Source organism: Toxotes jaculatrix, chromosome 12, assembly GCF_017976425.1.
Source record: "Toxotes jaculatrix isolate fToxJac2 chromosome 12, fToxJac2.pri, whole genome shotgun sequence".
Classification (NCBI taxonomy): Eukaryota; Metazoa; Chordata; class Actinopteri; family Toxotidae; genus Toxotes; species Toxotes jaculatrix.
This window is the reverse complement of record NC_054405.1, coordinates 3174458-3316341: the sequence shown is the minus strand read 5'-3', so window position 1 is coordinate 3316341 and position 141884 is coordinate 3174458. Positions and strand designations below refer to the sequence as shown.

At 42.0% G+C, this 141884-nt stretch overlaps 10 protein-coding genes, 1 non-coding gene and 1 pseudogene across 12 annotated transcripts; 5 read left to right on the top strand and 7 right to left on the bottom strand.

Annotated features, from left to right (window-relative positions):
• Window positions 1-53280: 53280 nt before the first annotated feature.
• lim2.1 (lens intrinsic membrane protein 2.1) lies at window positions 53281-55750 on the top strand. Its single transcript, XM_041051891.1, has 4 exons — window positions 53281-53455; window positions 54184-54333; window positions 54760-54894; window positions 55689-55750. The coding sequence occupies exons 1-4, from the start codon at window positions 53281-53283 to the stop codon at window positions 55748-55750; spliced, it is 522 nt and encodes a 173-aa protein (XP_040907825.1).
• A 3309-nt stretch (window positions 55751-59059) lies between these two features.
• bsx (brain-specific homeobox) lies at window positions 59060-61110 on the top strand. The gene is made up of 3 exons (XM_041052118.1): window positions 59060-59309; window positions 59983-60173; window positions 60862-61110. Exons 1-3 carry the CDS (start codon window positions 59066-59068, stop codon window positions 61108-61110), a joined length of 684 nt encoding a protein of 227 aa, XP_040908052.1. The 5' UTR covers window positions 59060-59065.
• A 4115-nt stretch (window positions 61111-65225) lies between these two features.
• On the bottom strand, window positions 65226-82079 carry jhy (junctional cadherin complex regulator). Its single transcript, XM_041051265.1, has 8 exons — window positions 81694-82079; window positions 77841-78546; window positions 73916-74002; window positions 72584-73035; window positions 71978-72266; window positions 68663-68734; window positions 67021-67143; window positions 65226-65435 (listed from the first exon to the last, which is right to left on the bottom strand). The coding sequence occupies exons 1-8, from the start codon at window positions 82077-82079 to the stop codon at window positions 65226-65228; spliced, it is 2325 nt and encodes a 774-aa protein (XP_040907199.1).
• A 4006-nt stretch (window positions 82080-86085) lies between these two features.
• LOC121190485 (heat shock cognate 70 kDa protein) lies at window positions 86086-90655 on the bottom strand. Its single transcript, XM_041051266.1, has 9 exons — window positions 90507-90655; window positions 89245-89454; window positions 88574-88779; window positions 88330-88482; window positions 87664-88219; window positions 87320-87522; window positions 86950-87148; window positions 86610-86842; window positions 86086-86524 (listed from the first exon to the last, which is right to left on the bottom strand). The coding sequence occupies exons 2-9, from the start codon at window positions 89447-89449 to the stop codon at window positions 86327-86329; spliced, it is 1953 nt and encodes a 650-aa protein (XP_040907200.1). The 5' UTR covers window positions 89450-89454; window positions 90507-90655; the 3' UTR covers window positions 86086-86326.
• Window positions 88889-88982, bottom strand: LOC121191322. Its single transcript, XR_005895089.1, has one exon. It is a non-coding gene; the product is annotated as a small nucleolar RNA SNORD14 (small nucleolar RNA).
• Window positions 90656-91197: 542 nt separating the features above from the next.
• On the bottom strand, window positions 91198-97751 carry LOC121190486 (cytotoxic and regulatory T-cell molecule). 2 transcript variants are annotated; one of them, XM_041051267.1, is made up of 10 exons: window positions 97679-97751; window positions 96229-96369; window positions 95932-96084; window positions 95682-95801; window positions 94756-94911; window positions 94003-94284; window positions 92963-93031; window positions 92683-92832; window positions 92324-92425; window positions 91198-91566 (listed from the first exon to the last, which is right to left on the bottom strand). In XM_041051267.1, exons 1-10 carry the CDS (start codon window positions 97722-97724, stop codon window positions 91421-91423), a joined length of 1365 nt encoding a protein of 454 aa, XP_040907201.1. In that variant the 5' UTR covers window positions 97725-97751; the 3' UTR covers window positions 91198-91420. The 2 variants fall into 2 exon arrangements, with proteins under 2 accessions (XP_040907201.1, XP_040907202.1); XM_041051268.1 differs by having other exon boundaries at window positions 92324-92410.
• A 4051-nt stretch (window positions 97752-101802) lies between these two features.
• Window positions 101803-104722, top strand: LOC121190394 (annotated as a pseudogene).
• Window positions 104723-105928: 1206 nt separating this feature from the next.
• On the bottom strand, window positions 105929-106794 carry LOC121190395 (histone H2A). Its single transcript, XM_041051095.1, has one exon. The coding sequence runs from the start codon at window positions 106711-106713 to the stop codon at window positions 106327-106329; it is 387 nt and encodes a 128-aa protein (XP_040907029.1). The 5' UTR covers window positions 106714-106794; the 3' UTR covers window positions 105929-106326.
• A 174-nt stretch (window positions 106795-106968) lies between these two features.
• LOC121190396 (histone H2B 5) lies at window positions 106969-107758 on the top strand. Its single transcript, XM_041051096.1, has one exon. It carries the CDS (start codon window positions 107071-107073, stop codon window positions 107449-107451), a length of 381 nt encoding a protein of 126 aa, XP_040907030.1. The 5' UTR covers window positions 106969-107070; the 3' UTR covers window positions 107452-107758.
• A 3704-nt stretch (window positions 107759-111462) lies between these two features.
• Window positions 111463-115570, top strand: si:ch73-261i21.5 (zona pellucida-like domain-containing protein 1). The gene is made up of 10 exons (XM_041051977.1): window positions 111463-111556; window positions 111988-112214; window positions 112303-112487; window positions 112939-113011; window positions 113610-113707; window positions 114167-114247; window positions 114415-114586; window positions 114714-114825; window positions 114945-114965; window positions 115413-115570. The coding sequence occupies exons 1-10, from the start codon at window positions 111463-111465 to the stop codon at window positions 115568-115570; spliced, it is 1221 nt and encodes a 406-aa protein (XP_040907911.1).
• Window positions 115571-117604: 2034 nt separating this feature from the next.
• hyou1 (hypoxia up-regulated 1) lies at window positions 117605-129958 on the bottom strand. The gene is made up of 24 exons (XM_041052189.1): window positions 129771-129958; window positions 128533-128608; window positions 128285-128378; window positions 128088-128166; window positions 127818-127972; window positions 127474-127550; window positions 127179-127360; window positions 126435-126550; window positions 124566-124752; window positions 124294-124428; window positions 123927-124009; window positions 123621-123753; window positions 123284-123471; window positions 122898-123036; window positions 122665-122722; window positions 122182-122258; window positions 121868-122026; window positions 121596-121762; window positions 121422-121509; window positions 121004-121260; window positions 120788-120872; window positions 120192-120453; window positions 119956-120063; window positions 117605-119309 (listed from the first exon to the last, which is right to left on the bottom strand). Exons 2-24 carry the CDS (start codon window positions 128600-128602, stop codon window positions 119260-119262), a joined length of 2949 nt encoding a protein of 982 aa, XP_040908123.1. The 5' UTR covers window positions 128603-128608; window positions 129771-129958; the 3' UTR covers window positions 117605-119259.
• Window positions 129959-131839: 1881 nt separating this feature from the next.
• Window positions 131840-140455, bottom strand: vps11 (VPS11 core subunit of CORVET and HOPS complexes). The gene is made up of 16 exons (XM_041052120.1): window positions 140286-140455; window positions 139163-139311; window positions 138930-139065; window positions 138671-138834; window positions 138191-138438; window positions 137281-137482; window positions 137023-137174; window positions 136658-136844; window positions 136314-136457; window positions 136004-136201; window positions 135699-135860; window positions 135406-135539; window positions 134174-134376; window positions 133887-134058; window positions 133404-133626; window positions 131840-133245 (listed from the first exon to the last, which is right to left on the bottom strand). Exons 1-16 carry the CDS (start codon window positions 140425-140427, stop codon window positions 133081-133083), a joined length of 2781 nt encoding a protein of 926 aa, XP_040908054.1. The 5' UTR covers window positions 140428-140455; the 3' UTR covers window positions 131840-133080.
• Between the last annotated feature and the right edge of the window lie 1429 nt (window positions 140456-141884).

The window sequence follows — 141884 nt, the reverse complement described above, 5'->3', positions numbered from 1 at the left end:
TACACGGCAGCTCAACCCATACTGATAGAAAGGGTTTGAACTTGGTAATGGAAAAGCACTCATAGTAATTAGAGAACAGGAAACTAACTCTTAACACGACTAGTGTTGGCTTCTGATAGCTGGTTCCAGTGTGGATCATATTCCTGCTTTGACAGTTACCGGGGAGGTTCAGAGCCCCGACACTCAAGAATCTCCTGACAAACATTTTGTCTCTCCTCTCTTATTATACTAGCTGACTGTCACTTTCACCTGTTGAAATGACAAACATTGATGGTGGAAAGTAACTGAGAACATTTACTCAAATACTGCACTTAAGGATGTAGTTTACTGGACTATTTGTATTTTATTCTACGCCGCTATATTTTAGAATAAATTATTTACCACTGACGTATTTAACACATAGCCCACTGGCTGAAGCTGAAAAGTTTCTGGCAAAAAGTGATTAGAGCAAGGAGGTGGTAGTGACCTTCACCAAGCAGAGGCATCACTACCATCCACAGGAAGCAGGAGTACGCTGAGGAGTACAAGTATCTGGGCACAATCTTTGATAACTTGAAATTTAGCTCCAGTAAGGAGGAGATCCTGGGGAAATGCCAGCAGAGGCGGTTCCTTCTCAGGGAGGCCCAACTCCTTTGGGGTCAGTCAGAACATTCTCATAATGTTTCACTACTCCTTCACTGAAAGCGTCATTACATTTTCCTTCACCTGCTGGTTCCACTCCATCGGTCTCCAAAATAGGAACCGCCTGCAGAGCACAGTCAAAGTATGCTCCAAAATTACAGGCTCTCCTGTTGGAGCCCTCTTCACCCTGTGTGCACAGCAGATGCTAAGGTTAGCCTGTCGGGATTTCACAGGACCCCCTCAAATGTCCCCCCGTTGCCTGCTTTCGAGTGGCATTCCCTGAGGATGCTGGCTTCAATGTGCAGGCTGCAGGACACGGAGGAGAAGCCTCTGTTCCTACAGCGGTGCGACATGACCAAACTCTCATATCCTGATGTAAGTCATTTCATATCCAGATAACGATACATGCCGTTACTCATACCGTTTCTCCACCATGTGAATTGCAATTGAAAAGGCTCACTTCCAACCCACCACTCAACCTCACACACACACACACACACACACATACACAAATAAGATGTTTCGAATTGAAATGAACTAAATACTAGAACTGATAAAATGCTGCAGTATCCAGTCCTAACCCTAAGCATGACTGGAGGAATGAAATGTAGCTACCCTGCACACCTCTGCCCACCTGGAAATCTGCCCACTTGAATGCATTCAGTTCTCATCCTCCGTCCTCCATATGTTCTTTGCTTCTGTTTATTTGTTATCTTCTCAAAAATTCTCTACATTTGCCTCCTTCTTTCCTTTGTGCCCAGCTCTGCCGCTTGCAATGACCTAATTTCCCCCCATGGGGGACCATTTAAGTTTCATCTAATCTAATCTAACACATCTCTGATTCTGCCAGAGATCTGCTGATATTCAAATGACTTCAGCTACAGTTTTGATGCTGTCTGGAGAATGGATTGGACTTGAAATGGGGGATTTTTTTCTTTCCAGGTGCATTAAAAGCAGGACAACGTGACACCAAACGCCCAGCCCCCCCCCCCCCCCCCGCCAGCTTGGTTCAGCGGTAATTTGTGTATTTTTCTAAACACTGTCAGGTAAGCAGAGGTTTCCTTTCAATTGACACCACTTCTTGCCTGAGGAATAATGACTATACTATTTTGCAACATAAGTAATGATGTATGGCATTGACAGTGACAGTATGTGCTGAATTTCATTCAGTGGGGTTAAAGCAAGCTCCCTCTGGTCTGCTAAGCCACACAGAGTGAGTCACTTGATTAATTCCATCTTTTTCTTACCACTGACACATCTCAAATACATAATTAGGTTGAAAAGTGCAAAGAGTCTGTGCCCCAGTTCTTTTTCTGAGCTTTATATGCTAAAACAGCAATGCCATGTAACATCAGAGTTTCACTTTAGCAGCGTAGCTCATGGTATTCAGTGCAACCCTTATACAGTACGGCTGAAGATGGAATAAAAACAGTTCATACTGGTAGAGAAAAAAAAGGGTGGAATTTTTGAAGTGGGCCTACTTTAATTAGAAAATATAAATCATTATCAAGGAGGCAAATCTGTGACCTTATCTCTGCTTTCAACATTCATTTTTCAGTAAGTATGCATCATGATTTCAGCTCTTCATGCAAGAACCTTTGGCTGCTGTACTTCATTGTGCAGGAGTTTGACTTACCACATACTGGGGGGTTGGGGGGTATTATGGGCATGTATAAATAGCACAATAAAATATAGTGAAGAAAAACACCTTTCCTTCCTCCGTCCCTTCACCAGTCACTGATTCATCCACTTCACCCGTTTTATTTATTGAACTGCTTACTCCTGACTTGAGGGGTCACCATCAAACGAGGATTTAACAGCATTAATCTTTCCTTGAGTCCCTGCTTTACTGTGCACTGATGATGGGGGGATAGAAGAAAAACAAAGACAAATACACAATAGGTTGATTAGTGCTGATAAAGGAGCCTTTCTTTGCATGTTTTTTTCTAAGCGTGCCTCTGTCTGGCCACAATCTGCTTATTGGATTGAATTTTTAATGTCAGGTGTAAACAAGGTCAGGGAGACTGAGCTGCCTCACTGCTCTACCTTCCGACAGCAAAAGAACTCTTGCCTTGCCTCGGAGAATACATGGCTTAACTTGGGTGACCTGGCCACGCAGTCAATATGGATTAAGAACTAATGCTTAATCAACTTTGCAGCAGAGACCTCCCGCCCGGGAGATTTTCCGTGCGTCCGGATGATCCGTGGGGGCAGCGGGAGCCACAAGCGCAAAAAAAAAAAAAAAAGGACAACGGCACAGTGCAGGTGCATTAAAGTAAAGGAGCAGTGTGACAGAAGGCTGTGCAGCCAGTGTCATCAACATATTCTAATCTTTTTTTTTTTCCCCAGATGCCCAAAAAAAAAGCAGTGAGAATTACCTTGGCAGGATTAAAGTTTGACAGAAGAGAAGAGGCTGCAGCCTAATTTAACCGCTGCAAAAACACACACATTCAGAGCACACTCGGATACTTAGAGAGTCACGTCACTGGCACCAAGACAGCTCAACTGCACTTCACTAATCGCTTCATTTAAGCTGCGGCTTAGATGGCAAGAATCCTGATGTCAAACACAGGCGGGAGGGGAAAAAATCCCTGTCCGCGACATGCAAAAAGGACACACTTCACAAACTGACACACACACACACACAAGCAGTCGCAACAAGAGAGAGTCGGAGACCGCGATAACAAGCGCTCCAAGGGTAACAAAATCCATCACTTACCTTGCTCCATCAGCAGGATGGTCATCCCGACCAGCATAGCCCAGTACATTGGATTCTTCATGTTCATCGATCTGTTTATCTGGCTGTGTGATTTCGTCTAGTGGGTCAAAAAATAAGAGCCTGTCAGCGTCTGAAAAATCCCCGAAAAGTGCTTTTCTTTTCTTCAAGTCCCCCGGTCCTCCTGTCTGACTGTAAAGCATCCAACGCAGCGCTCAACAAAGTCCCTCCTTCAACTGCGAGGTTATTGGCAGCGCAGCCACATGGCAAGCTGGCGGCAACGAACACGACCACTGCCGGTGTGGCTTTCTCCAAGTAAAGGACGCACGCCGGTGCTGATGCTGTCGTGGCTGCCTGAGCCTATTACAGGCGCTTTTAATTTCAAAGACAAATCCACCTACTTCCTGTCCTGGCCTGGCTCGGTTGTGGCCAGCTTGAAGCGGCTGTAAAGCGGAGACTTCTCGTGGAGGCGCTGCCGTCCCGCAGTCCCCCTCAGCATCTCACCGGATCACTCACTTCTTTTAGTGGCTTTGTCTTCAGTCAGATCGAGAGCAGTTCCTGTGTGTGTAACGCAGGGTCTTCCTGCAGGCTCTATTTCAGGGTTTTATTTGATCGTTTCTATTTGAGTTTACTGAGGATTCCAGGAGCGAGTGCGCTCTGTTAAGGTTTATTTACACGAGGGCTAATTTTTAACATGCAACAAGTAGAGGGTGAGAATCCTGCTCCTTTTATGCGGATCCGCAGCACAGTGTCACGGGTTCTTCCTCGGACCAGGCCCCCATCCCTCCACCAAGTCTGCTGGAAATCGGTTCAGTACTTTTTGCATAATCCTGCAAATACACAAACAAATCAACAAACAGACAGACGGGTGAAAACACAACCTCCTTGGTGGAGTGATAACAAGATAATGTTGATTTTTCTCATTTCTGTTGTGTTGTTGTGATAGAAGTTAGTTTTCCAACTTCAGACTTATAAATCTGTCAAATGAAGCAAAGTAGAAATGGATCATTGTTGGGTTTGAACTGTTCAATACCGCTTCACCTTTAAAATGTCACAATCCAAACAGGCCGCATACGAGTGATTTCAGCTGCCAGCATGTGTTTGTGCTGATCATTTGACTCCATCACTGGACTTGCTGATTCCTGACTTGCTAAATGAATCCCCCACCCTCTGATATGGATATTCAAAATCATACAATCAGAAGTTAAGGTCATGTTATCACCATCAGCGGCAGGAAATTCAGGCCTGAACATGAGAGAAAAGCATATAAAACAAAACAAAAAAAAGTAGTGTAATTTTGTTTTGCGCCTCTGTACCAGCCTCCCACACTTCAAATGGAAGATTTGGATCAAATGCTTTGCAGAATTGGCTTTTAAAGCAAATAGCAAGAGCAGTGTCCCTATATCTGCACAAGAACTTCTGGTTAATTCTTCTATTGCTTGCTGCATTTGAACGTGATGTTAATAAAAAGTAACGACAGCTTTGAGGGAAGTATAAGAGTGGATTGTTTTCCTGTTGCCATCAGAGCTCATAAAACAAAAAAATTCTAAACTCATCCTTGAATTCATGATTTCACCCGTCAGAAGGCATTTCTGTCTCTAATACAGAGGAAAATAGTTCACAGAGGCTGTTTGACAAATGCAATCCATCATTTCAGCTACAGGCAAATTAGCATTTAGTTTTCTTACCAATCCGGCACAGTCGCTACAGCAGCAGTTTAATCACAAGCTTCTGCCGTGATGGAGTTTAGTCCAACATCAGAAATGACAGACTCAAAGTCCTCGCATAAATAATCAACTTACATGCTCCATTCATCACATAACACTTCTTTTTTTTTTTTTTTTAACAAGCGTTCCTGCTTCCCACATTTTAGGTTCAGTCACTGATATGAAAGTAAAACACTAACTTTTTATTTTTATTTTTTTAACAGTCCTGGTGTGTGTGTGATCGGCGTGTTAACACGTGACAGTCATGTCCCTGAATGACACTGCACGTCACTGCATACGCTGCAGTGATGGGCTATTTAAATGAGTGCAAGCTTACAGTCACTCCTCTGCTGCTCCTTCTGTCGCTGCTGTCTGTTCTGATTCTCCTCTGTGCATCTTGTCCCTGGAGGCTCTTTATTTCTGACTGAATTCCACTGGGGAAGTTATTTGCAATGCTTCCTGCGTGTTACTTATAATGTTGCTGGGTATGCCACGCTGCTATTCTGTATTGCCGTAGCAGGGAGCGTTCCAAAAAGCCTACCACAGGTTAAACCGCACCTCCATTTTCCATTTACAATAAACGTATACATGAGTGCCTATGATGCACCCTCATTTTGATTTTCTTTTTCTTTTTAGGTTCTATTCAAAGTGTTGAAAATCAATTCTATGTGAAAATTCTTGGATATGTTGTTTTCGATATACAAAGCCTCAGCAAAAGTGCTCTAAATTCTTTTTAGTCAGTGAATAATCGATTATCGCTGTTAATAATGATCAGAAATGTATTTACTGACATTGTAGAAGACGAGGAAGCTGCAGTGCAAACAGCCTGTAAATGTGCAGTGGTTTTGGTTTGTGTTTGCCCCTCTTCCTCTGCTCTACATAGATGAAAAATAATCCTGGCCTCACTGTGTTTACTGTGGAAATCCAGAGACTGAGTAACCAGTATGAGTTGTGAATTCCTGCAGCATAAAGTACCACAGTGAAAATCCCACAGCTGTCTGGTTTAGATAGCTATCCAGAGGCTTGTGCTAATGCAAGACTACCAGATTCAACCAGACCAGCTAACAACAGCTCAGACACCCCAGGCCGCGAAGCCTCAGATCAGACAGCACAGAGCATGATACTCATGTCAAGGATAAGCAGCAGCTTAATTTTCAACAACATGAAAACACTTTTTTTGGGGTGTAAATCCAAGTCTAATGGTGGAAGTGAAATGGAAGATTCTCTGCTGGTAAAGGTAAGGTACACGTACTTATTCACGTATTTGGTAACAGCTGCAGGCTAATTTGCTGATTAAAAAAAAAAAGTTTAATTGGATGGTTTTAAAAAAGTAGATATGCCCAGGATGTTTAGCCTCATCTTTTCAAGCAGAGAAGAGAAACAAAATTTGCTTCGCATCTAAAGTACATCACAGCAAACTAAACAAAATGTCACTCTGCAGCCCTGAGTTCACAGCCTCATACAATATCACAAAGTTTAAATGAAATTTTATGTTAATGCCCTAAGAAATAAGTAGAAGAAATGAACTGCTCTGGGTCCTGAATAAAACAAAACCAGGGTAAATGGATAACATGAAAACAAACCTGTAGTAACTGTGAGGACTGAATTGCTGCACCGCTGGGATGGAGTGACTGCACCTGCCTTCATCCTCTCTTATGAATGTGATGATTATCTTTGCACAGGTAAGTTTCTCCCTCAGAGTTTTACTTTTCTCTTCTGTTCTTTGAAAGAGATTTTATTTAAGATAAAAGATAGAATCAGATAAAAAAAAAAAACAACAACTTGCACAACCTCTAACTGGGAGACAGCGTAGGTTATATGTTTCTCTCTGTATCATTTGCCTGAAATATCATGATACATAACTGCCCCCTGTACTGCCCCCACCACACGCACCCTTACGAGGCTAAACAGCCAGGTGAAGTCTGTACTCCAATACAGAATGCGAGGCGTGACCTGTCTTGCTTTTTACTTAAGTCACAAACACACACTCTCATTCATATAACACTGAAATACAACGGAAAAAAATATATACAAATCAATATGCGCACAATAACTTAAACAACAGCTACTATGCAAAATATAATGGGGCTAGCAAACAAACTCCTAAATAATACACGCTCGCTCGTTCGTATGGTAGCTGCTAACATAAGATGCTAACAACACAACACAATAAACATACCACTTAGAAAACTACACACGCACACACACAATACTTACAGACTGTAGTGTTCCCAGGCTGAAGCGTGTGCAAACACACTGACCAACTTTATGAGCACATCTCTATGTTACTGACTTAGCTTGACTGAAGTAACGTAGCAGAGCGGAGCGGCAAAGATGCGACTTAGCATATCAAGGGAAAGAGCGCTCACTCTGTCGCTGTTTCCAAAAACCAAGAAAAGTACACAACACTCACGCTGATACAATGTCCATGAACTAAAGGAAAATGCATCTTTTACAATTTTTAAATACTTTTTAACACTTTCACTCGTCCCTCCATCCATTTTCTACACCGCTTAATCCGTCAGGGTTGCGGGAAGCTGGAGCCTATCCCAGCTGACTATGGGCGAGAGGCGGGGCTACACCCTGGACCCACGCAGGCACAGGGAGAACATGCAAACGCCACACAGAGGAGGCCAGACCGGGGTTCGAACCTGGAACCCTCTTGCTGTGAGGCGTACAGTGCTACTTTAACTCATGAGCTTTAAATTTTATTTTGAACCTTTAAAGACAGCACACCCAACTTATTGTTACACAGCACACATGGCCTGTTTAGCTGTGAGGGAACACGTTGTGCAAGTTGCCTCTTATTTTCTATTTGCTCATTGATTAAATCTAAAAAAAAAAAAAAAAAAGGTTTTGTAAAATGCTTCTGAGATGAAAAACTAAATGAAGCTGACACACTTTAAGTGTTTAATGATATACAGTACTGTGTGCCATCATTTCTAACATACTCTTCACCAAACCTTTGTGCTGGTTTACAGGCGTCAGCTTCAGTTTAGTGCCAATGCATTTTACCACGCTGCGTAACAGCAAAGCCACTCACAGCAGCCAAAAGCTGTGGTTGTAAGCGTCCTCAGTGTTTCCTGCAGTGATAAACTGTACTGCTGAGACAGTCACTGTGAGTGGGAAGCTCATTCCAAATAAATATTTCATTGTATTAATGAAAGTCTTTTGTTCCAAACTGCCACCAATTTTCAGCAAGGACACTAATTAACCACAACATCTAAAGGTCATAAAGTGGGTTCTGCAGGACAATGCTGTCATTATTCTACTCCTGCTACTTCCTGCAGGGCTTTGCAGCTTTGACGAGGTTTTATTTAGTCATATTTTTTGCTAAAACGATGAGTGTTTGGAACAAACTCAGCACACAGACAGAGAGCGTGAGGGGGGATTATGCTGCAGCAGTGGTTTGAGAAGTTATATGGATGTCTTAATGCTTTTGTCTGCTGTGACAACCTGTTGCCTTTGGAATCCACTCTAACAGTTGGGAATCTGAAGTGAGCAGAGTCGCTGTGTGTTGTTTTGTTTTTCAGCTTCTCTTCAAGAACACAGGCTGTGAGGGTTTGATACTCTGTTCACCCAAACTCTGGGAAAACGTATTGTCTCACTTTCCTCTGACTGAGTTCAGCCTCACTGAAAAACAGTCAAGGGACAAAGTTCTGAAAAGAAGTGCTGCTGCTGAATTTTTCAAATGGTGCTTTTCATCATTGGGAGCACCACAAATGACATTTCATTAACCGAAGATGAATACCACTAAACCTGGACAAATGTATCCAATGAAAGGGAATACAAAATATAAATAATATAAGAAAGAAATAATTTTTTCACAATGAATTTTTCATTCAGAACTTGGCTGCACGGCCAAAAATAAATACCCAGCCAGGATCAATGAAGTTTTTCTGATTTGGATTCTTGGTGTACAGCAAAACTGAGTTCACCCCTGGTCAATATCAGTAATATGTTCAGTAATTACAAAACCTGTTCATTTAATACAATTTTTTTATTTATTTTCAGCCAAAGTCCAGAAAGAACATGTTTGACAAATGAATCTATAATGAAAGCTTCATGTTACAGAACCAGCTGCAACAAAAGTCACTGCAGCCTTCAGTGGGGAGACTCCATTCTTTTATTTTGTATCTCCACCTTTATTTATTGATGATTCTTTTCAGCTGCTCTTTGCTGGAGGGGTTTTGTTGCTCCACCTTCTGCTTTAAAATGCTGAGAAGATTGTTTAGATTCAAGTCAGGGACACACCTGGGCAGGTCATGGGTTTCACTTTCTTCATCTTTAAAACTTTTAAGTGATTTTTTTTTTTTCTGTGTTTGGAGTCATTGTTACGTTGGAATAAACCTCTTCTGCCAAGCATTGTGACACTGAGAGTCGTCTTTTCATTCAGTATTTGGGTGCAAACCTTCTTTCATCCCATCTATAAACATCATCTCTCCTTCACCTCCTGCTCTCATGCAGCCTCATATCATCACACTCCCACCTCCATGTTTCCATGTGCAGTCACTGTGGTGGTGGTCCCCGGCCAGGTTCACACCAAACATGCTGGACCTCCTCATCTGATCCAAACTAATTCTTCTGGCTTCACCAGACCAAAGAATGTTCTGCCAACATTCATCAGGCCTCTTTTCATCCTCTTTGGCAAAGTTTTAATTTAGCAGTTTTGTGTCGTTTTGTGAGAAACAAATGTCTTTATGGACGCTGTCCGTAGACTTCATGCTACGTCCTTCACACTGTCTGATTGGCCATGAAACACCAGTTTCTACAGACAATCCTTGTGCCAAGACAGAAGCACTCACCTGTCTGTTTTTCTGTGCGAGGATGTTTAAACAGTGAACTGTGTGTGCTGTTATTTTTTGAGGACATCCACTGTACGTTATTTTTTCTCTTTTATGGTATTCATCTGCAGCAGGGCCAAACAGACCTAAGTCATCTCCTTATGTCTCCCACTGACGCAGCATTGGATTTTTTTTTTCTCTCAATGAAAAATTGTCCATCAATAAAGCCCTTCTTTTTTTTGTAACCGTTATATTCAAGTTCATGTTAGAGGCTATTTTCAAAACATCACTTTTAAGAGCCTGCCCTTATGAAAATGTGCTCCCATTTAATAACTTTAATTTTCCGGTAATTAACCATGTTTTAACCTGTGTTTGCACACACCCACATGCACACACAAATTCAATTTGAGGCTCTGTTGTGTAATTGGACCTATTTTTGATAACATATTGAGGAGCTTGTTACAATAGTATGGGCATAATTAATTAACGGTTCCAAGCTCCTCTCCCTCTGTTTTCAGATGAAGCGTTAAGTGCTGTGCAGTCACTTTTTCAATCTACTTCAAAATCCTGGGTTAACGTTCGGTCATGGAGTTTGTTTTTCCATTTCTTTTGAAGATGAACAAAGGGAGCCAGGCTACCTTAGTAACGAGACTGTACTCCTTATTATGACGTATAGCTATGTTTTATTGCTAGGTGGCCTTGAGCTGCCATGGTAATTATGACGGGAGCAAAGGAGGAAGTTGGGCGATGTAGTATAATCACTCAGACAAAGTCCATGTTGGATGGATGGGTCGACAGAACACAGGACCTTCGACTGCTGTTCATATCGAGCCGAATCACTTTTTATAATCATTTTTATTTTATTGCATTATTTAAAATAATCATGTATACATGGATATGCATAAATATTTTTATTTTGACCTATTTTAGACTCAATGCCTTCCCCCGAACTGTGCATATGTGTAAAATCCTTTCTATTTGCATTATAAATCACCCTGCAGTGTTTTGGCTCTATGCATTTTTTTTTTAAACACAGGGCCGTTCTGGGACTGAATGCCTAAAGCACACTCAGCGACTGCTGAAAAATCCCAGCGTCTCACAGAGTAACCGACACTGATAAACAATCCTATTAACCTCTGGCAGATGCATTGCGGTCACACTCAAGGCACTAAAATTCTTACTTTTTGATTTTCTTTTTTTCTTTTTTTTTTTTTACTGCCACAAATAATTTTGTTTAAACCAAAAACGTCATCTTAAGCGTAACCACACATCCTCCCGGTTCTTTCCACATCTTGACCTGATGTGCGCTAATACCGTTAACGTGATCGGCCATGAAAGTAGCCCCTTTCCTCCACATGCTGTAACACTACAAAGGAAGAAAACGGTTGCATGGACTGCACTTCAACTGCAACGATAAAACTGGGGCATGGAGCAAATCCACAGCATTTTGAGGGGGATTAACAGGCTGGCATACCCACTGTTCAAACCAAACAACTGGTGCAAAACTCCCTTGTTATAATGTTAACTTATCCCTACAGGACAGTCAGTGTTGATGATCATGCCCATGCACCATATGGAAAAGATATACTGTATACCAGTTTGCAGGGTTGTATTACAGTTGCTAGACTATGAATCTGGTTGCCCACAGTTCTGATAGCTCTGGCCTTTGAAAATGACTTTTCTTATTTTGAAAAACTGCTCAAAGATGGAGGATAATGGTACAATGTAGTGACCCAGATCACATTTTTTATCAGAACTAGTGTTCTGAGTATTTACTGCTTTACCAAACCTATTCATTTTACCATTGTACTTCCTAACTGTTAAAAAAAACAGCAAACACATTTGATCCTGTGTGTTCACATCCGCTGCCACTCTGCACCATGCAGATGACGGGGCGATTTCCTGAAGAAGCGTCTCGCTGTTGACGATTGTTGTCGTGCTTCACTGTGATTGGCTTCAGCCGTTTCAAAAGGATGAGACCAGTGATGTTTGAGTGTGTTTATTAATCCCCCCCATTGCTTCAATTTATATTCCAGAGTCCAAAATAGCAGGTGAAGACATCAACACAGTCTGTGCACCCATGAACTACCAGTTTGTGCTTTTGAAACGTGTTTGCACTATTAAAACAGGGCCCATGGCAGAGACCTGCACTTGGTCCAGAAACCAGCAAAAATTATGCACAACGGGTAAAAAAAAATATGTTTTTATAAATTCCCAGCTACAGGCACTGAGAACGAAAAAAAAAAAAATCACTCTTCCATTCATCATCATTCCAGAGCTGAGAATGCAGCTCATTGATGCCAAAGGACAGATGATTACCACAAAATCAATTACCTTTGTATCACTTTGTATTACATCAGCAACAAGTGGGAGCTAACTTAGCTGAGTGTTTTGCACAATGGAAAGCAACAGTATGTTACGCAAAATAGCAGCAAAATGATTCTTCTGTTAACAGATTGGTTTGGATATGGATATGACTTAGAGATAACTGCAGGTAAAACACTGGCTCCTGTACCGTGCAGGTGTGGGTGTGTAAAATTGGACATGTGCAAGACTAATTTAGATATATAGTACTTTTGGTATTATGTTTGCCATCAGTGCATGCTGCAATGATAATCCAGTAAGTATCCATCTCTGTGGTGTAGATATCAACAGGCTGAATTCAAAGATGAACTAGAAATTAGAACCTCAGCTGTAGGTATCTACAGCAGTGTCAATCATAAATCCAGACTTAAGCATGTTTTACCAGTATAAAGAATAATGTCTATGTGGGTGGGACGGTGGTGCAGTGGTTAGCACTGTCGCCTCACAGTGCTCACACCTTGTTGTGAGCACTGTCGCCTCACAACAACAGCACTGTGGAGTCTTCTGTGTGGAGTTTGCATGATCTCCCTGTGTCTGCGTGGGTTGTCTCTGGGTACTCCGGCTTCCTATCACAATCCCAAAAACATGCACATTAGATTAATTGGCTACTCTACATTGCCCATAGTTGTGAGTGTGTGTGTGTTGTGTGGTTACCTGTCTTTGTGTGTCGGCCCTGTGATTGACTGGCGACCAGCCCAGGGTGTACCCCGAATCTCGCCCATAGTCAGCTGGGATAGGCTCCAGCTTCCACCGCAACCCTGACGGATCAAGCGGCATAGAAACTGGATGGATGGAATAATATCTGTTATAACAGGTCACTCAAATTAACCAGTCACCATCATTCATTCTCGTCCCTGCCTCTGCTGCAGCCAGTCAAAAATGCCAAGCTCAGCCTGAGGGTTGCCTGATTATTGCTCTTTCACTCACCATCAGATTAGCCCATGTTTTACAGCAGATACACAAATTTCAACCCTGCATAAACATACATTCTGTGGGAGACAGTCCCACTGTAAAAAACAAGCCCATAGGTCGTCTGTCCAAGCAGCTTATTATGACCCATAGTTAGGTTTTACTGTTGCTCATTTCTGTTGAGTGTTGTTGATTATCCAGTTCATTACTACATGGTCCCCAGATGTACTGTAAATTCTGTGAACTGCACAGTGAGCCATTGTTTAAAGAGCTTCAAGGATTCAAAGGGAAGGTTAGGTTTCTTTTTTTGTCAGATAGCTAATGCCAGTGCTCCATAAACTACAATCCCATCCATGTTTTGGTAACGTGCTGTGAGTTTAAGCAGTCCTTCAAAGACTCTGCAGCTCTTTAGTCACCTCCGTCACAAACAGCTTTCATTTGTATGCTTGCCTGCTTTGGTCCCAGAGCCCTTTTGAAAACTCTTAAGCATCTGTCATAAGCTCTGGCTACGTTCCCACATGAACCAATTCTTCAATCGATTCCCTGCTATGGAAAAAAAATTGAGGAACTTTGATATTTCATACGGACCACTGGTCTAAATTTAGGTAAAGATGCATGATCCTCTGTATGAAGCTCAAATCCATCCCATCTCGACGGGCCCTCTGCAGGGGAAAAATATTCCTGTGAAGGAATTTTCCTTCATCAGTCTCTTTATGTCACTCAGGCATAGAGTTTCCCTTTAGGTCACTCACTGGCCACTTACTAAAAAGGAACAGTTCATTGTTTATCTCTAGCAACTGTGAAGACACACTTGTCCAATCTCCATTGGCAGTTACCATGGCAACCAAGGTTGTGGCACAAAACCTCAGAGGTAGGAGAGAGACACAGTGTACATATACAGCACTCCCTGCTTCCTGTTTAGGGAATGTGAGTTAAGGGAACTCGAACTCCCACCCACAAGATTCATCTGTTCGGAACTCTGCACTGTTGACCAACACAGACATCATTTCCTTCATGCGTTACCCTGGTAACATCAATACCTCAGATTCATCTTGTGGCGGAAAATGTGGAAATTTTACAATTACAAAAGAAAATTGTCGATGTGTATTGAAAGAAAAACTGATACCACGAGGATCAGACAATTAAGGTGCTTGTTGTCATCTTGTGGTTGGTTTTGTCCATGCCCAGGACCCCTGTGTTTCATTCATGTTTCGTTCGTTAGGCTCTGAGCACAGGAAGAGGGAAGGAAGGCTGTGGGTGAAGGTTTTGTCAGGTTGGCCAACAACAGCGCTTTCCAGAGGGCTCAGAGTGCAATAGATGGCTGCCACATACAGACCAAAGACCCAGTCAATGATGCCACCTGTTACTTCAACAGAAAACTATTTTACTTACTCTGTGACCACACTGGCAGATTTGTAGATGTCTTTTATGGTCAGGGTTTAATGTCAGGATTCTGCATTGCAGTGTCTCCACTGCCGACCACACTCTGCTTGGTGATGGAGGGCATCCTTGCATTGATAACCCCATTACCACCATCACGCCATACAGGGAGCCAATCCAGGGACCAATTCAAGCATGCTTCAACAGACTCCGCTCAAAGGCAAGGTGCATCAGTGAGACCTCCTTTGGCAGGATTAAGACCCGGGGGAGGGCTATCTTCCCTCACACTTTGCCACTGGATCGGCTGATTGTCCCCAAGGTGGTCAGTGCCTGTACGGTCCTCCACAGTATCTGCCTGGGAAGAGGAGATAATATGGATGAAACTGTGTCCGAGCCCAACAGAAGGAGCAGACACGTGGCAGAAAGGGTGTGACCTGCAATGAGGGAAGAACTTGCTTTTGAATTTAATTTCAGCTCCTGCTGCAAGAGCATGATTATATATAATGTAGACCTACTGTAAGTGGCACACAGGCTGCATGTGAAGATAAAGTTAAATATGCAGTTGTGTTCTTGGTCTCCTGCTGTAATAATCCAGTTACAATCAGTAGTTTTTGCTTTTAACATTGCAAAATACATACAGAATACACATGCATGGACTGGTTCTCAGGTATGCATGTGATTATTTTGTAGGTTGTCATTTTTTTTTTTTTAATTTTGCATCGCTGTCAGGCTCATCACAACAATGTTGACAGTGTTTCTCATTGGTCCAGTCACAAACAATGAGAAGCAGAGTCTCTGTTTGGGTAGTGAAACATAACATGACAGACAGGCTGAGGAAGAGCTGGTGAGTGTCCTACCTCATAAAAATCACCCTGTCTTAATAGTCTCACCTGTAAAATTTCTCTTGAACGGACTGGCACTGAATTCATTTTCAAAAGTACACAATGATGTGCTTCCTGTTTTAGGTCAATACAAAACATGTCTTTTAGTTTCCAATTATGGGATGAATCCATATTTTACGGGACAGTTGGAAACATATAGAAATAGGTCACACATTTAGAGATGTGTTGTGATTCCATGAAGAATACACTTATTCGGAAAGAGAGTAAGTATGATGCAGTTTGGGGTTAAATATGGTTCACCAGGAAGCAGTCCTTTGGAATTTGGTGGCATTGGACAGTGCTAACTTGTGTTGCTCATCTCTATACCCCTTGGCCAAGGTTCTGCTTAAGACATGTGGGTGAAACTCCTGAAACCTCCTCCATCAGCTACACAAGAGTTCCACCACCGTGCCTGCCCTTGAAAAGAAGAAGCCCCCCTCTAAAAAAAAAACAGCAGGTTGTTGTCATATAATAACTCTACCTCTCAAACATATCTAGTACTCTTGGATGGTAGATTTGTCATGGCTCTCAGTGGCCAAGGAGGCAGCACACACTGGTGAAAGAACATTCATTTGTGTGTGTGTGTGTGTGTGTGTGTGTGTGTGTGTGTAGCCAAGTTTTACTTGTTCCCCTTAAGAAGACTCAGACCAATTTTGTTCGATCTCTCCGTTCCTCAAGGTGAAACACCTCCTCAGTGGTGTTGCCTTTGATAAATAGCTTCCAAGCGTCTTTTGATGAGACGGTTAAATGCCCTGCTAGAGATACCGAAGGGCTCCTCAATATGTTATGGATGGTGAGTTCCCGAGCCATCACTTGCTTCAATTACTGGAGCCGCAGAAGGAAGTCAATAAAACCTTTGCTTTCCTGAATCTAGCAGAAGTTATGAATGTGTCCTTCAGGTTCAGGCGCCTTGTTCAGAAGGCCAGCGCTTTTTTTTTGGTGCACTATTATACAGACACCATTGATCTGACTGCTAGTGTTTGATTCAGTCTGTAGATGGAGGGTCAAGAGAGTCAACAGCAGAGATTTTAAGATCAACAGGTAGTTACATTGGGCCTGCCTTTAGTCAGATGTAACTACCTAGTCAGAGAAAGCGTTAAGATCACATCAATCAAACATGTTCAGTTACAAAAATCAGCCATCAAAAAATTCTCACTACCTTGGTTCAGTCTCTTCTGCACAGGCAAAATATTTACTGCAGCTCTCTGCAAGAGAGAGGGACACTAATCAGGTTTTCAAATGTCAGGCCACCACAGTACAGCTTAAAGGTAGACATGAAGAACTCCATTAGTTTATCACCTGCAAATGTCCCCGCAGAATTCAGTATGAAAATGAATGTGGACTTTCAGCACCTGAAATGGGCACCTAAAGTTTCTGCTACTCAGTAAATAGGCAATAGTGAATTATTAAAAATGCATACACAGCTACCTGTGTATACACGTTCACCTCAGCGTGGCAAATTAATTTTGAAAACTGTATATTTTTTTTTCTCCATTAATACTGAATTTCTATGAATTTTAAACGGGTTCTCATACTCTGACTTGTTCTGCGCTCACCACTTTTACTTTTGTAATCTGCTGTGTTAATTTGAATAACAGTGGGTATCACTGTCAGCCCTGAAAGCTCTGAGCACTTTTGGAATTTACATGCATAAAAGCTCCGTCCTCGTTCCAACGGAAGGCAGTGGAGTTTCTGAAAACTCTGTCAGTCATCAAAGACTTTAGTGTCAACGCCACACCCATCAAGCTGAACCGTGTGTGCTGCTGGACTTTTAGTTCTTATTTCCCTGTGTTAAATGACTCTGCTCTCTTTTATTCTCTGAGATCCTGCTTTTATTTTTAGTTAGTTTAGTTAGTAATCTTGCCAGTTCTTGTCTTCATTTCCAAACCGGTTGCGTGAAAAGTGTCATGAGCCCCCCAACTACCAACTGACATTGCTAAATAAATAAATGCTTAAATATGCTGCCCCCAACAGCAAACACACACACACACACACAAAAAATCATAATTTATCAATTTCACTTGCAAAGTGTAACCTCAGCAGTTAGTCATTAGTCATACAATGCAAATTCATTTCCAGCAGAACAATGTGTTCGGCAAAAAGCGTGAAGGAATAGCACACATTACTTTCCACTCCAAAAATCTGTCCATTAATAAACAATATTCTGAGCTTTGTCTTCAACCAAACCAACAAAATAAACATTGAGTGTCTCATTTGCATTCTGGAGTAGTGTACTTAATGAGAAACATTAAGTTTAGCTTAATAAATACTTACCTATACTGACAGAGCATTTGTGTTCAGCCCTTGCATAAAATATTCTTTAACCTGTAAGAGATGAGGATAAAAAAAAAGAGAAAACCTTCAGAATCCTGTATGAATATAATTGCAGCTTTCAGTCTGGAGCCATCCGCTCGTCCCTTCTCCTTTCTCTTTGCCTAGGTCAGGACTTTTCCTCTGTTTGATGTCTGTATTGACAACCAGTGTGGTACACTGACAGTGTCTTTTGGTTTTGGTCCTTGCACAAGGTAACATTTAGAATAACAGAGCAGAAACTGGCTGAAACTAACTCTGAACATCTGATGAATACAGGTTTATTAATCCCCTTTGCTGCATGTCATCTCCTCTCTCTCTCTCCTGCGCTCTCTGTCACTCTCTCCTGTCTCTATCTAATGAAGCAGAAATGCTGGATGAAAAAAAAACGACTAGAAAACAAACTTTCTGTACAACAGGTAGAGGCTTAGGTAAGAACCTTTGTGCAGGGTATAATATGTGTTACAGTATCTGATAACTGCTGAAATACAGGTGGTTCAGGGTGATATGTACAATAATCAACAGTCACACACACTGACAATGAAATATGTCTTAATGTTGTTAATATTTAATATGAAGCTGCTCTCCTTTGAAAAACAACTGACCAACCTCTGAATGAGAATCAAAAACAAGAGTGATATTTAAATAGTGAAAAGCCTGGTGGTGATACTTTGGCCATATTGATGTTTTTTGAATGTTTTATCTCAATTAAATGACTTAGACTTCACTTCTAAACATTTTAAAGGCAAACCAGGTGTTTTTATCTTAACTTCCTGCCTGCGCAGTGGCCTCTGACTTCAGGTAACATCAGCAAACATTTCATGGCCTTTGTGTTTTGTCAGAGTTACCTTGTTGTCACATGGTGATGCAGTCTCAAGCAGGTGCTCTTTTGAAAGCTCTTCCTGCTGATGCGTTCACGGACGCTTCAGCATTTCAATACAAAAAAAAAAAAAAACAGCTTAACATAATCCTTTTCAGAACATTTGCATTTGCTGCATATCACACAGCTCATCACTGCATTGCTCTGTGATATAACAGTCAATGTTTGTGTCAATGCACAATCTAGTAAAATGTCTTGCAAGTGCAGCAACACACACTACCACTGACAAAGTAAAAGACAAAAATGTCATTAACATGTGAAATCACTTGCATGTTTCTTTATGTTGGTCCATGTTGGACGGCAGAAGAGACGCTACTCAAACAGCCTTTATCCCTTGGTAACTGCAGTGGTTAGTTCATCTGTGTTTTAATAAATGAACACATGAGATTATAACATCAGAGCCATATGTCACATCATATGTGAAATGTAATAAGTGTGCCACACACCTAAAGCATCGGCTGTAAATCCTTCACGAACTCATTATACACACCGTCACTATCGTGTCGTGTGAATTGCTAATAGCAGCAAAACAGATGAAACTAAAAATGTTATAAATGATTAGTTTTAATTGGGCCCTTGCATTCCCCATCCACGCTCTCCCACTCACTCTGTCCTGGTGTCCATCAAACAGTTCATTTGTGAGGCCACCAGATACATTATTGATGCACTATTAGAACCACTCTGCTTTGAAAAACACAGCCATCTCAGTAGATAAATATGCAACGAAAGAAATCATTAAGCAGCCCGGCCAAGCTTGACTGCCACGAAGTTCAGCAAAGTGCAACAGCAGTCAAGCCCATGTGTCTATAAAAATCCCCTGGATCAATTGAAGAAATCAGAGACAAATCCCAATAGGAACGGCTTGGCTGTTTGGCAAAAAGTAAGTCACTGGGGCAAAATTGATTATTTGACAGTCCTGCTTAACTCCACACGTCAAGCAAAGCCTTATGGATTATCATTACTCTCATGGGCAACAGCTCACACGAATGGTGTGCGGGCCAGCCTGAGGATCAGTAACAGTTGTGTCTAGCACAGCAGATAACACTTGCAGTGGATGACTGGCGTCCAACAATCTGATCTCTACGTGTCGAATTAATCGCTAACAACCGGCTTAATCTACAACAGCAGCCTCCTTCCAGCCTCACCAGAGCACAGAGCATTTTCAGGGCCATTTATACAATTAACTTCTATTTCATCTGAGCCGGTGTAGAACTGTTGGTCATGCCTCCCTGAGTTTACTCCACCTCCTCTAAACTGAATCCATACTGAGTCTGACACTGTCAGAATGTGAACAGATGGTTTGGGTCTAAGAATCCTGAATATTTTACAGTCAAGTTAAGTAAAAAAGATTTTATTCCAACTCTGCATGTATCCATTGACTTCTGTCAGTATAGAAGTCAAATACCCAGTAATGGAAAGTAATGTAGACCCTGATTAGTCATGATCCAGGACTGGGAGGGCTACATAGAGAATTGGAAAATGTCCGTCTCTCTCTCCCAAACGTCTACTGAGGGAAATCTGTTTGAAATAAACTCATTAGATGGAAGGCTTTACAAATGAGGCTACCATTTTAATCAGTAATGTTATTGCAGTATTACAGCTACCAATAGAAGCACTGCTGCTGAGAGGCACTTCGGTCGAAGCGTGAGGGGGAAAAAAAAAACATCCTGCAGCAGCTTTGATTTTCAGACTGTCCTCCCAAGAAAAACAACAGCATCAGTCATTTCAGCAAATGTCCAATACCAACATGTTTATGTTCATGAGGAACAGCCCTCCAGCAGCATCAGGAGCGAAGGAGGAAACAGTATGACAGTGCTGTTATTGAGCTACAGAGACCAGAGGGAGGAGGTCAGGGATGAGTGGGTCAACAATATGTCAAACTCTGACACAGGAGAGCGCCGTCTGCTTCCCGTTCCCTGCCGACAGTTAACATTGGTGTCTTGCAACCTTGAGCGCAATGGTTCCCTCACCTCAACCAAGCAGTCACCGTGACCCAAATAATCATTTTAACCCTAACCAAGTTGATTTCGTGTCCAAAGCTAATCAAACCTTAATCATAAACTTTTGGAAAACAGAGCCCAATGGTGTTGTCCTGCTGGTAAGGGCATCACTCACAGAATGTATATTGCTCCTTAGCAGTTACAAATAGTAATGCAGCATCTGATGAATAATACTTGATGTCAGTTTTTCCCTGCCTTGCCTTCCCTTCAGTGATGGTGTATTTTAAACAGTCTTTCTGTTAATAAAATTTAAACACGCAAGAGAGACTCAAATATTGAGGTTCTGTCTGATACTGCACCTGTAGGGCAAGACATTTATCTGACAAACGCAGATCTGGCACACTCACACACAGAATTTATAGCCCCTTGCTTCAAAACTTTTTTTTAATGCTTTGCATTAGTCTTACAAGACCCTTACAAGACACAATCAGCGTTGCGGCTCCCTGTGCTCCAGCTTCAGAGGTAACAGCTGAGATGTGGAGCAGAGGTCGAGGTAAGTCGAACGTGATCGTTAGCTCTAGAAGTGAAGTGAAAGGTGTCAGTTTGGGACCTCAGGAGTCAACCGCTCTGCTCAGTGAACCATCGATTTCAATTCCAGCTCCATTCGCTTGCCCCCTTCTGTGTGAAGATCCAGCAGGTCATGTACGCCTCTATGCATATTTCAGCCGCCTCCACTGATGCTGCCTTCCTTACAGTAACTCGGCCTCACCTGCCGTGACAGTCACAGAACAGACAGAGGCAGATACTGTATTTCATACAGCAGCACTGAAAACTAAAAAAAAAAAAATTATAGTAACCTCTGTAGTTCTTATGATTCATGCCCATGGGCCTCCCAGAGAGTAAATTGCACTGTGTCAAATTATTTGCTTGTATGCCAGGAAACAGCAACTAGCTATCTATTTTTGCAATTCCTCCAGTAGCATTGCCAGAGAAAGAACAATTGTTACAATATTTCAGCATTCTGGTAACTGGGCTGAAATCTAGCTGGAGAAAGAAGGATCGGAATGATTTTCCGACTTTTTTTTTGGGGGGGGAGCAGTGAGAAAGAGAGCAAAAGATGAATATGTCAGAGGCTCCAACTTTGGGGGCCTGGGGGAAGAGGATGGCATATTTAATGCCAGAATTTTCATGCATTTTTATTCACCACCAGCATCTCTTGTATTGCATACAAAAGCGACCCCCTAGTCATATTAATCCACATGTAAATTTCAGTGTCAGTTCTCTTTCATTGGAGCTGCACAGGGATTTGCAATGAGTCCAAGAAGAGAATGGCAGATGGGAGGGTAGGGAACTGTAAAAATATGCCTCTGTGTGTTTGCTGGGCTTTAAAAAGAGGAAATCCCACAACACTGAACTAGATAGCAATGTTTAAACTGTAAAGTTTAGGGTGTACAATGCACCTGAGATGGAGGGAAAAGCACTGGGAGAAGTGAAGTGTGTTAGTGCTGCTGCCTGCTAATGAAGCTCCCGCACTGCGTCTGATGAGCTGACAGTTGTTGCCTCCGTGTGCTTGAACGTTCTCCAGTCATAGTTAATCTTTTTCACGGTAAATGACGCATCCGCCCGGGAGAGACGGATGAATGGCCTGACTTTTTCTGACATTTATTTGTGTTGCTGTTTGGCATGATAATCACCGCCGGCCATCTGATAGGCTAGCTATCAAATCAGACCCCCGCTAACAGCGAGGTCAAGTAAGGAGGGATTTCATCTCATTGTCAATCGTGTCCTGCTCAAAGCCTCGGCTTCATGTCTAATTAGCCGGTGAATAATGTGATTGCAAGTGCTTATGGTAAGATTGCGTACAGCTCAACAATGTTCAGGTTTCAGTGAGCATGAACAAGAGATTAGTTGACACTAATGGCTTTGTTCAAATAGGCACAGCAGCTCACAACAGAGACTAAGGGACGAAGTTCAGCAGAACTCATCTTGTCGACTTACTGTAGGTGTAAAACGTTGTAGTGAGGACAGCTCGAGCTCAGAAAAGAAAGGCAATAATAATGTGCTTAAAAGAGGATCTAAACGTTGCCTCTCTTATGTCCTCAGGCGTCAGGTTGCCAGAGAGGCCCTGCGCACAAATGACTAATAGATATTCAAATGTATCTTCAAACTCGAGCTTTGCTTGTAGAGCCCGAGGCGAGAAAACCTCATGGTTTACTCTTTTCAAAAGCAGCTAAAAGAGATGTAATATAGATTCAGGCCAATCCACATCCTGCTTTAAAGTTTAAAAAATATTAATTTAAGATGATTTTCAATTTGGATTCTTTTGAAGAGTCTCGCTGCTCCAATCTAAAGGGGAAATGGAGATGAACACAGGGTGGGAAAAAAAAAAGAAAGCAAACCGACTATTTTTGGTTGTTTTCTAATGTTCAGAACATTTTTGTTCCTAATCTTCCTGTTTGTTCCTCTTTTCTTTCTTCTTTTTCCACCTTAAAGTGATTTGCACATCAGATGCTTCTAAGGCAAACCAATTTCAGAGACAGATTTTAAATGATGCTCAGGACTAATGCTAAAAAATTACTTCACTCTTGGCCAGTAACTTGAACCCTGACAATCAGTTTGGTCCCTTAAACTGAAAGTAAATCTACTGTCACTTGTTTATTTAGCCTGGAAGGGCGTCTGCACTGGACACCCTCTGTCCTCATCTATATGAGATGAGGGAAAAACTCCCCAACAAAACCTTTTAACAAGAAAAGAAAGAGGAGACCTCAGCAAGAGCAAGGACAGGAGAGATCCCTCTCTTCCAGGACAGAAAAGAGATGTGTGTACAGAATAATAGAGAAATGACATTATGGACAAACAGACTGACACTAATATAGGATAGATTGTAAGCATACGGTATATGAAGAATGTGGATCCAGGAGAATGTCAAGACACTAAGATCTGAGCCACGCAATCTCCTCTGTACCACAAAGATACACAAACACAGACAAGAAACAGATTCAAGGACACTGTTCATGCAGAGGGGACAAAGACCTTCTCAGTCTATTGTCATTCTAACTTCCTTCCTCATTTTTAATCAGAAACAGTTAAAGTCTTGCACATTTAACACGAGACGATATGAGGGTGTCAGTGCTATTCCATTCCAGTCTGTGTAAATATACCTACGTGTGATCAGATGATGAAATGAAAGCGATAGCTCATCTGAAAAACTGGTAATTTATAAGCTGAGAACAAAGTTGAACTTAGCGTGCAGTCTTTGCATCAGTCACAGGGAGCCTGCGCTAAGGATGATTAAATATGGTGTGGTAATGCTCAGAGTACTGACGGTGAGGAGGAAAAAAAAAAAATCTGGGTAGAATAGAGAGTCAGAAAATTGGATGGAAATGAGAAGCATAGATATGATTCATTATGGAGCATGAATAAGATTAAATGCTGGTTAAGGAAGTGTTTTCACTGAGAAGAATAAATGGTGGACAGTTGGGGGTCAAATGAAACACTGATGATCTGATGCACGTGTGAAGGCTGAGCGGACCGGTTCCAGGACAGTTTAACTGACCTTGGTGAGTTCACGGACACTCCGAAGCATCAGTTCAAATAAAAAGTTGTCCACAAACTCCATACAAGTTTGGCACAATTCATACTTATTAAAATGCGCCCCCCCACTTACACTGTTCCTCTTTGTGATCAATAATTAAGTTGTCCCTGCGAGTTTCATACTGTACCACTCAATGGAGCCATTTACAAAGGCTTCATTGTTCAGAGCAGAGTATGACGATGTGCATAATGGTCCTGCTGAATCCTAATGCAGGGGCAACTCACATCTGCATGCAACAATGAAATGATGAGCACAGCATTAGAAAAGCCTCCAGTATTGGGGGGCGGGCAGCTAACGGTGCTGCTTTAACTTTCCTTTGTTTTGATTCTGAGTTAGCCTCCAGCCACGTTTCCTGTCTGACTGCTCCGCAGCTTTTTCCCCACAAGGTGTAGAAACAGACAGAATATACAAAATCATCTACGGACAAACAAAGTAAAGCTACAAACATCCAGTTATCTCATCAGATCAAACTGGCTAATTCCCTCAAGTGAGGTTTATTTGTTGTCACTCAAAGATAAACCTGCTGTGGAGCCAAGCTGTGACCAAAACTGGGACTGATTTTAGAAAAACCAACATTTCCTTTCATTGCCGGGCCTGAAGCCTCGCTCGGGCTGGGGACGTTTTTCTGTGCTGCGTACTGTGAGGTAAAAACATCTGAGACCAGTTTCTCATTCAAGGGAAAACTTTTTGGACCGCACTGTAAATCTCTGGGTTGTAACTTTTAAATTCACAGATTAACAGCTCAGAGTGCTGCGTGTGAACTTCCAACGAACCACTACCAACATTTTAACATTTCATTTGAAGCATGGAAACTGCAGCTGCTACTGTACAACTTTCCAACTACATTTTCTTTTAAATGTTTTTCTGATTCATCATGCCAGTTCTAATGTCACTCAACACACATCACTCATGAAGAATTGCTCTTGTTCCTTCTCCAGCACCCGCTAAGCAGCGATATGTGCTGCATCTGCTGCACAAATAAACTAATTTCAGAGCCACTTCCACTAAATTAGAGCATCAGTGTACCAGGGTTTTCCTCTGAAAGAATGTCCAGTCCAATGCTGTTTTCCTTATCTGATCCTGCTATAACACTAAACAGTGTTTGCTGCCACACGCCCACAGGAGCAGTCGATGGAGCTGATTAGAAAACTGTCTGATGAGGGTGAAGGATGAGCCACCAGACCTCCATCATGTGGAATAGAGCCTGCAGACGAATCCACTGAAGTTCATAAACAAACTCAATCAATGGCAACGATAAGAGCATCTGAGTGAGTCTGCTCTCGCAGACTGTTAGCTGCCTTCAATTCAAGGACATGAATATTTTTGGGTTTTTGCTATGGACAACTACAATTTCTGACAAAACAATAATGTAGTGAGCTAAAGCTGCTTCCAGACAATCGACAAAAGAGAAAGGTGGTTTTTGTTTTTGTTTTTTGTTTTTTTAGTTGGTTTCTAAAACTTTTCTCAGAGGAAGTACTTGTCTGGAAAGACAAATAATCTCACCTTGTGAGAAGAGCTTGAGTCAGCAGAGCTAAAGAACCAAGGTGTTTCTGAGGAACATTAGTGAAAAGGACAAAGTGAGTCAAAAGGAGGAAGCAGAGGTGTGGACATGACTTGGGCACAAGTCATGTGACTTTGATGGTGCTGATGGATGAACTGTGGTTTACCTGGGTGGCAGATGAGAGCAGGCAGTTTCAGCAGGGGGATCAGTGAAACAAGCAACAATCAAGACATACAGACGCACAGCGGACTAAACGTTCTCAACGTGACTTCAAAAAATTATTTACACCCTGTTAGATCAAATCCCGATTTAGTAAAATGCATGTGACTTTTACTGATCCATCATCTGAACCTATCTGTTCTTAGATCAGGTGACAGCCAGGTGTTTTGCAAGAGGTGGCATGTTGATCTCATGAGGTTATTGTCCACATTAGCACGATGTCAGAGAAATCTAACCACCCATGTGGACGATGATTGACAGTGTTCTGCTGTCCCCTGGCTCCATCTTTAGACTCAAATTAATTGGACCTCCAACTCTTGTTTGTCAGGAGCAGAGAAGAAAATAGTGCTTCAGTGTTTCCCTAACAACCAAATCATTTTTGTGCCAACACCCAACCATTCCTGATCCATATTGATGTAAGATCAATCAGAAAATGATTGTATGAACTGTTGGAAGGCAACAGTAAACATGTTCTTCAGGCAGAGCAGGAGATTATATTAAAAACCACTCATATTAAACATTAAAAGCACTAACTGTGGCTGATCAGTGTTAATGTATACTTACTGTATACACTGATCAACATCAACACAACATTAAAACCAATTAGCGGTTTTAATGTGGCTGCATGGTATATGGGTGCACAGTGGTTTACCGGATGCATGCATGCATTTATGTAGGTGTGTGAAGTTCTATCTGTGTGGGCTAATGAGGCAGAGCTGCGCAGCACAGAATGAGAGTATTGTAAAATTACCAGAATGAGGCAAGTGGGTGAGTGGTGTTCTCTTACCTCAGCGCAGCCAGTTTCCACTTTCTATTTCCTCTGTGTTAAGGAAAAAGTGAGTTGTGTACTTACTCTGACAGAAGCCACAGAAGTCATCCTGACAGAGAAGAAAGCTCCTTCCTCTGTGTTTGGTTTTTCATGTTGAATACATGAACCTAGTGTTCCTAGACTGATAAAATCCCTCCTGTTTAATTCTGACTGATTATGAAAACGCTTCTCAAAAATATTCCCTCCTCCTGTAAGACACTGTTGACAGTTTCCATAAAGCAGCACTCGGGGTTATCAAATGATGGAAAGTCAGCTCCAGTGAATTCTTTTATAATGAACCTAAAATGGCTGCCATTTTTATTTATCTGCAACACAACTGCTATGGAACCAGACAGTGTTTCATGTCTGAATGTTGCATGCCGCAGAGACAGAGAGAATGGGCTCCACCAGTGCCAACGGAGTATTTAGTATAACAGTGGTGACTTGGCCATCCGGAGGACTGAGATAATTTCCAGTTCAGTCTGCTGAATGAGACGAAGCAGAAAGAGCGTCGTGGTAATCTGTCTTTTCTTTGCCAAGCCATTTGCGAAAATAATTTAAGAGAAGGACCTGCAGTGGTAATCTGTCCTTATTTGACTACTGATGAGCCGTACCACCGTGGGTGAGGGGGGCACTTTATTTATCTCTATAAACCAAGGTGTCAAGTAGGATTTAACACAGGAAACTGCCCTGCGTGAACTCGGCGGTTGTTGTTATTCCGAAGAAGACAACAAAGAGCTGCTTTAAGTTGTGTTCTTATGTGCTTCTGTATAGTCTGGTGCACGGCGTGCACGGCGTGCAGGACTAACACAGGACCTCACATGAATAAAAATTCTAAAAATGAGAAATGGAAGATTGTACAAAAAAAAAAAAAAGAAAAACCTAGACAGTAACTGAGGAGGTGTGGCAGTGTGCAGTTCCTCTTTTATTCTTTAGCTCCGTCATGAAATGCTGTTTTTGGTGACCCTCTCTCCAGCATGGAAAATAAGTCCCCTACCCTCTGATGCCACCCTCCATCATCATGATTACAATAATAAACACATGGAGTGCTCTGATGGCGACATACTGGACTTTAGAACTGTAAATAAATAACTTAGAACTAATAAGTCCTTAAGGTTATGGGACCATCATCGTCATGGTAACAGTAGCAAACATGGTTCAGGCTGTGGAACAGTCATGGATATTACAAACAGCGTTGACTATTGGCTTCAGATGGGAACAAACAGAGGTCTCCTGTGCAAAGATCCTGTGATTTGTCGACTCATCCATTCACCCAGACCTCCTCCTGATGCCGACTTTATCTCTCCGTAGACTACGGCACCTGAGACCTGAGTGCTTGGGGAATGGCTGGAGGGCCTGCTGTGCGAACTTGGCTACCAGGACTCTGCTGTACATTCATTACTGCCAACTCTCAAACTCCTAGGACCTAGGACCAAGGGTTCACCACTGACGATGTGTCCCAGCAGGACCTGAAGGTGGATTCTAGCACCATGGCCACTAGAGGTCATCTAACAGTAACTATGGGTCATAATAAGAAAAACTCAAGAACCGTATGCTCTCATAACCTAACCTGCTCCTTTCAGTGACTGGTGGGGGTCCAGCTCTCTCACTGCTGTTGATGAGAAAGTTAATTTTTTAAGTTTTCATTCCATGTCCTCCTACAGCTGGAGTAAAGAGGGTACATCTGGCATCTCAGTTAGCAGTCTCGTGACTGGTGTTGCAGCCCTATCTTGTTATTTAGACCGACGAATGTATTCAGCTTAACTTAACTCCGCTAACTTTAATCAAATCTAATCTCTGTGGGAGGATGAGCAAATGAGTTTGTGCAGAAGTCGGCCCAGCACGCCGCTGTTTGGATACATATTGATCTCCAGCTTCAGTCTGTCTCCTACACAAGCTTATCACCACTGGTGATGAGACCTCCAGGGCTGCATTATCCACCAACCTGTGGTTTGACGGCGAGCTGGCAGGAAGGCGCAGTCATTAATGTGTAAGGTAGCAGAGGTGAGGAGGGCGAGCACATGTCACCGGCACCAGATCTAGGGGAAATCTGGACCGATGGTTACACAGGCTAGGTAACACTACAGAAAAGAGCCAACTGTGGACCAAAGGAGGACGACAAAAGTTAGTCTGTCTCCCGCTGGCACTCATTTATTTCTCAACTGCTGCAAACACATTTGTGACCAATCTTCAAAAGTAAAATGACAAACTATTCACATTACTGACAATAAATGACAGGAAACATTCTTCTCTCACTAAAACAAAAATAAATAAAACAAATACATATGTTTAAATGTATAAATGTATACAATTCTTATATATAATTTAAATGGATGTACAAGAAATGAATTAATATGAATCAGTTAGCATAAAAGCACAAAATAATTCAGCCAAGGTGAAACATAAAGCTCGCTGAACTCATGTGCTCAAAACCCACTTTCCTAATACATGCATGCATACACGCACAAACACACACACAAGGCTACTAATGCACATTTACACTACACTGCCATACACAAACCCATTTACACGTCTTTTTTACCTAGCACTCTAACTCCACAAAATACCCAATGCCAATACATGAAAAAACCAAAAACTAATTAGCGTCAGCAAAGACCGGCAAAAATACTGGAACAAAGCCAAAACTCGTTAACCCATATACACATCTTACAAACATCTCAAAGTCATCTTAAACGTTTCTCAACACTTTATCCTACATGTACATACAATACAGACTAATGAAAAATTAAAATGATTAAATATTACCTGAGGACCAAAGGAGGAGGACAAAAGTTAGCTTGTGTCCCGCTGACACTCACTTATTTCTCAACTGCGCATGCGTGTGGCTGCCTCTCCCACTTGACCCACTGCACCACACCGCCATCTCCTGGCGACATCGTGCAGCCACCTCAGAGGTAGAGTCTGTGAATCACTGAGGTAATTCAGTTATTTAACAAAAAAAGAAATAAAAATTGATGTGGCATTTTTCCAACCTACTACGCACACACACACATCCAAGATGAGCTCAGTTCTGTGAAGCAGCGTAGAGCTGAAGTGAACTGTCGACACACAACACACACCTGCAAGGTGAAGCTGCTGTGACCGCGTTCATGCCCAGACGTGCTCTGCTGGAGATGGTCTTTTCTTCGCTGTAGATGTTGGCCTTCATGTGTCTTTGCTCTGTTATTGATAAATCCATTTTCATGCAACAGGTTGTGCAATGGGGGAAAAGGGTTGCATCCTCTTTGTTAACGGGAGGAACATTTCTCTTTGCTCATTTTTCTCACTCAGGGTTTCTGTTGTGTTCTGCTGAAGAGCTGCCAGGGTTGTTGTCTTGTAATGTTAGAAACACATTTTTAAAAGCCTAATGAGATGCCTCATTTAACCTCCTGTCTGTGTCTGGAAGGAGCAGAATATGATTTTTTTTTTCTTTTTTCTGACTGCAATAACAAATCCTACTGTTTTCTATTCTATTAGCATAACAAGGCAATGTTCTCTGTTTATGCATTTATATATTTAAATCTCACAGGTCTCAGTGTGTGAAGCTCTGTGCAGGATGATTACTGTTATTTTTATTTCTGTCACTGGATCAAGTCTGAGTGAAAAACTTTAATTTAAATTTAATATAAAGCATATTACATGAAAAGGGTTTATGTTAACTCTGATAATGAGCACTGATGTTTGTGGTTGTATTTTCACTTACAATGTGATTTTTTTCCCCACTATTTTGGCTTCTCTGCTTTATTTGTCTCGCTCGTGCATCATTTCACAGCCACTGGGAAGAAAGGCTTTCCATGTAACCTGACTTCTGTTCTTTACACTGGAGCAGGAGCGGGCTCTTCATTTTCAAAGATTTGAATTGGGTGCCCTCTGCTGCCTCTTCCTGAAATAGCGCCTCGGAAAAGATCTCGTCACAGTAAATATGATCATAGTCATCCATCAGCGGGTAAATCACAACACGTGGGATTAGAAGGATGGAGGAAACACACCTGTGCCTCTTACAGTCATAATAACGTGCCATTGATTTGTTTGTAATGTGAATGTCATGCATGTTGGTAAGTTACTGCTGAGATAAAACACACGATGGGTTTACTTTGGCTCCTGTATCAATATGTGCCCTTGAAATGGAGTTTTGTCATCTCACATCATGTGTGTGAACTGATCTCCTCTCTGTTGCCGCCCTCTCCTCCGGGCTGTCCGGTGCCACCACCTCTCCTGTTCAAATCTGATGTGAAAGTTACTTAACAGCAGGAAGTGATTGTGATCGAGGAATAGCCGAGCATGCATTTAGCCAAGCCTCTCAAGGGTACTTTTCATGCATTTTAGAAGCAGCTTGGACTTAATGGAGGCTGTGAGGCAAGCATTACCTAGAATAATGACTTGCAAATGGGTTGAAATAGTAAACAGTATATCAAATGGAAGGAGACAGAGCGAAATGATGAGATGAGGCAAAAGCTTTGTAACAACAGGATGATGCTCTCTGATTTCCAGGGCAGCTTAGTGCTGAAACGCCCTGTAAGCTGAGGCTGTGTGTGTGTGAAAAGCAGCATACAGGAGTTTAAGGGGAAAACATGGAATAAAAAAGAAAGAAAACACCTATAAAGAGGAACATTTTGTTTCCATTATGTTTTCCCTTTAAGGTGAGTGCACAGTTATACATATGCAGTCCTGCTGTTCTCCAATCAATGCTCTTTACAAAGTTATTCACAGATTTCTGTGAGCTTCCCTCTACTGCCTCCAGTTTTCAACAGATTTTAGATTTTATAATATCATTTCTTTGCCCTCCCGTAGCTCTCCTCTTTTCCAAACCTGCAGCCACTATTAGGATAAACTATGGCAAAAAATAGAGGGATTAGATGAAATGATTGGATGAAACTTTAATGACCACCTGGAGGAAAATGACTTGCTGAAGCAGCAGAGAAAGGGATATTAGAATAAGAGATGCGCCAAACCACAGAGGAAGACTGAAACAATCATTTTATTTAGTGAACGTATCAAAGATATTAACATAAAACATTATGAGAAGTGTTCTGATGCTCTGCCCTCCCTCATGTATGGAAATAAGGAGGCAGAAGATTTAGAAACACTTCCCTGTATTCACTGTATGCTACACAAACAGCTCACACTGATCTGCAGTCAGCTTTTAAATCTACTCTCGCCCATCTGAAAGGGCCTTGGTCGACCTCTGCTTCATTCTTATACAATGAAAAGTGTTTGAATGCGGGCCACTCTGTGGAAACCTCAGCACAAACACATGTCTGGATAAAACCACATCATACGGTCCAGAGCTACTGGTTGACTATTTGGAGGCTGCACAACAAAATGAAATACTAATGCCTGATTTGACACATCTCAGCACTTTTATTTTCTTTTAGCTTCACCGTGCAGTCGTAGAATGGATCACTTGCTTTCGGGTTGGGCTCAGCAGTGCAGGAATATCGTATTCTTCTCTCCAATGACACAGTTGTAATGGAACTACCACCTGCTTTAGTTTGCAGCAGTAAAGATTTGAAATGATCTCTGAACTGCTCTCAGCGAAAGAGTGAAGCCGACTTGGTGGAAAAAAAAAAAAGGCTTTAAGTGCAAAATGAAGGCCGGGGAAAGTGCAGCAAAGCAGCTTCTCAGAGAGAAACGTTTGAAGGACGTCGACATGTGAACTCTGCCACAGGAACGGGCCTTTCTGTATTCAAGCTGAGGAGGCAGCATGAATCAGATTCAACGGACAGCGATTTTCAAGGTGCTTAGAGGCTTTTTAAGATGATCTGTTTACACAGTGAACGGACACTTTTCTTTTGTGTCTTTTGTTCAGAATTGTTGAAAGGTTTTAGATGAGGTAAACAAAACCAGTTTGATCAGAAATGTGTGAGAAATGTTTTGCACCAGTATTTCACCCGGATTGGATTTAATTGGCACTGGATTTAATTATTGTATTTGCCTATTCTAGTCTCTGTTTTGTCTTTGTCTCTGTTTCAGGCAACTGAGGGACCACAGAGCTGCAGGTGTTGTTGCTGTTCCCCTTGGTCACCAACAGAGGTCACTAAAAATCAGCTGGAAATGACTCACCTCTGGTTTCACACTCAGGAGGACGTACTACAGCCCTGACACTCACTCAGAGTCTGACTATGCTTCCCTTCACCTTGTGTTTGACAGATGAAACACAGTGTGAGAAAGTTGGATTCATCCTCTTCTTTTGCTATTCATTACACCAAAGGAGCATTATGTAAAGTTTTCAGTTTATTCCTGCACCCTGCCACCCTTCCTCCACCCTCTCCTGATTTATACCACCCTCCATCTTCTATCTCTCCAGCCTGACTCAGCCCTGCTGCTCTCCTCGGCCCACTTTCCACACAGCCTCTGTGTGTAATCTCATTATCGACTTGCCAGTGGAAAAGGGATTTATTTAATGTATTTGAGGAACAAACCACCAGAAGCTTAAAAACACTGTCTCCAGGGGTTCAGGGTGCTGTCTGTTTTTTTTTTTTTTTCATTGTTTCCCCAAACCATTTCAAGGCAAAAGCTAAGTCTGTTTGACTCCCGTCACTTTCAGATCTCACTCCTCTGTGGCTGCCAACAGCAAGTCATCACAGGGGGACAGATGAAACCCGGAGGAAGAAATATGAAGTGATTACCTCGTAGTCACTTTTATTCTCTTTCAGTCGGTTTGGAGAACCTGCCAACGACTCCCAAAATGCCGCTGCCTGCTCTCCTCTGAGGGTTTTAGCATTTATTTCACATTAGGGGGTAAGAAACGACAAACATCCCACAGAGCACGTCCGCCATGTCAAAGCACACATGTGACAACAAGATGAAGTTTAATCAGAGCTCGGGTTGGTTGATAGTTAAGGGTTAATGGGTGAAAGGTCTGCTTGTTTCCAGACATGAGCATTAGGCTCCAGTTTCAGCCGGATCTGCAGCAAAGAAGATCACTGCAGAGAAGCCTTGACTAAGGGGATTTGAAGGAGAGGTACTGCAAAGATGTCTTATCTCTCTGCTTTTAAACTGGATGCCTAATTGGCCCGTCTGGTTTTTTTTTTTCTCTCTTCAAACATGCATTTGTGGATTCGCCATGTTGTTAGAGTCAGTTGAAATGTTAAGTCTGTAAGACAACTCTTTCTCAAACTGACACACTGATGCCAGTAATCAAGACACAATCAGCCACTAAACAAGGCTGGGATGGAGCGCAGCACTTTGCCAAGGAAGAGATGTGTTTTATGCAGCAGAACAAGACAGAAAATCAGTAGAAGAAGGCACCACAGTGCCTCCGATGGACAGATGATCTCTGGGAAATGCTTTGCATTAAAGATAATTACACAAAAAAAGAGCATTTGTAATGTTGTTTCAGGAACTGAGCCCAAAACCATAAGTCTACAAATCACTCTTAAAAGTATTTAAACACAAATAGACACTCGTGCTCTTCTTGTGTCTATGGTCTGTATGGCACAAGGATCTAAATTACAAATGTTAAATGACTCTTTCACTCCCCAACATGCACTGGATGAAATTAGACATCTGCAGCCATTGAAACTACATGAGTTAATGGTTCCCTGCATGGCCTGTATGCTGTATTACAAAGTCTGGGTCATGGCCCACCACTGGGTCATGAATGATTTCAAATGTGTCGCCAAAGACTCGCCAAGAAATAAAATATATATTACTGTTGTTAACTATAAACTGTCTCGTAGTAAAATAATTCCTGCAAACGGAATCTTGTAAAACCTTAGTGATGATTTTAAATATTTCATTTCCATTCTCTGTGCTCCAGTCTGAAGTAAAATATATTTTTAATAACAAGCGTCTGTAGACATCGTCTCACTGCTGCAGCACTGTCATAAAATTTCAATGGTGCTGTGGGAACTTTGAAAGAAGAAGGGGAAACCTTGCATGTGCACTCGTAGGGACAATACAACTGCATCTTTAATTTTGAATTTTGAAGTTTGATTTAATAAAAAACGCAGGTTTCTGTAAATGTCTGCTGTGTGCAGGATACTGCAACTGAGCTGATGACAAATACACCAGCTCTTAACAATGTTCAGCCACATTAGCTCTGCTTTGCTAATTACTGTGCAGCAGGTTTGGGAAATATGTTAACTCTTTTTTTTTTTCTGATAAGCCGGAAGTTCATTGATTTCTAGAGATAATGAAATCTTAGCCTCCCATAGGTTCCAAATGTAACAAATAAATTCATGAAAGAAAGAGAAAGATGCCTCAGTCTGTATCAAGGATCAGTGTTACTTCACCAACACTGCTACACTGTCTGTTTTCATTCTGGACTTTACACAGTTCCTAGGATGGAAAAACCCCTGGAAACAAGCAGCAGGGTTACATATATTACATATATATTTAGTTTAATCCTGAATATGTATAAAATCTCATGTGCTTATCATTTGTGTGGAAGTTACAACTTTAAAGACTATGTTTTTCCATTTCAGCTTTTCAGAAGGTTTGGCTTTGACCTGTTCCAGTAGCACTGATCATACACTAGAGGGCAGTCCTGCTAAAGCTTTGAAGAGGGACACGCCAAGAGACCACAGTCTGCAACATAACCAGATCAACAGGAGTGATTCCCTGAGACATGCATTTCTTTTCTTTTTTTTCTTTTTTCATTTTGCAGTAATGGGGAGATTAAAACTGACGGTGATCTCTTTGAAGTCTTAATTCTCTAGGACTTCCTGTCTCACCATCAGCAAGGACATTTCATTCTTTAACTTGGGATGGACGACATATGCAAACCAATGCATAGGCCACGTCCATCAGGGAGGAGATAATGTTCCTCAGCTTACTGTTTGATGAAGTGAGCAAACAAAAGGTATTTTTTTCCAAAGAAAACATCCACACAGCATCTATAATACAATACTTAAACATGCGGATTCCTTCAATACTAAAAGGCAGGACTGGAACATACACACATGTTCATCTGTATAACTGAACCCAGACACAAAAACCTGATTTCCACAACATTCACATGATCTGAGATTTAAATAATAATAATAATAAATAAAATAAAATAATAATAATAAAGGATAAAGTTACACTGTTTAATGAACTTGTACATTATAACTATTAATTTAAAGGCATTTCTGAGAATAGCTGGCAAGAAAAGCTCTGCAGCGAACTCTTTAGGAAGCTTGGTGTTGATTCAGTGCGATGAGCACTGTATCTTATTTTTGCAGAGTGGAGGTTGATCAGACCTGAGGTCATTTTTAAAATAATTTGGATTCTTTAAATAGTATTTCCTCTCAATTTTAAACCTATTTTTTGTTAAGTTGGGTTTGAAAAGAACCTTTCTTTAAATCGTTTAAAAATAAAAATAAATACTAACCTGACATAACTGATCAAGAAAAAATCCAATCATTAAGTTTCTTATTTACAGTTACTGTCCATGACTCTTCCTCTGCTGTTACAACTGTAACATACAATAAATAACTAATATAAATTCATAACAGTATAGTATAGCAGTCAGTTCTGTACACAGAAAGTAAATGAACTTTACTGAACCATGAGTTGCCCTAATCTGAAATATAGTATGTATTAGTTACTATACAGTCAGTTGAATTCATTGTAGATGCTTGACTCGCCTTAAGGCTGCTGCAGACCAAGGTTCCATTGTTTAAAGGTGGGCACAGGATAACCACTCTTTTATCAGCTTTAACTTTACCTCAGACAGCTGGGACTCAGTGTGTGTGTAAAAACACGCAAAGAACACACTTTTTGTTTTTTACCCCGATTCTTGAATATGGTAAGCCGAGATAAGACAGCATCATTGTTATTCACACAAAATGCCCAAAGATGGACGATAATTATTTATGGAACAATTGTGTATATATATATATATATATATATATATATATATTTTTTTTTTAACTCAAGTAGTTTGTACATATTCTAGGAGGGAGCGCAGGTGAACAGCTTAACCAGACCCACTGCTTTCCTTCCAATAGAATGGCTGATTGTCAAGGGACCACAGCTACCTATCTGTATCCTCCTTAAGAGCTAGAAACAATTAATGCAAAAACAGCTTGTGATGTGAAGCAGGGGCAGACTGGGTTATGGTGGTGGAAGGGGGTCGTCTACAGTTTCGGTGGCGGGGTAGAGGTGCATTAGGGCAGACTAAGAGAGCACTTAACAATGCTGAGGGGGGCCGGTCTGAGCAAGGGCACAAAACTGTCTTGAAATAAGAGCACAAAAGGAGAAGAAGTGGTGTTTCAGTGCTTTTCCTACCCTACATGTTAAGATTTATACTGCTTTTTCTGTGCATGACAGAAAAAAAAAAAAAGATCCTTATCCATATGGTTGTGGGCATTTAGAGTGGAGGCAGGCTGAGAGCAGCCTCAGCTAGCAGTACACAGGTTGTAATCCCTGGCTTTTCCTGTGAACACACATATGACCCAGACCCTGCTCGAGGTTAGCGTGTTGCTGGCCCGAGCCTCCTCGGCCGAGCCTCTCCAGTCTGGTCCGTGACAGACAGCTCTGCTCATCCCCATGTGAGTGTCTGCTGCCTGTATCGATTCCCCTCCAACGCATAATTCCATTAATCAGTCCAATTTCCCTGTGGGCAGTGGTTTATTTCCGTCATCAAATGCCTGATGAAATCTTTAGACGCTGTGTATTAGGGAACAATCCCTACAAATAGCTGATAGTGTTAACCAGTCACAAGCTGCGCCAAGGCATCGCTCAGCTCTAATTTGAAAGGGAGTGAGGTGATAATGCGATGTGTCATCCTTTTGTGGGCGTGCATTAATGGCGCCAGCCAAGATGGCAATTGATGGCAAATCAACTTCTTCCAGCGGGAAGGGAAGAGAGGAGGGAGGAGGGTGGGGGGGCTAGGGATGGAGGAGAGCGAAAGAACATTGACTGGCAAACTGCAGAGCCACAGCGGCCTTTAATCCATTACTTCTCCTGATGGGGAAGGTTTAATGCATCTCAGCCGTAGATGGCATGTGCATTTCAGTCTCTCTCTTTTCACTCCCGCTCTCTCTCTCCCTCTCTCTGGCTGAGCTGCCTGTTACTATGAGAGTTGTGGGGCTTGATGTGTGGCGTCCAGGATAAAATGCTCTTAATTCTTTCTAGTCTTGTTCATTTGCTTTTCTTAGTGGAGAAGTTTGGAAATCTCCACCGGGACAGGATGAGCACGCTGAGGATGGACTGTATCGGAAAACACTTACTTAAACCCAAAGCGTTTCCTTAGATTAGAAAAGAAATAAATAAAAACAGATAAAACCACACTACATTAACCTGAAGACAGGGAGATTAATGAGTTGCTAATTCAAAGGTACAAAGCACATTCAAGAGCAATGGAATTAAAGGGGTCCTTAAAAGAAATACAAAGACAGCATTTAAACAGCGAGTAAGCAGGAACAACATGACTGATCACTTCATGAGTTTTAAAGGAAGAAGGTGAATTCTAACCATAGCTGTTCATGATATATGCATATGTATATATGTGGTACATACTCTCAGAGTTAGAAAATACATAAACATGCATTAGAAGAGATCAACTGAGACATTATGTTCGAGATCTGCAGCGAAAACATACAGATTTTGAGTTTTATTGGAAGCCATCACAGGACCAGCTCTTCCATAATGGATTTAACGTTAAATGTTTATCGCTTATGCCAGTTTCTTCTTGTTCTGTGCAAACAACCACCAACCAGTGATTTATGAAAGGGAGGTTTCTCGTGTCTTACTGAGACTAACTGAGGCCAGGCTCTTTTCATCTGCAGGTCACGCTCTGTATTCGGTGTCTGTTGTGTTCTGTTGTGTGGGCAGCGTATCATTTTAAGTGATCCGTACCTCTCCAAAGGCTCCTTATCTGCCCGCCACCCAAACACCCTCAGCGGTGTATTCATCATAACTGCTGGAGCAGCTGCCGTCTGTCTGCTCACTGTATCCACCTCCCAGCTGGGTCATCGCACAGTGGACACACAGCAGTGACAGTGCATAGATACTAAGTGCGTACATGTGCAGCCATGTTTTTCACAGTGAGATACACAAGCTATTGTGAATGTTACAGTTTCCCTCTGGAACAAAGAGACATCACTGTGACTCTGACATGTTGTTTGTACCAGACTGTTGTAGGATTTACCAGTCATACCACTGATTCATCTGATAATATTATGAACTACTTAACCTGATTATTTCTATTTCACCTCCTCTGTACTTCCAATATATTTGAGGGAGATCTATTTAAAAGCTACAGTTACCAGTTACTTTGTAAATAAAGATTTTATATACAAAATATACTATCTGTGCATAAGATATAATTAGAAATGAATCTACCCAGCAATATAAAGTAATTCCACATCAACCTATTGTGTATGTGTGTGTGTGTGTGTATCCAGAGCCTGATGCATCTGATTCCTCTGATTCCGCTGCTGAAAATAGTCCCCAGAAAAATGCAGTATTTCCTTCTGTAGCCTATGACTATGACTAATGCGTCTGTGTGTGTGTGTGTGTGTACTTGTGTCTGTAAATGACTGCAGTGAGCAGTATTTAGTATTTACTATGCAAACACAATCTTTTTTTTATCTAATTTTATTGTTTTTAAATTTACATACATGCTGTTGTCAGGCAAAAATAAAAATCTTTCTCTTATTATCTTGTATGTATCTTTATCTGAAGGCAGAGAAATCCACTGAACTGGAGCTGGAATTTGGGGAATTTCTCTTTTTAATTCATACTGTTAATGCATCAATAACTGGCCACTCTGATATGGATCATACTGCACAATAGTTTAATTCTCGTTAAATCTTACTAAGCTGTGAATGCAGTATTCAGTTAGAGTTGTCTTTTTCCACTGCTACCTTTTTTCTCACCCCAGCATGGCCTGGATCTTGTTGCATTGTTAGTTTTTATATATATTTGTCCTGTACATTTAAAAGGTGTGGGACATCTCTCCCATTAGAAACCTATAAGTCGTATTTGACTGAAAAATAAAATTCACCAAGAATGCCAAATACACCACAGCACCTCAACACAAACTGAAAACAAAAACCAACAAAATCATTTCACTGAATGCATGTCTCTACTATACTGGAGAAGAGCTCTGATCATTAATAAATGAAGGACTTAGAACCGGATGATAGAATATGTACAGAGTTTACTGAGCACTGAGGTCCATATTCTTTCAGCTCACATGGTTGAAGAAACTGTACATAGCTGCCAGCATCCGGATGAAATACAGCATCATACATCTGTTCTTTGTGATTAGAATTGGACATGTCCAATCACAGAGAAAAGTGACTACAAACTCTCCGAGCACCCAGCAATTGGACCTTAATATCTGCATTAATATATACACAGCTTCTTATCACAAAGACCCACACTTCATACACCTACCTCCAGCCTTTCCAATGTACACACTAGCATCTTATTTCCCTATGAGAGGCGTCTTTATAATAGCCAATTGTTTCTCCATCACAACAAATGCACAAACCTCAGCCAATAAAGGAGTCTATGAGTAACCCTATGCACATTTCATCACACACCTGCACTGAGTGTTCCCACAGTATACCATTATTGATAGGCAGGCTTCAGAGATGAAGAATCAAAGTAATATGCACAGGTCCCGCCCTTAATTTGTACATACATTCTTCTGCATTTACACAAAAAACAGGGGGGGGGGCACGGGCTGGGCTTTGCTTCGATTCTCCTCTTTGGCAGCTCTACACTGAGAAAGGCAACAGCTGTTCATTTGATGCCGCCTGCACCTTTGTTGACCCCATTTCCGTCTGTGCGGTGGCTGAGACAGTGAAGAAATTAGTTGTATTACCCGCTCCCTACCGTGGCGGGTCTAGCTGTGATTCTGCCCAGATTCTGTCCATTACAGCGGCCCCTCTGTCTGATTAGCCCCCAACACACTCACTAACATGCCAAATCACTGCTTCGCTCGGGCCGCCGTGAACCTCCCACTCACCGGCAAACACACAGAGAAAAAACGGCAACTCCGAGGCAGATAGGCAACAGTGTGGGTGACAAATGTGCTTACTTAAATGCAGACAGCAAAATGAAGTTGTTGTGTTCCAGACCAAATGTCTGGAACACAACAAAAACACACACATTTGGGATCTAATTGGCAGAGCATTCACAGAGATAATTTGAAAGTAAAACAACATATTAAGACATTGTCACTCACAGATTCTAACAGCTCCACCTTTTATCTTTCAGGACACTGTCTGGTTTCAATATTTATGACAAACTATATCTGCTGTATAAGAACCTGGCATCCAGAGATGTCATGGACTAAAGACACACCTAAACTCCCTCTGCATACATCACACTGAGAAGCACCAAGCTGATACAAGTTGAACAGGACATCATGAATAGGAGATTCCAGAAAAAACTGAAATTATCTTGTATCACTGATACGTTGACAGGTAATTAATCATAACCTCTGATGCAAGTCCACATGTGCTGTGACAGTGCTATCCAGAGCGCTGATCCTGGAGCCTGTCTGGGTCCACTCACTGCAGGTTCCACTCTGTGTTAACGTCCTGTCTGCTGAATTTTCTCACACTCTACTAGTCTGTCTGGGATTTTGTGTCAGATTTACATCTTTCTCTTCCCCTTGTTTGAGATTATAAATATCAGAGTCCACGTCACATGTTTGAAAGCTGGTTCTATTGCTGTCTACACTTGGGTCCAATTTCACAGCATGACAGCAGAGTTTTTAGGACCCTGTTCCTATGGCATTTATTATATAGTGTCTTTCCCTATGTTAAAAGACCCATCAATCAATTTGCAAGTGGCATCAGGTTCCAACACAATTTTGTGGTGATGTGATTAATACATCACTGATGTATACAACAAAAAAAAAAAAACAGAAATGAAATAGAAAATATATCGTTAGCATGAACATAATGTTATGACTGATGAAGCCCAGTTATGTGGCACAAAGCTTCATTCTGTCTTTTGCAGTTTCTTGAGTACATCAGTCGATTCATTGCTGTAAGTTAAACTTTGTTTGCTGTCTCCACCTCAGATAAAATCACTAAGCCAGGTTTCATGCATTATGTTTAATATGATCTCTGTCTCTGTATGTGCAGAGCAAAACTAAGCAAAATTTAGGCAGGTTGATATAAGAGATTATTTACCTGTTAATTCCAGAAATAACATATGGATACACTGTATTAATCTATAATTTTGATTTATGTACTCAAATTGTAACAAAACATATTTATAGGGAGTTTAATTAGCTGTGGTGATTTCCCTTAAACATCCCAGTGAAAGGTTCAGAGATTACACTGCATTTAGCAGCTGTTTACAGTGCTGCAGTCATTACTTTGTGTGCTTGTTGTATTATTTATTTTTCTGCGCTTTTTCTGTCATAAAACAGTGTGTACTGGAAACACAGCTAAAAGAACTGCTAGAAAAGGTTGTGGGGGTTAGAGGGGGTGCTGGGAGGTAGTCGTGTCCTAGCACGGTGACAGTATGTCACTGTGCCGGAGTTTATTTTGTTCCACGGCTGAACATTATTCATACTACATTATCATGATTATTAGGAGTATTTTCAAGAAAACCCATGCAGATTCTGCAAATTACATGTACAACAGCAGAGCAGAGTGTATGGCTTCCACCTCTGTCTACCCCCCAACCATTTTTATTGACTTTATGCACAAGAGACATTTTAACTGAAATACCCTTTTTTAATATTCACTCCAAACACAACAGTGGCCTAAGTCATATCGATTGTGGCTGAATTAAAACTACCTGATGCAGGGCGTCTCTAATCCGCAGGGTCTTTTAAGAGTCACCTGGTCTGACAAATGGGCCCTTTTAAAGGAGTATAATGTGTTCTTAAATTATTTTATTGATGGCAGGGGGACAGCCTCTCCAGGTACCCATACAAACTGACTTAACACGCTGTGAAAGGGTCAATTTGGCCTCCATTTTCCATTTCTTCGTTATCTGCATTTGGAGTCATGCTGACAGGCTCGACGTGAGCTGGGATGGGCTTTGAGGAGGTTTGGTAAATTTCAGCATTTGCTCGCATGTAAGAGGTTCTGCCATTGCACTGGAAATCTGCTAATAGTTTGTGTTTGCTTTGTTGCAGACTCGTAGGTGATGTTGTGGTACTTGATTGTTTTAAGCTCACAGGACTATGTGTATATAGATCCAAAGATTTCTATATTTATCTATCTATATGTATCTATATCTATATCTATATATACATATATCTATATCTATAGCTATACAATACATTTTCAAAGGAAAAGAACAAGGAACAGTGTTTGGCCTCAGCGCACTGCTACCTTCTTTAAAATAATCTTTATGGCAACTGAGTTTTTATATAAATTAATTGAAAAAGATATGTGATTTTTAAAGCGACCCCCTCAATTCTCCCCGAGCACAGAAAATCAAAAGTCTGCCCCCTGCTACAGTAGGTTAACACATGACACAAGGCTTTTCAACTCTCCCCATGTACGTCTAACAAATCCACTCCAAGTAGGAGCCTCATGCCGCGGCCAGCCCGGAATGACATTTTGTCTTTCATGGAGCCTGGCAATTTCCCCCCTGAAAATGAATGATTAATGTTGAATGGAGGAGAAAAGGTGTGTAACGCTTTTCAAATCAGGCAGACTCTGTAAAAAGGGAGAATGCTAATTATATTGCTGTTTGTATGACCTCTTCTTAAGTGCATGAAAGCCTCCTACAAACGACAGGTGAAACAGCATTTTCAAGTAACATTTTAAAGGTCCATGCGGGCACTCTGCCTAATAAAGCCATTTGTAAATGATTCCTCTTTCAGAGTCCATTAGGAAGTGGAGCGAGGAACATTTTGTCATAGGATTCAGAGTCAATAAGCATGTAATCAGGACGTCCAGAGAATGTAGCAACCAGTGAAGGGGATAATTAATGAGATTGCCTTATGAACTGCTTAATTACTGACTGTTGGCCTCCTCAATTGTCCCTCCAAGTGCTGCATTTGTTCCCTTGTTGCCATTAGGCCCTGATTGACGGAGGTGGCAACCATGGGAGAGAATCAAGACATCTGAGGGTGTATTAATTGGCTATTTACACATGGAGACCAGGCTGACAACGACTGAGACCAGTGATTAATATGTCTGAAGAGGAGGGGTCAGCCGTGCAGTGTAAACATGACGTGCAGGAAGTCAACAGTTTATCTGAGTCCAGATTATGAGGCATTACATGATACACATATATTTAGAGGTTTGACAAAACGTTTACTTGCATTTAATCACATTTCTGCATGAATGCATCTGCTAACGTGTTGTTCGTTGTTGTTATTGCGAGATACGATATAATACAAAGACATGCTAAAACAAAAATAAGAAAATAAAACTCTTGAATGAAATAAATAAAAAATAAACCTGAACCTAAATGCAAATCTTACAACACTTTAGACTAAATAAAACTGAGCAATTTAGAAGCACACGAGTCCCTCCACCTCTGGGGTCCAGGAACAGGCTTGTATATCCTGGTGGAGCGCCCGCCCCCCCGCCGGCCCCCCAAACGCCCACCCGCCTGCCCTCTGAAAACCACTGAACTACACACACAAACACTCACATACGCAGCCTGTTAGCGGGTGTGTGTGTCCGCTGACCCCTAATGACCTGTTCTTTCTGAAGGCAACAAAGCTGGAAGTGAAAGAGGCGTGACATCACACACATTTAAATCAACTGGATGAGTGCTCTAATTTGTGTGATACCCACTGGGGCGAACACTGACAATGTCCTGCTTGTCCGCTGCCTTCGTATTAGTCCAGGACAGGCTTAAGTGGCTGGAGTTACCGCCACACTGCTCAATAGATTAAATCATTGTTTTTACAATGGGGCCATTCTCAGTGTGTAATTAGTTCAATACCTGTTGTGTAGACTGAAAAGACTGACTGACTGATTACTGGTCTATGTGACCGTCCTGATGCTCAAACTGTCCACTTCTTCAAAATGGAGCTACAGTATATGAAGTAGCTTTTTTTCTTTTATTTCATGTAGAAGGTACAGTAAGTTAAACATCTAAATCACCTTTGATCACAACTGATGTTGTAACTCATCAAATATTCAGTGCAGGTTTTACTATTTTTATCATGCATTTCATGAACACCACCGTGCCTCCATTTCCTTTATGACCAGGGACTTTGACCATGGGACTCAAATGCTGAGGATTAAATAAATAAAAAGACATTATGGATAAAATAGTCATACAAATAAACTGTGCAACATGTAAAAATGAACCAAACATTTGTGAAATGAATCAGGAAAGATGGTGGTGTTTGTTAACCTGTCTGTATAAAACCGGACCCCCAAACTATCCCTAACCTTAGTACTGTGCTGCAGGAGCAGATATTCAGGCAGAAAACATCTGTCAATATTTTACCAATACGTTCAGTATCATTTTGACAACTTGCCATTTGGTCACCACAGTCAACATTATGTTTGCTTCAAAACGTATTTACTGTTGCAAATTAGTTGATTGTAAATGTGATATCTAGGAGACAGGTTTGGCCATCTAGGAAGGTAGAATGTGAAGCTTTACGTTAGCATGCTTATGATTGTTTATGTGTTTATGTTTATTTGTGCTTTTTTTTTTGCTTGTGACAATTTATTTCCTAATTATTTATTTAGTTATGTATTTCTTCTTAAAAACTTAAGCTTTGATAGTTGACTTCCTTTTTCCTTTTGCATTTCTTCAAATGTAATTTAAAACTCTAAGTAAATGAAAAATCAGATGCAATCAGATAATACACATTATGATAATAATATTGATATATGGTATATAAGAAAAAACCTTAAATTACCAATGTATCTGGCCATGGCTATTGATCATACACAGGTTATTATTTTAGGCTTCACTCTAATGAAAACATCAATTACACTTTGAAAGTTTAGTTTAGTTTTTTTGTTCATAGCTAATTTTTTTTTTCTTTTTTGAATTCCACCATCCGTACTGAGACACCGCAACCACAAACACTTAAAGCTCTTCTATTGGTAAAATGGAGGTCACCTGATCCATTTTACACGATGTCCACTGAATTGTTTGCTCGAACGAACAAGTCACCATTCTGTCCCTGTTCTATTCGCCGTATATATTTCAGATTTGTATAGTGATTTAGGATTGTGCAGCTATTTAACAATTACAAATTCAAAATGAATTACTATGTATAGATAATAAGTATATATATATAAAATGTGAACTAATGAGGAGAAAGGCAACGGAAGTTCAGTCTGATTACCTCGAGAGAAATTAAATTCTTGAAATAAATTCTTTTGAAAATGCTCCATTTCCATTTGTGGGAAACACCTGCTTAGAGGATCAGAAAGGCAAAAGAGAAAAAAAGAAAAAGGCACAGCGAACAAAATGTGTTCTCAGATGTATCCATATGAGCGTGAACATTGCCTTAGTTCTACTCTCCTAATTTCAGAGCCAGCCCTCTCAGAGACAGGAAGTGTCAGACTCAGGGGGGTAGCATGTCGCTTGAATTGGAGCGTTTGCTCTTGGAGCCGGAGTCCCTCGCTGGCTACATGGATCCCCGCTGGAGCAGCCGAACAGGCCTAAGCCCCTCTTTTCTCAGCGTCTTCCCTGCGGATTAAATGGCTTTCGTTCGCCTCTTTTTCCTTCGCTCGCTGTCGACGGGAGTGGCGTTTCACTCCGTCTTCCCATGGCCTCAGCAGATGAGGCAGCACTTTTCTGTTTTTCTTCTTGCTCATTTGGAAGTAGCAAATGACCAGCAAGAACTCAATTAGCAACATGTCCCCTCTCCTGGCCGGGGGGTCCGAGGCGCCGCTTGTTCAGCCAGCGTCAGGGATCAAGCCGGCCCTAAGTGAAGTGACAGCAAGCGAGAGAAAAGGGTAAACGAAGTGTTGGGGGGGAGGCAGGCGGCATCTGCCCCCATACAGATTTGCTTAATTGGGTTTGACTCCCACAATTACAGGGTAATAATGGCCTTTTCAACTCGGCCACGTCGAAGTGAAAAGCAGTTGCTCCGCGCACCCGCATGCTGTCAGACTGGTTTATAGCAGAGAGCGAGCGACAGAGAGAGAGGGGAGAGAGAGATGGGGGAATTGGCAATGGACTTTGGTTAAGCAGTGGTTATTGAGTCTTTGATAGGACTCCAGGAGGCCAGGGCAGCAACAATGACAGAATTAATGGGCAAGGCACGATGAGAATGTCAGCTCAGCAGGGGGCTCCTGTGGCCTTTGAGCTGCCTTCTGACGCCTCTGTGATTGTGCTCTCCACAACGCTGTGAAAAGGCTTGACCTGTTTGTTGGTGGATCTGGTCTTGAATGCATTTTTTTTCTCCCTTTTTTACAAGCTATTGTGCTTATCATAGCGCAATACCCAGGAGTCGTCTTTGAATGAGCGAGCAATGCAATGCGGTCATGATCCACTGGACATAATTCTGCTAATGCCAACGTACACAGTCCTCAGATAATTAGATGCTTTTCAAAATAAGACTGGTGAAGTACACTCAAGCAGATTGGAGGGGACAGCTAAAGAGGCGGTATGCTAACTTCACCATAAAGCAAACATAACCTGCTGTAAGGAATCTCTAAGGAAAGTGAAGATGGCTGCAGAGAAAGACAAGGACAGGTAAACAGAGAATTTAAAGATGCAGAAACCCTAATTTCAGTCAAGGAGTTTGGGGATTGACAAACAAAAAAAAAAATCCTGGTTCAAAGGCCGAGAACCAAACCATGAAAGCTGCATTCTTGTGGCATGCACCTTAACTGTTATGCTAAGGTTATGGGTAGCCCCAACTACGGACCGGTGATATCATGCTACATGTGTTCATGGTGTCCTTTGGAAATGGTGATAATGACAGTAACAGAAATTGTTACTGGTATTGTTTCACAGCGTTTAGTAGCGTTAGTAGTTGTTTTACAGCGTGTAGTTAAAGTGTAATTTAAAGCTAATGACAGGATGAGTTAGAAAAATTCAAATAATCAAATCTTTAATCTGCAAACACCAGACACAAACACGCTGGAGCTTCAGTGTGAGTCACTGCATTTTAGCCCCACATGCTCCACACATGGTCTTACTGTTGCTTATTTGACTGGATTAGATTCGATTCTTTATTCACATGTTCACAGACTGGAATCTTGTGACCAGGAGGATTTTTTTTTTCTCCCTCTTTTTCTCTTTAAATCGTTCATTTTTACTTTCAGTTTAGGCTAAATTCGACCCTCTTCCTGAATAAAGCTTGGATTCAGAGTAGAGTTGTGCCTCAGAAAGTATGAATACAAGGAAATGTTCTCTGTGTGTGAAGCGTCAGTGTGTATAGGACAGCATGACACTCTTTGTGCACAGGAACAAAAATAAAAATCCACAGGTTTGATACACACACACACACACTCACACATAAAAAGTTTCCAGTGCGGGCCAACTTGTATGGACTTTAAAGCACCCTGCTGTCAGTCATGATTAGCCCTAACGATGGGCCCATTTTGACACTTCAGAATCAAGTCTCGGCAAATAGCCCTGGGAAGAGGAGCCACATGCTACGAGATGGCTTTTCCCTGATATAATTTGTGGCTGCAAATTACAAAACAGAGGCAGAAATAATGTGTAAAGTCAAGTTTGGTGAGGGAGAAAATGGAAAAATTTAGGGCTGTGTGCCACTCTAATGGATATCCTTGTGGCTGGGAGAAAATGGGACTCAATAATGTGTCCTTAATGCCTGCCAGCGCTGTTTCAGGGAACGTATCAGAAGAAATGTCCCCTGCCATTTCTGCAAGCAATCACTTAATGGGATGGGCAAATCTCAACAAAATTGATGCACTGATCTATTTCTGGGCTTGACAGATGGAATGATTCTGTGGCTCTTGGAAGACATAAAGAAAAAGGAAGAAGGCGAAGAATAGAACAGATAAAAACAAGCCTTTCACGATTCACTCAGCCACGCAGCATGCCTGCAAATGTTTGTGTGTGGCTTAAGTGCAGACACTGACAGGAATTTCAATTATTTAATTAGGGAGGGAAAATGAAAAGACTTAAGTGTTGTGATTTCTGCAGTCTTTCATAGATCAATCTAATGTGCGCTCACACTGGAAATCAACCAAGATGGAAGAGGGGCAAGTGAAGTAGCGTCTTCCTAAATCACGCAATTAAAATGGCAAATTAGTTTCTTGATATATTCATTTAAGTGGTTAAGTGGAAAGGTTTCTCTCCCCGTCCACGCAGCTGTCTCATGGGTGGGTGCAGAGAGGCAGAGCCATCCACCATGCTCTTATGATTAGAGCTGCCGTTCATTTGCTGAGAAAACACTGAAAGCACTTTTGCACAAATTAGCCATTTGAAGGCTTGAAAATTCAATTCCGAAGAGTTGATTCAAGCATTTAGGCAAAGCGTGGCTGGAACTTAAAGATTTAGAAGCATTTTGCCGGCTAATGTCGATAACTTTCAGAGGCCATTATAGGTTTTTTTGTTTTGTTTTTTTTTGTTTTTTTTGTTTTGGCCTTGTGCCTTGTGAGCAGCACAGCTGGAAAACACCAGCACTTGTCTTTTTTTTTTTGGCCAGTTTCCGTCACCATCACATTTCTATTCTGACATGCTGCACATATGAACATACTTATCTATAAGCTGTTTTCCTGCTGAACATTCTGTCCATAATGAAACGTCGCCTGATGCTCAGTCACTTGATCCATTAGCACAACGATGGATTGAAGCCTCTGACTGATGGGGTCTGTATATGAAGAGAAATGGACTGCGGCACTTAATTTACTGAGTGCGATATGCTGGTAAATATAGACAGAGGTAAATAACAGAAACAAACAAAATGAAAGAAATTAGAGGAAAAAAAATCTTATTTAGCATCTTTTTCCTGTTTAGACCTTTTCTCAGGATGGTGTCGCTGCCACTTTTGTTGCAGAAAATGTCACACCTTCATCATTCTTCTTAGCTATTTATAGTTTGGTGACCTCAGTATGGCCTTGCATGACTCCAACCTGAGCAGGTATAAGAGGACATAATCACTGAAAACACATGCAGTTGTGCACAGCCTTAAAGTTTTATGAAGACATCATAATTTAATCTTAATTTTTATACATTTGTTGTGTTTTGTATGTAAAAATCGAAGAAACCAGCTGTCAGATAAATGTGGTGGAATAAAAAGTACAAAAGTTGTCATGTAGAAGTATAAAGTAGCATAAATTTGAAGTACAAAAGTAATGTATCTTGGGATTCTACTTGATCAAAATGAACCACCTGAACCACCACAACAAATTGCCGGTTGTAAGAATTTCCTCAGCAAGAAAAGCCTGTAAATCCTGTAACTATGAAATCGAGTGATGAGTTACTCACTGAGACAGAGCTTTGAAACAACTTCCAACATTAAGACAAAAAGTAGCACGGGAGCTTGTGGATCATCTATGCTGGTGCACAAACAAGAAGCCCTTGTGACTTCACCCCAACAATGCAGACACGCCAGCCGCACACTCTTTGTAATTACTCTTGTCACATTACCTTTCGGAGTGCTGCGTGAGCTCCTTACCCACCAATGATGCCACATAAATGTAGACTTTCCATAACAAAATTAATCTCTCAAAAGCTGGATGGATTCAAGAAAACGTGGATTTGCTCTTCTGTCACAGAGGCATATTGTCCACTTTGATGGTGCATGGGAGGATATCAAATGCCCTCCTGGCTGCCACACTCCAGATGGAAGAAAATAGGCTGTGGTCTATAAAAATGAAGTTAGATGTAAGTACAGCACTCAAATCTCAGGGAGAAAAATGCTTTTTCTGGGGCATTTTGTTGTCAATTGGTCTGAGCAACTTGCTGTAATGCAGGTAATGGAGCTACTCTTCTCCTTTCATCTTTGGGGTTTGTGCCTGTGTGTGTCAAAGCAGAGGACGGCCTGGCTGGATATGGCGAAAGAGCCACAACAGGAGCAAATATAGCCAGATGATGGTCAGAATGAAGGAAACATCAAGTCAGAGTCAGAGTGAGGGGGATGTGTACCCCGCGTCAGCTGCTTCTTCAAACATCTGCCAGCTCCATTTACCTTCACTGCCTCCAATTCGGAAAGAATTTCAACACATTTCCAGTATTTCTGCAAGCAAATGTTGTAATATTACACAGCACTGTAACGAATGAACGAGAACAAACTGAGCTGGATTTCTGAGTCGTCACTGAAACACTATGAGGACCTTAACCTTTCACACCCGACAGCGACATGCATCAGGTTGTGTTAACACCTGACTGCACTTTTCTTTGCCTGCTCATAAAATCCAGCCACAGACACAAAGCAACATTAGCATTAACGTTTAAGGCAACCTGGTGGATGTAAGCCCCATTATTCCTTTATACAGTCACTACATCCTTTATCTTTTAGAGAATTTTACCTACCACGTTTTATGTATAGCATCCTAAGAAAGGAGGACAATGACCCTCAACAAACAGACAAAGCAACCAGGAGGTTTAGAGCGAGTGAGTCATTAGGGAATTTATCAAGTGTCTGATCATGTCTGTGGTTTGTAAACTGGCTTGTTTTCTTATATTCTAATCCCTATAATATAGAGACTGATTGAGAGACTAAAGGACCGTCTATCTGATGTGGTGAAATGAGAGCTGAAAGCTGACAAATGTGGTGGAATTCATGCTGTACGCACACCCAGAGGAAATGACAAGTTACCACAGCCACACCATATATGACCTATTCATGCTAACGATGCATCTCCAAGATCCAGTGTTTACATGTAACAGTAGTGACTGCAGTTGGGATCAGTGCAGGTTATTTCGACAGGCATCTTGACAGATATTTATTGATTAAATAAAAATCAATCACTGAAAGATGTTTGCTATGATTACAATTTCCACCCAAAATTGTCACAAGGTACAATGTGAGAAGAGCATAGAGGTTCTCAATTTAAATCAGCTGATCTGCAGCTGACAGGCACACAGAGCTCACAGCACTGCATTTACACTGCACCTCCTTTGTGATTAGTATAGACTGAAGTTCATTTTGCTTTTAAATGAGACATAAATCAGAAGCACACCATTTAACGCCTGGCTTGTCCTCCACTAAAGCCGGTTCAGCCCTCTACTTTCAATTAAAACCATGCAGTCATCAGTATTACTTCAGCTTGCCAAGCTTTGGCCGTTTCTGTTTTTTCAGCAGATTCCCAAACCACAAAACTGGTAGGTGCTGATTGGCCGGCGGTCGGCCCCGGGCCTATTGTCTCAGCGCTGTGTTTGTCGTAGCCCCGGTTTTCCCCCCATTCACCCCGTCAACTGCTGGAGCTATTAGCTCGCTGGAAATCTGCCTGTGTTGGCATTATAGGATCTTGTTGTATTTTGTCAGGCAGCCCTGTCTTCATACACGTCTTCATAAACAGGGGGTTGATCACGGTAAGCTTAATACAGAATTTTGTCCAATAACTGCTGGTGTTCATTTAGTTATTTCAATTTGTTTTTAGTTTGGTTTGTTTTTAGTTAGGCAGTGTTGCAGATATTAGCTGCTGCTGCTGCTGCATCAGAAAATATCACCAGTTTTTGTCTCCTTTTATTGTCTATATAATGTCTCTATATGCAGTGGGGTCCAAAATTCTGAGACAGTCTCATAAGATCCAGGGAGACGAACAGTGTCACTCTGCAGCCAATGAGGTGCAAATGTACAGAAAAGCTTAGCTGTTGATGTGAGCGAGTGTGAGCGTGGTGGATGAAATGGATGAAAGGATTTGTTTTAACTAAGTGATCACGGGACAAACATGCGCAGCCTCTCTCCTCTCGGTGGCTCGGGTTTTGCAGGTGTTTTCAGGAGTGTAAAAGATTTGAAGTGAGAGTTGAAGAATTTCTGTTGAAAGGCTGAGCGCTGTGATGGTGTGACTGAGAGGAAGCCATCAGCCTCGAGGTCAGTGCCGACCACGACCAAGGCCTAGGTGTGAAAGGATAGAAAATGAACTTAACTGTTGTTTCAGCGGGGGGTTTCATCCCTGGCTTTAAAGAAAAGGATAACTTCAAAAAATATGAAATCCAGCTTGCTGACTGAGCTTAATGCTGAATAAGAATTATTAAAATTCTGCATATGCTGCACAACATTGACATTCTGAGATTATTTTTCATTTGTTTTACATGCCGGGGATGAAATTGATTTAAAAAGCGCTTCAGTTTAGATTGAGACAGCTGCTGGAAGTTGCCAGAGAGGATGCTCAGGGGGAAAATGTGATCCAGTGGAAATATAGAGCTCTTCAATGAATACACAGAGCTCTTCAATGAGCATCCCGCTCAGGTTTCAGACATAACAAGATATATCTTTCTATCATCCTTTCCCCAAAAAACATCCATGACAACTCTCCATGAGAAAGAGAGGATGGCTGCAGGATATTGCATCCAGGTGGAACAATGAGCAATAGATGTATCAAGTATCAAAGCATCGCAGGATTCGATAGAGGCTGGACTTTGTGTGTGTGTGTGTGTGTGTGCGCACATTGTGAGTGGGGGTGTATGTAAAGCCTTCTTCAGGGACTGATCTCCCAGAGAACAAAGTGGAGCATACACACACAGGCGACCCCGCAGCTCAATCCAGTGGAAATAATATGTTCATTACAACGCAATTACTGACACTTACACCCTCTCTCCCTGAAGTGTGTGTGTGTGAGGTGGAGAGGTGGTGGTGGTGGTGGTGGTGGTGGAGGGGGGGGGGGGGGGGGGGGTGACCGCTGATTCTAAGCAACCTTATGTTCCTCTGTGTGTTCGTCTGCAGGTGCAGGATGTACAGCTTTATGGGCGGAGGGTTGTTCTGTGCAGGCGTGGGGAACATCCTCCTGATTGTTTCCACAGCAACCGATTACTGGATGCAGTATCGGCAGTCCAGCAACTACATGCACCAGGGCCTGTGGCGCTACTGCAGTCCGGGGAAATGCTTCCCACACAGCGACAGCATGGGTAAGTGAGGATGAAGAAGGAGTGGCGTGGACAACTGGGAAACTGCGAACTTCAATATTTTACAGTCAGCTCCACAAAACATTTCTGAGAGGTGGAGCTTCATTGGCTGTGGTGACGCTCAGTGGGTGGAGCCAGAGATTCAACATTGTTCAAAGTATTACAAGCCAGCAAGAAAACTGTCATCTGCATACTGTAAAATTGTAGGAAAATATTTCCTCATTTCTTCTCAACTATGGCAGGAAACGGCCTGAAAGGTTCTCTGGTGTATGTTTCTATAGCTGATTTAAACATGGAGGAGCAGCTGGGTTAACTTGTTAATGTGTGTGTACAGTCAGGCTGAAACGGGAGCATATAGGCCTCATAATGTCAGGTAACATCACTCTTACTGTTTACCTTTTTTTCTGGATTTCAGCCTCCTGTTGCTCACAGACATTTATCACTGTCACATAACACAAAAAATGCGAGGCCTATTTCCACGACACACCTGTGAATTACACTGACAATGTGTCTGATCCCAAAATAAAACGCTGTGTTACGGCTTATGGGTAAATTGGCTCCTGCTCATACACAACAGAAGAACCAACAAAATATACACGTTTCTAGAAGACTGAAAGCTGTTTACCATTCCTCATGGCATTGGTTTGCTAACATGGCCTGCATCTCAGATCAATCACCTCTGTTTACTTGCGCTGACCCCACCGGTGACTGACCTCTGACCTCGTCCACAGCCCACTTAGACGCCACCCGTGCCCTCATGATCCTTTCTCTTTTGGCCTGTTTCATCGGCATCATCATCGGCATCATGGCCTTCATCCATTACTCCTCCTTCGACAGGTTCGACAAAACCTTTGCAGCAGGCATATTGTTTTTCATCTCATGTAAGTTCAGCTCTTTTGTTTGTGTTCACTTTGCTGCTTGGGTTTGAGCTGTGATTTGCATTTGATTTGATTTGATTTGATTCCAACAGCCAAAGATCAAGACTCAAGGCAGGTTTTGGAAAAATCCAAAAATAATAACGCACTAATCATGAACTAATGGCTTTTTAATGACTCCATTATCAGCGCGATTTCACGACAAAGCACAGCTGCTTGTTGTGTTTATAAAAGACCTCATTCGTGACGGAGAGTTCTCATTAAGCTCCTGTTTTAAATGCTTTGTTTTGCATATTTCATTGTGGCCTATATTCAGTATAAGTTAGATCACTTGGTGTCAATCAGGGTACATCCACGGTCACATGTTCTAACTGAAACCTTCCTCTCACACAGTCTCTCTGAAACATTTCCTGTTTCTTTTGTCCTGTCCAGGCTTTTTTGTGTTTCTAGCGATGGCAGTGTACACCGGTGTGACCATTAACTACTACGGTAAACGCTACGGAAACTGGAGGTTCTCCTGGTCCTATATCATTGGCTGGGTGTCAGTGGTGCTCACATTCTTTTCAGGTAAACACGCATTCATTCACAAAGGTGCCATCAAACTCCTGAATTTGTCAGGGTCCCGCTCATACTTTTAACTCATTTGATGAATTTCACATTAAATCACATTTTATCTTTTGAAAATTCCACATGTACTGCACGCAAGAAAGAAAACAAACATCACAGAAAGTACGTAGACTCGCATTCTCAGCAGAAACCGGTCAAAACCATGCATGAGTTTAACCCATAGCCAAGCAGCTGAATCAATGATGTGACATTACAAGTAAGCGATGCTTTTAGTAAGCGCTCATCTCTGAATCCTCCTGCATGCTGTGCAGTACCTGCTGATCCGCATGCTTTTCAGTGTGCTGAATATGAAAACGCTTTGGAGAGGAACAGCATCCATACACTGAAAACACCACGATGTTAAACTGTCCTACTGCTCAGATGACCTCAGAAAAATCAGCACAATTTAAAAACTATGATAACTAACAGTGAGTCCTGATCAGTATGATCAGGCTGGTGACTTTGCTCCATAGACTCACATGAAGAACTTAAATGTCTCTGAATTCTTCTTCATCAAAATTCTGCATTATTCTCATGTATTGCTGTTGAATTAAAATTACACTTATTACACATAAATATGTATAATAAGTCAATAAACAGCAAAAAAAAAAACAAAAACAAAAGGATTCCCTAAATCACACGTAAAGCTTCTCCTTTCAGCTAACACAGATTGAAAGAATTCATTTTCAGATGCATGGAAGTGAAATGTCCTGCTGGATCGTTCAGACCTAACTCTGTCTTGTCCTTCTCTTCAGGTGTGTTCTATATGTGTGCCTATCGGATGCATGAATGCCCCAGGAGCGCTACCTCTCATTAAAAGGCTTTAACCATCCTCCACAGACAAGCGATGGACTGTGATGATGAGAGCTACATCGAGGCTGTTGTGTAGATTCTCACCATTAACAGAGAGGCAGAGTTTACCTCTGGAACACGGATGATCAAAGTTTCAGTGATTTCAATAAAACGATTGAGGGAAATGTGGCTCTTCATTTTCATCCACAGACAACTCTGCGTGTTTTGCTGAATTTCTTTAAATCTGATTTACTTCTCTGCTATCGGTGCATCCAGTGACAGTGTTTTTAGAGGTTAGACAGTCACTTTTGTGTCACTAGTAGATCATAAGATGATCTAAAGCCTTAAGATTTTTAATACTGTATGTCCATACTATAGACAGTTGTTAATCTGTCCTACAAAATCAAGTTCAGACCCGTCAGCATAAAAAAAAAATGCCCTGAAATTCAGATCCCCAAAAAAGAAAAAAAATTAGATGCAATGGCTGAACACACAACTACATCTAGATATATATTACAATATATCTTCCAATACCAAAATCTCCATGAAAAATATCTTAATGATGATTTGTTACAATGTCTTTGTTGATGTCTAACAGACATAACTCGCCATTCTGTAGACTACATAGAAGAAATGTGCTTGAAAAAAAAATTACACTTTAGATGAATATTATTGAAAAAAAAAAGATATCTTATACTAAAGACCCCAATATATAAAATACCACAAAACGTTATTCTGTTTCTAAAAAGCCAGTTTTCCCAAGTGAATTTATGTTTTAAACAAGTACTCTGATTTCTAAATTACAGAAACTCTGTAGAGGTAAAGGACCATAAAGGACTTGTGACGCTTTACCCAGGATTTGTAGTGTTATTTATGTAAACCCCAAACTGCCCCTGCAGACACATTTCACTGAGTTTTCCTCCTCTCCATCCTTTTATTCCTTTCCATCTCCGTTCACCACCACCACCACCACCAGCAGCACCGGCCTCTGTAAACACTGTAAACCAAGTCTGCGCCAGCGCACTGCTGCAAACCTCTTATCCAAACGCGCCACTTAACGCAGTGACGCACTGCCTCGACCGGCTCAAAATGTTTTTACTTAATGAAATGGGCACCAAAAAAAAAAAAAAAAAAAAAAAAGCCGCTTAACCGCGCCTCCAGACGGGATCCTTAAGACGATTTCATCATCATTTGTTTCATTTACTTCTTTAATTTTCCCCTAAAAAGCAACTTGTTATCCTGGTGCGCTCCATAAAAAGGGGATTGACGCACAGCCAGGTGCAGTGTGGGGTCACCTCCATCTGCTGCTGCGGCCATGTCTTTAAAAGCGCCTTTCTTTTTCTGCTGCTATTCTTTAACTTCACCTTTAGTTAAAGAAAAAAAAAACCCCAGATACGTTGTGGTTTTGACTCCTGGAATCTTGATTTTATTTAAAATAAATAAATAAAAACTTTTCCGACCGGATCTGAATCTTATCATGAGGAGGAGAGTGTAAAAATAAATAATAAACAAGTAAATAATGATTTTCTTAGAAGATTGTGCACATTGTGCAGCAGCATTAGCCTTGGATGGAAGTTATTACCGAGAAGTCTAATTACATCAGGTAGCTCTAATGCACAGACTTCACCCAAAGTCTGTTTGATTTGCAAACCAGCGAACTGCATTTACATTTTGAGCCATTTAACACAAACCTATGCAAACTAATGCAGCACAACAGAGCTTTTTCCAGCGTAACTGATTCCCTGTAATTAATTTGTTCTGCAAATTAATCAATGCATCTGATCAAATGGAAATCCTGTCCTTCAGCCCAAGGATTACAACTTCCGCTCTAACATCTCCCTTAATTGCCTAATAGCATTGCAGCCGTGAATTCTGCCTACATTAAGACACTTTCACATTAACTGGCCCTGATTGGAAATGTGATGACAACACCATATCAACAAATTACAGCGCACCGCTTTCTTTGGCAAATGGGCACAGGAGCGCCACTTGTACTCTCCCAGATTTTAATACCGACAATTACAGCCAATTTGGGCGGAATTACTTAGACAGACCTGTAGCGGCCTAATCCTCCCGCGACACTACTACTGCTGCTACATCACTCGATTCAAAAACTACTAACACCAAGGAAGAGATCGGAGGGATTTTTTTTTCTCCTGGACAATTAAAAAAAACAACAACTCGAGTTTCAGGATGAGTCAATCTAAAGTTTTGCGTGATCAGGTCTGATGGCTCACAGAGTCAGTGTGGAAATATAATGTAGCAATAATCAGAGAGTGACATGAAATCACTGAAGTCTGATCTTATTATGGGGATATTATTTAAAAAATATATCACAGTGATTCTATAAGAAATAATGATAATAATAATTTTAGCATTTTTACGTGAGAAAACACACAAACGTGTAACCTGACAGAGCCTGTAAATGTGTTTTAGCAGCCACTGGTAGCAGTGTAAGCTTCACCACCATGAACAGACTAACACCATGAAGCCATAAAGGCGCTGTTATCTCCCAAAGCCACTTCCACCAGGCTGAAGACGAGCTGTGAGCTGCTGCACAAATATTCAAGTGCTTCAGTCAGGAGCTCTGTTAAATGATCTATACCTTAACACTGTCTCAGTCACCAGCAGCCAAACAGACCTGAAAAGGCTCTTAGGCCCACTAAAGTCAAACAAATAATAATAATAATAATAATAATAAGCTACCACATACAGACTGAGGCGGATTGCACCATTGCATTGTTTCCTGTCAAATATGCTAAAACCAGCAGAGCCTGCTGTGGGTTAGATTCCATGTGGGAGCAGGCAGGCCCCACATCCCTTCGTGTTCATATTTAAAGTAACCTTTCAGAATAATTCTGTTTGGAAACTATCTGAGTATATTTAAGCTAAATAATAGTAATTCTTCCTCAGCCACCACATGAGCTCAGCTACGAGCCAACGACTGTCTGTCCAAATAAACTGAGCTGCGGTCACAGGTGCGCACGCTGCTTATCTGGAACCTCTTTTTTTTTTCTTTCCTCTCCAGCTTCGAAAGCGTCTCAGCCAATCAGAACACAGGACCAGCCCTTCAACGGCTTCCCCCTTCCCTCTGCCCCACCGCCCATGCGGAGCTCTAATTGGCTGATGCGCAAATCAATTTCCCCCCAATCCCGCTCCTGCCTGGGAATAAATACTTGTCGGATCTCTGCCCTCCCACTGATTTCTATGACACCGATCGCGCACAGGGAGCTGCATTTAAGCCTGTAGGACTTGGTGGGTAGATGCTGATGCAGGTTTAAAGGCTGGGGGGAAAAAATATAATATTAATAATAAGAAATAAGAAAAGCAAACTAACATCATGAGTATGAACTACGCGTCTGCGGCGCCCACGCAGAGGTCGACGTCGTTTTTCATTGAGGACATCTTACTGCACAAACCTAAGCCGCTGAGAGAGGTCATTCCCTCGCCCTTCTGCAGCTCCCTGGCCTCCCGGATGCCCATCCTGGAGTATGGATACCCACTGATGCCGACCCCAATACTGGCGCCACACCCGCACCATCCTCTGCACAAGCCAGAGCATCACCAGTACTTCTTCACATCTGGTAAGCACCGAGGAGCATGCGGGGCAGAGGCAGAGGCCTCACAGGGAGGAAACTTGTGTCACATTTTCAGTAGGTTATTACAAGGATTCAAAAAAAAAAGAAATACTGCAGGAGTCTGTTTCCTAAGGCTACAAACCAACCAATGTAAAATAAATAATAATCACTCTAAGAATAAACATCAGATCTTTGCCTTTTCAGAGGGGGAAGTCATTGTTAATATTCCATCTATATATAATTTTCTTTATAGAATTTTGGTGACAGACGGACTGAAATGGATCCTGTCACATATAAAATGATGTGAATCATCAGAACTAAGCTGAGCTCTGATCTGCAGACCTGAGCACCTCACACAGTAACAAGAACCAGCAGGTTATTTTTTTTTTTTAGTTTGACCTTACTTCGATTAAACTGATATTTAAATAAAAAAAAAAAAATAAACTTTTAACTTACAAACTTTGATTAATCTTAATAAAAACAAAAAGAGAATTATTATTGATGTGCTCACTGTAAACAATAAGGCTGAGCTGAGTAATGGATTTTTGCATTCACTAAAAATCATTTCGTTACAGTGAACACGGTTGGTCGGATGTATTTGTTTCTGTTTGGTTATTTTTGTTGTTTTTGTTTTTAAGTCACCTTTTTCTATTCCCTGTCTCCTGCCCCCCCTCTGTAGGGATGCAGATGCCGGCGTTGTTCCAACACCACGCAGAGTTACCGGGGAAGCACTGCAGACGCAGGAAGGCCCGGACGGTTTTCTCTGACTCGCAGCTGTCCGGCCTGGAGAAGAGGTTTGAAATCCAGCGGTACCTGTCCACACCTGAGAGAGTGGAGCTGGCTACGGCGCTCAGCCTGTCCGAAACGCAGGTACGCACGCACGCACACATTCACACACTGGTACACACACCCCAAAATGAAAAACAAAAAAACATATATATATATATATTAAAAATCACTGAGCTACAGTTAGAGGACGAGCTGGAGGATAGTTAAGGAGTCTGCTCGGTGCGTGATGTCTTTGTGTAGGGAAAAGTGCGTGTTTCTGACTTCTGAATGTTGTGTATGCTTTTGGCGAAACAAACCACAAATCATACATGTAAATATAAAAAATAATAATAATAATAAATCACAAAAACAGCATTGATATGTAGCTATTAAACACACAACGGAGCATGATGTTAGACAGAGTTAGTGTGTAGTCTATATATTGTATAAGAACAATGAAATTTGTTATTTCACACCCTAAGAATTGTGTATGTGTAATTCTGATATAATAGTAAATGCATCAAAAACATTCAGGGAGTAGCTCATGTTTCAATGTGCACGAGTCAATCCAATATTCAACAGAAACGGAATGTGGTTTATATTTTTCAATCACTGAAAAAATAAATGTAGAACTAATTTAGTTTTTATTTTTGATAGGTTTAGGGATTTCTTCCTGATTCCAGGCCAATAATACGGTATATTAAACTACAGATATTTAGGGAGCCTTTCTCATAATTCACAACTTTCGTACCCCACCCGTTCACCCCCACCCTCTCTCCCCCCCGTGCAGGTGAAAACGTGGTTTCAGAACCGGCGGATGAAGCACAAGAAGCAGCTGAGGAAAGCGCAGGACGAGCGGAAGACCCCCGGAGATCTGGAGAGATCCGCCGAGAACTCCAGCGAGAGCGAACTGAACGACAAGAGCGCGGAGGAGCTGAAGCAGCACGGACTGGAGCCGGACTCCTACATGCTGGAGGAGGAGAACGACGACGACGTGGACATCGAGGATGACATTTGCTCGCCGGATCATCTACTATAGTAGGCTGCAGAGCTGCTGTCACACTGTACATGTACTGTAGATAACACCCTGAGTTACTGTTTTAAAAGCTGGGGGGGGGGGGGGGGGCTAACCATACAATGTCAATATTTATTCAAACATGCAAAGTGGGCCTGCTGATTTTTATTTTTAGGAAATTTGCGTGTTGTTATTTTATGTCTGAGGAAACAGACTATATCACGCTGTCGTCATTTATTATTATGATTATGATTATGATTATTATTCCTAAAAATCTGGACATTTATTTGTCGCATCATGTTACGCCATCCTTTTGCACTTTTATCGCAAGATAAGAACATTTCCATGTTACTTTTTGTTTTTTCGTTATTATATTTTTTCTCCCTAATTATTTCCGTTTGACATTTGACCATGTATTTACATTATTCACATTTTATTTGTCCATATTGTTGGACGTTTCGTGGATGGCTTTTTTTTTTTTTTTTTGAGTCGGAGGCTCTGTGCTTCAGTAGCCTGACTGCCGTTTATATTTTGTGTGTAAATATCTATAAATATATATATAGACTATAAATAATGAATCGGTAACCCGGCTCCGTTTGTTCTGTCACAGTTTTGATATATATATTTTTAAACTACCGGATATCTCATTTTTATTTACTGTTTATATTTTCCAAACTCGACTGAGCAGGGGTGATTCAGGAGAGTCTAAAAAAAAAAAATAATAATAATAACCGCATAAATATACTGTATAAAACATAGTGTTTACAGCTGAAGCTGCGCGTGTGATCCTGTTGTCACGGTCAGCTGTTCAAGTGAGTGCAAACGGCTCTTTGGTGTAACCACTTGCATTAGGAACCAGTCTTCACAGCGTGGAGCTCGCAGCTTTGAATGGGAGGCTGCTTGTTCTCCGCTGGGTTTCCTGCGCGGTGGCCTGCAGCCCGCTGCGCTTTCAGCCAACACACACACACAGAAACGCACAGGACCGACAGCAAGAAACTCCAAACAGCCAGCAGCGCTCAAACTTAGTCCAGGCTGCACGAGAATAAGATGATTGCTGTGTATTCCTCTGTAAACGCGAGGCCCCCCTGAAGCCAGCCTGCTTCACTGATCTGTGTCCACTGTCATATTTGTGGTTAAAGGATGCTTAGTTGTCTGCTTCGTTCAGCAGACACCGGTGATCGTTCACAAACGGCAGTAATTGGAATATTTTATTCTCTAACATAGGGATGTTAAAACATTCAATATGTATTTTAATATTTAATATTTTAATGTACAAATAAATTAAACAGTCCAAAAATAGTTTAGGTTTAAGAACTGCAATCTTTTTAAATCCACTGGGTACAAAATTAGAAAAGAATAAAAAAAAATAAATAATAATAATAATAATAAAATCAACCCAACAAACAGATTCAACATAATTTTAGAGCATCTTGTCGTTTTCTTGTGACCATTCTGAAGAACATCGCTCATTATTTCTCTAAGGGATTGTCTTGTTGTGTAATTTGGTGAGGTCATCCCTGGGTGAGCTGGAATTCACAGCAGCAGTGAGGTTTTTTTTTTTTTTTTTTTTTCATGTGTCCTGATAAATACAGTGGATGCCAGAGGGGAAGAAAAAAACAAAAAACAAAAACATTAAAATAATTTTTGTGCTAATTCTGTGTTCATTCATTCATTCACAGATAAAGTAAATTGTCACTATTCTGTGCAACAGGATATTTCATTCAACCCCTTTTTTTTTTTTTTTTTTTTTTTTTTTTTAAATCTTTTTTTAAATCTTCATCAACAGATGTCCAAACACAGCTGCTGTAAGACTGTGGACGCAGATTCACACTACAACCTGCTTAGATCGCTGTACTAAACTATTTACTGTCCAATTATTACTGTGGCAACAGTGGAGGCTAGAAGGGCAGTAAGGTATTTATTGTAATCATTCTTTCTTTCTGAAACAGGTGTATAAGAGCCACACAAACATATACATTTCAGAAGCTTAAGACTGCTTTATTACATGTATTAAATTATTTTCTCACAAGCTGCATCTGTCACTGGACATTTGCACAATAACATACAATCCACTCTTGTCCTTCATACTGGATTTGCTGTCCTTTCATACCTTTTTCAAAAGCAATTCATGTCATCTTCAAAATGTGATTCTGATTAACAGGCAGCAGGAGGGGGGGGGGGGGACTATGTAGAGAATAGGCCATGCAGAAGGTGATCAATTAAAAGATTAAGCGTTTTGCAACACATGGACGCATCTGCATTTGGGCCTAATAGCAGGGCCATCAGCTCATTTTCAGGAAGCTTGCCGCCTACTGAAAGCGCACTTCTCACATCAAAGCCTCCACGTCTGCCTTAGTTTCCCAATGAGCAGAAAGGGATGCTAATTTGGCCCCCTTCATGTATAGCAGTGAAAGACTCCTTCAATTAACTGGATTTCAATGGCAAAAAACGAGTAGGTGGGACCAAAAAAAAAAAAAAAAAAAAAAAATGATGCAAAGAGACTGGATAGGCAGTGTTTCTCATTAAATTAAAAAGGGCTTCGCCATTTGTTTCCAACCGCGCATCTGAGGACTTAACACTAAAAACACAGAGCTTCAAAGAGTCCATGATGGGTTAAATAGAGACTATAATCTAATTAAAATATTGCACAGAGGTAAATAGTGCTTTGATAATGATCTGAGGGTTCAATTAGTAAAATGAGCTGCTTGACAGTGGTTTGTGTTGGAGGAGGAGTTACCATGTAGAACATGGCTACAAGACACAGGAGCAGGACCAATGGAAGGACGAAAAATCAGACCCAAAGAATGGAGAGTATCCAGATTATTCTATGTTAACCTGTAACATAATTAATGTAATATGACTAATAATTATAATAATATAGGAATCAAATTAAAAATAGAGAGGGGGCATTAGCTAGTGGTCTGGGATGATTGGAAGTGAAATTGACAAAGGCTTAGTGCTGTTGCCATTCAGTCAGTAGATTTTCAGTGACATTTCTCTCTTCCTTTTCAATGACACAGCTTCACAGTAATATCTGTCTACTGAGCAGGTACATACCTCTGCATACACTTAAACCTGATCATGAAATAAACTAAGTAATATTGTGTATGAACAGAACTACCAGACTCAATTAAATGTACCAAACCTACGTTGTATACAAAATCTCAAATCTTTATCAGTCTGATTATAGACACGAAAGGCCTGACAGCACTGATTTCACAGTGCAGAGATTCAGTCCTGCCATTTAGGAAATGCTGCTCTGTGGGGGGATCATCTTTATCCACCTGATCTCTTACAGACTCATGTCAAACATTATTTCTAAACACTTCTTTCATTTCTTTTTTTTCGCTATAGGTGTCACATAGATAAGAGCCACGTCAGAAAATATAATGAGTGCCTTACAACTTATTTTAACCGAGACTGCACTAACTATGGCCGATGTGTTAGGGGTGCTTTACAGAGAAGATAATATTAAAATACTATCAAAACCTTCCCCTTTGCGTTGTGCGACATATAGCACAGCTATTTTAAGAGCAACAGTCCTCATCGAGACTGTGCATCGAAGTGAAGGAGAAAGTAATTAAACAATATTACACTGCCTGATTATGAACACATGACACTACCAACGGTATTACCACACTAACAGTAAGCTAAATCCAACTCTAAACAATGACCAATGAAAAGACAGGCATCAATGGTTAAAACAAAAAACTGAAATTATTTTTTTATATTGTTGATATTGGTGCAACCCTAAATATATGTACATATTTCTTTTATGTATTTATTAAAACTTGTCGTTGTTGATATCAATGTAGAAGACAAACATCTTGTCAGTGACTTTCCTCATCAGGCTTTGACACTTTGAAAGCATTTGGTCTGTATGTGATGAAGGAACAGCACCCTCTGTTTGTGCACTGAAGCAGCCCAGTGAATTTCTTTGTAAAATCTGACCTGGTGACACACAATGTCAAAAGCAACACAAGGCACTGGCTGAGGCTGCCAGTCTTCTCAGAGATCACCTTTATCTAACACTAATGACATGGTGATGTGACTCTGGGCCTAGCAAATTTACCCTGGAGTACAAACATCTATGTTTGGAACTGGGTTCCGTGGACTGTGAGTGTGAATTGTACCTTGCCTCAGACTGCGTGTACTTTTCTGAAGAGGGCCACAGCCTGCTTTTCTTCTTCATGCCGTTTTCTGAGGAGATCCAGTCTGGTCAGCTGGTTCACATCCATGCCCAGACAGTACGCAGCGCCCTCAGTGAAGCCTTCAGACTGCTGTTTCATCCTCTGTTTTGGTGGAGGCTGTACAGGGGGTTTGGCTATGGTCTTTGCATATTCCAAGGCCTTAGAACAAGAGAAGACATATACATGTATGTTAACGAACTTAATCATTACAAACTGCTTTCAAAAAAAAAAGGAACCAGTCCTCCAGAGATGTCTGTAAAACATCTGTCCACCGTGAGCTTTCAAAAATGTGTTAGGGCTGCATTTCTCTTTACAGTACAGTACTAGCTGCACACCATGGCTGTGGACACATTAAACCGTAGCAAAGTGCATGTTCTGTATAATTCTCCTTCAGTGACAGTGTAAGAGTTGAAGGAGTTCACTTTGTGAAGCATTTCAAAATATCAAAATTCCTCTGAAACCTCTATGTTATCACAAAGAAAGATTAGCGGGCTATAAGCGAACCATGGTAACCTGCTGCACACTACCTGGAGAAGCTGTGCTGGAGCAGGTGACCAAGATTACTTAGTTATTGGTAATGAATAAAATAATGTTACATAAGTACGGTGCTGACTGACAACCATGTCCTCAATTGTGGGGCTGGTCAAAGTAGAGAGAGAACAGGTATGTAATCCAGCAACATGTACTGTACTGTCATACTGTATACTCACTGTAATGCTTCATATTACAGTCATTTAAAAAAAAGACTTAGCCAATCTTGTGTCTTGCATTACTGTGTTTTTCCCCACATAAGACAGCAGGACTACCTCACAGGGGTGGCAGAGGGCCCCCTTTTCACAGCTCAACAGGGGGAGGTTGTTTGCACCATCGTCATAGCAAATAATGCCATTACACTAAGGGAGACACAGTGCCATTACAGAAGACAGCAATGTCTTTGAAAACATCCAGTCTGTTAAAAAGAAATATCGACAGCACAAATGCTTGAAAAGAAACACGATGAGATGAGCATAAAACATGGGATGGCGACAGAGTGAAGGAGATATGGTGCAGTTAAAACAGTAACTGTACTTTACAGTAAATAGTACAAGTGTGACCTGTACACATTTTATATGCCTGTAGAAAAGAGCAAGCATCTGATGTTACTGTGTCTTGTCCAAAAATGAATATACATGTAATTCATAAAACTACTTTTGGATCTTTGGGGATTTAGCATATAATGGAACTATAGAGCATCACAGATCACAGATAGAGAGATATCCGATGTGATGTGGATGACAGTCCATGGCCCGGCAGACATCAGGAGGTGTAGAAAGACTATATTTTTCCCTTTATTCAATACAGTGCTGTAAAACAGTCTTGACATAATCTGGCAACAAATTTCAGTACAAACAGTAAAAGCACAAATGAGACTCATGTTCAATCTCTTGCAATGATTTTATCTATTCTAATATTTCAGTTATGTGTTTACATTATCCTGCAGTGCAGTACTTTATCAAACTGAATTATCATGTTCTGCTCAGCGGCTGTGTGAGGCCAGTTTCAGCAGTGTTCCCAGGTACCAGGCTGGAACCACAGTGAGATTCTCCCTGGTCTCGTGCACGCTTTCTTTGTCATTTTGTTTTGTTAGAACTTGTCTCTCTCTCAAGCAACCATGAGTATAAATGACTGCTCTGAAAGAGACATGTGCTAGGGTTCACACATGTGCACGCACACTCAAAAAGTAAATACACACACACACACACACCTTCATCCTGGGAACTGTCTTGTCACTGCCTTCCAGGTCCTTGGCTGGTCGAAAGGGATTCCTATTTATCTTTTTGTTCTGCTCGCGGATCACATTTGAATACAGCTTCTGTCGTTTCATTTTCTCAGCCTGATGATGGTGAAGGAGTGAGAGAGAGAGGGAGGGAGGGACAGGGGGGAGGATGGGGGGGGAGAAACAGAAGCAGATTATAAAAGGGGGTTTAATTAACTGAGCCATTTCTCCCTTAAGGCCCTTCTCTTTGTGCATCCCCTCAGCCGAGCCTCTCCACGCAGCCCAACAAAACCAAACACTGCTAGCCATTCAGTGGGCCTATCAACATTTACACATATCATTCAATAATAGGCTTGGCCCCTGGAGAAGCACAGGGCTCAGTCTAGTGTAAATTGGCCAAACATGCTCACTTTTTACAACTGGGGGGTTAACAAAAGATATATCAAAGCACAAAGAACACTTAACTTCTTAGAGGTCCTCTCATTTGCTTTGTGCATGTAATTTTATCTGTGGAACAGCACGGGAGCCTTTAAATGATAAACTCGGACAACTGGAAAAGGGTCTGAGTACACACACTGGCACTAGTGGATGATCAGGATTTAGGCACAGAGGACAGATTCAAAAACTGCTGATCGTATTTGTTCAAAATAATTTCTAACTCTGAAATTTTTAACATTTTAATTTAACTTTTTTTTTTTTCTGTATAAGTCACTCCTTATAGCTGTTATAACAGAAAATCAATATAACCTTTTGGTACACAGGGCAACTTTTGTATCCTGTTCTTGTGTATTAGCCTCTTGTCTTTGGCTAGAAACATTGATTAAAGGCCAGAGGGGTTCTCATACATGGAAAGCAGCTAAATGAAATGCTCTATAGTTCATGTTTACATGCATGTAAAAAAATACAAGAAAACATGGAGCCTGATGTGTGTCCTCCTCCTTGCTTGCTTCCAATGAGAGTGACTCCACTTTTCTCTCTCTCAGTCAATACTACAGTTTGTTTTAGCTTTTGTGTTCAGCTTATTTAGCTTGCCTTATCAAGAGATATGCTCCTGAGAGTAAAATTACACAATATCTTCCTACATGTGAGGAGAAGAAGAAGAGTTAGAGAGGCTGCCAAGGTACAGAAACACCTTTCTGTGGCCAAAAAGCAGAACGGGCCGCGTGTGTGAATATGTGTGTGTGTGCCTGTTTATGTGGGGTCTGTCTGTCTGTCTGAGGGGCTCTAGTTTTACCAAGAACCAGGTCCAGGGTACTTATGATATGATTTTTCAGCTTAATCCACATATTGACCCATTTTGGCTTTTTTATGATAAACCAGCCACTAAGCATCCACCATCTTCAAGATGCTGCAGTTTAATTGGATCTATATTTATTGCATGCAATCAATTCTACACCTGATGTCTGTGTAAAAACTGCAACAACTGTAACAAAAATACATTTTCAGGATATGGTACCACCCTCCAAACACCAAGGACAGTAAAACCATTGCCCTCAAAGCCATGTTGATTATCTTGAGAAGAACCTCTGGATAAATGAAGCTGCTTAAAACAAACTGGTTGTGAAGGTCAAAGGGGGACTGACAGTTCCTCCTGATCTGATTCTGTCAGAGACTGCAGGTCAGTACTTACTGTCTTTTCCATGGCTGTGTAGTCAGGATGCAGGCCTCGCAGATTTATATCTGTCTTCAGCTGCTTGTATGTCTGTTAAATAGACAGACAGACAGATAGATAGTTTGAAAGCTGACAATAACTAAAGCCTATTTGTGCAATCAAACATCAAGTGACACTTTTGATAACTTAATTTGAAGCAGACTTTTGTCTGAACTCCATTTGTTTTGACGGCTGTCAACATGGCAACACGGCACAAACAATACTGCAATTTTGGCTCATTTTGATGTTTCTCATTGGCTTCAAATGGTACCAAAAAAAAAAAAATCACTAATACAGCAAATGATAGACAAATGGCTGGCAGATGACAGGGAGAGAGACTGCCACTGTGTGAGTGACACAGTCTTCACCAAACATTTTCTAACTCTCCTCGCTGCTTATTTGTGCATCTCTCTAGCTTACAGAAATGTACAAGACACAGACAAATCAAATATGATAGCACACTACACTACACTATAAGAGGGAGCCAGAAAGTGCTCAGCTATTTGAGAAAGATTTGCCTACTGCTGATATACTGAACGTAGAGGTATACTACTTTGTCCGACAACAGTATAGACATACCGTGCCTTTAACTATCCTTGAGAGAAAATCTGATCAAATGGGACACAATGACCTTTTGTGCATCTATTTGGGGCGTTCTTGACATGATAAAGCCTGATTCTATTTCATGCTCAGCCACACACACACTAACTGTTTTTATGTTAGATATGCTAGTGACGTGACTCCATGAATAGCAATGTTGGTATTTTGGCCGGTACACCACTTTGGCCCAAACTGAAATATCTCAACGACTACTGGATGGATTATCATTTGGTACAGATACCCAAAGGAAGTTTCCTAATGACTTTGGTGATCCTCTGTCTTTTTATCAAGTGACACCAGGAGGTTAAAGATTTCATTTTTTCAGTGAATATCTCAAAATGTACGTGATGGACTGGCACAAAGGCACATGACAATGCATCATAAAGAATTTGCTGATCAACTGACTTTTCATCTAGCACCACCATATCACGTGATTGTACTATATAGCAAATGCCAGCCTGCTATCAGACTAAACTAAGATGGCGATTGTGGTAAACCTGCTAAAATTCATGTTCGCATGTTGGCATTGTCATTAGCATTTAGCTAAAAAAAAAAACACCACAGAATGTAAGTTACAGTATCACTTTGCATGTGTAGACTCTTGGTACTGTTCGATGATACCTTTACATTGAAGTGATTAAACACAATCCTTTCTTGTGCACTATACTTCACTGAGATCACCTCTCAAACAATATGTTCACCACAGTTATCTTTTTCTGTGGAAATTTGTGTATCTGTCAGCAGCAAATTATAGTGGCTGTGTAGGTCACACTCACTCCTCAGTTTATTTCAACTAACGCAGAAACCTGTAACTGTTTTCCATTAGTTTGTGCCCACTAGTGTTTTTAACCTAGGGAAGCCCAAACTTCAATAAGCATGAGGTTTTACAGGATTTTGCTAACAGTGTTTCCTTAGCAGGCTGATATGATACAGAGGTGCTTCTCTCACTGATGGGGAGCTGAATTGAATTGAAACAAGTAATATGGGTGTACATGGAAACAGATGTACTATATACCGTTCCTTCGCAGGTGCTGCTGATGAATTGTGTGTGACCACGTGTACATGGGTGCATGCAATCCACAAGCTACCCGAGACAAAAGGGAGCTAATCATTCCAGATTGTACTGGCTCCTTTTTGGCAGGGGGATTTCAGTTTGCCTCAGCCATCGGGCCACGGACACAACAGGGTACCTTTCTTTCCAAGCCCTCTCCCTTCTCTCCCCAACCCCTAAGTCACGCTCATCTGCTTTCATGCCCAGGCTCTGCAGCCAGACTGCTTTACAAACTGAGCCTGTAATCTTGTCAGACATGATGGCTAACATGGTGGGAGAGATGGGAGGTCAAGGGGTGGGGAGTGGTGGGCACCACAGGAGAACAATGTGAAGGCTCCAGTGTGAATACAACCCAAAGCATTTAATCATATGTTCTAGCCTTTCCTGGGTGAACCTAACCCAACTGTTAATTTTAAGGTGGTATCACTTTATACTGTTATTAATAACATTATTGGCTTTTTCCTTCCACAGTAATTTAACAATAAGTTCACACAGTACTGAGTTACATTGCACACTGATTTTAATAACTGACAAACCAAGTTTGTCTGAACGAAGGAAAAGGCAGGACTGCTGAGTCACTTTCCACTCAGGACCCAGTGGCACAGCTCAGTCTCACAAACAAAAAAAAAGAGAGGGGGGAAAATCAACAACAGCGAAATCGTTAAATGCAAATGGGCATCTTTAGTCTCCCTGCGCCTCACAGACTCTCTCCCTTCTAATCACCTTATCCTCTAACACATCTTAAAATGGCTTTTCAGAGCCTGCAGCTTTGTGGGTTATATAGTCATCATCTTATAGCAATTAAGTGTATCTTAGTGGAGCTGGACAATTAACCTGATGTTTTATGCCCCCTGTCACCAGAACACTCCTGCAGGATTAAGCAGCCCCTGCATGAAGACAGCTGAGGGGATTATTTGGGGACTTCAAAGGGGCATTTGTTTGTGTAACCCCTCGTGTATGTGGGGATTAAAGGGGAATGCCACTCAATTGTAGAATTCATGTGTCACTTTTGTTAGGTGAAACTGCGTAATTTGTTCTTATTTTTCTAACTTGAACATGATTATTCAGTGTGCACTGAGTGGGTTTTGTGACCCCTGAGCCCTGTTTAAAAATACATGGGGACAGATGAACTAGAAATTCCACTGTAAACTTTTTGTTACTTTTGCAAACTTTTCACATATATTTGTGTATATATATATATATGTGTGTGTGTGTGTGTCTATACATATATATATATATATATATATATATATACAGTCAAGCCTGAAATGATTCATACACATATTCATTTTGACTTAAAGTTACTTTTAAATGTAAATAAAAGCTGAGAAATATATTTTTCCACAATGATGCCTCTTGTACATCGTCTTATTATCTTCTGGGAGACGCCTGTGTCATTTCCAATCAAGAAAACACTTGCTGGTTGAATAAAAGTAACTTTAAGTCAATTTGGGCTATGGCCATGAAGAGGGGTTGCATAATGGAATTATTAATTAATGATGTTAATGATGAGAGTAAAGCATTTTTATGATGAATTGGGACCACATATTTTCATTAAGACCAGCCATAGTGTGCATGCAATGCACACTAATGGTTAGCACATCTCAGTGCCTGATTGACACCAGGTGCTCACAAACACTAACCTTACAAGTAGCTTTCGCCCTCAGCTGCTTCTGTTTCTCCATCTGAACCAGGTAGCTGTCAGAGCTGCTTCTGTGGATGGGGTAGGCTGTGTTCACACTCTGACCAGAGCTCATGTTAGATTCTTTTCCTGTTAGTGGCCTTTCTATAGGTGGAAGAACTGTGTATGAGCCCAGGCCCTGAGACGAAGCAGTGGTGGGTGTCCTGGGGAGGTTTTGCGAAAACTGTTTAGTATGAACCTCATTTGAACTCCAAGTCTGGTCCTCTCCTTCATAGGATAATGCAGCTGTCCTGAAACACAGAATTATTGGTGCATAGATAATGAAGGCTCCCATGATAACAGACTACACAATAAAATCTACATAGCAATATTATTGCTATTATTTATACTATTGTATATATTACACATGCCTATATTTGTGTATCAGAAACATATTTTTCAACTCATTGTCTCAGTGCTAGTGCTTTTCATTTTACACAGACTACAGGTATGCTGTCATTTGTCATATGTTGTACTGTGATTGCTCATGTGTCTTTTCCATGAGAACCTTAAAAGAAATATCTTCCTCATATATCTGGTCAATAAAAACACAGTATAAATGGTTCACCTTTGCCATTGTTCAGGGATACTCTGCAGGTTGGTGGTTGGTTGGTGAAGTTGTGCATTTAGCCCTTCCTGCGGCATGCGGAAGGACTTTCCTGGATTTGTTTGCTGATACGCTGGGGACAAGGCAAGCTGAACTTGAGATGTGGGGCTCCAACGAGGACGACCATGAAGAGATGCTAAGTCGATGATGGCATCCTGGCCCTTCTGCTGGAGTAATGAAAGAAGATGGGATGAAGTGCTGAGGCTGATGTTGAGGTGGATGGTGGGGGGCAAAGGCTGGGATGAAGTCGTCTTCTGAGGTTTTGGCTGAGTTACAGCGGCTGGTCTTGCTAATGGGGAGCTCAAACAGTCTCCCTGCTCAGCTTCGACCGCCAGGGCAGGGGGCTGCGGCTGTCGAGAGGGGTTGGGGTATTCTTTCTGCTGGGATTTCTTCTTCATGCTGAGATGGGTGACCTGAGGTTAAAGCAGGATTAACAGTTTGAGGATTACATTTTTTCATGAATGTAGGATGTGTATATGTACTGTGCAAAGGGTGTTAATTCACAAAACCCAAACATATTGCAGAGAATACTGAGTTTAATGCCAACAAATAACCTCTAAATATGCGTGTCTAATTTTGCCACTATCATATCCAAAGACTGTTGCTGTCAACGTTTATATTTTTAAATCCTCTGCATTTCTGTGAAATATGCTAACTTGCAAAGTATAGCTTTGCCTATTGCTGAAGGTGGTGTGGAGCACAAAGCACCAGCTCTAAATCTGCCCATTTACAACACAAAAACAACAAAAGGCAAACATGAGCCCCGAGTAAGAGGCACAATTCTTTTCCCAGAATAAGAAGGGCTGGCACTCTTCTTTGCATGATCTGACCAAATTATCTAGCGAGAGGTCTATGAGCGTGCGTCTCATGCATCTAATGCTGCTGATTTGGCAAACACCAGCTTTTCCCATTCCAGTGGGAAAATATTTATCCTCCTCTGCTTGGCAGTGTTAAGGTGGCTGCTCAAGTGCTCAAAACAATAATGCTTCTCAGATCCTCTCCTTTTTCACTCCGATTCCTCTTTTTATTTATTTATTTATTTTAAAAATCATCTCTGGCAAGTCACAGTGAAACAATGCCACGAGTGACTGGGTCCACATTCCCTAAAGTTAACTAAAAGACAGGGTGATCATTTCCCTGTAAGGTGACCTTTGTTAGAATCTAGGCAGTTCAGATTCCACACCCACAATACTGCAAAACACACCAGATTTCACACCGGATTTTCACACTAACGTTTGGGCTGACAATGTCAACCAAGTGAAAAAAAATAAGGGTGGGAGAGGGGAGTCCTACCCGCAACTGTTGTGTTCTCTGGAGCCACCTCAGCTCGGGGTCCTCCTGAGTCTCTGCAGAGGCCGTCTCCTTACCAGTCTCATGCACCTGCAACAGAAAACACAGGCAAAGCAACCTGCTGATACAGAGGCACGCTGAAACAAAAGTCCTTTATATGTTTTCATTAAGGCGAGTGACAGACTATTAAAACCTACCGACACCTACACTTACACAGGGGTATCAATACTGAATCCATTACCATCAATGCCTGTCTTCTTCGACTACATCAAATTACATCAATTTTCTGTTCCAGTTGTTCCTAATGTATCCATTTGTGGCATGGAAATATGTTCTGTTAATGCTGTAATGAAAATCATTTAGTTAACTTCAGGACTCCCCCCAGGGGCAGAGGACCATCTGAGTGGATCAATGGTATTGACAGACTGAAGACTGGTTCACTGAATGCCACTAATTCGGTGAGGTTGAATAGGTGAAGGTCACAAGGAATGAGTGGATCCAGTTGTAATATATCTATCAATAAGTGTGTTTGCGAATGCATCTAATAGACTGAAATGCTACTAGTATGCTGAGCGAACTCTGCTGGACCAACCGCTCAGACCTTACACTGTTTCAGGATGTAAGCTGAACGATCCTTTGCCTATAGCTTTCAAGCTAATTCTGATGATGTGGTAATTAAGTGAAACCACACATTAACTGACCTGCAAAATAGCACAATCTGTTTTTTTTTTTTTCTTCCAAATGACAGAGAGACTTTTAGCCATTTGGGTTCTGTTACAGATGAATGAGGACAGAGCAGTTGTTTGAAGATCAGGAGCAGGTGTCAGTGACTACTGTATGTCCGGCAGTGCGCACACTCAGACACACACAAACACTTTGCACCTCTCACCTTTACCCATTCCCTCTGACATTGCCTTTTGTCGCCCATTATAAAAATCCCAATCAGTTGGAGCAAATGATCAAGCCTGTATTGCATTTTGAGCATGGTAAGCTGTGTAATATCTTTTCTACTAAATTGGGAGGCCCGTAATTGCTTCTCTGCGAGACGATGTCACAACAAAGTCTGGCAATTGCAGCTAGCTGTATTACCTCCTGTACCCGGGAAACATCTGCTTTTCGCAATGAAGACTTCAAAGGGGGCTGTGGATCTTGAATTGCATTTAGCTGCTATTGTGGCCAGCCCAGGTAATCTTGATTAGGTGTTTAGACCGAGGCAGGGTATACAGTGGCAGAGAGCTCCCCAGAGCTTTGGTCTAAAGCTATTAAAAGATTGTACATTATGTTCCCCTGGCTTTGAAGTGAGGGCCTGCAAGAGGAGAAGGGACTCTGAGGGCTGAGTGCAATAGCAGAAGATTGATCTGCTACTTCTGTCTTTATCAAAGGAGGCCCAAGCCCCGATGAAGCCAATCATTGCTACCGCCACTCTGCCACTTGGCCGGGCTAAACATTTGCTGCATTAGGAAATTGTGTACATTTAATAACACGTCTAATTATAACAAGTTGCCTTCAGATGGCCACTCTCTTCAAAAGACCAAATGGGTTATTTTAAAAGGGCCTAGTAACAACTGGCTTATCTGGACTCATATTGATTTGTGAAACTGATGCGATTTGTACATGGAGTGTTGCTGTCGTTTGCAAGGAGCAACAGACAACGAAAGGGTCGGAGGAAGCAGTAAGCTTTGTGATAAAAGATGTGTGGTTATCCTAATTTTGAAAAACTGTTTTTGGATCTCTCTCTGTCTCTAAACTTCAGTATCACATTTTTAAAAAAATCTAATACTCAAGATAGAACATAATAAAATTCTTATATATTATTTCTTTGATCCTCAACGTATAATTTAGTGTGCGCGAAAATAAAAAGCTCTACTTCAAAACAAGAGAACAGAAAACTAAACTCCAATGTGACCAAGAGAAATAACCAGATCATGCTGTCTTAATAATGAACTCTGTAGAGTCTACACATTTTTGTGAGTCCTTGGTGTAGATTCAAAAGAATGTTTGCGTGGTTAATTTCAATGCGCACAGTTAAACAAAATTCACCTTGAGCAATTTCCACAAAGACCCTTAATTCAGTGTCCAATAATTATTCAATAATCCAGGTCAAAGAGAGGTCCCATGATGTTTGCTTCAAGTTTAAACAACTTTCATCTGTTAATTTAAATGTTTTAGGGTGGATTACCCCTGTAAGCACGTTAATCACAATGCTACCATAAGCCACAGTTTTTACTTTTTATTGTTTACAAAAATGTGGCTTCAAAATCACTTTGGTCTATTACTAAGTCTATTACTAATAAGCTTTGCTGCTACATCATACTGTTGCCGTAACATATCCCATTGATAGATTAATCTGGTAATGAAACAAGAAACAGACTACATGCAAATTGATGCCCCCTTCTTTTATGCCCTATGCCCCTCATTAAGTAAGACACGTCTTAGGGGAGACAGAGCAATGGAAAACTAACAAGCGAATTCAGAGGGAAAATGACAAAACACAAGGGTTCAGGAGAGGGAAAGGCTCTGGCTCTGTTTACCATTGCACAAAGCTAACGGCTCTTGACTATGTAAATGGTGATGATATGAGACATTGTAGAGGGCTGGGGCTCAGATGGGTGAACAAGGTTGGGGGTATTATGGCCAGCAAACAGTCTTGTGGCCCAACAAATGGGGAATGCGGGCCATCCCGACCAATTATGCCACTGTGCCAGGTGCAGGGACGTCTAAGAGCCTATTGGTAACCATGCGTCTCTGATGTTCTTGTTGTACACATCAACTCATAATAAGCACTGCATAGCCAGACATGGCTCTTTTCATATGGTGGAGGAGAAGGCAGATGAAAACAGCTATGCTCCTTTGCCAAATTAATTTTCCAGACTGGGGTCAGAGCAGACATCATAGGATATTCTCTTAGTTGTTGTCTCAGATGGCAATATAGGGAATATAGATACCAATAATATTACTAAAGCAGCATAAGCTTGCCTGATGCAGAAGGAAAAAAATGGAAAAAAAAAACAAGGATGCTTGTTTGATATTCTGCTCATGAGACAAGCCGCATTCAAGCAACTGCCCATTAACAGTGTCTCCAAGATTAGAATAAGCTTTCAAGAGTAAATACACGGATGCTTGGCTATGTGCACAGTAAATACAGATATCTAATCAATAGAAAGAAACAACAGCATGTATTGTACATGTGTACTAACAAGCCCCACAACTGACCTCTGTGTGTAAAACATCTTAACACGTTATGTTAGTGAATGTAGCTGAGGTTCAATGGATTAACTCACTGTAAAACATACCATACCACTATCATCAGTATCACTATCATTTACTAATACTGCAAAAACTATAGTTATTGCCAAAAATATACATCATCACAAACTTATAGCAATAGCTAGCAATAGCTGTTTGGGGCTAATATGTCTTTATCGTAACTACAACCACAATCTGCCTGGTTCATGTCCAAAACAAACTGCCTATAATGGAAAAGCAAAAAGGGAAATCAGAGAGGCCTGTAGATTCAAAAGAAATAATGAATCTGTCCACCACAAAAACAATGACTCATAAGGCCAGGGGATGTTACCGAACAGCTAACAAAAACACAAATGGAAACTGACACAGTTTAAACTGGGATTTAAAAAAAAAACTCCTATATTTTATTCCAGTATTTTCAGCCTGTCCCCTGTCAAATTTAATGCTAGATCCTGTCAGTGTAACAATAGCTGGGCAGACCATGAATCATTATCAATACTAGTGCAGCTCCTGGTGTCTGTTTCTGTAATTGCAACCCGTTTCAAAAGAATGCCTGCTTTATGGTGACCATTACACTGCTGCCTGAGAGTTTGATGTCACATTTCTAAGACCAAATTCCCATTGTGTGATTTTCCACAGTAAACAGGTGCTATTGGTTGAGAAAACTACATTCTTTACACACCTCATTCTCAGCAAGGGGCATCTCCTGTTTAAGTGCATGCACCTTCACATAGGAACCACCTGGGGATGTGCTGCACCCCAGGGTTATTTTGTTGCGTTCCACTATGTCCATCTGTCTTTGTAGTTTTTTATTTGATAAACCCTTAGGACTGTTCAGTGTGGATGTGCTTATTTTCTGGATGGGTCCTCCTTGTGTGCATCCTGGTTTTTGCTGGTAGTAGGTCTGAAGTCCTGTAGCATTCATCTCCTTTGTCAGCTTAGGAGACACACAGCTATTCTCGCCCTTCTTTCTGGATTCTCTGTATAAACTGTTGTCACTGTCATTTTTAGTAGAAATCCTAGGTGACCTTGAAAGGTCAGCTTCGGGTGATATATGTTGTGAAGCGTGTTTGTGACCATGGGGAGATGTTACTGAGCTAGTCTGGCCATCTTGTGGGTGTAGGTGATACGGCTGGTCAGACTCCTTGGCAGCCAAGTGAGAAGTCACCATAACAGCTGGACTCGTGTCAGTGATGTATCTGTATCCTCCTTTTACTTCCAGTCTCTGTCTGTCACCATAAGACTGAGTAGATTTCTCTTCAGGGAGCTGGTGATATTCCTCAACAGAACTCTGTGGACTCTCATTGAAGCGGCTGTTTCCCGTCAGGTTGGTCCTCCAGTTGGGGTCATAGCGCAGGTCAGAATAGGCATCATCAGAGAGAAGACAGCTGCAAGGTTAAAGAAAAACAACGGAACAAAGATAATTTGTTCAGTACAATGAGCCTGAGACTGATATTGGCATCAGTAAATCAGAGCTCTACTGCTAAGCTCAAATAAAAAAAATAAGAAACTAAATTGAATTCTAAAAAAATATGTCCATGTATGTACAGTTTAGTCTTAATTTTATTACTAGTAATTGATTTAATTGTTGGCAAGGATCTTTATTAACGACATTTCCATTTCAAAAGGACGTTTTACAGACACCTGAATGCCACATCGTCCTGAACTGAGAGGTCAAAGGAACAAGAGGCATTACACCATTATTAGAATGATGATGTCCTCAAACAAAGTATTAGGCCTTATCAGAGACTTCTGAAATTGAAACAGATGAGGGGGATTATGAGCCTGTATTTACAGATAATTTTCGTATTTTCACCTCCAGGCTCACTAATGAGAGTGTATTTGAGAGCTACTAGCGGGGGAATGGTTCACAAACGGCAATTTTCAGCTTATGAAATGGCCTGAAAATTGCAGGCTAAAATGCTCTTTCTGATGGTGATGAAAAGATCTCATTAAAATAAATAGCGGAGAGCCTCTTTGTTGTGCTTACTGGGAGGACGAGGGGAGCCTAATTCTCCTGCCGTGATGTTGTGCGTGGGGAAGGGAAGGGGGGGCCGGGTTGCCTAGGTGTAGGGCCCTTCACTTCGATGAGGCCAAAAGGGTAAGGGATGTCTCTCTAATGACTGAGACTCAAACAAGTTGGAGAATGCATTATAGACAACACGCAGCTAGGCGTGATGCCTCCAACACTGGCAAAACACCACAGCCTATTATTTCTTGCCCAAGATACAGACACCTAAATACAAAAGCCAGGGAAATATAGTGCCAACACTGAATGGGAAAACGAAAAAACTGGTCATACAGACTATACTCAAATATCCTTTTGCAATTTTGGAGTGAGATACGAGTAAAACATGGTGAGGAGGGATGAATAGAGTTGCCTAAGTAGGAATCTTTTGCTTGAATAAGGAATGCCCATTGGATTTGTAAACTATGCAATGGCATTGTGTGAAAAGGCTTACCCACTTTGAGGAGGCAGTAGAGAGGACTATGAGAACATGATAATGGGAATGGGACTGTGTCCACTGCCTCAGCTCTATGAAATGGAGCCTTTTGTGAGAAAATGTCATGTTCATTTTCCTCTGAAACAATGTACTTTGGAGACGGACCCACACTTGGTGGGCATCAATCTGCACAGGTTAATGACGGGAAAATGGAAAATGCCCCTTTTCTATTTTGGAGGGAGATGACTATCAGGCGCGGCCTGAGGGAAAGAGGAGAGGAAAACAACAGTACGGAGTCCACGAGATTGCAAAAACAGATGAGGTGTCCTCAGCATAGACGCCTACCTCTGCTCCCTCAAAAGAGAGAAAGAGAGATCTCCTTTACCGCAACAATGATCCTTGTTAATGAACCACGAGTGACCACTTATTGTGATCCACCCAAACAAAACAAAAATCTAATTTCCCTCAAATGAAAGCTGTTATTCTGAAAGGACCTGAATTAGGCCATTCTCACCACAATGTCCGATCAGTGCCTGCATCTCATTAAATAACTGACACAGTTTCATTGTTAAGTGATGAATGAAGGCTATTTATCCTTTATCATCCATGTGCTGTTTCAAAGTAAAGGGTTTGATTGCTGCTGCATTTTCCTCGTTGTGTTCCATCTAAGCAGCACTATTATCTGCTTAATTTTAATTAATTTGTCGCAGACAGTGAAAGTGACAGTCCAGTTCAATAGGCAAACTGAACAAGGTCGGGCACAAATCTCATCACAGTGAATGGCTTATATTATGATACATGTTTATAGAATTGTTGCGATAGACAAGGCTAGACAGCCAATTATGTGATCAGTCAGATCGGGTCTGAAGACAATAGTGTCTATACCCAATTCATCTCTACAACCATCTAAAGTAAAATTAAATTTCTATCACAAAACAACAAATAATTATTTTTGATACTATTTTCACCAAGAAATAGAGACTGCAGGTTCTATTTTAACAGCAAGCCCTTAGCAATTGTGCCTCTAACATCACTTACTGCCATCTACTGACCAAACAGCAGAACTGTCAGAATGAGTCAAATGTATTACAGACACTTAAAGGTTAAGTATGAAGATGTTCTTTGTATTTCTTGTCACAAAATTCCACTGAAGGCCAAAACCAACATGCATTATGTGTCTATCCAGAGCCTGACATATCTCACTCCCCTCTGACATAGAGCCGCATTGTTGTCTAAAACTATTAAAAACACAAAAAATACAACACAATGCAACACTTTCACACTGGGAGACATGTTCTGTCATGACCATAAACACATGAACACACACGCTGCAGTTTATTATGACTTAATTCCATATACATTGTTCTGTTGCCATCTATTGCACCAAATTCCCCAACAGTTGCACTATTTACTCCCGTTCTGAATTGCAGAACTGAATCTAAGTGAAGTACATTTTTAAAGACTTAGCTCCTTAGTAAGAACCAGTGGGTTTAGAGCTGAGAGCAACAGACGGGGCGGGGGAGTCAGACGATACTGAGAGAGTGACTAACATATTCTTTTCATGGAGTTTGTTTGCAATAGAAAAAATGTGACATATGGTCATTCCTACCACTGAACATGAGACTAAAGCCTCCTTGTTTTGCTCACCTAACTGAAGCTGTAACTTTGTCACAGTGGTATAGAAGTATAGCCAGAGCAGAGATGTCCAAACTGTTCCACAAAGGGTCGTGTGGCTGCAGGTTTGTGTTCCAACCAAGCAGCAGCACACCAGACTTGACTCATTTAATCAACTGATCTCAGACTTCAGACAGCTGATTGGTCACACTGTGCGCTCTTGATTGGTTGGAACAGAAACCTGCAGCCACACGGCCCTTTGTGGAACAGTTTGGACACCTCTGAGCCAGAGTGTGTTCACTACAGCCTGGTGTTATTGTTAGGTATTGTTTCATGTTCAACAGAACACACTTCTGACCACAGATTACTGATGCTGGGTGTGACCATAATTTCACTGTGACACAGAACAAGTTGCTATTTGTTGAAAAAAAAAAAAAAAAAAAGCAAAAAACAAAAAACAGAAATTGTGTAACTTACCTTCCTTCTCTTTCATCCATTTGTGTATCCAAATATTCAGTCTGTACGAGGGTGGGGTTCCTCTTGGCATGGGGGTTTGATGCAACTTCTAGACTATCATAAACTTGAAGATCTCCAGTTTCATCATCATTTACATCTCCATACTGTCCATCTCCCTGCTGGAAGCTACCAGAACTCTCCTCTTGAGGCAGTGCGTATTTGTTTTGATCACTGTCAATACGCATTTGTAGCTGCTGTTGGTAGGCTTTCTCTTGGGCCAAGCTCTCTGTGTCGGACTCCCCAGATTCCCAGTGTTTGGCCAGAATGGCTTGTCTTGGAGAAGGAGGCATCTTTTGCTCAGTCTTCAACACTGGACACATCCTTCCATGTCTCAGTCCTTCATCCATGTTTATGTTGTAGGTGGAGGGTCTGCTTCATGAAGATCTGGTTATCTATGAGGTTGTGAAAATCATAATTTTTATTTATGAGAACACTGGCAGTCTTTTGATTAATCTTTTATACGCAGTACAATGTTGGCATAGTTTGTTCTACCAGCCTCAGATGAGGAATTGGACTTCATTTCTGCAGCCAAGTCACAGTTATGAAGAAATGGTTAAGTAGTCACTTTGCTTACAAACCCAGGTTTCTACATGTCACTTGGAATATGTATGGCACATCATTCAACTGCTGCTGGAAACTATCAGAGAGGAATCTTTACAGGCTTTTGTCACAGCAGACAACCTGAAGACCCATAGTAGGAAGAATCCAGGTATTACTAATAATATCCAAAAGGGCTCAGTTCAAGGGTTCCAGTAGCACTGCATTCAGGCAATGTCGGCAGAATGGGAAGAATGAATTATATTAGTGTTAAAATAGAATTTTTTTTTTTGATGTAGCTGCTGCAAGGGTGCCTTTGCAGCCATTCTGCTAACAGTCTGTTTACATGTCTGTAGTTCCTTTCACAAAGTGGCAGAAATTCTCAATATCTCTGATTGGGAAGTACAAGTCAGAGGCTTGAGGCAAATGATTTCTCCTGCTCAGATGCTCATATTTATGATATAAACTACATGGCGTGACCTTGGGCTCACATTATATTGAACACACAATACCCTGGTATTGCACTGAAACTGAAACTGAAACATCTAAATGGAATTCAGCCATCATTCATTGTTTCATTTACACCTGCGAGCCTGGTGCCTGGATAATCCAAATCCAATCGCTTGGCCAGTTAGAAATTAGAAATCAGTGAGTGAGGGAGTGAGTAATGCTGCAGTCAGGCCAAAGTTCATGCGTATGTGGAACAAGGTGAAACACTTTCCCTTCCAGTCACAAACTGTACTGCCTCCTTCGCTCTGTGCAGAGGTCACTCTGATTGAACTTTCACCTCTCATTCAGGTAATATGGATTGTTTATAATCATGTACAATTGCATGGCAAAATAATATGAGCAGCATATAGGAAGATTTGCTATAAGACATATCCTGGAGACCCATCTGACAGCTTGCAAGATGACCAATGAGGAGGCAAAAATCATTTTAAAAAATATATATATATAAAATACAAAGTTGTGGTCAAAGCATTAGAAACTAAGACACAGCTTGACAAACTTTGTATTGGCTGGTGTTTTTCAGTTAATATCAATAAAGAAAAATCATTCTTAAACTCATTTATAAACCAAGTCAGTGAGGGTTTCTAATTTTTCCATTTACACAAATGACTGTGATAGTCAGCCATAATGATGACAATGCTGAACTTATCAGATATTTCGCCAGAGATTATTTATGTAGCATTTAGTGCACATATTATATTTCTGTCACTTATTCTGATTTTTGTTTTCTCCTGTACAACCATGATGAAACTTTAAACATTTTGCCTATAGCTTTGTTTTCCTGTTAACTGTAGTTATTCTGTTGTTCCACAAGGTGGAGCCACATGAACTAAAATTAAGTCTCCAACCATAGATTTAATATCAGTTTGTTAAGATAAAGAGTTTTATTTTTCCATATCAGACTGTAGATTGGTCTTTTTCATGTTTTGGGAAGCAAAATACAGAAAAACCTTTATCATAACAGAGCATGACAGATAAACTCATTTTGATTCACCCTCAGATATGGTCAATGACCCAAAATGAAATGAACCTAATTTCAGTTATTGATTTGTCCTTTTAAAAAAAATACTATCATTCACAGATTGACTGATACAAAATTGATAATCAAAATATTATTTCCATTAAATTCAGGATCCCTCACAATTATGTAAACAAATAATTGGGTGCATTAACTGAAGAGATCTGATGATTTGGGAATGCCTCATCTGATCCCAAAGGAAACCTGTAGTCTAGGGGTTATTCCTGAATTGAGAAACATACAACATCCCAAAATGGGATGGCAGAAAAATGTTGCACTTTAAACAGCTACACCATTTGAACAAACACTATTTTTTAAATTCACCAACACAAGAAAATTGAATATGGGTGTTGCTTCAGTTTAGCTACTGCAAGCAAAATACACAGACTACCTGTGTCCCTGTGGTAACCATAAATCAAGGCTCAATTCTCCACCCATGCATACCCCACTTAAAGGAAGTTCTTTATGTATGTGCATTAGAACAGGTGGTGTGTGACACAACTGTCCACTCATATCTGTAAATAGTTTTGTTAAAATAAACGCCCCCATACAAAATGTAAACTAATGTTTCTTGTTCCACACAGATATGAATGGGAAACAAATTTTGGTCTGACTGTGCCATAAGAAAAAACAGAACTTAGTGACTTATCACTGCAGAAAAAAGGAAGGGTGGAGCCAATGACAATTATGGCTCCTTTAGCTGTCCCACTAGGCCACGGCCTCGCGAGCCTGAAGTGCAGCAATACTGGGACCCAGGGGCTTACTCACCTAAATGGACTGCATCTTGGAACAACCAATCCAATTATATGAATTAAACATATATTTGACAAGTCAAAATGTCTGCCTTTAATTAGGCCAAGTGAAATACAGAGAAAAATCGAATTGTATTTTTCATATGGTAAAGACAGACATTGTATACAGTAAAACGTGGAGTTTATTGCTTTTTGCCGTTGCTTGACGATGTTATTCAAGCTAGCTTTATCCGTCAGTTAATAGCTTAGCGTTGTAAATTTTGCCAAATGACTCTAACGTATGGGGTATAAACTAAGAAACTAAGAGCTGCTTTCTTGTATTTACAGTAACAATTCAAATAGTGCTGAACTGTGTCGTGTTAATTAAACATTCAGATAGTAAAGTAAGAGAATTCGTTCAAACACTCACCTGTTTTCCTCTCTCCGTACTCGACGCTGCATTGCAACCATGGGAACGTGACGCAAACACGCTTGCCAACACGTCTCCAGCATGATTCAAAGACTCGGCAGCTGCAGAGGAGGAAGGTGGTTGGAGGTTAGGACAGAGATGTCCAAACAGTTCCACAATGGGTCGTGTGGCTGCAGGTTTGTGTTCCAACCAAGCAGCAGCACACCAGACTTGACTCATTTAATCAACTGATCTCAGACTTCAGACAGCTGATTGGTCAAACTGTGTGCTCTTGATTGGTTGGAACAAAAACCTGCAGCAACATGTCCCTTTGCGGAACAGTTCGGACACCTCTGGGTTAGGATAAGGCTGGGGTCAGGTGAAGCATCATAACACACAACTGGTCAGGGGTACGGATAAGGTTAGGTTGGGGTTAACATTAATGTAAACATGAATTTAACGCAGCCCACGTATGCTGCCTTCAAGTGCCCCTCACAGAGGCTCCGACTTTCAACAACTGAGGTCAGGCATGAAAGAATATACCGTGGGAAACGGCAGACATTTTCTCACGGCTAAAAACTGAGGTGGCACTAAAAATGTATAATGGCTCCTATGACGAGCAGGCGTGCACATTTCAAGACCCCTGAAATAAAACACACAAACGGATTCCTGACATTTTATGACTTTACAGGTAGGGACTTCCTGCTGAGGGAATTCGCGTTTTATTGTCGCAACTGCAAAACAAATATTTTAACTACTTTAACATTCAGTTACAGCAGGGGTGTCCAAACTGTTCCACAAAGGGCCGTGTGGCTGCAGGTTTTTGTTCCAACCAATGAGGAGCACACAGTTTGACCAATCAACTGTCTCGAGACTGAGATCAGTTGATTAAATGAGTCAAGTCTGGTGTGCTGGTGCAAAAACCTGCAGCCACACGGCCCTTTGTGGAACAGTTTGGACACCCCTGAGTTACAGGAAGGTCACTAAGCCACGTTCACGGTCCACACGCGGACGAGCTCTGTAAGCCGTCTTTGAAATACCGTGAAGTGAGCGGTATTTTGCGGTTCAGACCTGATGGTATTTCAAAGACTGCTTACAGAGCTCGGAATGTGAAAAAAAAAAAAAAAAAAAGCACAAATGGACAAGGAGAGGGTTACAAGATTTATTGTCAAGGGGGTGACATCTCAGTATATAAAACACTTTTCCATACATGTCAACCAACGCTCAACTGAGCCAACTACAAGCTGTTGCAAATGATGCAATAATGTGATCCCTGAACCCTGTTTTGACTTAGTTAAATTACACTCTTTAGCTTGTTGTAACTTGTGCTATAAGAGGGTTCCTTTCTTAGAAAACATCTCAGAGGTAGCAGGTGAAATGATGGAATATTTAATCCACCTCCTCAATGGTTGGTCCAGAGGAGCCACCACCAGGAGCAGCACCACCAGCGCCAGGGAAGCCGCCTGGCATGCCCTCTGGCATACCACCAGGCATGCCACCAGCACTCTGGTACAGCTTGGTGATGATGGGGTTGCACACCTTCTCCAGCTCCTTCTGTTGATGCTCATATTCATCCTTCTCAGCAGTCTGCAGAACAAGAATAGTGCAGTGTTCAGGCAAACTCTTGACGTTAAAATCAGTTTGAAAATATTTTAAAAAGCTGAGTATTTACCTGGTTCTTGTCAAGCCAGCTGATGACCTCGTTACACTTGTCCAAGATCTTCTGCTTGTCATCATCGCTGATCTTGCCAGCAAGTTTCTCATCCTCCACAGTCGACTTCATGTTGAAAGCATATGACTCCAGGCCGTTCTTAGCAGACACCTTGTCACGCTGGACATCATCCTCAGCCTTGTACTTCTCAGCTTCCTGGACCATGCGTTCAATGTCCTCCTTGCTCAGACGACCTGTCATAAAATAGACCAGATTAGCATTTAATCATTTCTTGTTGGGACAGCACTGCAGCTACATTTGAGTTAGACAGTATTTTTTTTAAATTTTTATCATTTTATACCCTTGTCATTGGTGATGGTGATCTTGTTCTCCTTTCCAGTGCTCTTGTCAACAGCAGAGACATTCATGATGCCGTTGGCATCAATATCAAATGTCACCTCGATCTGGGGAACACCACGGGGAGCAGGAGGGATGCCTGTCAGCTCAAACTTGCCCAGCAGGTTGTTGTCCTTTGTCATAGCACGCTCTCCCTCATAAACCTGTTGGAAATATGCAGAGTTAGCAGACAATTCTGACACTGCGTCACAGTTCTGCCATCTTTATTTCCCTCACCCACCATCTTTGGTCCTGCAACCTCTGACAGAAGCTATGGATGGCAGGAATAAATGCCATCTCTGTCAAACAGACAGGCGTAATGATGTTGTGCTTACCTGGATGAGCACACCAGGCTGGTTATCAGAGTAGGTGGTGAAGGTCTGGGTCTGCTTTGTAGGAATGGTGGTGTTACGTTTGATCAGGACAGTCATGACACCTCCAGCAGTCTCAATACCCAGGGACAGAGGGGTGACATCCAGAAGCAGCAAGTCCTGCACATTCTCAGACTTGTCGCCAGACAGGATGGCAGCCTGGACAGCTGTTAAGACAAAAAACAAAAAAAAAGTTAGAAATTTAAGTCTGGGTCATGAGTAACCATGATTGTCAGCAGCCACAGATGTGTTCATCTCATTATGCATGCACTTGCATGGGAGGGCATCATTTGGCTAACAACACTCACCAGCTCCGTAGGCCACAGCTTCATCTGGGTTGATGCTCTTGTTGAGCTCCTTTCCGTTGAAGAAGTCCTGGAGCAGTTTCTGGATCTTGGGGATACGGGTGGAGCCACCGACCAACACAATGTCATGAATCTGGCCTTTGTCCATCTTGGCGTCACGGAGAGACTTCTCCACGGGGTCCAAAGTGCCACGGAAGAGGTCAGCATTGAGCTCCTCAAAGCGAGCCCTGGTGATGGAGGTGTAGAAGTCAACTCCCTCGTACAGAGAATCGATTTCAATGCTGGCCTGGGTGCTGGAAGACAGTGTGCGCTTTGCCCTCTCGCAGGCGGTGCGGAGACGACGGACAGCCCTCTTGTTGTCGCTGATGTCCTTCTTGAACTTGCGCTTGAACTCTGCGATGAAGTGGTTGACCATGCGGTTGTCGAAGTCTTCCCCACCAAGATGAGTGTCTCCAGCAGTGGACTTGACCTCAAAGATGCCATCCTCGATGGTCAGGATGGACACATCGAAGGTTCCACCACCAAGATCAAAGATGAGAACGTTCCTCTCAGACCCAACCTGAAATTAGTGTCAACATTTATCAAAGCTACTCAACTTTGATGAACCGTGTCAAATTCTTCATATACACAGAACATTAAAGGGTAAATGAAGTTTCAAGTTTTAATTACCTTTTTGTCCAACCCATAGGCAATGGCAGCAGCGGTTGGTTCATTGATGATACGCAAAACGTTGAGGCCAGAGATTGTTCCGGCATCCTTAGTGGCCTGGCGCTGAGAGTCATTGAAGTAGGCCGGGACTGTAATTACAGCATTGTTGACAGTCTGAAAGGAAATAAGTCAAACATTAGTATAAATGCTAAAACTAGCAGGCTTTGTAGTTTTGTTTTCAGAACTGTGCCAAATAAGAACATACTTTTCCGAGGTAGGCTTCAGCAATCTCCTTCATCTTTGTCAGCACCATGGAAGAGATCTCCTCTGGGTAGAAGGACTTTGTCTCACCCTTGTACTCAACTTGAACCTTGGGGCGAGTGTTGTCATTGATGACAGCAAATGGCCAGTGCTTCATATCTGACTGTACAACTGTGTCGTCAAACCTGCGGCCAATCAGCCTTTTGGCATCTGAAAAAAAAAAAAAAAAAAAAAAAAAAAAAAAAGTTTGGATTTTTATTTAAAAAAAAAAATAAATAAAATAAAATAAAATTGGGTACAGTATGGGTTTCCATTAACACCACTCAGACATCCAAGGAAGGATTTTGGCCATCTTTGGTCTTTCGACCTCTGGTGGAAACTACGAATGGCAGGAAAAATCGTCATCACAGTGGTAGGGTTCTTTCATAGGGTCACTTAGGATCACTGGACATTGTCAGTCTTTTATTATCCTTGCCTTGAGTTCACAGGACTTAAGGTGTTGATGCTAAAATTGTTAGCCTATTGACACAGGTGCCTGTCACTTTATGATAAGCAAGTAGGTTCAAACTTTAATGATTTAATAAATATGTTGCCGACTTTCAGCATGTGAGCGTGACAAGAATGAGACAAGACCACAAGTCCACAATTTATCAATACTGAAAACTTAATTCTTACCAAAGACTGTGTTGGTGGGGTTCATGGCAACCTGATTCTTGGCTGCATCTCCAATCAGCCTCTCAGTGTCTGTGAAGGCCACATAGCTGGGTGTGGTCCTGTTGCCCTGGTCATTGGCAATGATTTCAACTTTGCCATGCTGGAACACACCAACACAGGAGTAGGTGGTCCCAAGGTCGATGCCAACTGCTGGTCCCTTAGACATGATTCCTGATGGAAAAAAAAAAAAAGTTAAATTTGTGGATATTATTAATCTCTCGGATTTCATTAATTTTAAAGTAAATATGAAGTTAACAACTTAACATATTTAATGTGTACAGTCAAGTAGTTTGTCTAAAAGACCAACTAAAATACTGCAACCTCCAACAGTGCCAAATTCAAATACATGCAGTTTTATCTTTAATATTTGTGACAGTCTGACAAGGGAAATAATGGCAGCAGAAGTAAGGTTGAGCAATGTGATCCAATTTTAACACAAGACTGCATAAAGGACACAAACATTTCTTCAACTGATAAGTTTTAAGCCAATCGCACTCAATAGCATTGTCTTTAATTTAAACTTAAAACAGTGTGTCATTATAGTGTTACACATGAAAGCATAAAAATCGTTTATTGTGCTAACGAACCTAGGAGCTAACCACGCCGCAAAAAACAGGGATAACAGAAGCATGGCGCTAGCTCTGACTATGCGAGAATGAGTCGTCAAATTTAGCACAAACAGTTCACACAGGAAATAAGAAAAACAACTTGAAAAAAAATGTAAGCCACAAATTATATTTTATTATGAATCAGCTGGGTCATAAAAGTGACAAACCAAACCGCAACACACTGCCAGTAAGTGAAATTAATACGCTCGGCGACTCAAAAGGAGTTTTAGTCTGAAAGCGCAACCGGAAGTCTGTTCACTCCCGCTACCTTGATACTGGTTGTTCGAGAACATTCTCGAATGTCTGTACCCCCACCCCCACCGCTCTGCTAAGAAGCTAACGTTAGCTAACGCAGCCATTGATCTCGTGATAACAGGCAATGTGCATATGAATCACAATCCTTTCAATCGTTAAGCACCGACATCGTTTACGTTCAACGCCAGTAATTTAAAAGCAAAGCTTTCTTCGGTCCATTTTGTATCAGAAAATAACGTGAATGAGCAAAATGCCGGGGCCACTGAAGCAAACAACGAAGGATGTGACCGGTTTTACCAATTTACATAGATATATATATGTAAAGGTATATTATTTTAGATTTATCAAAGAACAACTCACCGAACTGTTAAACCGCGGATGACTTTAGGTGTTATATTAGGATGGAGAGCGGCGAGGTGGACCTGTCCTTGCCGGTATGAGAAGGAAAAGGAAGACGACCAGTTATCGGAAGCTTATATATGACCGGCACAGCAGCCAATCACAGACTCTTTGAGTCTTTCCTTCAGCGGTCCACCAATGACGTTTAGTCTCTTTAACGACGCTAGGACGATGCAGCCTACTTCCTGTTTTATTGTCCGCCTTTCATAATCACTGTGCGTGACCGCATGTAACGCGGTAACCTTGTCTGGAGGTACTTCATACTCATAAGACAGATATGCATTTAATTATACAGGAGAATAATCTTATACTCTTACCCTATGGAAAATTTGAGAAAGTAAAACTAGTACCCATGGCGGTTAGAAAGGGCCAAACGATTATTAGTATTTGTAGCTTATAGGCCTGTAGTGTTACACAGGATACATCTGGAGATATTTTTATACTGATAGAATCAATATCATTATGTTTTTTTTTTTTTTTTTTTTTGTTTTTTTTTTAAAGATAAAGTATGTTAAAAGGTATTTTAATAATTTCAGCGTGTGTGTGTATGGAATAGGCTATTTGATGAAAATGCTTGTCACATCACGTGATGGCACTTTATGAAAAAACAGTCGCAAATGATAGCCTACAGATAACAAAAACAAAGTAGTTATAGCAAAAAATATAATTTATTGGTACATATAAACATATAATTTATACAGTATATATACAGTACAGTACAGTACTACAGTTATTAACAATGTGTTACCACATTCTTTTCTGTGTAAACATACAATTTTTGTTACAAGTGCAGTAAAAAAAAAAGCTTATCAGCTTAACCCATGAGCAACATTATGGTGCTGATGATATTATAAATGCCATCTTTTACAAATCTGCTATAGATCTGTTTCCTTTATGTCACATCTGGCTGAAGTTTGAGATAGGGTTTGCCTCTCTGTCGCTGTCATTGCACCTGTGTTTACTACTGAAGTCATCACTGGCTCTTCAGAGACGTACTGTGTGAATGCAGTGTTGCAGAGCCCTGTGAGAGAGAAAGAGAGAGAGAGAGAGCATGTCACAATCATGATTGATTGCAAAAACAAAAACAGGTTACTTCTCTATTAACCAGACCCTTTTCTGTGGAAAGACGAGTGTGTCATCAGAGACAGTGCTTGAACTGCAGAATTTCTTTGTTGAATTTGTTGAATCAAGAAGGCCTGGTTTGAAATCAAATGCAGTGGCTTGAAAATGAATGTGATATGTGAGCATGTCAGGTCAAATATTATAACAGAGTGCCTATTTTTGTGTGTCAATAGAATTACATGTTTGAAAATGATGAATGAGACCAATTATTTCTTTTTGGTTTCCATAATTTAGCTTCCGAAATATGTAAATCTATCATTTCCATCATTAGTTTCACTGTTATTGTTTGTATTATTATTAGTTCACCCCTTGCCTTTCTCTCTCTCTCTCTCTTAAATCTGGGCATGAAGGACTTTAATTTTCCAACAGTGACAGGTGAAAACATGTCTTTTCCTAAGGGCAACAGTGAGCAATCTCCACCTAATCATGTTTCATGAGCTTCATTCATTTTACTAAAGCTAAGTTACAATCAATAATAATCACACTGAATTTCAACCCACAGCACAAAATTTCTGTAAAAGATCCATGGTTTTAATTCACAAAGCTTGTCATAGGAGCAGGAGAAATTGGAATTAGAGTGTCTGCCAGCCAAATGTTTCTCAGTACATTTTCTTCTGAACAGAAGCTTTAAAAATCGTGATGAATTATCAATGTACCTCTTCGTCTTTGTCCTTGGGAGTTCCTCTCCTCCTGGCTTGCTTTTGATTTATTGCTCTCTTCTGACGGATCGGAGTCTTCATTCTCTGTAACAAAAAAAACTGTGATATGTTTTTTTTTAAAAATACATTTCAAACAGAAAGTTCATGGTTTTGAGAGAGTCTACGTGTAATTTATTTCCTGTTATATTTTATCATATGCCAGAGTAAAAACAGCACCAAGGATTTCCTTCATGTGTTTATGACCCTGCACTGACTAAAGTTCAAACTAACAGCAGCTTCAATCTAATTTTGTGTGTGTGCATGATGAGAAACACGCACACACACACACACACAAACTGGGAATGTGATCTGCTCACCTCTCTTCCATAGGATGTGGGCTCTCCTCAGTTTGATGGCAAAAAAAATGACCACCACCAGCAGAGCGAAGATCAGGCACGTCACCAGGAAGACCAGTAATGATGAACTTCCTTCACCTTCTCTCTGCATCCTTGAGTCATTATTACTCCCTGAAAATGGACAGAATGTTTCTCGTTATTCACCAAAACCTTAATCGCATTTAAAAGCCTATCACACATTTTTACTACGTGCATGAACTGAATTATCATGTTAGCCATGCTGTGAACAGTATTTAATTACCTGTTCTGTTTCCCTCTGTACTGTTGTTGGATGTGATCTCCACTGTCGTCTCAGACACAGACATCCAGCCTTTGAGGAATTAGGAAGAAGGAAGATATAATCATTAGCTTAAATATGCTGCAGCACAAGTCAAGTCAGCCCCCTTAAATAACAACCCAGTTGTAGTTCAGTTGTTCATAATTGCCACTAGATGGTAGCAGTCAAGAATAATTTTACATATAATCTTACAATAAACAGGATATCATACATGTGCTGGCATTACTCATTACTCATTTTAATATATAAAACCTCAACAGAAAACATAAGCCAGAAAAGGTGAAGACAGTTTCTGTTTAGCCTGAAGACAAGCAGTCACTTTTTAATATCAAACCCTATTTATCTTCAAATATTTCAGAAAATATAAAGCACTTTCTTGAGTTGGAATATCAAATCTTTGATGATGTTCAGCATACATCACAGAAAAAAAAAAACATCACCTACACACAGTCTCGCAGTTCCATCCACATAATTTATGAAAACATTTAACACAGTGTCACACCGTATTCTGAGACTTCCGTCACAGGAAACAGAACTGGTGGTATCACAACTACACTGGTGGTTAAACAACCTCTGCGAAGGCACTGTGAAAGCTAAGATATCTGTAATTTCCATCCCACGCACTGACAGTTTTACTCCGATGGTTCACTTGCAGAGCAGTAAATAAAAACTGTAGTATGAGGTAAACCCATTTAAGGACACTTAACCATGGCAATATTCACAGTGTAGAAGTCACTTTCCTTTTTTTTAGATTTTAAGAAATTCATACAAACATGGCTGCATGCAGTATGTTTTATGAACACCAATCTTTGGCATGGCCATCACCATGGCATAATTTACAATTTACAATTTGAACTAATGTGACATTTATTCTGAAATATATCAATAATGGAACATTCTTTGTTTTTAAATTTTTCTTTTTTAGGTGACTACTGTTTCTTTAGGAGTGTTTCTTTTATGTCCCTCATCAGATCTCATATACAAAATAAAACACTTTGACTCACCACTGGTGCTGAGATGTGAGCCTGTGGATGTAACAGGGTTCATAGGAAAACTTGTGGGTTCTGTAACTGTCTTTGGCTCATTGGAGGGAGACAGGTGAGAAGAGGTCACAGCTGGTGACTTGGTAGAGCTCTCTGATGAAGGCCCACTCACGTCTCCGGTTGTGAGGTACACTGTTGTTCTTCCATGTCCGACCCAGCTGCTGGTTGTTCTCAGCACTCCTGTTGACCCTTGAGGCTGAGCTGTGGGTGAACTGGTCGCAGTGGTGTGGTCGAACTTTTTTGCTGTCACAGAGACAGAGGGGAGGGTTTACGTTATAAATAAGCGGAAACAGAATTCAATTCACAGAAAATCAAAGTGACATTTCATGCTGACAGAACAATCTTCAAAGCATGCATCTGTTTTTTTTTCAATTAGAATACAGGAAACCAGACTATTTAAAACATGCAGAAAGAGGAAATTACATGGAGGGTGTTTTTTTTTTCTTTTCTCGGGTCCGTCAAGTTTCATAGTCTGGTGATGTGGACAGTGTCATGGAGCAACTCATGAGAAAAAACCCAGTGCTTTCCCTGTTTTGTGACGACACAACTGCGTTTTCCCTGTTCCTCAATATCTCCCTCAATGCAGAAGTACTTCAAAGTAAACAAGTTTTACTTCATACATTTTTAATGTTTGAAATAGGCTGTTGATACAATGTGCTGGTCTGAAGCTCTAGTCATTAAAATGGGAGCAGGTAAATTTCAGTTTGTACTCACAGCTTTGTCCAATATAGACAAAGTTCATCAGAGGATGTGTGTGCAGAGCTGGATGGCGGACGAGGCATTTCACAGGGATTCTCTCCTTCACTGAGAAAACACGTAAGATATCCACAGAGACATATTTCTTGCCTTCCTGGTGGACTTGGGCATGAGCTGTGGAAAGGGACAGATATTAGTATTAGCATCCATGGCGAAGCAGGTGTATCAGTACACGTTGGTCAACAAACACCCATTTTAACATGACATCGCCTGAGTCATTTGATCAAAATCAAGATTTATATTTTTAACAATACACCCATGGCATTCAAAACGAGAAAAGACAGATGCTCAGGAGGGGGTTTACATATTTGTACAAGTGTTGAGCCACATCATTAAAGGACAATTAAAAGGGCAATTATGGTTAATTTATCAGGGTTTGAAATCGCATCTGCCAACCCACCAAATGTGAGTAATGATTACTGTCACTGTGGCAGGTAGCGTCATCAAGAGACAAGCCCACTCTGTGGTTACTGAGTCTGCTTTTGATACACCTACAAGTGTGTAGGTGTATCAAATAAAGCAGCAACCAGTATAAAGAGCTAGGTGTTCAGAAACAGTGAAGTGTTCCACTGTTCCACTTGCTATTTGTGTTGTACACAAAGCGACTGGAAAAAACATATAAAACATGGGGTCACTTTGCTCGTTCCGTTGTTCTTAAACAGACCGGTTTGGTTAAGCAGGAGCATTTATGCCCTGGAGGTTCAGAACAGTAGTCCAAGAGATACAGCACCACAAACATGCAGGTGAAGTTGGCAGGTGATGTGCCTTTGTGGGTCAGATTCATGTTAAGTTGCCTTCTGGGCTCACTTTGCTTCACTTCTTCATTACTACGTGGCTTTTGTTTTTTATTCAAAGGTCACAACTTTCCTTTTTTAACTACTTACCCAGAATTTCAGGACCGTTGTCTAATTGCCAGGAGATCTCTGGGGCGTAGTTGTTCCCCTCAGCAGTGCATTTTATGAGAGTCTTTCCTTCATGCTTTGTCACTTTCATTTTGGGATGACCTTTACAAGAATCAACAACAGAGCAAATGTCATTACAGTTTTCTGAAGTGCTCATCCAGCTAACAATATAACCCTCATGGTGAGTGACGGTTTAGGTTGTTGTCATCTGTAATTGTAACACTACACTCACCTAGCACTGTCACCTCCACTGTCTTATCTATGGAGTGCTGGCTGTACTGAGAACACGTGTAATTGCCTCCATCTCTGAAGTTGACATTAGAAATACTGATGGTGAACTCTGACTCAGACAGCTTGTTGATACTGTAGCGCTTGTCCTTTAAAGCTGGAAATAAGTCAGAGAAAAAAAAAGAAAACGTTTAATGTCTTTGAAAGACTCTGACGGATTCTTTCAATTTTGGCCAGACAATTTGTGTGGCTGCTGATATATTTGTTGTTGCGACTGAAGTACAAGACATGTCATCTTCACCTTTATTGCGATTGAAGAACATAAGGTATCCTTCCGGGTTCTTCCATTCCACATGGGTCTTGTGAGCACTGGTAAGGGGGCAGCTTAGGTTGAGCGTCTGACCTTTCTTCACAGTCACACGCTGCCACAATGCAAGTGAAACTGAAAGCAAATAAATAGGAACATTGAAGTCTGAAAATTCACACTAAGAGCACAGAGTCATTTGCATGTATAACATTTGATAATACGTATAACATTTCATAAAATCATGATCAACTGTCTTTTGGAATTAAAAAAAAAAAAAAAACCGTCTAGAGCAGTGAAAGTACATTTCCCTCCCTCGCACCCAGAGGTGTCCGAAGTTGAAACCATCTTTCTTACAAGTTGACTCATCTATTCCTCTCTATTTCATTGGCCTGGGACTGTGTGTGTGTGAGTGTGTGTGACTGTGTGGAGGTGTTGTGAAAGGAAGAAAAAATATATTCTTCACTTTACTGCAGCTGCAAAAGAAGCAGAACCCCCCCTCCCCCCCCCCCCCCCCCCTTCAACATCCCACATCTAATGCATTTCTATTGTGACAGGAAGTAATGTGGTCAGTCATTTCAATGTGAGACAAAATTATATTGTGAATTCATTGTGGGCTGTTCATGGGGGCTTTGGGGACTTTTTCTTTCCATCGACGAGCTGTTTGGAAAACACATTCGTGGGGGGCATGTTGACACCAGCCGCAAGGGCAGTGGGCTTGAAGGGTCAGAGGTCATCAACACTTTTCTCACACACAGATTGTGTGTCAGATATTCCACTACTTTAACTAAACACTGGAAGTGAATATATATATTTTTTTTACAATGGCAACATGTTTTTGAGAGTTTTCTCTAGTCAGTGAGTTGGAGCCATTTTTTAAATGTTTTAAACCGGATTTATAAAGAACATGTCATTCTATATGTGATCTAAAATATATGCATCACATAAAAGGAGAGCGACATACTATATATATATATTCACATACAAACATGCAGACATGCATAGACAAACACACTGAACTAGAATGGTAAATAAAATGTAATAAAATGATACAAGAGGAAACTGAATTACAATCTCAGGTACTCATGACTAAATTAAAATCTTGTCATATAACATATAAATCTAGTGCCTCAGGAAGCCTGAGCTCAGACATTAGCATGTTTCACTGTAGATAAATGCAACCATCTGATTCGCCAGAGGCACCTGAATTTGTAATTCCCCTAATTTTCCACAATAAACCACCAAACTTTAAAACATTACAAAGCGCCACAGAAAGCTGACAGCTGTAGCTGTCACATACAAAGAAATCATAGGCACAGTCATTGCTCCCTGTAGGCTCATCTGCTGTTTTAAATGATCAGATTCTCTTTATCATCTCGTTTAAGCATTATTTACTTTTCATAACAAAGCATGTCAGTCAGAAAAGTAGTGAAAGTAAAGAACCTACCCTGTATGAGTAGCATGAAAACGCTGAGCTGCAGCTTCAGTTCCATCTCTGTCACTCACTAACAATCACACTGTCACACTGTTGCATTTCCTCGTCTCTCGATCTATTTGTACTTGTGCTAAGGGACCTTCCGTGACATCACCGCTCTGTGGTTTCCACAGACTTCTCGATTTAAGGGATTCTCGTGTAATACCCCACCGTAAAAGTACAGGGTTAATAGTTCAGGATTCATCCATATAAGGTCTTGGGTCTGAAATGAAAGGGAATGTTGGATTAATTATAGCCAACAATCATGTTTAGTGTCTGAATGAAAAACATTGAAAGGCTTCATATTCAACATCTTTAATCGGCTGATTTTCATAATGAAAATCATCCCAAGAATATCACTTTGCAGAGGTCTGTGGTAGAGGAGGTCTACGTAGCATTACCAACCTGTGGGAACTGGGAAAGATGTGAAAGCAGGGAGTGATAAAAACAAAAGTGAAGACAGTATAGAATAAGTTATACTCACGGACTTTTCTGTCAGGGTCATCATGAGGCTGACATGTCTGTTTCACCTCACCTTCACAGTATTCAATGGACTGGATATTTTTTAAAAATTCCAAAAATACACGAACCTTCATGAACTTTTGTATTGAAATCTTGCCCTCACTCCATTGATGATATCATTGGTTCAGTACTTTTGGACTGGTTAAATGGCATGGCAGTAAACCTTGAAAACCACATTTATTATCTGTACTTCGGTGTTAACCTACAGACAGGCGACAAATTAAAGGAAAACCAAGTGTTTTAGTAAAGTACTGGGCCACCATGATCTGCCGAAGCTTTGGTGTGCATTAGAATTGATTTTCCAAGTTTCTGGACTCTACAGGGAGGATGAACACCATTCTCCTAAAAGATACTCCCTAGTTTGGTGTTCTGATGATGGTGGAGGACAATGCTGTCTGACATGTTGGTCCAGATTCTCCTACAGGTGTTCAACTGGGTTCAGATCACATAATTTTCAAACCATTCAGTGACCCCCTCAAGGCCTGTGGAGGGGGCATAGTCCACCAGGAAGAGACCCCTCCTATCAGGACAGACATGTCTCATCATAGGATAATGGTGATCATTTTGTATTGATTTACAGTGGCCCCTCCCTCCAGGGGGACAGGTGGACCCAGACCATACCAGCAAATTGCCTCCCGCAGCATACCAGAGCCACCAGATCCTCTCACTGTAGGGGTCAAACATTCAGGCGTGTACAGTTCTATTGTTGGTCTCTACACATGCACTTGCTCACTCATGGAGAATATGGCGAGGTATGACTCATCTGACCATATCACTTTTTTCCACACCTCTGTGGACCAGTGCCCACTGAACTCTCCAATGTTCATTCATCTCTGTAATGAGGGGTTTATGTTCCGCAGTCTTACTATAACACCCCTCTGTGTGAAACTGTGAGAAGAAAAGCTGCTCTTTTTTTTTTTACTCATCTAAGTATGAGCATCACAGCCACCGAATGTGCTCTGTCGACCACAGTTTCCGACCCCATACACTGACATCTTTCCCACCTATCGACGAATGGTGGAAACTCTGCCTGCAGTTCGATTTTCTCATCCAATCAACTTCAAACTTTGCGAGTATGTTGCTGAGGACCAAAGCAGGTGCAGCGTCCACTGTGAAGTTTTTTGGATGAAAGGCTCTTGAGAAAGCTTCAAACACTTATTTTTACATGTTAACTGAGGTGAAGACAAAGCCAGAACTACACTATGAGGGCAGTGCAGTATGAGGACACTGCTGAGATGTTGAACGGAACAGAAAATCAGGGAGGTCAGGTAAAATTTCTGTAGGTTCCAGTTCATGCAGGAGTGAGGGGGAATGAGAGGGTGGATGAGCTGGCAAAGAGGGCTTCAAAGAAAGGAAGGATAGAAATGAAAATTAGTATCAGCAAAGCAGAGGGACAAGAAAGTGGGGACAAAGAGGGGACAGGTAGACATATCAGACTGAAATGAGTCAAAGTCAAACTTACAAGGGAAGTTAGAGGACACAGGAGGGAGGAAGCTGCATTGACGAGATTAAGGCTGGGGCACAGTGCAATACACACACACACACACACAAAACATACTGAAAAAGGATTCTGTCTGTCAACAGAATCCACTGGGCCTGATCAGCATCTTTACACAAGCCACAGAGCATGATGGGATTTTAGTTTTACACCTGTGTGGAATCATCTGCATTCATTATGTTTCTCCACTCATTTATTCCTTTAATTTGTCACCAGTCTGTATGTAGCTGTTCAGTTATCTCTGTTGATTAAAATTCAGAGTTTTATCATTAAATCAGTCAACATGACCTCATTGGTACGATCCCTGATGTGACAATGATTACAGTATGTCCTGTGATGTTGGTGATGCAGCTGCAGTTTCACTTGTGATGGTGGAGTCAGGTGACCAGATGACTGAGACACATCACAGGCACAAACAGAGAACAGTGACCTGTGACAGTGGAAGCTCCTGCAGTCTCCTGAATTTAAAGCCTAGAGATTTACAGAACTATGACATGACACGTGATACACATTTAAACAATACACTGTGGGTTTAAGGATGACCGCGCTTCAGAGAAAACGTGATGGAGTGAAAGATAAATTCATCTAAATTTAGTTTCTCACTTTCTATTTTTATCCTAATTGATCCATATCAGGACATGATAAAAATGATTTTGAGACAGTAGGACTGATTACTGTTTATAGGATATTGGTTAGTTTGCCTAATAATAATGGTGCTGGTTATATATATATATATATATATATATATATATATATATATATATAGAGGAAGCACTGGAACTTTCTTCTGCTATGTCTGTGTGTAATCTCTCTTTATTCTAAGACTTTTTTTTGCCCAGGTTTTAGCCAATCAGAGGACGACGGACGTGAAGACTGAGCCAGAAAGTACTGGAAGCTCACTGCCGCTCTGCAAGCTGATTGGCTTGCCGGAGCATTTTAGAGAGGAGCTGGTAGAGAAGCAGAAAAAGGCCAGCATCTTCGGTCCGAGTTCATCCCGAGGAGAAGAGGCAGACTACGGCAGTCCCAGGCCACAGCATCATCCAGGTAGCATGTCTATGCTTATGCACAGTTATTCAGCTCTTATTTGTGCAACGATGCTTCTTGTAGCCAAACATCACCGACAGCACATGTAGTCTAATTTAATTTAATTGTGGCATTCATGTTATCACACTAATAATCTTAAAATATTAATTACGATGCAAATAGCGTGATTATGTTTATGTTTAGTTCATATTCGTTCACTTACTTTATTCCTGGGATATAATCTTATCACAAACAAATTGAATTTAAAAAGTGAATCGTTTGTATAGATAATGTTAATCCTCAGGGTGTCAGTCTGACCAGTCCATAAAACTTACTGGATGCAAGACCAGCTGGATACTGCAGCACGGCAACTTTGTCTTTCGATAACAAGCGGTGGGGGTGGAGGGAGGGGTGGGGGTATGAGCGCCTGTCTCTCCCAGATGGTCCAGGGATCAGCAGTTTGAATAGAGCCCCAGCGTGATGCTGCAGAATGCACTCTGGTGTCGGGGCGGAAGGGCGGGTGGGGGGAGGCCACACACACACACACTGTGTCCTGCACGCTGCACAATCCTGCTCTGCAGAAAAACACACTCAGACACTCTTATGTGTGCGATTTGTGGATGCCACGAGGCACTACGTACGCAAAACAGCCTTTTAAACAAGTTGTGCAGGTCCTCTCAGTACTTTGTTCAGTTCAGAATATATTGTTTCCACAGCCTAAGATGGCTGCCTTCCACTAAGATCTCATCCCTGCTAAACACCAAGCTATTGTATTACAGTTCACAGAATCAGGCACCTGAAAGATGACAGAGGCTGTTGAAGGGTTGAAGAAGGTAGATTCTGTGATCATTAAATGGCCCTAATGAAAGATATGGAACAAACACAGCATTCTTACAATGATAAAAATAGTGTTCTTACTGTATCACAAAGTTTGCTTTGTAAAATATGACTATAGCTAACACCACTTGACTATGCAGAATTCCCAGCCCTGTTTGCTGAGTGTTACTGCCCCCTGCTGGAAAAACATTAACTATGAACTGTTTTGCTTACTCAGAGCAATCATGTCCAAAGGAGCAGCAGTTGGCATCGACCTTGGGACCACCTACTCCTGTGTTGGTGTGTTCCAGCATGGCAAAGTTGAAATCATTGCCAATGACCAGGGCAACAGGACCACACCCAGCTATGTGGCCTTCACAGACACTGAGAGGCTGATTGGAGATGCAGCCAAGAATCAGGTTGCCATGAACCCCACCAACACAGTCTTTGGTAAGGTTAGAGCAGGGTGAAGTGATACCTGTAATGAAATTTTAGTATATCCTAATGATCTTATGCCATCGCTGCCAGTTCACTGAGTGAATAAATGAGTTAGTCAAAAATTGACGAAAGTATTTCTTTCAATTTTTCCCGGGGAATTGCAGATGCCAAACGGTTGATTGGCAGACGATTTGAGGATCCTGTAGTTCAGTCTGACATGAAGCATTGGCCATTCAATATAATCAGTGACAGTGGACGCCCCAAAGTGGAGGTTGATTACAAAGGTGAAACCAAAACCTTTTACCCAGAGGAGATCTCTTCCATGGTGCTGACGAAGATGAAAGAGATTGCTGAAGCCTACCTTGGGAAGGCGAGTTTACAAAATAATAGCATGCATAATAATAATAATAATCTACAGCACTGTCACAGTATTACTTTAAAATTATCTCTTCATTTTTTCAGTCTGTGTCCAATGCTGTTATCACAGTACCAGCATACTTTAATGACTCTCAACGTCAAGCAACCAAGGACGCTGGAACTATCTCTGGCCTGAATGTGTTGAGAATCATTAATGAGCCCACTGCAGCAGCTATCGCTTATGGTTTGGACAAGAAGGTGAGATTTAAGTTAGCAGTAGATGTATTCTATGATTTATGTCCACACCTACACCTGTACAGTTGTGCTCACGCTTTCCTTTTTCTTTCCAGGTTGGGTCTGAGAGGAACGTTCTCATCTTTGATCTTGGTGGTGGAACCTTCGATGTGTCCATCCTGACCATCGAGGATGGCATCTTTGAGGTCAAGTCCACTGCTGGAGACACTCATCTTGGTGGGGAAGACTTCGACAACCGCATGGTCAACCACTTCATCGCCGAGTTCAAGCGCAAGTACAAGAAGGACATCAGCGACAACAAGAGGGCTGTCCGTCGTCTGCGCACCGCCTGTGAGAGGGCAAAGCGCACACTGTCTTCCAGCACCCAGGCCAGCATTGAAATCGACTCTCTGTACGAGGGAGTTGACTTCTACACCTCCATCACCAGGGCTCGCTTTGAGGAGCTCAACGCTGACCTCTTCCGTGGCACTTTGGACCCCGTGGAGAAGTCTCTCCGTGATGCCAAGATGGACAAGTCTCAGATTCATGACATTGTGTTGGTCGGTGGCTCCACCCGTATCCCCAAGATCCAGAAACTGCTCCAGGACTTCTTCAACGGAAAGGAGCTCAACAAGAGCATCAACCCAGATGAAGCTGTGGCCTACGGAGCTGGTGTCTATCTTTTTTTCCAAATATACCCACCAAATTATAACATCAGCATTTTCAGCTGGGTTTTTGTTGAAGATTTTGTTGAATGGTTAATGTGAAAAAGGTCCACTATCTATCCCTTTCAAAATCTAACCAGTTGGCCTTATTTACAGCTGTCCAGGCTGCCATCCTGTGCGGTGACAAGTCTGAGAATGTGCAGGACTTGCTGCTTCTGGATGTCACCCCTCTGTCCCTGGGTATTGAGACTGCTGGAGGTGTCATGACTGTCTTGATCAAACGTAACACCACCATTCCTACAAAGCAGACCCAGACCTTCACCACCTACTCTGATAACCAGCCTGGTGTGCTCATCCAGGTAAGCACAACATCATTACACCTGTCTGTTTGACAGAGATGGCATTTATTCCTGCCATCCATAGCTTCTGTCAGAGGTTGCAGGACCAAAGATGGTGGGTGAGGGAAATAAAGATGGCAGAACTGTGACGCAGTGTCAGAATTGTCTGCATATTTCCAACAGGTTTATGAGGGAGAGCGTGCTATGACAAAGGACAACAACCTGCTGGGCAAGTTTGAGCTTACAGGCATCCCTCCTGCTCCCCGTGGTGTTCCCCAGATCGAGGTGACATTTGATATTGATGCCAACGGCATCATGAATGTCTCTGCTGTCGACAAGAGCACTGGAAAGGAGAACAAGATCACCATAACCAATGACAAGGGTATAAAATGATTTAAAAAAAAATACTGCTTAATTCAAATGTAGCTGCAGTGCTGTCCCAACAAGAAATGATTAAATGCTAATCTGGTCTATTTTATGACAGGTCGTCTGAGCAAGGAGGACATTGAACGCATGGTCCAGGAAGCTGAGAAGTACAAGGCTGAGGATGATGTCCAGCGTGACAAGGTGTCTGCTAAGAACGGCCTGGAGTCATATGCTTTCAACATGAAGTCGACTGTGGAGGATGAGAAACTTGCTGGCAAGATCAGCGATGATGACAAGCAGAAGATCTTGGACAAGTGTAACGAGGTCATCAGCTGGCTTGACAAGAACCAGGTGAGGGCTGGTGTAAGCAACGTAAGCTTTAGATTATGAACAACATGACTATCAGTTCTTTCATCCACTCAGATGTTTTCAATGTGATCATATACCAGGAAGTAAACTGTACAGATTGAACTGTAATTCCAAATTCCAATGAGTCTTTTGATTTCTTTGTACTAGACTGCAGAGAAGGATGAATATGAACATCAGCAACAGGAGCTGGAGAAGGTGTGCAACCCCATCATCACCAAGCTGTACCAGAGTGCTGGTGGCATGCCTGGTGGTATGCCAGGCGGAATGCCGGGCGGCTTCCCAGGAACAGGCGGCGCTGCTCCTGGTGGTGGCTCCTCTGGACCAACCATTGAGGAAGTGGATTAATCAATGTCTGCGGCTACTTGACAAACCCTGAGCAATAACAAACAAGCATGAACATTACCACTGACCAAAAGGCATAGAATCAGACTTGTGATGATAAATGATATTTGCTATGCGACCACATAAAGATCTTCGAGCAAACACAGTCTGTGCATGCTATGTCATGTTTGTGCTCAGAGTAATAAAAAAAATTTGACAGGTGTGTTTTCTTGTGTTTCATTTTGTTTCATTCTGCTTTGCACACATGTTGTGAACATACACATACTTCCTCACATCAATGAGCTGAATTTGAAGATGGAGAATGTTTGGATTCTGAAACTATAACTTCCAATATTTTGCATTAATACTGATCACAGATAAATAGCCATCCTGTTATGGAAGATGTTTGGGAGGTTTGGTGATTCTGGGCAGTACAAGATTCAGCTACAGAAATTAGAACAGTGTGCAGTATATTGTACAAAGATCAATCTAATCCTCAATATTTATTCCATCATATATTATACATTAGCAGTTATGTTAACTGTCTATAGTCTGAGTCTTTGCTGTGAAAGTCCGCAGAGAATAACTGTGCTGCAACAAAACTAAAGGCAGTGAAATATGTTGAATGAGTTTCCAGCAGCTGCAGGGGCAGTGTTCTCCAGCTGTCCCTGCACTCTGACCCCCCCTAAAGACAGACAGGAAGTCTGTGAAATAAATGGGTCAAAAATAAAAGAAAATGCTATTTAGTTTCTGCAGAATGTTCACACACACACACACACACGTATATATAACTTTTAGGCTTTAGAATTCACATTTCTTCATCTGCTCTTCAGTGGATTTAAATCACTCTGAAAACATGTAAACGCAGCATCCACACAGAGCAGAGAGCACTGAGATGTTACAGGAACAAAAATAAAACTTCTGTTTTTTGGAGAGTAATCCAACATTTACAGGACATTTTGAAAAAAGCAATGAAAACAATTCTCATGCTAAGCGGGCCCAGATTTACAATCCATGCGTGACCCTACATTTCCCTCTGCACCCAAACCACAGATTTCACCCATTATACACACTGCTTATATTAAGAATATGAAGATTCAACCCGAAGTATAAAATGACATGTTAGAGTACTCACTGCTTACATAAGGATTCAGCTGTAGCACAGTGAAAGGCCAGAGAGCTGCAGCCCCATTCATGCGCCTCTGTGCCGTTTGTCCTCTCACAAAAGACCAAACACCAAGTCCCCGGATGGAGACAACAAAAATAAAAGACTGGATGTATGCGCCCTGTGCCACAAGGCTGCAGGACATTTATTGAAACATGACATAAAACATATACAACAAATTTTGCACGTTTTTGTAGCAGCATTGCGAAACTAAAAACAACCCCTCCCTTCAGAATTGGTCCATATTAAGATGTTTTTTCTTTTCCGCGGCCTTCTTCATCCCTCAGCCTTCACAAAGCGCCTCCATTTTCGAAACCAAGAGCACAACAGTGGCTTACAGAGCAGTCTATGAACAGTCCCGATGAGAAACAGCAACACCAAAACACTGCCCCCTATTTGAAAGATTATTAATCCAAGAAGAAAAAAAAGAAAAACACTGATATGAAAAAAGTGGCCGGCTCCGAGGTGAGCCCTTTGTCCCGACTGAATCCGGGCCTGCGGGGAGTCTTTTACTTGCTCTTGGCCGGTTTCTCCGTCTTCTTGGGGAGGAGGACAGCCTGGATGTTTGGCAGCACTCCTCCCTGAGCGATGGTCACACCTCCCAGCAGCTTGTTCAGCTCCTCGTCGTTGCGCACGGCCAGCTGGAGGTGCCGCGGGATGATCCTGGTCTTTTTGTTGTCCCTAGCCGCGTTGCCCGCCAGCTCCAGGATCTCAGCGGTCAGATACTCCAGCACGGCCGCCAAATACACCGGAGCCCCGGCGCCGACGCGCTCCGCATAGTTGCCCTTGCGCAGTAGCCTGTGAACTCGACCCACCGGGAACTGGAGTCCGGCGCGAGATGAGCGAGACTTGGCCTTCGCTCGGGCTTTGCCTCCGGTTTTCCCTCTGCCAGACATGACCGTTTATAAATGTGATTAACGGTTTAGAAGCAACGTTTTTAAAAAAGAAAACACAGCAGCTCCTCGAGCCCCAGTCTCTACGTAATGGAGTTGTGTGTAAAGCAATATAAACCACAGAGGCTGCTCCGATTGGCCGAGTGAACCTGAAACGCACGAGCCAATGGCACGCTGTAAACCCTTTCCTCTGGTGAAGGACGCTCCAATCGCAAAGAAGGAATGGCACACACTCATTTGCACAGCCATGTTATAAATAAGGGACTAGTGATGGGGGCGGCATCCTGATCTGTGTTTCCCTTTTCCTGTCGCTATACTGACGTTTTCTACGGAAGAGAGAGCGAGAGAGAGGAAAAAAAAATGCCTGATCCAGCAAAATCAGCTCCTGCGCCCAAGAAGGGCTCCAAAAAGGCCGTGACCAAAACCCAGAAGAAAGGAGACAAGAAGCGCCGCAAGAGCAGGAAAGAAAGCTACGCCATTTATGTGTACAAGGTGCTGAAGCAAGTGCACCCAGACACGGGGATCTCCTCCAAGGCCATGGGCATTATGAACTCGTTTGTCAACGACATCTTCGAGCGCATCGCCGGGGAAGCGTCGCGCCTGGCGCACTACAACAAGAGATCCACCATCACCTCCAGGGAGATCCAGACCGCCGTCCGCCTGCTGCTGCCCGGCGAGCTGGCCAAACACGCCGTGTCCGAGGGTACCAAGGCCGTGACCAAATACACCAGCTCCAAATAGAGGCGGACATAAGCTCGGCACGGAGGTGGTGGTGATGGTGGTGGTTGGAAGAGAGACAGAGGGGGGTGGACAACATCACCTGTGTCGGAAAACTGCGTTTGTGATTTTGCACCATTGCCGTTTCTGAAGAGTGATGAATGGCAACTGAACACAGGCCTTACGCTGAATGTCTTGGGATGTAGTGAACTGTAGCTGCCATTTTGTTTTAAATGAGTGTGGTTTTGTTTTTGTTTTTTTTGTTGTTGTTTTTTGTCTGAGCTGTGTAACGTTTTTAACGAGTCATTGAATAAATTGAGATGGAATGTCAGCGGGTGTTGTCAAACTGTGGAGGTCTCCTTCGCTTCGCACCATTTTAACACTGATTTACACTCAGGACATATCTAAAGCGTGTGTGACGGCGCAGTGGGAACAAAGGTCATGAGGTTGAAACCGTGACTTGTTACTGCACCGAGCGGTTTCTGCTTCTACCTTGTGGGTGATGATAGTTTTCCATACATACAAGTATTACTGCGAGTGCTGGAGTTAGAGCGACACCAAGCGGTGGCTGCAGGTAACGGCAGGGTGTGAACAGGGTTAAAGTGAGGCTCCTGCTCAGAACAAAGGTTCTGCTGTTTCTGTGAATATCTTTCCATCTTAACTCGATAACATCAGGAACAAATGATCAACTTGAACGACTTGTGGAATGAAAAGACTTCCTGTAACTCCAACATACATCTCCTCTGTCAGGTTTGACATCTGAATCAAAGTCAAAGCAGCAACATCACAGCCTGCAAACTGCATCTGAAGCCTCCAGTTCATTCATTATGCATGAGTTTATCATTATACAGCAGAATTCACATCTCAGTGTTGCATTGTGTTAATATTATAAGGCTCCAAGCTGTACGAGGAGAAGCTAACATGAACTTGAACAAACCTTACGTTGCCTCCAACCAACCAAGAGCAGATATGCAGACTTGTCAGAGCAGGTGGAGCACAGGTGTGTGTCATTAACAACCTGGGACATTGCTAATGTCATTAGTTAACCTGTGCACTTCCTGCTATGACAAGTCCAAATATGGGAAAAGACCTGTTTGTCTTAACCGAGAGAAACCCGAGGCACTACCTTCATGGCAACAATAAAGACTCCTTCACTGTAAGCTTGTGCTTGTCTGTGCTGAGATACAGTGACACCATTAGGGTTCAGTGATAGCCTGTACAATACATCTTTTAAACATAGATGTTACTAATGTCACCCATTTAATGCACACTGATGACACAGCAGCAGGAAGGTCAAAAACCTCAAGCACAAAAAAAAAAAGATAGCGCAGCACACACTTTGCTCCAAACACAATTAATACATAACAGATTCAGTATTTGTGCACGCAAACTGTATATCTGTGTGGGCAGGGCTTCAAAATAGCATTCACAGTTGCAGTCGCAGTTTGGAAATAAAACAGTAAAGACTTCTTTATGGGTCCATCATTTCACTGCAGAAACTCCAAATCTGCTTTATTCTGCTCAAATGTAAAATGTGTGGGGGGAATCTTCAAAATCCTCAGTGAGCCAGTAAAGAAGCATGATGGGATGGGATTTTGTTTCAGGTATTATCATTATTATTACTGTTATTATTAATTGGATTCAGTAGATCTTGGCCACGTGGTTAAGGAGCGTGGGTGGCATTAGTTGATGGCTAATATTCAACAAAAGCAGAACAGGATCACTGTGATATCATGCAGATCCAGTTACTGCAGCACACAATGGAAGGAACAGCTTCAATCAGGAATTAGCTGGATATTAAGGTTTATTGTGTTCTGGATAATGGGGACAGAAAGCAAAGACAGCCTGAAGTTATTCCTCTGATACAGCTGATGTAGAACTTAAACTGATGTTCTAGGTAAAATGCTGCAACACAAACATACGAATTTATAAAAAAACAAAACAAAAAAAAAAAAAAAAAAACACATAAATACTGAGATGAATGTAGAAGCTGCTCCAGATCTGAATGAATCAAATATGAAAGAAAATCAAAGAATTTTCATACCTGAAGCTTTAGCACCCAGGAAAGTAGAACTCAGAGGTCGCCTTTGGGTAATGACCCACTCTGATAGACAGACATGACACCTATTTAATGCTAAGCCCTGTGTAAGCCCATCTCCACTCCATTGTTGTGGATCAGGCTTCAGGGTTCCTAGAGGGGATCTTTGGGAGGGGGGGGGGGTTCGTGGTTCAGGTGACAGTTGTAGGGGGTTTTGTTTGGAAGGGTGTGCCTTTCTCTCCAAGCCTGAGATGATGTGCTGGAGACCTCATTTCTTCACAAAGAGTAGTAGCCCCCGGCAGGAGCAGGGTAAAACTACAAAAAAAAACAAAACACAAAGTGCTTTAGTGAACAGAATTCACAACATGGCCCTTTTTTTTAGGTGCTGTTGCGTAAAAATGGCTGAAACAATTCAGCGGGTTTTAACATTTAAGTTATGTAATGTCTACAGAATTGGTTCATGCAGATGTCTAAGGTTTTTTTTTGTAGCTGTGGATTTTGTTCTGATTGTACAGACCTAGTTTTTGTAAACTTCCATTCTATTCTGTATGTTACAAATTCAGTTTAACAAAGAAAAACATACAGATAACCATATTTTCTGCTCAATATACATTGATAGAAAAATAACATTAAATAAATAAACAACTAAAACGGCAGCAATAAGGAACCCAAGTAGTGAAAGTGTCCCTGTAGATTTTCTGTCCCATCCATAGGGATGTGACTTGGAGCACATCAGGACACCTGCCTTACAGAAAGGACTGCAGGTCATTGCTGAACTGACAAGTTAAATTTATAGTTACTCCACATAATGTTCCATCAGACCAAAGACACTGCATATGGGCTCCCCCATTGTTCCCATTGTGTGTCAGACGATCTGGTTGTTGCATCCGAGCAGCTTGTGTTGCTCTCTTCTACCTTTCCCTTTCCTCTCCGTGGGCTTCCTGTGAAGGCCGAAAGGAGGCCAGTATAAATGGCTGTCATGGAGGTAAGAGCACACACAAATAAAAAGACAACACTGAGGGAGAGAGGTGGGGCGACACTCTGCAGCCATCCACGCAAGGTAAGGAGTCACTTTTCTAATCTCACAGTGGGTTATATTGTTTTGCTATTGTTTTTTTTTTTTATATATAGGCTATTGTTTTAACTGGAATTTGATTTATTGAGCCAAAAAGGAAATTGGATTCCTCTGAAGATAAATCAGATCAGACGTTCTGAGCAATGAACAGATCAGCCCCAGTATCTGGTCCCTCTGATGATACTACAGATGGATTCAGTCTACACATGAAGAACATGTCATTCAGACATAACTGGAGCTGATTAACATCATATTTACTGCATCATATTAACTGATCAGGCTGATGTTTTCTTCAGTGTCCTCTGTCTGCGGACTTGATTTTAGGATCTGGATTTTCACAGCACTTTTTAAAAGCAGGTTTCTGATGCACTATGTTAGTTTAATATGACTCGTGTCTGTAACCGAGTATTTCTACTTTTCTGCTGTGGTATAAGTAAGTTACTAAATAAATTCCCAGAAGTACTGGACTTACGTAGTTTTGAGGTACTTGTACATCATACATGTACTCCACTATATTCCAGAACAAACTATTACTACTACTACTTTTTACTTGACTGCATTTATCTACAACTGCGGTTACTGACTGCTTTTCAGATTAATATAAAAATATCTTAATCTGTAAAGTAGCTTGTTAAGTACAGTATCATGCATATAATGTTAAAAATTAAATCAGTGGCTCCCAATCTTATGACCCTCATTAAAAAAAAAAAAAAGATAAATAAATAAAATAAAATAAAAAGCAGATATGTATGTATGTGTAGATTATTAGTCGCATTATCAGATATTTGACCAAAAAAGATTAAAGAATTTTTTTTCTTTCCTCTCCCATTAATTCCATTGATGCTTTAAATGATCCGCTGGGGGAGGAGATCATGTGCTTGTCTGATTCCTGTCATCTTTCTTCTCCAGCAGCTCGAGGACAATGTGGCTGGTCCTTCTTACATATCAACTTGCCACACTCCTTCTCACCCAGGCTCAAAATGCCTGCATTGGACACTCCACCTTCAGAAGTCCAGGTCAGTGAAATCATTAGTGCTCATGCTCTCAGCCCTTTCATCCAGCTGCTGCTCTGACTGCACCTCCTCCCCCCATTTCCTCTTCCTTTCACACTTTTCTTTCCTCCGTAACCTAAGAAGTGGCAGCACAGCTGCAGCCTGACTCTCTAAGAAGTGCGTCTTTATCTGTGAGGGGAGGCGTGTTCCAGCTTTGGGGATGACAGGGTTTGTTAATGGAGCTTATTGTTGACTGGTGAAGTTATGTATAACCTCTCAGCAGAAGGTAAAGACACTGAAGGCCCTGTAGGTGCATAAACGTATTAAGACTCAAAACCAATCTGTGGAGTGCCCCTTTAAGAAGCCAGCTCCAGAGTAATCTGTCCCTCAACAACAGATCTAGTCCTGTTCCAAACCCTTAAAGCTGATTCTGGTCTCATCCTCGCTCTGCTCAGCTAACTCAGACATCGAGGTCCTCTGCGGCTCTCAAACGGTGGACCTTCAGATCCTGCTGTGTCCCATCTATTTCAACGGCTACAATGAGTCCCTGCTGGCCCTCAACTCGGAGCACTCCAAAGAGCAGTGCAGAGGGACTCCTGACTGGGAGGCGGACCCACCTGTGGTTAAATTCAACTTCTCCATCACGGAGGAGGGGATCACCACCTGCTCCAACAAGCTGACAGTAGGTTCTCTGAGCCTGAGAACAGCCAGCAGGTGCCAGACACACAACTGATTTATACTCAACAGACTTCAACTGTTTCTCCTCAAAGGTCACTGAGGAGACTGGAACTGGACTGTTTGCAGACTTCTCCCATGTCCAGTACATCAACATCTCAGGTATGGTCTGCTCAGAGGACCCCACCACAGGAGCCATTACCTATCACCAGGAGGTGATGTACAGGTTCTCCTGCCGCTACCCTCTGCAGTACCTGGTCAACAACACTCAGATGAGCGTGTAAGTGGCTCCTCGCTGTTTAAAGCTGAACTCAAGGAGTAAATGTGACATTTCTATTGCTGCTGTTTGCAAATGTATGGCTAAAAAAATAATAATGAAAATAATAATTACAGTTATTGAAAAATAACAAAATATTCTGTCACATCAGAGGTGATGCATTCTACCTTTCCATTTATAATAAATGGAAGAAGAACCGGCTGGTTCACCTGGGCAGTGATTGCCACCATCACTCTATTCAAGTTACTGTATTTAGTTGTGCTTCATGGAGCAGCCAGTGTCCTAACAAGGTGTGTGTTACTCATGTGTCTAGTTTCAGGAGGGTTTGGATCTCACTCTGGTCTGTTGTTCCCTCGTGTATCAAATGAATGATGACCTGATTGTTGACAACTCAGGTTGTTCCTGTAATGAATTCCAGCTGTTGACAGAACTTTTTTTTTTTTGTGCTCAACAGGTCTGGGGTCAGTCTGGCAGTCAGAGACAACAATGGGAGTTTCATCAGCACGCTGAGCATGCGACTCTTCGCGGTGAGAACACTGCATTATGTTAACTGTCTGAAAAGACAGACACAACACTGTGGAATCTAGATCTGCAGCATTTAGACTCAAACTGGCACCATCTTATAGCTAACAGATGGATTCCACTCTCAGGTGTTTACATTCAATATGAAACTGGAGCCAGGAGACTTAGCTTAGCTTAGCTTAGCTTAGCTTAGCATTATTTCCCAAGTTGTCAAACTGCCCCTTTAATCTCTCAGTCTAAGATTTACATTTGTCCTCTAACCTTCTGTGTTGTGGCCATAAGTAATTTGTGAACAATTCTGAAAGCTGCAGAGCTGAGATTCACCTTTGATTTCAGGCAGTTATATCATTATAAAACAATTTCTCTTTATATTATTATTTTAGAATTCTCATTATTTAACAGACAAAAAGGAATTATATCAAGGGACTTCATCTGATGACACCAGCGAAGTTCAGCTCAGTTATCTGGCTCATGATGGCAGAATGTCTCGTTCTTTGACCATCACCCAGAATCAATCTAATGCTGGAACTCATTAGTTTGTATAAAAGAGCATGCATCAGTCTAATCTACATCCTTCCCTGTCTTCTCTTATTGGGCCTGAAGGACAATAGTTACTCCTCCGTGCTGCAGGTCCCCCCAGGAGGCCTGGAGCTAAAGACCAGGATCTTTGTAGAAGTGAAGGCGTCCAACCTCACCAACAGGTACTGTTTTAGCAGCTGAAGTACACTGATTGGGGATTTTTTAAAGGGAAAGATTACAAGAATTTACACAATAAAGAACACACAGGCAAATGTATTGCTGTGTTTGGTGTGAATGCACACTTGAATGTGCTGTAGATTTCATTTTAAATTAAAGTGACATTTTTGTCCATTATTCTACATCAAGTCAAAAATTGATTTCATTTCCAAAAGTATTCAGACCCTTTGCTGTGGTTCTCCAGACTGTGGTCAGGTGCATCCTGTTTGCTTTAATTATCCTAGCCCGGTGTCTAGAACTTGACTGGATTCACACTGTGTGTCAGGACAAAAACCAAGACATGAAGTCTCTGTAGACATCTATGGTAAAGCCGTGGTGAGGCACAGATCAGAGCAGGGGTATAAAACCCCTGTCTGAAGCTTTCACTGCCTCAAAATCTGTGCTAATACCAAAAGTGTTTGCAGGTTCAATGTGCTCCTGGACCGATGTTACGCCACGGCCTCGCCTTTCCCCATCAACGTCACGTATCATGATCTCTTTGTTGGGTGAGTTAGCAGACTACAGAGATGAAAGTGAAACAGAGCAGCTATTTGACGGTGATGGATGGATGCTCCATCCAGAAAAATCTGAACTCCTCACCAGTGCACACATGCAAACATGAAGCTTCCCAATGTAAACTGGATTCCACATGAAAAATTCTGTCCTGTTGAAGGTGTGACCGGGATGGACAGACGGTAATGGGAGTCAATGGAGAGCAGCAGTTAGCTCGCTTCTCCTTTGAGGCTTTCCGCTTTGTCCAAAGCTCAGATGCCACTCTCTCCACCTACTACGTACACTGTGCCACCAGGCTCTGTGTGAACTCCTTCTGCCCCAACCTCGTTCAGGTCAGACTACAGAGACCACACAGCTCAAATGCAAAGCTTTTTGTCAGACAGGAGCTTCTGATTTTGAACAAATACCATCTGGATACTTGGCTGCATGAAAACTGACTAAAATGACAATCACCCACAGAACTGCACCACCAACTCGAGGAGGCGCCGCAGCACCAGCGACAACCAGGGCACCACAGTGAGCGACATGGCCACCATCAGTTCAGGTCCCATCACCATCCGCTCAGATAACGGTGAGAACCTCAGAGGTTATACATTTGTTGAATCACACCGGTCACATCAGTCTGTGTGAGCTGATTGGAGGTTTCCTTTGGTAACGAATGAACTCAGGGTTTCTTGTGTCTTCTTGCAGGCTATCCGCTGGCATCTGGAGGTATGCATACACTGAACATTCCTTTTACTTTTGACAGGAACTAAACATGCCATTTTGGTTTTCCTGATCAGAACTGCAGCATCTTTACGTTAAAGTGGCTTTAGAAGAAGCCATTTGAGGCAGTTCAAGCATCTGATCCAAAGATCTACTTGATGGATTCCTATCAAGGTTGGAGAACATGTAGCTCTTAGGGAAAGATACACCTGCATCTCTCTGCTAACCACAACTTACATGAGCTGCCAGAATAAATGGATAGATGCATCTTTACCTGTCGTCACTCAGCATGACAGTCACCTCGCCTGTGTACACATGAAAGATCAGGGGAACCAACTGGCTTGACAGATACTTAAATGTTGTGTATAAATACATTGTGCAGTCATGCTCATGAGTATAGACTCTGTACACAGCTCTGTGTGGTCTAATCCTCAGTGTCTCGTCCCTTCCCAGGTCCTCAGCAGACTCACGTGGACAGCACCGTGCTGGCTGTTTCACTTGTGGCGGGCATCGTCGGGGCCATCTGCCTTACGCTGGTAGCGTTTGTTGTTTACCAGAATTACAAGTCTAATATCATTTTAAAGAACACAATGCTGAACCCGCAAGAGTGACAGAGGGCGGAGACCACTTGAAAAGGATTGTTGCTCTGTTTCATTCCTTCATTCCTCAGTTTGACTTACACCATTTTTTTTGAATAAGCAAAAGAGAGGAGGAAGAACAGCAGAAAGCTGTATCTTCTATTCCTTTGACTTGGACCTTAGTGTTTTCATTTAGCCCAGAGGAAGAACATAAGTAAACAGGACATGTGGAAGAGTGTCATATTTACAGTGGGGTATGTTTCAGTCATATTATGTTTGCACATCATCTCCTGCCAACAAGTCAGACACATTCATGTCTATACAATATAACTCTATGCATACTGCTTCAGGCTTCTGTTTCCATTTATACTCTGATGTTGGGTGATAGATAGATTTATGGGCTGTGTTACTAAAGCAGGGTGTACTAGTTCTAGTTCAGGGTTTTAAAAAACATTTTTATATATGTTAAAGGTTCATAAGTTTTTGTATTTCTATTTCTAATAAAGGTGTTTGATAAGATTTTTTATTGTTGTTATTTATGGTGAATTTCTGGGGGGTTTTCTTTTAGAAGATGTTACTAAACTGAGCAAACACTTCCTTAGGAACACCACTGGAAACATACAGACATATGGTGAACTGTGGCCATGAAGGGATGAACATCAGCAGCAATACTCAGACTGTGACATTCAGGCCATGACTGATTGGTATTAAGGCCCAAAGTGAGTCAGGAAAACATTCCCCACACCATCACACCACCACCACCACCACCAGCCTGGACTGTTGATACAAGGCAGGTTGGGTCCATGGATTCATGCTGTCGATGCCAAACTCTGACCCTACCATCTGCAGCCTCAGCAGAAATCCACATCCATCAGACAAGGCTACATTTTTCCAGACTTCATCTGTCCAGTGTTGGTGAGTCTGTGTCCACCGCAGCCTCTGACCTCTCTCACCAACAAGGTGTTTCCGTCCTCAGAGCTGCTGCTTCACTGGATGGTTTTAGTTTCTGGCTCCAGTCGGAGTTAAACTCTGGAGACTGTTGTGTGTGAAAATATCAGATCAACAGCCTCAGAAAGACTCAAACCAACAATCATGCTGATGTCTGATGTGAACATTAACTGAGGCTCCTGATTTATGTCTGCAGGATTTTATTCATTCATTGGACTGCAGCTACATGCTACAGTTTTGAATATTTTTAATAAAAGCATATTATTTAGTCTGAATGTTTCATAGCCTGACCACAGTCTGCAGGGCCACAGCAAAGGGGCTTAACAGTTTTGGAAATGAGTGATTTTAGTTTCTAAAACATTTATAAAACATGTTTTCATTGTGCTGTTACAGATTCAAAGGCAAAAAACCTTACACACCTGAATTTGGGGACTCCTCGCTGCAGGTCCTTTCAAGCTCTGTCAGGTTGATTGGGGATCGTGGGTAGACAGCTGTTTTCAGGTCTCTCCAGGGGTGTTTGACTGGGTTCACGTCAGGGCTCTGGCTGGGCCACTCGAGGACATTCAGAGTCGTCCCTAAGCCACTCCTGTGTTGTGTTGTCTTGGCTGTCTAAGCACGTGTCTCTCACTGAGGAGAGGCTTCTGTCTGGTCACTCTGCCGTAAAGATCAGATCACTGCAGTATCTCACATCGCCACACATGATCTCTGGAGCTCAGCCAGACTGACCTTGAGCCACCTCTCTTACCAAGGCCCTTCTCTCCTGATTGCTCTGATTGGTCAGATCTAAGAAGAGTCCTGGTTGTTCCACACATTTTAGAATCACAGAGGCAGATCTGAGTCTCCACACAATCAAGCAGCTCCTGCCTGGTTTTTGCTCTGATGTGTATTCTCAGCTGTGACACCTTGTATAGACAGGTGTGTGTCCTTCCACATCAGGTCTAATCAGCTACGCCACAGGTGGACTCCAGTCAAGAGAAATGGAGGCACCTGAGCTCAATTTCAAGTGTCACAGCAGAGTGTGAACACTTCTGTCAAGGCAGACCAAGTAATCACGTTAGCACATTAACGTTAACGATCAATCAAATTAAAAACAAAAAGATTTTTTTATTAACAGTTTAGAAACACAACATTGTTTGCGTCTTCCATTCCTGGCTTTCTTTGTTTTGTTTTGTTTTATTTTTTATTTTTTTCAGTTCTCCCTTGAAATAATCCAAAGTGCTGAGAAACAGAGAAGCACACAACTGACCCAAACTTCTGATCCAATCCCACAAACCATCCCCCGCCCCCGTTCTGAAAAAAAAAAAAAAAAAAAAATATAGAGCCAACGTCTGAGCATGAATCTGCACCACAGGACGTGCTGAGGTAAAGAACAGCAACAACACTAAAACACAGCCTCTTCTCCGACGATCAGCAGCTCACGGGACTTTGAAAACGTGGAGTTTTATCCCCTGTCACCCAAACACTTCTCAAAGGTTTGTATTAGCATCTGGAAACTGAATTCATCGGTCACTTTAATTGGTCTTGAGTGGATCAGAACGATGGCGAGCGAGTATGTGGAGACGCCGTTTCGATTTTTACATCATCCCTATTTGGCAACTCAGATTTACAGTGAGTTCTCAGAGTGTGTGCACAGGAGCACCCGAGCAGTCAACCACCAGCACTAACTGCTCTGTGATGGACCCAAACCTGTGCTGCCATTTTTTTTTTGTTGAGGTAATCTTGATTCTATTCAGTCAATAATTAGAAAATAAAAAAAAAAACACCTCTAAATGCCGGGAGTGAATACGAACTTCAGGGGCTGTGCCATATTGAACATTCACCATCATTTCTTCCATCAAGTAAGCAAACTACAAAAATGAAAATGTCAGTGACTCACACCCTCAGCAGCTCCGCTTCAGCCCTCTTTCTCCACCCTTCGTGTTTTAGTAGAATTTAGTCTGTGATTTCACAGCCACTTCTGAGCAGCTGCTTCTAAAAGCCCAGTCAGTAATTATAGCATGACGTCCCATACTGTACCCTGCAGCCCCATCAGTAGTTAGGATTCCCCACATTAAAGGTGATTTCCTTTGAAACCAGCTGACTCTACTTACAATACAGTTTGAAATATACTATGTTTATATGGGATTTGCTTCCACTTTTTGTCTGTTGTCTATAAATTTCCCTACAGTTTATATGGCAAAATACATTTCTGGGGGTTGGAGGACCAAAAAAAAAAAAAAAAAAAAAAAATCTCCAGTGCACTTTGTAATGTGAGTAAAGCAGAGGGCAAATACTAACCTCCAAACAACACGCCGCGGCAGGGACAAAGCAGGAAGTGAAAAGTTGTAACGGCACTCATCCTCATCACATGTCCACAGTTATTTCACCGTGGCCACGCACAGCTTACATCTCCGTCCATACCAGTGCTGATGAGATCATTCTGTTGGATGCGATCTGGAGGTGTTTTGTCTGGAGTGTGCCTCCCTCACGGCGCAGATGGTCTTTCTTTTTCGTTGAACCGGCTCCTCGTGGTGTTTGGGTGTCCACTGCTTATGGAATCCATGAAGGACAGAAGAGGTGAACAGGGAACAGGATGGGCAGTCTCCCCGATCCTCATCCAATCAGCTTCCGGCAGTTCAACAAACGGGGCACGAAAACCAAATAAAACAAAAAGAAAGGGGGGAAAAAAAAAGAAGAAGAAAACCCCAAACGGAAACAAAAAACAAAGCGCGAAGGAACTTGAACATTTATACACTGTCAATAAATATAGTGATTTTCTTTTCCAGTTCCAGATGTTATAATTCATCATCTATGTGGTTTTCAGGTTGGGCGTTCTCCACTGGTCCTGAAAACGAGGACAAAGACGGGAAAGAAAAATGAATGTATGCGACTGAATGACTGAGGTATTACATCAGCTCTGTTCATGAGTACAGAGAAGCATACACTCAAAATGTCAGCAGGAGAAAAAAGAAAAAAATCAGCTGTAGCTCTGTGTTTCAGGGACCAGAGACGCAGCAGACTGTTTGACCTGCTGAATCCGAATCATGAAACACTTCTTCCACTGTAAACCAAAATAACCAACAAAAACAAATAACTCTTTTCATGTGCACACTGCCACAGCTGCTGTACAAATCAACTCAATTTATTTATTTTATTTGTCTATAATCAGAGGCTGGAGTTAACTACAGGTCATGTGACAACACCTTTCATAAGGCTGGAGGATGGATGAGCCGACAGCTGCACAAAGGAGCTACCACTCACTGACTCACACCCCGCCTGGACTCTGACTCGCATTAAACTAGAAACCCTATTTTCCATTTGTGTTGAAATTGTGCGTGTGTCTGTTAGAAGTTCATTCAGTTCAGCGGTGATGTCTCAGCCTGTGGGTTTTTTTTTTTTTTTCTTTTAGTGTTTTAGTGTGATGGTTGTGATCATTTTGTCCATGCCCTAAAGTTCTCCTCCATTATCAGCAACAGGTTTGGCAGACCGACCTGTGGTTGTCGTTTCTTCTGTGGGCTGTGATTGGCTGTCTGAGTCTGTGTGTGCAGCGTTCTCCTCGGTGGGCGGGGCGTCGCCCGGCTGCACCTCCTCTGGGCTTTCTGTACTCAAAGAGAACCAAAAAACAAAATAATACATGAGACTTTCAGCCTTATTACAGCTCTGATTCTCCCCTCGCGTCCTCAGTGGGACAATCACTGCCACGTGTGCTCTGTGCTGTCTGACCCACCGCTCTTTGTGTCCGTGCTCTCCTCTGTGGGGGGGGTGACTTTCTCCTCGGCTGTGTTGTTGGCCTTGCTGCTTTTCTCTGAGCTGGTGCTGTTCTTGGCCTTGGGTTTAGCCTTCGGCTTGGCGAACTTGGCCTTGTTGAGCAGGTAGTTGACCTCTCGGTCCAGCAGGGCCAGCCTGGACTCGATGTCTTTGGACAGCAGGATGGGCCGCTCTTTTGGCGAGCGTTTCTCCTGCTCTGCTACCGTTTCGTTCTTCCACGTCTGGAGCGGACGAGAGAGAGAGATTTGACACATGTAGATCAGTTTGCTCGACACAATAAGGAGAAGCCTGGATTATGATGGACGGAGATCACAATCCAGGCAAGGAGGGTCTAAACAAAGACACTGTTGAGCTGCAGTATGGAATATGTGGGATTTGACCCATACTGGAGACAAAGAGTCAGGACATCTCACCCTCTGCTGCTTTCATTTTGACCTCTGACCCAAAACTACAGAGGTTTAATACTCGGCAAACAACTTCCAGGAAACTAAATGAAGAAGGTGACAATCACTGAACTGGAGTGAGTGAGTGAGCATCAACGCATTCACCACCTACCGTCGTTTCATTGATGACTTTTTCTAACGTGTTCAGCTCAACTTCAGTGAAGATCTGGTCGTCCTCTGGAATCAGCTTGGCGCTCCTTTAACAGGTAAAATAACGGCTGCGTTAAGCTAACTACATTTTGAAAACACAATTTCTGTGTGAGAGAACAACAACTAAATCTCCTCTTCTTGCTCCTCTTTTCAGCTGTTTTCCCTTTTCAACACTCACCGGAGGAAGAAGCTGGAGGTGTTGAGCATGCTCTCCAGAGCGGCCAGGCGGTCCGGCCACTTGCGTCGCTCCTCCACCCTGAAAAACATGTCCTTGCACAGGCTCTTCAGCTGGGAGAGCTTCTCTCTGAGCTGCTTGGTGGTGGCCGTGTAACCGTCCTCGTCCATCCACTCCGACGCCTCGGTCAGCTTGGCAGAGATCTGCTCCTTCTCCTCCTCCGACACCACCTGCTGGTAATCCTCCTGGTACAGCTTGTCCTGGAGAAATGGCATTGTGAAGTAAAGCACCGTCTGTTCTCTCTCTCTCTCTCGTTATATTAAAGGATTTAAAATCTAGGATGTTGGCTTGGATCAAGGATTCAATGGCAACTCCAAAGTCATCTCCAAACATCTCATCTCAGGAAGTTCCTGTTGCTTACCTGAGTCTCAAAGATAAAAGCTTCCAGACTGTTGAGTGTCTTTTCCCTCTCGTGTTTGGCCAGGTCTCTGTCGGTCAGATCTTGCAGCCTGAAAAGATACGACGGCACGTTTGAGATGGAAGTGAGGAGCAAACAGCACAAAAGCTGGAAAGAAAAAGAAACCCGCTGCTTTACTTCTTTTGAGAGGAAGCAACGTCGTCTGCAGTTGGATCGAAGACGTCGTTGATGACCAGCTCCACCGTGATGTCTTCAGAGATCTTGGTCTTCTTCTGGGGTTTTGCCTTCTTCTCCACGTCCTTCTCTGCCTCAGCATTTCCAGATTTCTCTCCGTCCTTTTCCTCCTTCAACCAGCAGGGACATGGTTACTTTCAGGAGTCTCTCTTATCTATAGGTTTACACCAGAGAGACTACACGAGCTTTGAAAGTGTTTCTCAGACACATCTTACTTTGGCATCAGTCTTGCTTCCTGCTTCCTCTGTCTTCTCCTGGCTTTTCTCTTCACCTGCACTTTTCTCTGAATCCTCCTGCTTCTCCTGGGCAGCTTCCTCCTTCGGAGCCTCCTCCTTGTCATCTTTTCCGGACTCTGGGGGCACTTCCTCCTCGTCCTGCACATGACAAATCAGGAAAACAATGTCAGCTGTGATCTCAGGCCAGGCATGAGTGAACAACGACGCCTCCTAAATGGAAAATCTAGACTTCAGACAGACTTCGCTGTATAGACATGGCACTGTGTGGTGCCATGGGATGCAGCTGCACTTACCTGGACAGGTTCAGTTACATTTGGGGCAGGTTCTGAGGATCCTCCTCCAAACAAGGTGGATATTGTGTTACCCAGTTCTGAAAGGCAGCAAAGTGTCAGCTCAGTTACAGAACGATAAGTCAGATTTACTCTAACATAAGTCTTAGTGTTGAACGAATCAGTGAGAAGGCGACAAGATTAATGAGCTCCGGTAATCTGATGTCTCCCACACAAACAGGCAGAATACAGCGGGTAGCACATACTGAACGAAATCACCAACATCATGTACAGATCAGTGCAGAACGTTCCTGCTTTAACCACATTACTGATTTATACACATTTTTAAGCTGATTTAACAAAACACATCTACAGATTTACTGTGTCACACAACCACGTTTCCACCATAATATCAACAACTGACTTTGTGCTGCAAAGATATGGTCTCCTCCACATATCACAGATTTTGGTTGACTGAGGTTACAAACACATGCTTGCTAAACCTACTAGTTAATGTCGATTCCTCTTCTTTCTCCTCCACAATTGTCTCAAAGACAGATTCCACCTGCGAATGAAAATCACAACAGTGAAATGTTTTCCCCTGAAGGCTGTGGAGGGTTTTTTTGTGTTTTTGTTGTTTTTGTCTGTAGAACATGTCAGAACTGTTTCTGAGACGTTTACTGGTCCCACTGTGTGAATGTTCAGTAAGGAGGCTGAATCGGTGGAAAAGTGGAACTGACCCGATCCAGCAGGAGCACTCCACTTTCGTCCATGTTGAAATGGGCTTTGATGCCTTTTGACTCGGCGTCGGTGTGCTTCTGAAAGCTGCTGCCCACTCCAGACAGTCTGACCGTGGTCAGGTTCAGAGAGCCAAACACACTGCAACACACGACAGAGAGGGGACAGGGAGAACGGGTCAAACATTTATATATATTTAATAAATACATTTAAATCATGAGGGAATATGAGTCAGAGCAACAGCTTGGACAGGATCACACATTTCACCTTAAAAGTGAAACCATTATCTATGTCAAATGTCATGAACAGTTAAACTGTCCCAATCTCTGTGCTGAAAAAGGAAAGAGCTGCAGGAGACAAAAAGTGCTAAAGCAAGCAGATACCCAACCTGAGATCATCCGGTTTCAGGAAGCTGAGGTCGCCGTAGTTGATGTCAAAAGTAAAGTCGCTGTTGTAGCGGTTGAACGTGATGACCTTGCGCTGGGGGTAGGGCGCCATCCTCTGGAAGAGGATACGTTTGTTGTGTTTCAGGGTTTTGATCCCCTCCTCCTCCTCCGTCTCACGGGTGAACTCCACCTGATTTTAGTCCAGATCACAAATTCTTCTTAACAGTGAACCAATGAGGGTAATTCAAACACCACATTTAGATTCTGGACACACGTCATCACTTCCATAGCTGAGTGTTGTTAAAATGCAGCATGAGTCAGAGAACGACCTGCACTGACCTGGATGGGGAAGACAGCTGCGTCTCGGACCAGGAAAGGTTTGACCTTGAAGGCTTTGCTGAGGGCAGCGGCCTGGTAGACAGCGCCCATGGCTGCTGCCTCATCTGCATTGATGTTCTTCCCCAGCTCCTCTCTGCAAGGAAAAGCACACCGTCACAACTGCAGCTGTTTCTCAACCTTATTAAGTCCATGGAGAAAAGAAAGTTGAATCAAAGTTTCTGCTGTGGAAGGATGACGTTTTTCATTTACATTTTTGAAAGTGAAAGTTATTCAAATCAGAGCAGCATCTCTGCGGTTGACACTTACTTCCCTACAGCTTTCAGAAGCACTTCCTGAACCTTGGGGACCCGGGTGGAGCCGCCAACTAAAATCACCTGCTCAATTTCATCCTGTTTTTCAGAAATATAACAAGTCAAGATTCACAGCGGTAATACAGACAAAACCAAAAGGAATTTTGCCTTACAATAACATTTCATTTTCAGAATTTCTATGCAAAGACACAGTCTGATGATCTTTTCCTGTTCTAATCCAGCTTTTCTACGTCCTGGGTCCACACACACAAACAGCCAAATCGTTTGACAGGGATCATTAAAGCTTCGTCTTATTCCGTCATGTGGAGTAGACCAAGCTGCAGACTGGCAGACTGGCAGAGAAAAGCAGAGAGGATACTGACCAGCTTCATCTCTGCAGTGGTGAGGGCGTCCTGCACCGGGAGGGGCACTCTCTCAAAAAGATCAGCACACAGCTCTTCAAACTCAGCCCTCGTCACTTTAGCTTTGAAGTCAATGTCATCCATCAAACCTTCCACCTGTTAGAAAAAAAAAAAAAAAAACCACACTCTTTTTTTTTTACTGCAGTGGTACTGAATCCACATCTGGACTAGAGTCTGTGTCACTGATGGGACCGCTGTCATGCAACAACACGACAACAAGATGCACAACTCACCTGGGCCATGAAGTCTGCGTTTGCACTGAGCACCGTCTTGAGCCTCTGAGCCTCTTTGAGGAGTTTGGCCATGGCCCGGTGGTTCTCCCTCACGTCTTTCTTGCTCTTCTTCTGCTCATTGAACAGTTTGGCCAGGTGGTCCCGGAGACGCAGGTCCATCTCAAAGCCCCCCAACCCACGGTCAAACCTAGAACCCAGAATAACAGTTGCATACCTTCATCTGCATGGAGGCTTATGAAGCATTTCTGAGGAGTGGAAAAGACATTTTTCCCCCTCTTTTATTTTTTTCAAATTGACCAACAATCAAGAGAAAGAAACATTTACTGGCTACTCGATCCAAAGACACGTCAGGAGAAACACACCCGCATGCAGCAGCTCTAATCCTTATCTGTGCATATTAAGATGAAACATTACAGCTCCCCCTGCATGCTAAGTGTAACCAAAATCCTGAGGCCTGTGTTATGAAGAGAGATTACTGTAGGCGGCAGGTGATCTTTGGACCTATCTCAGGTTTTCTGATATCAGAAAGCAGGCTAACTTTTCACTGGGGCAGATCACCACGGTAACTTATACTGCACAGCTTCCTGCTCTGGAGCAGGTTCAGTTCAGAGGATCAGATCAAAAATGTGTGTCAATAACACCTGCCCAGTGGCCAGTCAGCACACTGGGAAAATGAACTCATCGCTCTATAGGACCCAGTGATGAGCAACATATAACTCAGCATTATATTACACTTTTATTCCATTGCTGCAGCTCAGAATAACTGAATAAGTATTCAATCTTTAGACTCACTGAGATTATTGGAAATAAAAAGTCCAACTGTCTCCTTTTATTAAAAAAAAAAAAAACACCTCAAAATGTTAATTCGCTCAGTAAATGCTATATGAAACATTTAAATCAGAGACCTTGTCAGGAGTTCATTTCGAATGTTTAAAGCTACAGTACAAATCTTTTTTTCTAATCGTCTCCGTTTAATCGTTTAATGTGGAGAAGTTCTGTCAGAGGCTTTGTGAGCTCTTCTAACCAATCAGAGAGAAACCAGCACTGGTTAGAATTTTCCAATTTGACAATCATGTACCTGTTTGTATTACAGGTGCATGTAACAGTCTGCACTGACAATAACACTCAACATGACAAGATTTCATTCAGTAAGCACAGGTTCAGAAGTCACGTCAGCAGGAAGCACCGCTCTGACCCCTGTGTTCAGCTGCTCACTTCCCACTTCGTGCACTTCCTTTTCATCTTCCCTTTATTTACTAAAGTGCATTTTAGCATTGATATCCTCACATCTGGCCAAATGAATGAGATATTATGAAACTGATGATCATATGAATGAACCGAGGAGTTGCCAACAGTCACCACCCCTCACCCCTCAGCCAATCACATGCCCTGCCAACCTCCGAGTAGCTCCTCTCAGCTACAACAACCACAGAAAGGCTCGGCTTCACACAGATGTGTGTCTCTGTCTGAGGAGCAGCTTCCCAACCAGAACACTGCCAAAGTAACCTCGGATTAATCAGCTAGGTGACCCGCTCAGCAGGTGGGAAGTTTAGCTTCGTTAAATGAAGTAGAAGATCGTGTCTGTGCACCGTGTTCATTTACAGCAGCCTCTAGTCAGTTGGTTCAGAGTTACTTCTATGTTCTTGTGGTGGCTAACAGGAGCTGGCAAAATTTGGCCGCAGCTGTTGCACCTGCTACGAGGCAGGTGGACGTGAGCAGGTGGAGGATGAATGAGCCAGTGGTGACAACTCCACTGTCAAGAACAACGGACCTGACAGTGAGAGGCTGGTCTCTCTGTGCCATAAGACAGAGTGAACTCTTTGCTGATAGAAGCGGCTGTGATGCAACATCGAGGATCAGCGGACTCACCCGACGCCTCGGATCTGTAACTGGGGCTGGGTGCCAGAATCCTTGGATTTGACTGTCTGATATGTGACGATGGTGGCGGTGGTGCTGCCCGAGCCCATATCATAAAACATCACATTCTGGAAGGGAACAAGATCAGAGATGTTCAGCAACTCTGTTAGTCACCTGTAGTCTAGTTAAGTTTGTTTCCCTACACAGTTACAGATGACTCTAAACACAAAGCTGCTTTTCACAGTAAAATACAATTCAGGATTAATCTGAAATTAATCTATATTTCTGTTATTGTCAACAGGTCCCTTGAATAGACCAAAACCAGCAATGTGTTAATCTGCCTCTCAACACTTTGATTTTCCTACCCTGTCTGAGGCTCCCAGCTTCAAGCCCATTGGTTTCTATAAAAGTCTCAGTAATTTCCTGAAACAGCTGCTCACAGCTGCTCTTATAGGACATAACTCAAACAATAGGAAATGATGCATTTGTGTTCAGGGACTATTTTCAGCAGCAGATTCATTTACATTTGGTGCTCTGGCAGCATAATGCTTTATGTGGGACTAAGTCAAAATAAACTAGTAGCGTGTGTGTTCGTGATAATGAATGAACAATGCCTATTAGTGGGATACATTCACTGTTAGTTCCGGTCTGCACGTGGGATTTGTCGACTATAAGACAGAATAGTGAATTGTTGACTACAGAATATCACCACACTGATTCTTTATGGTGTATTTAGGAGTAATGCTGAACGTGCACCTTAGCTGTGCTATCGATATCTTTCCTCCTGAAGACCCCGTAGTTCAAGGCCACAGCCGTGTTGTCATTGATGAGCTGAAGGACCTTTAGACCTGTCATCTGTGCAGCCTGCAGGACTGCCCTGCGCTCTGCCTGGTTGAAAAAGGCTGGGACGGTGATCACTGCGTCCTTGATTGGTTGTTCTGGGAGTTGGAGAGATTAGGCGGAGGGGACAAAAAAAAACAAACAAATTAATATGCTTGACATATTCGAAAATGTCACACAGTGATGCATCTTCTTCCTTGAGCCAACTGACCTGCAAAGTCTTGAGCCAGCCCACGGGAGTAATTGAGCACCATTCCCAGGAGCTCCTCAGGTGTGTACTGCATTTCTCTGGAACACAAAAAGCAGAAAACCGGATTAGATGCCTCTGTCTAAACAGTGCTGTGTTTCTGTCTATGCTAAACCTGCTATCATCCATTACATTATTAGAAAAGATTCTCTATGAGCAGTAAAAGAAAGAAAATGTTTTCAGAAGTGAAAATCATAAATTATTTAAGACTCAAAGTTACCAATGAATGGGGAAAAAGATTTCATACATGTTTGTGCTGTATGAGGAGAAAGTGAAATGTGGAGCGGGGGACAAATAAAAGGACTCACTCTGAGTTTTTAAAGTAAACGGTGCCTCTCACTGGGTCCTCCTGCAGCTGGTGCTCAGGAAACCATTTCTCGTAGAGCGCCACCTGGTGGTTATTGCGCTTTTTGCCAAGAAGGCTTTGAAGATGCCTATAAACAGTTTTGGGGTTCTTCACAGACTGAAAAGGGCACAATACGTTACCATTAATAACAGGCAAGGAGAAGATCTATATCACTTAGAGGTGATCTGAATGTTTGAACAATGTAAGTAAGGAGTTTGACAAAAAGTCATACCACTCCGAGAGCACTGTCTCCAAAAAGTCTCTCATTTTCTTTGAGGCATACGACCGTTGGTGTTTTCCTCCTCGACTCCCTGAAGAATAAAGACAACAGACACAGTAATTAACTCTGAAGTGTAATTTCACACTGTATTCATTTCCTCTAACATCTGAACCTGGTGTGTGCTCTCACTGTGCCACCATGATACTCACTTGTTGAGAACAATCTCCATCGGCACGCCGGGTTTCACTATCGCTATTTTCATCCACTCACTGCCCAGGTCCACTGACATGACAGCTACAGTCACTGCGACACACAAAGACATGTGCTACATCAAGCTGCATGTATTCACCAGTATGGCAGTGTTGTGAACTATGCCTGGTTAACAGCACCGCCTGCCACTACAATTAGTGCTTCATGTTAGGCAAATGTGTCTACATAAGCTGATGGATCGTATTACCTGTGTGAGAAGGCAACATTGCCAGAACAAGGCCGCAGAGAGCAAACAGGGCCAGCTTCCTCCCCCCCATGATGAGCTATAAAGACAAAGAGGTGAACGTTTATGTGAGGAAAAAAAAAAAAGACACTGAACAGGTCATTACCTGTCCCAACCTCATCCACATTTATTTAACAGGAACACACACCACTATCAGTAACACTTTTTTTAAAAAAATCTCTTTTAATCTTTGTCCATCCATCTGCGCTGCAGAGGTGCTCTCTGTCCACTGTCTTTGTGTTGGGAGAAGGTGTGCATGAAAAGGCAAAACCTGCTCTTTGTGCTTCTACGCCCCAGCTCGATTTCTTCACAGGGCTTCTCCACAAGCAGAAACAGGGACGGCTGCATCAAACTGGGTTCTCTGATGAACGTCCAGTCCCTGTTTATGTTCCCTCATGGTCCTTTGGAGCTAATGAGGCTGCGATTAACTCACAGCAGACAGGAAGTGCCATAGCCAAGTGTGGCCATGGCCTTTGCCCAAGGATATGCCAAGCATCTAATACACCTGATCCCCATTCACATAGGCGTGGGCAGTCCCAAACACGTGGCATTAATACCACTGGCCAGCTTCTTTATCAGCTAAAGCTTTAGTATCTGTAAGGAACCACTCTACACTCACAGTATATGCTTTTTTCTTTCTTTTCCTCTCTTTCTTCTTTTTTTTTTTTAAAGCAGATGCACAGTGGAGCCAGAGCTCCACACTCTGAGACTGAGTACATCAAAAAAAAAAAAAAAAAAAAAAACACACAACACTGTGTGTTTTACCGGAGAGAACATCAGACAATCTGCATAGAAACTTCTAGCCCCCGCTGAGGCAGTGACGCATGAATGCAAGATGGATGCACAACTCAAACCCTCATGATTAAAGACAGAATGAGTCTTTGAGCTTCTGGAAATCATTTGCACGAGCTGGCTGGCCACTGGCTAAGTTGCTGATATGTATTAGACAGCTAAGTTAGATACAGCGATTAGTGCTAAGCGTTACACCGTTCACCGGTAGCCGCTCCGTTCAAACACAGCTGGACAGCGCGTGCCATCTGTGGACCTCTCCAAATTTAAAAAAAAAAAAAAAAAAAAGCCAGCACTGTTACGCTGGAAGAAATAGCACGAGCACAAGTTGACAGCTACTGTTAGCTAGCTCACTGTCACACAACCATCAGTAAAGGAAGCATGATTGACACTGTGCTGTGGCGTGAACCTACCTTTCCCCAGGCGGCACAAATCAAAGTGTGAAAGGGGCCAGCGGACTGCGCGGACTCTCAGGTTACTTTTCTTGCTTCAACCTTGATTCAGAGCCTCTTTGTTGTTCACGCTTGATAGTTTTTTACTTCCCCTTATCACCGGCTCGCTCTCAGCGGTCGGGCCCGGAACGCGGCGTCACCTCATTGGATCCACTCAAGCTGCTGCTGGGTGAAAATCTAACGGCAAGCTACCTACAAGCAAACATACCGTATCCGGTTACAGTTTAAGAATAAAACACCCGTAGACCAACAGTCAGAGACTGCTACCAACTTGAGTACACGGCTGTTTGTCTCTGAATGAAAAAAAAGTTGCTCATTTGACAATAACAGCGAAACAATTGTTAAAAGATTACGTGTATTTGATACCTTGTGGCAGCAGACAAATTATGTACTCTTGTTTTGAAAGGGAGACCCCTTCGCCTCCGGTAATTAACTCCGTCTCTTTTTACGATTGGTGCAACAACAAGCGATGACCATCCAATCCAGGGCCCGCCCACCTCACTCCACGCACTGCTTCGTGATTGGTCCACGTGAAGTGAGTGGCGTCGAAAAACGATTTCTGGCTGCGTCCGATTGGTCCACGTGCAGATTGTGGGCGTTGATCAGAATGACGACATTTCCAGGTAAAGTCTGAGAAAACCACATGCCTGCTTAAAATTAATTGATTGACACACATGAATATTGAGATGACCTGTCTCCAGCAAAAAGAAAAGATAAAGGAGGGGTAAAAACTGTATTAAACAGAAAGACCTTTAGTTTGATTTGATCAAGTAGATGTAAAATTGTTGTAAAAATCCATTTAAAAAAGAAGATAGCTTATTTGCAGTAATAAATCAGAGGGATATGACTTTTCCTTGAAATCTAAAAGGAATCACAGGATTATCACATTCATTTTGCAAACATCCCATTTAAACACACTCAACAGCCAAATTATTCAATTCAAGCACTTTTACAAGTAGTTTCATAAGCTACTAAAAGAAATGAACAAAAAGAATAAGATTTATGAGCTAGCCCTGCTGTAAAGGATAGGCTGAAAGAAGAGGAGACAAAGGAGGCAGCACTGCAGGTGACCACACCCAAGAAACCACCACATGCCAATCCACTTCAAATCAGGTACCACACACCTGTTTACTCTCCCCTGGTCTGGGGTGGGTAGTGTGAGAGGTGGTGAGGATTTGACTGATGGCCTGCATTCTTACAGGTAGGTCTTCTTGCTGGCTGGCCCCATGTTTGAGGAGTCATTGGATTATAAAGGCTCGTTAGGCAGAGGTGGACTTGGTAGTGGAGTAATGACCGCTGCCAGTGGATGGCTGAACCACAGGCTTGCATACCCCCACCCAGAATCTCAAAGGAACGTTTTCAACATCTTGTGGAATCCATGACACGAAGAGCGGAGGCCAAGGTGAATCCAGGTTGGATCCTGGATGAGCTGGGGAAAGCCACATTGATGCCTCTTTCCTCAGACACCAGCATCCGCCAGATTCAATGAGATACTTTAGCTCTACAACAGACTAAAGAGATAAGAGGATGAGGAGCACAGTCTGTGCACCAAGAGATGTAAAAACCAACATCATATGCCTGAAATGCTACACACATATTTGCATATGCAAAACCTGCAAAACATGTCATATTACGATAGTTATATAACTACCATATAATGGCTGATTGACTGACTGGCTACATTTTCATGTGTTAATAGTTTGTCCCTATGTGTTTACTTGATTAATGTATTTATAATGGTCAGCTTTGACCACAGACACTGTTTTGTACCACTGTTTAAAAATTTGAGGAGTTTCAAAATAAAATGTTCCTTCTGTACTTTGACTCTAAGTGACCTGTGATAAACAGCACAATATATTTTCCCTGGTATTTACCATAATCAAATTAATTTCTAAATAAGATTTATTTTACTTAAAAAATTCCTTTCAATGAGGCCTACAAAACTGCAAGTTCCAAAGAGAAGCGTTAACGTTGTTCTAATTGTTAGAAATAAAATTATTCAAAAGATCTAATACAAAATTAGGTGGTAATTATGTGTTATGATATTTATTAACAGTTCATTTTTTACAACACAAAAAAATGATAGCGTGAAACACAACCCAAGTTTTCCTGGAGGTTCTGCAGTATCATCTCCAGCCTTTGTTAATACAGCTCAAAAGAGGACGAGAGAACAAACACATCATTAAGACACATATGCAGTGACTGGAAACTTTGATCATCAAAAATTCTCCCCATTAGCATCTGAAAGGTGCATAGAAAATTACAAAGACCAGGTGGCACCGGTTCCATGCACACTACATCTCACGTCCCTCACACTACAAAGTGGAGGAACGTCAGCTTCTTAACAAAAGGTTCTACCAACAAAAATACTGAGTCCGCACTGCTCAGTGTAAGCTGGAGCATCACAGAACAGGTGGTTTACAGGCTGTTTTCGTACAGAGGCTGTAGCATCAGTGCAAATAACATAACAACCACTCACAGATGAAGAGAATAACAGATTATCTTTAACAACAGCACATGTCGGGCTCTGGGATTTATTGATTAGGTTAGATAGCAGGTGAACAGTCGGTTCTCGCAGTCCACGTGTTGGATGCAGGAGACATGAGCAGAAGACAACTGGGTCAGTGTCTCCAAATGAGTGAGACTCACTGGTCTGCGACGGTCATGCGTCACATTACACCCTGCTTCATACGGGGGTTGTATAGCTGCAGATTGGTCAGGGTGGGTGTACTGTATAGTGTAACGTAATGTAATATATTCTGATGTGATAGTCGATGTCATTGAAAAGTTCCGTGTATCTTTAAAGATCTACACTGGCAGACAATTCTCTGCAAAACCAATAAAGCCAAGAGACAACGCTACATCAAAGAAATACACTCAATAAGGACTTTAATCACTCTTTTACTCCTCAAGTTAGAGTGACGGACATCAAATAACTTTATTAATGGCAGACGGTTGAACTATATTTGAGTGTTATGTGCAAGGTTACATGAGTTCAAGCAAACACACTGAATCAAAATTCTCCAAGGTGTGATTCAGCAAGGTTTTAAGACTTGTTTTAAAGTAAACGTACATTTATACAGTCTCCAGTGAATCATGACTCAGACTAGGAACACAATTATGCTAATAGGTCCACCACAGGTACTAAAAGCAGGCAAATGCATTCGCTGCCAAACAAAGTGGCGCCCCGTGCAGTAAAGCATGTGGTCAAAGCCGGACGCAAAGCGCCCGCTCGGGGTAGGATTCAGACCATAATCACAAGCTGAGTTTTCTAGCAGTTTCTCTTGGTGTGGATGAGAAGGTCTCTCTGCAGGTTGACTTCTAGACTCCCAACAGTTTTGTTGCCGGGCAGGTCGGTGACCAGAGTCAGTTTGTTAAACACCCCTCGACCAAAATAGTCGGCCACGACTGAGAAACCATCATTAGAGCTGCGTAACTGAAAACCATGGAAAAGACACAAGAACTTGAATTTTATCAGTCAACTGCTAAAATAAAATTAGCAGAACTTTACCCCCGCCCCCGCCCCCAGGCATGAGTGAAGCAGATTATTAGATTAAAGCAGACTTGTTCTAGTTAGAGCTCAGTTATTATTACCTGTCTGTTGAAGTGGTCGTGCAGGTCGCGTTTCTGGTCCTGGGCACGGAGCATGTCCATGACTTTACGGTTCTCTGGAGTGCAGGTCGGGCACTCGGCCTCGCTCTCAGCATAGCTTTCGAAACAGTGCTGGTGGAAGGAGTGGCTGCACAGGAAATGAACAGACGGCAGCTCCAAGGGACTGTTGCACATGTTGCATTTGGTCTTCTGGAATATCTTGGCACTGTGTGGAGATATTTACAGTCAATCTGTCTCTTCTGTAGTCACGTCAGTACAAGTTGTTTACCGGCTCTTGTCTGCCACCACCTCCACCCCCCTGAGCTACAGTGGCTGTAGCGATAAAAGTCACAAAAATGAGGATGACAGCACTGTAGTATAAAACTGGTACAACTGCTCCTGTTTATCAATTAAAAGAAGACCTTGGAATCATAAATATGCACCCCGGCTGTTCAAGACCAAAGCCCCACCCTTCGTGTGACCGACCTTGTTTTGAGCTCCTGGATCTCAGAGCGGAGGTGAGCTGTTTCCTCACGGTACTGGCGGATCTTGCGTTCATCGTCCTCTATCTGCTGGCTCTCCCTCTGCAGCTTGTTGATGAGGTAGTCCTTGATGACGGAGAGCGTGGCCGTGGAGTTGTGTGCCAGGGTCTGCACCACTACAGCCCGTATAAAAAATTAAAAACATCCTATTATCAAAAAAACATCTGATACTGACACTAAGAGATCTCGATGTTCTTCGAGGGGTATGAAATCTAATGTTCACTAGCTCACCGAGTAGCGGAGGCATCAGGTTGTTTTGGTCGATGTGATGCAGGACCTCACTGATGTAGGCCTTGCAGTCCTCTTCTTTTCTGGCAAAGTATCCCAGCGCCTGCTCCCAGAGGCAGCCCTCTTTGTCCCCGTAGCTTTTGCAGGCCTCTACCACTTTTCCATACTCCTCATTCTGCATGTGGTAGTGCATGATCTGCTGGTACCTGCACACAAATGTGCAATTTACAGAAGTTATGACATTAAAACTTTACATACATTGGATCTGAACAGGTAAGAAAACCCCCGACAAACAAGTGGTACAGTTATGTGCAAAAGTTTGGCCACAGGGCAAATTTCATATATAAAGTAATACATACAACCCCTGTAGCAACTAGATGTTAAAAATGCCTTCATTCATTAACTGGTTAGGACTTGTGAGGCAGGTCTTTAGAAATTGTCAGCTTGTTTCCAGACTCTTCACAGTCTTCACCACGTGGAAGACCAAGATCCTGTGCATCTGCTGAGGGTGAAAGGCCAAAACCAAACCCACAAACAACTGCAGAGGAGCTGCAGGAAGGTGCATTACCACTCCTGACCCAGGAGTGGTATCACCGTGCAGCACCGATGCACCAACAGGGAGGAAGGAAACCTTACCCGAGATCTCATCACAACAACCAATGCATCATCAATGCAAGTCTGCAAAACAAACATCTGGATAAGAAGCAGCTGTTTTGCTGTTTTACCTAGCACATGGCTGGACCACATGTGGTTAGTGTGCAGCCAGTAGAACAGGAAACACTGCACAGATACAAAGGAGGAGATTCTACTAAGCATCAACAAATTGTGGATGCAAATATCCTGCAGTCAGTCGGGCGAGAAAGTCAAAGCGAAAAGAGGCTGACCTCAACAGCAGGTCTTCAACACATCTTAGACCTGCTGTGTGAGCAGGAATCGAATCTGAATCTCTGAATGTTCTTCAGACTTTGACTTGGCCTTAATGAAAAATATGAAAGTATGAATTGGCAGATGGATGTGCTCGTACACATTAATCATATGATTTGTGACTGCGATTAATTTGATAAACCTATATTTACACATCCCCTATCAACTTTCTTGTTTTGTTACTGGGACACTTTTAGGCTCTTCATTCAGCTTCATGTGTCACATGGAAGCAGTGAGTAATGAGACGCTACAATGTGCTTCACTGTCACATGAACTGGCTTCGTACATATTCAGAGGTCTCCCTCACTTACAGTTGGCCCTTCTCATAAAGGTAGAGGACGCCTTCTTTGAAGTTGTGCATCTGGCAGAGGACCAGGGCCTTATCAAACACAGTGTTGTCACTCCTCAGCAGCGACACAGCTTCCCCCTGCAGGACCTTTTTTCTCTGCAGCACATAAGCATTAGAAAAACACGAGTTAAAATAATTTCTAATTTTCTGGAATGACACAATCACACAGCAACTTCCACCTCCTGCAAACTGTATTTTAAACATACTATGCAAGGACTCATAACCAGTGTGTGTGTGTGTGTGTTTTGCACTGACCTCTGGGTCCTTTTCATGAGCCCAGTCCTGCAGCCGCAGCTCCAGCAGTGTGTCGTACACACCCTGAGGAGAACGGGGATCCACCTCGATCATGTGCTCCAGGAAGGCTTTCAGCTCCCGAGGGTTGTTGGCAAATATTGGGATGAATTCCTCAGAGTTTGCCTGAAACCAAAACAAATATGGAGCATTGTTTATAAGAACTTTTCTGATAAACACGGTAATTTCAGGACCTCAGTCCTATTAGCGCAGCAGGTGTCAGAAATTAGCCCTATACACGAAGGAGGACAGCAGCACTGCAGACTGACCTTATTGACCCGACTCCTCTCGGGGCTGTCTTTTTCAGCAATGTCTCCGCTGGGTTGGTAGTTGGTGCATAAGCCCTTCAGGAGCAGAGTGGTACCTTCGGGAACATGGTGCATCAGCGTCTTGCCGTAATGTTTCATGGTGCTCTCAGCTTGTTCGAAGGGCAGACGTCCGATGTAACGTAACCCTTCCTGGTAGTTCTGCACATCCAGGAAAGAGTAACTCATCTCAGTTCTCAGCAGCCGCAAGAGACAACCTGAATAACCTCAATATTATTCTTAATAGTAGTAAAAACTCTAAAGTGTAATTTACCTTGAGGTCCTCCAGCTGGATCTTCAGGTACCATTCATGATGCATGTGTTTCTCAGCCAAGAAAACAGCGTGGCTGTGATAGCCCGCCTGCCGAAGAACCTTGATGGCGATTTCAACGTCAAAGTGGACTTCACTTTCACTGCTCTGTTGAAATACAGTGTGGGAAGAGAGTGCAGCCATTAGTGACCTGTTCATTTAGAAACACCCATCTGTTCTGTGATGGAAACCACTGAGTATATTTGCTCCTGTCATCCTAAAAAAGGAGGCAGATTTCACTGCATTAGTTCATTTGCATTTATCTCTAAAACCTACATCCTCCACGCTCACTTGTACCGGTCAGTCACCTTAATGAACTCCTCCAGCTTGGAGCTGTCCTTCAGCTTGGTGTAACAGTTCAGCAGCAGCGTGGTGTGGTCAGCATTAGCCAGAGACTGCCTGTGCAGGGCTTGCAGATAAGCTGTCAGGTTGTGGATCCTCTGCGCGTCCAGGAACTTCCTGATGACGTACGATGGCTCCAGTTTTCCAATGGTGCTGTGGGAAAAATACAGCCAGATTATAGAATGACTATTTGAACATAAACCAAGACCACAAAGTCATCATGGCTCCCCCTCTGGCATATTTTTAACACTTCTACATGATGTGATAGTAAACAGTGCGCTAGATTAGTCAAACATTTAACCCCCTGGCAAACGTTTAGAGGTGCAGTTACCGAATGTACTGTTGGATGGCACCGTCGTGGTCTCCTTTAAGGTAGAGGTGATCACCGTACTGTCTGAAGATCTCTGACAGCCCGTCACTGTCCAGGTGCTGGCTCTTAGCCAGGTTTATGGCCATCACAAACAGGTTTTTTTTAAACAGCATCTTAAAAGACAAACAAGGCAAACAACCTTATTCCCTGATCCACAGTAACAATACTCCATGAGTTGGTTTTATAACGGGAACATCAATTCCAGGCCTCTGGACTCACCTCCAGTTTGGTCTGCGTGTCTTTCTCCTGAAGGACAAACATTTTCCCGTCTCTGGTCAGGATGTAGAAGGAGCCCCACTCTGCCACGACATCGATGACATCGTCAAAAGAGGCACTGTATGCGATGAACTTGTTGTCCAGGTCATAGATGGTCAGGAGCTGTTTCTCTGACGGAGAGCTCTCCCTGCTGCCAAACCCCGACCTGAGCAGAGAGGTAACACTGTCAACTGTCTCACAGGAAACAAGCCTCAGTCTTATTGAGGCAGCACCGAGTCATAACAGAAGTCAGAATCTGAGGGCACTTTTCACACAAGCTGCTTAGTAATTGCTGGAACTAAATCCGGTGATAAAACCATTTCATTTTCACCTTGTGGAATCAGTCAGTCAAATATTTTTATACTGGTAATACTGGGACAGCTACATCTGCTGCACTGGGGTGAAACTTTCAAGCATGTTGCACTTGGGGTAAAAACCCAAATGCGCAGCACATTTTCGAGATGGTGTTGTAGAGAGCAATGGACTGGAGCTGCTGTGAACCAGTAACAGCCAGGAGAAACTGAGGGAGCAGGAGGCTACTGAGGAAAACAAAGCTAAAACCCATGAGATGAATTTGGTGCAATAGTTGTACTGCTGTCACTGAATTGTTTTATTGAATGAACCATGAAGACGTCAGTGTTTCTGTGCTTTGATCTGGATGTAGTCTTTCTCCCTCTGTGTCTCAGTGCAGCAGGTTTAAACCTGCTTTTAACAGATGTCAAGCTTCAAACACTGTTTCCTCTCCTGCAATGGTCATTCAGCTGTGACAAATCAAAAACACAGCCCCGAGCGTGTTAACAAACTCGCTCCACCATTACTTTATCCCCACAATAATCAATACACCTTCATCTCCTTCTTTCAGTGCTGTCCTTACTTGTTGGGTGACTTTGCATCCCTGATGAGTAAAAACAAATATCCACGGTGCCAGTGCGCCAACAACTTGTGCCCATCGAAGGCAAAGCAGGGCCCTCGCTCATCAGGCTGGTACAGGTACACGCATTCATCACCAGCCACGATGAACTGGGAATCTTGGGAGGGATCTGCCAGGGAGGAGCAGCGCAGGGCACAGCCGTGCGTGTCCAGCTCTACTTTCGGATACTCCTTGATGGACAGGGTGTAGCACTGAGCAAGGGGAGACAAGAAAGGACTTAACTGGAGGTCAAAGAGCAGCAGCCTCCTGAATGGAGGCTCACAAGTTCGACTAAAGGACTGAAAGTTGAAAGATTGAGGTTTTATTTTCAACTTGCTGGACTAACTGACAGATACATGATGGCTAAGCTGAAAACGAGGCTCTAGAGTTGAGAGGGTTTATCTTCTCCCTGCAGCCCCGTGTTCTGGGAGCTGTCACACTTACGTGGACCTTCTCCAGAGTGGCAACAAACAGATGTGTGACCTTTGCCACTTGGCGGAAGGCGAGGCCCGTGACTGGGCTGCTTCCCTCGTGCAGAGTCAGAGTTTTACTGTGACGGTCTCTGGTGATATCACCTTTGGTCAAAACCACACTGCCATCTGTGAAGCCTGTCAAGAAGCACAACACCCATTACAATCTGGGAGGAAAAGACAATGAATGCTGGGCTACTGTGCAGAAAGGAGATCCTTTCCCTGCGTCTTACCAATGGCCATGAAGTTGAGGTTCTCGTGTACACTGAGACAAGACACTTCAGTCGGTTTGTTGCCAGGAATTGCAGGAAAAATCCTTGTGCAGAGAGGATTTCCACTGTCTCTCTTGTCTAGGTTCCAGACCTTTACCTGGGAAATGAGCACCACTTCAGTTTAGTTGTGGTCCATTAAAATAATTGACATACATTTTCTTTATTTCCGCTTCTCTGGAGAACTGCACACTTACTAGAGGGTTTATTCCTTGTTCATCCTGCCCCACTGATACGAGGATGCTGTGCTGCTTCAGCTGGTAAAGGTGTGTTACCCGCAACTTGTAGGCCTGAAAAAACGTCAACTGAAGGGAGCGCGTCATAAGCCAGATCTTTCCTTCCATATGTAAGATTATGGATGTTAAGGACAGTGATATGTAGCTGTAGAAAGAAATACATGCCATGTGTGACAGATCAAGAGTGGTCATTTTAGAGTACGGAAACCAAAGGCTAGACTGTCAATCACTGAATACTTAACAAACAACTTCCTTTCAATCCTAATTCTAATAACCATTTCCTATAACGTTATATTTCTGTAAGGTAGTGTTGCATAAAGGTTTTTAGCTGTGGTTTCTCTGCTCCAAAGATACAAAAGCTGTACATGCATGCCTGGAACATGTCCTACTTTAAAAGAGGGGATTTGCCTCTCAGTGGATCTTGTTATAAATTTCCAGTGTTACACAGATCCCCATGCTAAGCACTCTTTGTTTGTTTGTTTCAACAAATTCAAAAACTATTAATGCAAATCTGTCACTGCTGTATCACTCCCACTGGTACCTGGAGTATTATAACAAAGCTCATACACATATTTGACAGTGTAATGTTGGCTTGTCAAGAACCACTTGAAGATTCAGCTTAACGAGAAACGTCCAATATTTCAAAAACAATGTCCACCATTAAATCAAATCACTCTGTTTGCTGTCCTGGCTGTAAAGAAGAGAGTTTGTTCAATTAACGATGCTATGGAGGTTAATTCCAGCATTAGTTATTTAAATGGTTTATTACTGTTCAGTGTGTAGAATTTAGACCGAAGTGGAAAGTAGTTCCCAGCACCCGAGGAATCTCAGATTTTTAAATAGAGTTTGGTGTGACGCTGTTTCCAAAACCAACCAACAGAACAGAGTCTAGCTCCACCGTTTGTTCCTCAGCTCACTGCTTCGAGTTGTTGTTAAGTCAGAAGTCATTCATTTCTAAGACAGATACCAAATAAGCTCAGTTTGAGGTTTGTTTTCACATTAGCAAAGTCGTGGCTAGCATCAGCTGTCAGTAACCTAGCATAACATTAGCCGAGTTAGCTAATTAGTGCCTGTTAAAGGATATCTCCAAGAACGACGTGACCCCGGCCGGAGTCACAAGTCGATATTCCGCTTGGAAGAACGAAGTTTTTGCCATTGTCCACAGGATCCTTCACCGTGTCTTTATCAAAGAAGACAAATTTTCTCCACTGTAAGAATGCTGCCATTTTGTTAGCGTTAGCCAAGCAGCTCGAGCTGTGTGCTGTCATGTGACACAAAAGTCACGTGAGTAAACCGGCTTCCTATTCTCTGTCGAACCTCGTTCTATCAACGCTTTTTTTTTTTTTTAAATTAACTACATAATACAACCGAAATAATAATAATAATAATAATAATAATAATAATAATAATAATTAACTGACCTGTGCACTGGCTGCAGGACCCCTTCCCTTTCTGCACACTTTGTGTTTTAGATTTAATTGTAAATGGATTAAACAGCAATTTTGCCTATCAACCTACACTCAATAACTCATAATACCAAACTGAGAATGTTTTTCCAAAATTTTTGCAAAATCATTACAACTCAAAAACTTAAATCTTTCATTTACTAAAGTATCCAGAGCCTTAAGTCAGTACTTTGTAGAAGCCCCTTTGGAAGCATTTACAGCTTTGAGTCTCCTTGGGTAAGTCTCCATAAGCTTTGCAGATCTGGATTTGGGTGGTTTATCTCATTCTTACTGGCAGATCCTCTGACACTCCGTCAGATTAGATGGGAGGCTTCTGTGAACTGCCATCTTCAGGTCTCTGCAGACATGTTCTGTGGGGTTTAAGTCTGGGCTTTGGCTGGACCTCTCAAGGACAGTCAGAGACTTGTCCTGAAGTGTGTGTCCTTGTTGTGCTGAAAGGTGAACCGTCACCCCAGTCTCAAGTCTCATGCTCCATGCTTCCTTATTTCTGACTGGTGTCCTTGTCCCTGCCACTGAGAAGCCCCCAGAAGCATGATGCTGCCACCACTATGCTTCACCATAGAGATGGTATTAACCAGGTCAACTCTAGGAGGAGTCCTGTGGGTTCCAGACTTCTTCACTTCACAGTTATTGAGACCACCGTGCTACTGAGAATACTCAAAGCTTTAAAATATGGTTTTATACCATCGCACCCATCGAGGAGGTCTACAGAGAGGTCCCTGGACTTAATGTCTTGGTTTTTGTCCTTACATGCAGTGTCTATTGCGGGACCTAATATACACAGGTGTGTGTTTTTAAATGTTTCTGAATTCTACCCATATATATATATATATATATATATATATATATATATATATATAAATGTAGATGTGTTACTTTTGCTACAACCCTGTGAGGAAATAATAAGCCACGCCCGGTTCAATCAATTGCAAGTGCATCTTAGTGTCAGTGAGAGGAACAATGTGTTTAACAAATCAACATAAACAACAAAATCTTTTCACACAGATGTAATAGATGTTATTTTAATAGGTGTTCAAGAAGTAATAATTGCGTCAGCAGAAAGTGTAAAAGGAATAATAGTTGCATCAGCAAACAGTGTTATGACATAGGAGTTGTGGGTGGGGCAGGGATGGTGGGAGGTTGAGGGATCCCTCACTAAGCAGGGGTTCCAGTAAGGCTGCATTTAACAACTGGGCTGTAACAATCAAAAAAACATG

What these genes read in the sequence shown, in the direction of transcription:
- jhy (XM_041051265.1), bottom strand. Translation starts at nt 82,079, where the DNA reads ATGGATGAAGGACTGAGACATGGAAGGATGTGTCCAGTGTTGAAGACT. An exon ending in TGCCCCTTGCTGAGAATGAG is followed by an intron (nt 74,003 to 77,840) that starts GTGTGTAAAGAA and finishes TTTCTGTTGCAG; the next exon opens with GTGCATGAGACTGGTAAGGA. An exon ending in AGACAGTTCCCAGGATGAAG is followed by an intron (nt 65,436 to 67,020) that starts GTGTGTGTGTGT and finishes TCTTGTTCTAAG; the next exon opens with GCCTTGGAATATGCAAAGAC.
- hyou1 (XM_041052189.1), bottom strand. Translation starts at nt 128,602, where the DNA reads ATGGGGGGGAGGAAGCTGGCCCTGTTTGCTCTCTGCGGCCTTGTTCTG. An exon ending in GTTTACTTTAAAAACTCAGA is followed by an intron (nt 127,551 to 127,817) that starts GTGAGTCCTTTT and finishes TTTGTGTTCCAG; the next exon opens with AGAAATGCAGTACACACCTG. An exon ending in ACCTCCAGCTTCTTCCTCCG is followed by an intron (nt 120,873 to 121,003) that starts GTGAGTGTTGAA and finishes TACCTGTTAAAG; the next exon opens with GAGCGCCAAGCTGATTCCAG.
- LOC121190395 (XM_041051095.1), bottom strand. Translation starts at nt 106,713, where the DNA reads ATGTCTGGCAGAGGGAAAACCGGAGGCAAAGCCCGAGCGAAGGCCAAG.
- si:ch73-261i21.5 (XM_041051977.1), top strand. Translation starts at nt 111,463, where the DNA reads ATGTGGCTGGTCCTTCTTACATATCAACTTGCCACACTCCTTCTCACC. An exon ending in GCGTCCAACCTCACCAACAG is followed by an intron (nt 113,708 to 114,166) that starts GTACTGTTTTAG and finishes AAGTGTTTGCAG; the next exon opens with GTTCAATGTGCTCCTGGACC. An exon ending in TCTGCCCCAACCTCGTTCAG is followed by an intron (nt 114,587 to 114,713) that starts GTCAGACTACAG and finishes AATCACCCACAG; the next exon opens with AACTGCACCACCAACTCGAG.
- LOC121190486 (XM_041051267.1), bottom strand. Translation starts at nt 97,724, where the DNA reads ATGGAACTGAAGCTGCAGCTCAGCGTTTTCATGCTACTCATACAGG. An exon ending in TTTCATGCTACTCATACAGG is followed by an intron (nt 96,370 to 97,678) that starts GTAGGTTCTTTA and finishes ATTTGCTTTCAG; the next exon opens with TTTCACTTGCATTGTGGCAG. An exon ending in TACAGAGGGAAACAGAACAG is followed by an intron (nt 92,833 to 92,962) that starts GTAATTAAATAC and finishes GTCCATTTTCAG; the next exon opens with GGAGTAATAATGACTCAAGG.
- lim2.1 (XM_041051891.1), top strand. Translation starts at nt 53,281, where the DNA reads ATGTACAGCTTTATGGGCGGAGGGTTGTTCTGTGCAGGCGTGGGGAAC. An exon ending in CCCACACAGCGACAGCATGG is followed by an intron (nt 53,456 to 54,183) that starts GTAAGTGAGGAT and finishes CCTCGTCCACAG; the next exon opens with CCCACTTAGACGCCACCCGT. An exon ending in CATATTGTTTTTCATCTCAT is followed by an intron (nt 54,334 to 54,759) that starts GTAAGTTCAGCT and finishes TGTCCTGTCCAG; the next exon opens with GCTTTTTTGTGTTTCTAGCG.
- LOC121190485 (XM_041051266.1), bottom strand. Translation starts at nt 89,449, where the DNA reads ATGTCTAAGGGACCAGCAGTTGGCATCGACCTTGGGACCACCTACTCC. An exon ending in CCCCACCAACACAGTCTTTG is followed by an intron (nt 88,780 to 89,244) that starts GTAAGAATTAAG and finishes TTTTTTTTTCAG; the next exon opens with ATGCCAAAAGGCTGATTGGC. An exon ending in AGCCTGGTGTGCTCATCCAG is followed by an intron (nt 87,149 to 87,319) that starts GTAAGCACAACA and finishes TATTTCCAACAG; the next exon opens with GTTTATGAGGGAGAGCGTGC.
- bsx (XM_041052118.1), top strand. Translation starts at nt 59,066, where the DNA reads ATGAGTATGAACTACGCGTCTGCGGCGCCCACGCAGAGGTCGACGTCG. An exon ending in CCAGTACTTCTTCACATCTG is followed by an intron (nt 59,310 to 59,982) that starts GTAAGCACCGAG and finishes CCCCCTCTGTAG; the next exon opens with GGATGCAGATGCCGGCGTTG. An exon ending in TCAGCCTGTCCGAAACGCAG is followed by an intron (nt 60,174 to 60,861) that starts GTACGCACGCAC and finishes CCCCCCGTGCAG; the next exon opens with GTGAAAACGTGGTTTCAGAA.
- vps11 (XM_041052120.1), bottom strand. Translation starts at nt 140,427, where the DNA reads ATGGCAGCATTCTTACAGTGGAGAAAATTTGTCTTCTTTGATAAAGAC. An exon ending in TCCAGCTGGAGGACCTCAAG is followed by an intron (nt 136,202 to 136,313) that starts GTAAATTACACT and finishes CTGGATGTGCAG; the next exon opens with AACTACCAGGAAGGGTTACG. An exon ending in ACGACCACTTCAACAGACAG is followed by an intron (nt 133,246 to 133,403) that starts GTAATAATAACT and finishes CATGGTTTTCAG; the next exon opens with TTACGCAGCTCTAATGATGG.
- LOC121190396 (XM_041051096.1), top strand. Translation starts at nt 107,071, where the DNA reads ATGCCTGATCCAGCAAAATCAGCTCCTGCGCCCAAGAAGGGCTCCAAA.